General features: G+C 42.2%; 3 protein-coding genes and 1 pseudogene across 10 annotated transcripts in view; 2 read left to right on the top strand and 2 right to left on the bottom strand.

Annotated features, from left to right (window-relative positions):
* The window catches only part of LOC106583287 (arf-GAP with GTPase, ANK repeat and PH domain-containing protein 1), a 45,600-nt gene extending 20,037 nt beyond the window's left edge, over positions 1-25,563 (top strand). For 2 of the 4 annotated variants that reach the window (XM_045705411.2, XM_014167266.3), the window contains exons 2-19: positions 4,286-4,344; positions 4,550-4,637; positions 6,340-6,425; positions 6,636-6,777; positions 7,076-7,210; positions 7,392-7,513; positions 7,755-7,919; positions 9,713-9,799; positions 10,049-10,153; positions 11,766-11,931; positions 16,082-16,204; positions 16,377-16,514; positions 16,912-16,971; positions 17,474-17,625; positions 18,205-18,295; positions 18,849-19,071; positions 19,355-19,694; positions 21,584-25,563. In XM_045705411.2, the coding sequence (XP_045561367.1) occupies positions 4,286-4,344; positions 4,550-4,637; positions 6,340-6,425; positions 6,636-6,777; positions 7,076-7,210; positions 7,392-7,513; positions 7,755-7,919; positions 9,713-9,799; positions 10,049-10,153; positions 11,766-11,931; positions 16,082-16,204; positions 16,377-16,514; positions 16,912-16,971; positions 17,474-17,625; positions 18,205-18,295; positions 18,849-19,071; positions 19,355-19,694; positions 21,584-21,817 (2,516 nt within the window). In that variant the 3' untranslated portion in view covers positions 21,818-25,563. The remainder of the gene's footprint in view (positions 1-4,285; positions 4,345-4,549; positions 4,638-6,339; positions 6,426-6,635; positions 6,778-7,075; positions 7,211-7,391; positions 7,514-7,754; positions 7,920-9,712; positions 9,800-10,048; positions 10,154-11,765; positions 11,932-16,081; positions 16,205-16,376; positions 16,515-16,911; positions 16,972-17,473; positions 17,626-18,204; positions 18,296-18,848; positions 19,072-19,354; positions 19,695-21,583) is intronic. The other 2 variants (XM_045705412.2, XM_014167267.3) reach the window with 1 other exon arrangement.
* Positions 25,564-25,986: 423 nt separating this feature from the next.
* Positions 25,987-35,081, bottom strand: LOC123729655 (uncharacterized; annotated as a pseudogene).
* A 7,055-nt stretch (positions 35,082-42,136) lies between these two features.
* On the bottom strand, positions 42,137-45,241 carry LOC106583289 (insulin-like growth factor-binding protein 6). Its single transcript, XM_014167271.3, has 4 exons — positions 44,709-45,241; positions 43,837-43,871; positions 43,571-43,693; positions 42,137-43,320 (listed from the first exon to the last, which is right to left on the bottom strand). The coding sequence occupies exons 1-4, from the start codon at positions 45,049-45,051 to the stop codon at positions 43,207-43,209; spliced, it is 615 nt and encodes a 204-aa protein (XP_014022746.1). The 5' UTR covers positions 45,052-45,241; the 3' UTR covers positions 42,137-43,206.
* Positions 45,242-46,702: 1,461 nt separating this feature from the next.
* On the top strand, positions 46,703-143,622 carry LOC106583288 (SPRY domain-containing protein 3). Of its 5 annotated transcripts, none has more exons than XM_045705075.2 (12): positions 46,703-46,826; positions 47,440-47,565; positions 49,595-49,670; positions 70,466-70,590; positions 90,587-90,722; positions 91,044-91,232; positions 133,312-133,461; positions 138,994-139,065; positions 140,644-140,701; positions 141,479-141,598; positions 141,768-141,901; positions 142,167-143,622. In XM_045705075.2, the coding sequence occupies exons 2-12, from the start codon at positions 47,447-47,449 to the stop codon at positions 142,299-142,301; spliced, it is 1,314 nt and encodes a 437-aa protein (XP_045561031.2). In that variant the 5' UTR covers positions 46,703-46,826; positions 47,440-47,446; the 3' UTR covers positions 142,302-143,622. The 5 variants fall into 5 exon arrangements, with proteins under 5 accessions (XP_045561031.2, XP_014022743.2, XP_045561032.2 ...); XM_014167268.3 differs by having other exon boundaries at positions 138,961-139,065; XM_045705076.2 differs by lacking the exon at positions 70,466-70,590 and having other exon boundaries at positions 138,961-139,065.
* The last annotated feature ends 557 nt before the right edge of the window (positions 143,623-144,179 follow it).

Here is a 144,179-nt window from a genome sequence, read left to right as displayed (position 1 = left end):
TGATGGCCACTATGCCTCGATGGACCCTCAGAGAGAATTGGAATTCCAATGGGGAAATTGCATTATACATTATAATCCGTTCACACATTCACATACTGGATATAATGCAGAAGATATCACTTGAATAATGATGCATTCATGTGGTACAGTAAAATGAGCACATCCACTCATAGGTCCTGTTGGGTGTTAGGCATGAAAAAGGTTGAATAACGAGAGAGGACAACCTGCATATGCTTCTCCTGCTCCCAAGAGTAATGCTTCCGCCAATGAAAACCTACTTGGCCTAAATTTCTCTCCAACTCCAAGCAGTCACAAGAAAACATGAGATAGCCCATGGTAATCAAATATTCAGATTTCACTATATTTGCGAATGTGCTGTTGTAGACGTGTGTGATGAAGGAGTATGTAGAATTGGTGTAAGTGCTGAATAATTTGTCAGGAGTAAGTGGGACATGAATAATTAAGGGTGGGAGTACACAGAGCTGTGTTCTTCTGAGGGAAGGAGTGAGGGGTGAGGGAGGGAGGAAGGGAGGACGGAAGGGGACCCTTCCTGCTCTGCTTGCAGAGTTAATCAACATCCAAATGAAACCCATTAACTCAATGACTCCACATTGGGATTGGGTGAACAAGAGATGAATAGCCATTTACATTTTGGGGGGCATTTCAGTTTGATTGCAAAATATTTGATTGCAAAATATCAATCAGAGTTGGGGTAAAGTAATAACTAATGAAAATAAACATTTGGGGAGATTTTCAACGTTTTAATTGTATTTTGTTAACTCAGTAAATATTATGTCTGTCTTATCATCAATATTAATCAATATAGTATGTGTGATTTACAATTGTGTAAATGTGCTCAAACACACACACCACTGTATGTATGAGAGAATTTATTGTGCTGAGAGCCAGGCAGTTTCTGGAAGAAGGGTTGCCATGGCAACAACAAGCGACAAGAGATGCTATTTGGTCGGCGATATGACGCTGGAAGGGGGGGGGGGGGGTTAAAGAGTGGGGGGGGGACCAATAGACATACAGACAGACAGAAATTGTCCGGTGGGGGTTGGGAAGGGTACCTGGCTTTCGTTTAAATGTAATCTCCCCTGAGAGCAAGAGTGGAAGGAAGTGGTGGCTGTGTTACCGTATTGTCACTGAGGTGTGGCCGGTGCGCACAGCAAAGCACAGGCAGTATATAATGTGTCTGTGGAGACTCCGTCACTTCTGGTGTGTCCCCACAGAGAGAGGATTCAGTGTCTGAAAGGATCATACTGTCTGACTGGAGTTGGCTTCAACACTGCTTTACTCAGACCTCCAAAGGCCCTTTTGATTGAGGCAGTGTCATCATTTATATGGCTGTTTGCATGTGTCTGTGTGCGTGTGTGTGTAAGAGGCTGCCTGTTGCCCAAATCAAGAATTTGTCCACAATTGGAGGCTTATATACACGTTGTGTGTGTGTGTGTGCTTGCGTTTGTGTGTGTCCATGTACAAGCATATGTGTGTGTATCTGCAGCCCTGCAGAATGAATCTGCTTGTTCATCTTTTGAAGCATTTATTTCCCATCCATAACTTCAGTCTTCTTTAAAGGGGAAGTTGACCTAAAATCCAACATTTCCCAAGTGATTCCATACATTGAAACTACACTGAATTGTGTTCGTTGTTCATAGCTTATGACTGCCCGTACCATAACCCCACCGAGAGGAACTCTGTTCACAACGTTGACATCAGCAAACTGCTCACCCACATGACACCATACACGCTTTCTGCCATCCGCCTGGTACAGTTGAAACTGGCAAATCCACAGTTTCATCAGCTGTCCGGGTGGCTCGTCTTAGACCATCCCGCTGGTGAAGAAGCCAGATGTGGAGGTCCTGGGCTGGCGTGGTTACACGTGGTCTGCGGTTGTGAGGCTGGTTGGACATACTGCCAAATTCTCTAAAACAACGTTGGAGGCGGCTTATGGTAGAGAAATAAACATTCAGTTCTCTGGCAACAGCTCTGGTGGACATTCCTGCAGTCAGCATGCCAATTGCACGCTCCCTCAAAACTTGAGACATCTGTGGCATTGTGTTGTGTGACCAAACTGCACATGTTAGTGGCCTTTAATTGTCCCCAGCACAAGGTGCACCTGTGTAATGATCATGCTGTTTAATCAGCTTCTTGATATGCCACACCTGTCAGGTGGATGGATTATATTGGCAAAGGAGAAATGCTCACTAACCAGAGATGTAAATACATTTGTGCACAACATTTGAGAGAAATAAGCTTTTTGTGCATATGGAGTATTTCTGGGATCTTTTATTTCAGCCCATGAAAAATGTGACCAACACGCGCTAATAGCGTTTCAATCGGTGTCATCACACACTCTGAGACCTTGAAGTAGTTGTTTCTGTTAAGTATAGTATTTCTGTTAAGTATGGTTAAGTGTGGAGTTTGCCTTCTCCCCCTCTCTCCCCATGCAGTCTAACCCTGTGTTGTGTTTGTAACAGTTTTCCTTCCTTCCATCCCTCTCCTCACCCCTACCTGGGCTTGAACCAGGGACTCTCTGCACACATCAACAACTGATACCCCTGAAGCATCGTTACCTATCGCTCCACAGCAGAGCAAGAGAAACAACTACTTCAAGGTCTCAGAGTGTGTGACATCACCGATTGAAACGCTATTAGCGCGTACTCCGCTAACTAGCTAGCCATTTTACACCAGTTACACTCACCCCCCTTTTGACCTCCTTTTCCACAGCAACCAGTGATCTGGGTCTACAGCATCAATGTAACAGTTTTCCTTCCATCCCTCTCCTCATCCCTACCTGGGCTCGAACCAGGGACCCTCTTCACACATCAACAACTGACACCCCCAAAGCATCATTACCTATCGCTCCACAGCAGAGAAAGGGAAACAACTACTTCAAGGTTTAGAGCGAGTGATGTCACCGATTGAAACACTATTAGCGTGCACCCCGCTAACTAGCTAGCCATTTCACACCGGTTACATGTGGTTCTGAGTGCCAAATGGCACCCTATTCCCTGTATAGTGCACTATATAGGGAATAGGGTGCCATTTGAGATGCACAAACCTTGTAAAGGAATTTCACATTCATTCTATATGTGTGCTCTACTGTATATTTTGTCCATTAGTCTTCAGGTCACCATCTGAACAAATGCACTTTTAGGTCCTGTGTGGCTGTTGGTAGAGCATAGTGCTTGCAACGCCAGGGTTGTGGGTTCGATTCCCACCGGGGACCAGTCTGAAAATGTATGCACTCACTACTGTAAGTCTCTCTGGATAAGACTGTCTTGCTAATTGACTAAAATGTAACTGTTATTGATGGACTCTGTCATAATGAGGAATGGTATTGGCAGCCACTTACAGGATGTTACAGTACCTACTAGTCCTCTTCCACTCTGCTATGCAGTTGTGTGACTTGACTTAATCCTGTTGGCCCCCATGTGAGCATAGGGTGTTCTCCACCTCACTCCTTTCTGTGTGATGGCTATTGCAGTAGTATATAGATAGAAAATTATGTGACTTCAATAAAAGTCTCAACTCATTGGCAGTCACCTGTTGTGAGGACCCCTGTCTGTGCTTTTCAGATATTATTGAACACCTCTGGGCGATGCAGTGAAATAACAGGTACCCAGTAATTATGATGCTTGGAGGATATCCAAATTCTCATTCCACTGTGGACACAGAAATGTTCTCTCTCTCTCTCTCTCTCTACATCCCATTTTTCAGCTTGCTGCGCAGCATCAAAATGATGGTGAAATCTACTGAGGCTTGTATTGGAATTTTGGATGAATAAAACACATAGAGATTGTTTGGTAATCATCTCACATACACGCTCAGGCACACATACGTACACACACACACGTACACAAACACACACACACACACACTTGCACGCTCACTCCGGCTGCGTCCACAGAGCTGCTAATGAACTTGAGCCTCACTACTGAGCCTGTGCAATTAATTTGCACTCGTCCTTTGTGGCTCTATCTCATTCCTTCGCTCCCTTTCTCCGTCTCCCCCCTCACCTAACTCTGTAGTCTGTGCCATCTGGACCTGCGACAGGGCACGTATGGGGCCACACACACTAAGACCGTGCGGCACGGCATTCCTCACAGCTTCAGAGTGCTGTAGAGCGAGATGGCCAGTGACTTTGAAAGTTTCCCCTGTTCTAAGCAGGCTGTAGACAGGAGGCAGAAAGGGAGAGGGAACACGTGATCATGACATTGACCTTATGTTTTAATCAGTCTCCCTCTCTCTCCCTTTCCCTCTCTCTGTGTGTCCACAGCGGCTTGCGGTAACAGTCAAGAATGGACCTTCAGTCGAACCGTCCAAGAGCTCCGTCTGGTGAGAGTGATTGCTGTTGTCATACCGCTGGAATAGGAAATAGGTGTAGTCTTGTTTCTGCTTCAACAGAGACGACAGTGACAGTGTCTAATAATGGAATACTATGATGATAATTGTAGTAAATAGAAGTAGTTGTTGTAGAGTATGATAAACATGTCACTATTATAAAGAGTGGGGTGATATATCCTTCTGACTATGTGTCCAGGGGGTGTTGGGAGGTCTCCGCAGTGGGAAGTCAGCCCTGGTCCACAGACACATGAGCGGGAGCTACCAGCCCCTGGAGAACCCAGAAGGTGAGTTTGACAGTTTTAATTTTGGCATTCTTTTTTAGATTTAGTCTTGTCTTAATTATTTTGACTAAAATATAATTAAGTCTTAGTCAAATTTTGGTCATTTGAATAATGATTTAGTCTGGTTATTGTCAAAATGATAAAAACACTGGGCCATTTTAGTCAACTATAAATGCCTTTTTATTTTAGTCACATCACATTTCCATTGCCTCATTAATCTAGTAAACATAAATCACTGACTTCCATGTGCACAAACATACTTAGCCTTGTCCTACCAACATATTGTTCTGTATAACATCCTATCCCATAATTCTCTTCCCAACAGGCAAATTGGCAAACACCCCTTGACATACTGTAGCTATATTGTAATCAATGTTCTGTCAAAAGTAGAGGTGTGATAGTTTGCAGCAACCTAACTAGCATTATTAATATGTTATTACCTGAGCATATATATTGAGATGATGCACTTTTAGATGTCTCTTGAGGTTGGTAGTATTTTTCCGCATTAGCTTGTGGGTGCAAACTCTGTCTTCCACCTAGCTATCTTAAGGTGAATGCACTTACTGTAAGTCGCTCTGGATAAGAGCATCTGCTAAATTACTCAAATGTAAATTAAGACGTTGCAGTCGGTCTTCTTTGAATTAACACGATAAGTAAAGTGGCTCCAAACATTGCCCCTTTTTCTACCGGGAGCATGTAGAACCGGGAGAGACACCAAGGTGTGTGCCTTATTTGCATCAATGATTTGTTGCCACCAGATTGGAAAACGGTTGCTGGGCAGAGAGGTAACTTGTGAATGACCTGGACATGGTATTTATTTTCCACCAATAAAAGCATTGCAACTTTGCAATGAGAAAGCCTTACAATTATGTCATGTATGCTTTTGATTGGACCCTACAAATAACACTGAAAGCTCTCAATCTCTCCAAAAACGCTTGTCCAGTCCATTTACTAGTCAGATTTTAGTCAGAGATATTTTTGTCTCGTTTTCGTCAACCAAAATGACAAATATTTTTTTCTGAGTATTTAGTCAGTTATAGTCTCGTCAACTGCCACTGAAAAATAGGTTGTTTGACTAATATTGTCACGGCTGGTCGAAGGAGCGGACCAAAATGCAGCGTGTTCGTAGTTCCACATATTTATTAAACGTGAAACTGAATGCAATACACTTAAATACTTGAATATACAAAAACAACAAAACCGTGACGCAGAGAGGAAAACACACTTCTCAAAAGATAATAACCCACAAACAACAATGAGAAAAACCCCCTACTTAAATATGATCTCTAATCAGAGGCAATGAGGATCAGCTGCCTCCAATTAGAGATCAACCCCATACAATCCCAACATAGAAATAGAAAAACTAGAACTAAAACATAGAAATAGATAACATAACAACCCAAAACACCCCCTGTCACGCCCTGCCCTACTCTACTATAGAAATGACATCTTACTAGGGTCAGGACGTGACAAATATTTACGTCATTATTTTTGTTGACAAAATTAACACTGGTTTGACATCATACCTTGTACTTAAGCCTTAAAGCATTCCTGTAAAGAAATTACTACTCTATCACATAGGGCTTTTCTTTCTTTCTTTCTTTCTTTCTTTCTTTCTTTCTTTCTTTCTTTCTTTCTTTCTTTCTTTCTTTCTTTCTTTCTTTCTTTCTTTCTTTCTTTCTTTCTTTCTTTCTTTCTCTATCAGGGGGCAGGTATAAGAAGGAGGTACTTGTTGATGGCAACAGTCACATTTTGCTGATCAGGGAGGAGACAGGACCCCCGGATGCACAGGTAGGTGGAGGCTTTACTGACTGCAGACGGATGAGTAGTGTCCCCCTTAAAACACATGGAGTTGACAGGGGTTCACTCTGACACGTTGGACTGTTTAACTCTTCTCACCTGTTATTTTATGTTCTCCTCTGACAACTCTCTCTTTCACTTGTTCTCTCCCCATTTGTCCCCTATTACTTCCCCTACGCTACCCTCTCCCCTCCTCTCCAGATGGCTAGCTGGGTGGACGGGGTCATCCTGGTCTTCAGTCTGGAGAACGAGGCCAGTTTCCAGGAAGTGTACAGGAACTACAGCGAGCTTGGCATCCACCGCAACATCGCTGAGATCCCCTTCATAGTGGTAGGAACCCAAGGTAAGACCCCACCCATACCCACACCCATACCCACTCTCTATGACAGGGGTGAGCAAACATTTTCAGCTCGAGACCCAAATGAGAAATTTACTGTCCTTCCATGACCCAAATCATCCTAAAGATGCATTCTCATAACTTGATGCCCACCTCTCACATGTCCAGGGCCCACTTTGGGTCCCGACCCATAGTTTAAGAAACCCTGCTCTATATTATACTAAAGATAGCATCTGTATGGGTTTCTAAAGGTTTATTAAGGTTTGTAATAGGATGTAGTTGATGTAGTTCCTCCTTCCTCCAGATAAAATCACCAGCACCAACCCTCGGGTGATAGAGGATGCCAGGGCCAGACAGCTGTGTTCAGACGTCAGGCGCTGTACCTACTACGAGACCTGCGCTACCTACGGCCTCAACGTCAACCGCGTCTTCACCGAGGGTGAGGACACACACAAACACACACACACTGCTCCTTTTTTCGGTTGTTTCAGTACAATGTAGCTGGAATGTCAATCAATAAACCAATTTGAATTCATTTCACATTCATCTATATCAGCGTCTAGATTAGACAGATGACTAAGTAGGGTAATGTTTGTATTTGTCCTCTCTACTTACCACAGCTGCCCAGAAGATCATGGCAGTGAAGAAGCAGGCAGCTCTACTGGCCTCCTGTAAATCCCTGCCCAACTCCCCCAGTCACTCTGGAGGCTCTACCCCAGTGTCAGGAGTCTTCCCTGGTCAGGTACAGCAGCAGCTCTGGCCTCCAGTCCTTCATACTGGAGATAAGACACTGGTCCAAATCAATAGGATGGTAATGTTGGACAGGAGTGTACAGATCATTGTTCATTTAGATTTATGGATTTTGTTCCCAGATTTTTCCACATATTCAGCTGTCTCTCTTTGCTCTCTGTAATCTCTCTCTCTTTTGTCCTTTTGTTGTCTGTCACCCTTTCTGTTTCTTTGTTTTTGTTTCTCTCTCTCAGGCCAGTAACGGTGGTCAGAGCAGTGACTACTCGTCCTCTCTGCCCTCCACCCCAGTGATCAGTCATAAGGAGATCGGTGGGGCAGCAGGGGGGGAGAGGCTGGGCAGCGCCACCCCAGGGTCTGTCCGCAGTGCCCCCCGGCGACGCACCGGCTCCCGCTTCACGGTAACATACCAACCAACCACAAACACACACTTTTACTGACTTAGATTCCTCATTGACCCATCCATAACCCTCTCTCAGGTCCCCTGTGCTTTCTTTGAAATGTAATCTTTTTAGCTCTCTTCATGGATCATAGGGGCGGCAGCGTAGCCTAGTGGTTAGAGCGTTGGACTAGTAACCGAAAGGTTGCAAGATCGAATCCCCGAGCTGACAAGGTAGAAATCTGTCATTCTGCCCCTGAACAAGGCAGTTAACCCACTGTTCCTAGGCCGTCATTGAAAATAAGAATTTGTTCTTAACTGACTTGCCTAGTTAAATAAAGATAAAATACTCCCTATTTTAGCTCTCTTCATGGATTATAGTCCCTATTTTGTGCTTTTTCCTTCACTCTCTGTCTGTATAATAGTTATCTCTCTCTTTCTTTCTCTCTCTCTCTAAATCAAATCAAATTTTATTTGTCACATACACATGGGTCCCCAGATGTTAATGCGAGTGTAGCGAAATGCTTGTGCTTCTAGTTCCCGACCATGCAGTAATATCTAACAAGTAATCTAACAATTTCACGACAACTACTTAAGAATATGTACATAGAAATATATGGATGAACGATGGCCGAACGGCATAGGCAAGATGCAGTAGATGGTATAGAGTACAGTATATACATATGAGATGAGTAATGTAGGGTATGTAAACATTATATAAAGTGGCATTGTTTAAAGTGGCTAGTGATACATTTATTACATCCAATTTTGAATTATTAAAGTGGCTAGAGATTTGAGTCAGTATGTTGGCAGCAGCCACTCAATGTTAGTGATGGCTGTTTAACAGTCTGATGGCCTTGAGATAGAAGCTGTTTTTCAGTCTCTCGGTCCCCGCTTTGATGCACCTGTACTGACCTCGCCTTCTGGATGATAGCGGGGTGAACAGGCAGTGGCTCGGGTGGTTGTTGTCCTTGATGATCTTTTTGGCATTCCTGTGACATCGGGTGGTGTAGGTGTCCTGGAGGGCAGGTAGTTTGCCCCCGGTGATGCGTTGTGCAGACCTCACTACCCTCTGGAGAGCCTTACGGTTGTGGGCGGAGCAGTTGCCGTACCAGGCGGTGATACAGCCCGACAGGATGCTCTCGAATGTGCATCTGTAAAAGTTTGGTGAAGAAGGCTACTGCGCCTTCTTCACCACGCTGTCTGTGTGGGTGGACCATTTCAGTTTGTCCGTGATGTGTACGCCGAGGAACTTAAAACTTTCCACCTTCTCCACTACTGTCCCGTCGATGTGGATAGGGGGCTGCTCCCTCTGCTGTTTCCTGAAGTCCACGATCATCTCCTTTGTTTTGTTGACATTGAGTGTGAGGTTATTTTCCTGACACCACACTCCGAGGGCCCTCATCTCCTCCCTGTAGGCCGTCTCGTTGTTGTTGGGAATCAAGCCTACCACTGTAGTGTCATCTGCAAACTTGATGATTGAGTTGGAGGTGTGCATGGCCATGCAGTCATGGGTGAACAGGGAGTACAGGAGAGGACTGAGAACGCACCCTTGTGGGGCCCCAGTGTTGAGGATCAGCGGGCTGGAGATGTTGTTTCCCACCCTCACCACCCGGGGGCGGCTCATCAGGAAGTCCAGGACCCAGTTGCACAGGGCAGGGTCGAGATGCAGGATCTCGAGCTTAATGACGAGTTTGGAGGGTACTATGGTGTTAAATGCTGAGCTGTTGTCAATGAACAGCATTCTCTCTCCCTCTCTCTCTGTTTTCTCTTTACCTGTTTATTCTTGTTGTTTGTCTTGTGCCATGTCTGCAGGGCCGTAGGGGCAGTGACTCGGAGAGGAGGAGTACAGATGGTAAGATAGGAGACTTGGGTAGTGGACGCTCCATCCCCATCAAACAGGTAGGTGACAGACAGACAGTTTATCCTGTAGGAGCTGTATGCTATATAGGAGCTCATCACAGACAATGAACTAACATCATGGAGCTAGGAGAGGGATTTAACTTACCTTTGAGAACTTTGTTGAGGTAGATTTTGTGGAAGCCTGCTAGGCTCTTTTGGCATAAGGAGCATAATAAAGAACAGATAAAGAATGTGTGTTTTATCCTTGTCTCCTCTCCTCTGTCCGTCATCCCTGTCTCCCTCCACCAGAGCATCCTGCTGAAGCGCAGTGGGAACTCCCTCAACAAGGAATGGAAGAAGAAATACGTCACGCTGTCCAACAACGGCATGCTCTCCTATCACTCCAGCGTCAACGTGAGTCAATGCACTGACACTCAGTGCTACACTATATTCCAGCTGTTTGTATGGACACACATAAAGAGCTGATCAGGGACATGCATTTATATCAACGATGTCGCTCTTGCTGCGGGTGATTCCCTGATCCACCTCTACGCAGACGACACCATTCTGTATACATCTGGCCCTTCTTTGGACACTGTGTTAACAAACCTCCAAACGAGCGTCAATGCAATACAACACTCCTTCCGTGGCCTCCATCTGCTCTTAAACGCTAGCAAAACTAAATGCATGCTTTTCAACCATTCGCTGCCCGCACCCGCCCGCCCGACTAGCATCTCTACTCTGGACGGTTCTGACCTAGAATACGTGGACAACTACAAATACCTAGGTGTTTGGCTAGACTGTAAACTCTCCTTCCAGACTCATATCAAACATCTCCAATCCAAAATCAAATCTAGAATCGGCTTTCTATTTCGCAACAAAGCCTCCTTCACTCACGCCGCCAAACTTACCCTAGTAAAACTGACTATCCTACCGATCCTCGACTTCGGCGATGTCATCTACAAAATAGTTTCCAATACTCTACTTAGCAAACTGGATGCAGTCTATCACAGTGCCATCCGTTTTGTTACCAAAGCGCCTTATACCACCCACCACTGCGACCTGTATGCTCTCGTCGGCTGGCCCTCGCTACATATTCGTCGCCAGACCCACTGGCTCCAGGTCATCTACAAGTCTATGCTAGGTAAAGCTCCGCCTTATCTCAGCTCACTGGTCACGATAACAACACCCACCCGTAGCACGCTCTCCAGCAGGTATATCTCACTGGTCATCCCCAAAGCCAACACCTCCTTTGGCCGCCTTTCCTTCCAGTTCTCTGCTGCCAGTGACTGGAACGAATTGCAAAAATCGCTGCAGCTGGAGACTTACATTTACCTCACTAACTTTAAACATCAGCTATCTGAGCAGCTAACCGATCGCTGCAGCTGTACATAGTCCATCTGTAAATAGCCCACCCAATCTACCTACCTCATCCCTATATTGTTTTTATTTACTTTGCTGCTCTTTTGCACACCAGTATCACTACTTACACACCATCATCTGCTCATCATCATCTGCTCATCTATCACTCCAGTGTTAATCTGCTAAATTGTAATTACTTTGCTACTATGGCCTATTTATTGCCATACCTCCTCATGCCATTTGCAGAGAGTGTATATAGACTTTATTTTTTTTCTATTGTGTTGACTGTACGCTTGTTTATTCCATGTAACTCTGTGTTGTTGTTTCTGTCGCACCGCTTTGCTTTATCTTGGCCAGGTCGCAGTTGTAAATGAGAACGTGTTCTCAACTAGCTTACCTGGTTAAATAAAGGTGAAATAAAAAAATAAAAAAATAGAGCTTCCACATGACCAGTCAGGAAAATCCTCTGACTCTATTACAAAGACTTTGGAAAATGGTTGGATATTTAATCCCATTGAATCCCTGAGTTGGCTACATTGTTATAGTTTGTATAACCTGCTGAACACCATTTTGAATCTCAGAATGGGTTGGACCATGCTACAGTAACATTATATATGTTTGAAATATCTGCTGTATTGGTTGGCCTTCCCCCCTGACCTGGCAGGACTACATGCAGAACGTCCATGGGAAAGAGATGGACCTGCTGAGGGTGACTGTGAAGGTGCCAGGGAAACGCCCGCCCCGTGCTGGTGCCGTCCCTTCCTGTGGCCCTCCGCCCGGCCTCAACGACCTGGTCAAAGACGTCCAGGGGCCTGAGGGGGCCAGCGCTGGTGAGAGGGGCTCCAATAGGGGTGTGCTGACATGGCCATACTCGTATTTGTAATCGCATCCATAAATTGACAGTTGATAGTCGGATCTGTTGATAATCGTGATCAGAAACAACGTAAGTGTTTTAATATGCTTAAGCAGATGTTGGCAAAATACTCACTGCAAAAACGCTGCCGATTAGAAGCAGGTGTGTGTGTGTCTTTGTGTGTTTTGAACTTGCAGTGGGCTGCCAAGTTTGCTGTCACTCAGGCAGAATGAGCATCGGCATTTCATCTTTTTCGCTACCCTTGCCCCATTTGTTAGATATTATGCACGTTAATAGCTTGATAGTAAACGTCCTGGCCATGTGATGTATTGTAGTAGGACGCAACAGCAATCTACAGCGCATTCAGAAAGTATTAAGACCCCTTGACTTTTTCCACATTTTGTTATGTTACAGCCTTATTCTAAAATGGATTAAATTATTTTTTTTATCATCAATCTACACAAATTACCCCATAATGACAAAGACAAAACAGATTTTTAGAAATGTTTTCAAATTTATTACAAATAAAAAACTGAAATATACATAAGTATTCAGACCCTTTACTCAGTACTTTGTTGAAGCACCTTTGGCAGTGATTACAGCCTCGAGTGTTCTTGGAGATGATGCTACAAGCTTGACACACTTGTATTTAGGGAGCTTCTCCCATTCTTCTCTGCAGATCCTCTCAAGCTCTGTCAGGTTGGATGGGGAGCGTCGCTGCACAGCTATTTTTAGGTCTCCAGAGATGTTAGATTTGGTTCAAGTCCGGGCTTTGGCTCATCCACTCAAGGACATTCAGAGACTTGTCCCGAAGCCACTCCTGCATTCTCTTGGCTGTGTGCTTAGAGCCATTGTCCTGTTGGAAGGTGAACCTTCGCCCCAGTCTGAGGTGCTGAGCACTCAAGAGCAGGTTTTCATCAAGGATCTCTCTGTACTTTGCTCTGTTCATCTTTCCCTCGATCCTGACTAGTCTCCCAGTCCCTGCTGCTGAAAAACATCCCCACAGCATGATGCTGCCACCACCATGCTTCACCGTAGGGATGGTGCCAGGTTTCCTCCAGACGTGACGCTTGGCATTCAGGCTAAAGAGTTCAATCCTGGTTTCATCAGACCAGAGAATATTGTTTCTCATGATCTGAGTCTTTAGGTGCCTTTTGGCAAACAAGTGGGCTGTCATGTGCCTTTTACTGAGGAGTGGCTTCCATCTGGCCACTCTACCATAAAGGCCTGATTGGTGGAGTGCTGCAGAGATGGTTGTCCTTCTGGAAGGTTCTCCCATCTCCACAGAGGAACTCTGGAGCCCTGTCAGAGTGACCATTGTCACCTCCCTGACCAAGGCCTTTCTCCCCCGATTGCTCAGTTTGGCTGGGTGGCCAGCTCTAGGAAACTTTTCCTATTTAAGAATGATGGAGGCCACTGTATTCTTGGGAACCTTCATGCTGTAGAAATTATTTGGTACCCTTCCCCAAACCTGTGCCTCGACACAATCCTGTCTTGGAGCGCTACGGACATTTCCATCAACCTCATGGCTTGGTTTTTGCTCTGACATGCACTGTCAACTGTAGGACCTTATATAGACATTTGTGTGCCTTTCCAAATCATGTCCAATCAATTGAATTTACCACAGGTGGACTCCAATCAAGTTGTAGAAACATCTCATAGATGATCAATGGAAACAGGATGCACCTGAGCTATATTTAGAATCTCATAGCAAAGGATCAGAATACTTACAGTGGCAAGATAAAGTATGTCAACCCTTTGAAAATACCTGGATTTCTGCATACATTGGTCCTAAAATGTTATCTGATCTTCATCTAGTTCAAAACAATTAGACAAACACAGTCTGCTTAAACTAATAACACACAAACAATTATACATGTTCATGTCTTTATTGAACACACCGTGTAAACATTCACAGTGCAGGGTGGGAAAAGTATGTGAACCCTTGGATTTAATAACTGGTTTGGCAGCAATAACCTCAACCAAATGTTTTCTGTAGTTGCGGATCACACAGCAGTCAGGAGGAATATTGGACATTCCTCTTTACAAAACGGTTTCAGTTCAGCAATATTCTTAGGATGTCTGGTGTGAACTGCTCTCTTGAGGTCATGCCACAGCATCTCAATCTGGTTGAGGTCAGGACTCTGACTGGGCCACTCCAGAAGGCCTATTTTTTTCTGTTTAACCCATTCTGTTGTTGATTTACTTCTGTGTTTTGGGTCATTGTCCTGTTGCATCACCCAACTTCGGTTGAGCTTCAATTGACGGACAGATAGCCTAACATTCTCCTGCAAAATGTCTTGATAAACTTGGGAATTCATTATTCCGTCAATGATAGCAAGCTGTCCGGGCCCTGAGGCAGCAAAGCAGCTCCAAACCATGATGCTCCCTTCACCATACTTTACAGTTGGGATGAGGTTTTGATGTTGGTGTGCTGTGCCTTTTTTTTCTCCACACATAGTGTTGTATATTCCTTCCAAACAACTCAACTGTAGTTTCATCTGTCCACAGAATATTTTGCCAGTAGCGCTGTGGAACATCCAGGTGCACTTTCGCAAACCTCAGACGTGCAGAAATTGTTTTTTTAGACAGCAGTGGCTTCTTCCGTGGTGGCCTCCCATGAACACCATTCTTGTTTAGTGTTTTACGTGTCTTGGACTTGTCAACAGAGATGTTAGCATGTTCCAGAGATTTCTGTAAGTCTTTAGCTGACACTCTAGGATTCTTCTTAACCTCATTGAGCATTCTGCGCTGTGCTCTTGCAGTCATCTTTGCAGGACGGCCACTCCTAGGTAGAGTAGCAACAGTGCTGAACTTTCTCCATTTATAGACAATGTCTTACCGTGAACTGATGAACATCAAGGCTTTTAGAGATACTTTTGTAACCCTTTCCAGCTTTATGCAAGTCAACAATTCTTAATCTTAGGTCTTCTGAGATCTCTTTTGTTTGAGGCATGGTTCACATCAGGCAATGCTTCTTGTGAATAGCAAACTCAAATTTTGTGAGTGTTTTTTATAGGGCAAGGCAGCTCTAACCAACATCTCCAATCTCGTCTCATTGATTGGACTCCAGGTTAGCTGACTCCTGACTCCAATTATCTTTTGGAGAAGTCATTAGCCTAGGGGTTCACATACTTTTTCCAACCTACACTGTGATTGTTTAAATGATGTATTCAATATAGACAAGAAAAATACCATACTTTATGTGTTATTAGTTTAAGCACACTATGTTTGTCTATTGTTGTGACTTAGATAAAGATCAGATAAAATTTGACCAATTTATGCAGAAATCCAGGTAATTCCGAAGGGTTCACATACTTTTTCATACCAGTGAATGTGAATAAGGTATGTCATTTGTTTTTTTTATACATTTTCAAACATTTCTACAAACCTGTTTTCACTTTGTCATTATGGAGTATTGTGTGTAGATTGATGAGAAAAAACATATATTTAATTCATGTTAGAATAAGATTGTAACGTAACAAAATGTGGAAAAAGTCAAGAGGTCTGAATACTTACCAAATGCAATGTAAATGATCAGACCAAAAACTGATCAGGTGAAATTCTGAAGGGAGTGGACGGAGAAATACAGCAGGATCAACGTACAACCCACCCTTCTCTTTACAGCCAGCCAGTTGAGTTATTCAGACCACGTAGAACCTTGCACATGACTGACTAGCATGAGAAAGATGTGTGCTGGCACTCAAATGTTTTTTTTCTACTTCTTCCAATCACCGATAATTACAAAAAATACTTGGATCATAATCGTATGCAGAAAGTTTTTGTCTGACTACTTGTCACACCCCTAGGCTCGAAAAGGACAGCCAATCTCTCTCTTTATCACCTCTCCCCTTCTATTTCTCCTTGTCTCTGAACCTAATCTACAGCCTCCTCTCTCTAGCCGTCTTGGTGTCTCACTGTTTTTCATTCTCCCTGTAACTTACTCTTCTTCACACCTTTCTTTCATCCATATCTCTCACTTATGTCATAGAACAGAGATAAGCGCTTTACATTTTTTGTGTGTGATCTACATTACAATATCTACACATTATTTGGTTTGATCACTGAATTGTCATGAGTGTCTTTATGTAATATCTCTTTGAAATGTGATGCTTTCTCCCCCATAGTCCCTGGTAGTGGTAGTAACCTCCTGCCAGTAGAGGAGGGGGCGGGAGGAGGGTTGTCTCCTGGGGGGAACAGAGGGGTGCAGCGCTGCCCCTCTACTCTCTCTAACAAGCCCCAAAGCATGGGTACGTTCATCACCCTGGTCGTCTGTGGATTTGATACTTTGAAAAATATTTTTGTCACTTTTGAATTTACTTACTAGTGTAATCTTATTTGAGTCATTGTAGATATTCGTTTTTTTCTACTTTTATACCATATGGCACAAACTTATTTCCTGTGCTTGTGTGACTGTGGCAGACTCTGCCATCGAGGGGGTGTCCAGACCCTCCTCCTATAAAGATACAGGCTCAGCCTCCCCAATGGTTGACAGGAAGAAGCATCGCAGGAAGAAGAGCATGAACCAGAAAGGAGACGTAGCCATTGGCCAAGCAGATGGTAAGCTTCCAACACAGTGTATTCATGGTTTAGTGAGGTGAAACATTCAGAACATTGCAGATATAAATGTATGTGAGATCAGATGATTCCCTACTCATGACAGATAATCATATATTTTCTGCACATTACATTTCTATCTGAACATTGAATCCTGCCACCATATAGACTTTGGGGGTGAATCAGAAAAGGGTCAATACTGAACAGATGTATAAAGAAAAAGCTTAGTCTCAACTCAGTCTATGCCCTTCTGCTGGATTTTCTACTTATTCTCTCCAAAATATCTGCCTTTATCACTTTGATCTATTTTGTCTTCCTCTCATTTCCTCCTGTGTTCCTTTATTCTCTCTCTCTCCCTGCTTCCCTGGGATGTCTGATCTGCTAATCTCTTACCCTGTAGCAAAGCGCAAAATGTGGAAACTAAAAAGCTTTGGTAGCTTAAGAAACATAAACAAGACAGGTAATGAGGAACTCTGTCTGTCAGCCCTGTTTGTCTGTCTGTTCCTGTCTGTCTGCCTGTCAGCCATGCTTTTCATCCTGTCTGCCTGTCTTGTCTGACTGTCTGCTTTTCTGTTTGTCAATTTGTCTGTCAGTGTCTGCTTTTATTGAGCAGCCTCTTGAGTCTGTCTCTAAGACAAAGCACTTACTGTATCTCCATTCGGTAAAAGACTTCTCTCCATATACTCCATACATCTTCATTTGTCCACCATGACAGCAATGCAATAATGCATGCCGATGTCTACTTAGCAGGTACGTGCCGTTTGGAGATCCACCACCAATCATCATTGTGATGGAGGACGTAACCCTCTGAACCCACAGTGTGGTACTTTGTTATGAGTTTATCCTCACCGTGTGACCTGATTGGAACCAATGTTGTATTCCTGGTCAGGTCACATGGTCAGGGAAAACGTCATGACTTGACTGTCTCTAATACAAGTGTACTGTATGTGTTCTGTCATCAGATGAGGATAACTTTGACTTTCTGATCGTGTCGAGCACGGGCCAGACGTGGCACTTCGAGGCCCAGAGTGTGGAGGAGAGGGACTCCTGGGTGACGGCCATCGAGAGACAGATCCTGGCCAGCCTGCAGCTGTGTGAGAGTAGCAAGAACAAGGCAAGGATGCAGACGAACACACACACACACACACACACACACACACACACACACACACACACACACACACACACACACACACACACACACACACACACACACACACACACACATACGCGCACACACATACACACACACACACACACATACGCACACACACACATACGCGCACACACATACACACACACACACACACACACATACGCACACATGCACACACACACACACATACGCATACATGCACACACACACACATATGCACACACACACACACACACACACACACATATGCACACACACACACATACGCACACACACACACATACGCGCACACACACACACACACACACATACGCGCACACACACACACATACGCGCACACACACACACACACACACACACACACACACACACACACACACACACACACACACACACACACACACACACACACACACACACACACACACACACACACACACACACACACACTACAAGAAAATATCAGTGTCTGGCAAAGTGTTTGTGTTGGAAACCAGCTGTCACTGAGGAGAGACTAATTGTGTGTGTGTTCCAAAGGCTCGTAAGAACAGCCAGAGTGAAGCTGTGGCACTGCAGGCTATCCGTAACGCCAAGGGCAACAGTCTCTGTGTGGACTGTGAAGCACCTAGTAAGTCATTTATTAGGGATGGTTGTATCTCTCCGTGCTGCTCTTAATATCTCTCTATTCTCTTTCTCTTTCCTTTCGTGCTCTACTGCTTTTTCTGCTTTCTTGGTTCCTCATCCATCTTCCAGATGTAATTGAGCTTGGTTTTCAGTGTGGGTGGAGCCCCCTCCGTTCTCCATATCCTTCCACTCTTTCTCCTATATACATCCTACTCATGCAGTTTCAACCCAGAATAAAACTGTACTGTAATACCGGTACTGTAATCCCATCTCTATGTTTGCTCTCTGTTAATCCTACTCATGCAGTTTCAACACAGAATGAAAGTGTACTGTAATACCGGTACTCTAATCCCATCTCTATGTTTGCTCTCTGTTAATCCTACTCATGCAGTTTCAACCCAGAATGAAAGTGTACTGTAATACCGGTACTCTAATCCCATCTCTATGTTTGCTCTCTGTTAATCCTACTCATGCAGTTTCAACCCGGACTAAAAACTGTACACGTTTTAGTCTATTATATAGACTTATCCCAGACCTAACTGTGTCTTCTCTCTCAGACCCAACATGGGCCAGTCTGAACCTGGGGGCTCTGATCTGCATTGAGTGTTCAGGAATCCACAGGAACCTGGGCACCCACCTGTCCCGCGTCCGCTCTCTGGACCTGGACGACCTGCCCAGAGAACTCACCCTGGTGCTGGGTGCCATCGGCAACCACCTGGCCAACAGCATCTGGGAGGGACGTACACTGGGCCGCCGAAAACCCACGCCCGACGCCACCCGGTGAGGACTGGGGGACAGGGGAGAGAGACACTGGGGGACAGAGTATAGGACACTTAATGTGTGAATAAGTGGCAAGCTTGCTGGACTGCAGTAGCAGTATTAGTTGTAGTTGAGCTAGTAGTAGAAATAGGAGATGTGAACACCTGCCAGTATTCACACACTCTGTTCCCTTTGTAACCGTGGCTCTGTAACTGTGTCTTTGTGTCTCTGTAACTGTGTCTTTGTGTCTCTGTAACTGTGTCTTTGTGTCTCTGTAACCCTGTGTGTCTGTGTCTGGTCCCAGAGAGGAGCGGGAGTCATGGATCCGGGCCAAGTACGAGCAGAGGTTGTTTGTGGCTCCGCTGGCCCTGCACTCCCCCAGTCAGGGGTTAGAGGTCAACACGCTGTCAGCCAGTCTGCTGGCGGCCGTGATGGAGAGGGACCTCCCCCGCCTGCTCCTTCTCCTGGCCCATAGCACCAAGGACGACATCAATGCCCCCCTTCCCCCAGGGGGTCACCTCTCTCCACCCCCCCCTGCTGCCTCCCCCAGCCCTCCCCTGGAGGGCTCCCCGCGGCCGCCTTGCTCCGCACTGCACGCCGCCTGCCAGCTCGCCGACGTGGTCATGACCCAGCTGCTGGTCTGGGTGAGAGAGCGTCCCTCCTATCATCTCTTCATCCTGCTTTTCCATTTTTTTGTCTTTCGTTCATTCTCGGTTTGAGACATCATGCCACTAGTCAAAGAATGGCAGAAATAACAGTTGAAGTCGGGAAGTTTACATACACTTAGGTTGGAGTCATTAAAACTCGTTTTTCAACCACTCCACACATTTCTTGTAAACACACTATAGTTTTGGCAAGTCGGTTACGACATCTACTTTGTGCATGACACAAGTAATTTTTCCAACAATTGTTTACAGACAGATTATTTCACTTATAATTCACTGTATCACAATTCCAGTGGGTCAGAAGTTTACATACACTAAGTTGACCGTGCCTTTAAACAGCTTGGAAAATTCCAGAAAATGATGTCATGACTTTAGAAGCTTCTGACAAGCTAATTGACATCATTGAGTCAATTGAAGGTGTACCTGTGGATGTATTTCAAGGCCTACCTTCAATCTCAGTGCCTCTTTGCTTGACATCATGGGAAAATCAAAAGAAATCAGCCAAGACCTCAGAAATCTTTTTTTAGACCTCCACAAGTCTGGTTCATCCTTGGGAGAAATTTCCAAACGCCTGAAGGTACCACGTTCATCTGTACAAACAATAGTACGCAAGTATAAACACCATGGGACAACGCAGCCGTCATACCGCTCAGGAAGGAGACGCGTTCTGTCTCCTAGAGATGAATGTACTTTGGTGCGAAAAGTGCAAATCAATCCCAGAACAACAGCAAAGGACCTTGTGAAGATGCTGGAGGAAACAGGTACAAAAGTATCTATATCCACAGTAAAACGAGTCCTATATCACCATAACCTGAAAGGCCGCTCAGCAAGGAAGAAGCCACTGCTCCAAAACCGAAAAAAAAGCCAGACTACGGTTTGCAACAGCACATTGGAACAAAGATCGTACTTTTTGGAGAAATGTCCGTTGGTCTGATGAAACAAAAATAGAACTGTTTGGCCACAATGACCATCATTATGTTCGGAGGAAAAAGGGGGAGGCTTGCAAGCCGAAGAACACCATCCCAACCGTGAAGCACGGGGGTGGCAGCATCATGTTGTGGGGGTGCTTTGCTGCAGGAGGGCTGGTGCACTTCCCAAAATAGATGGCATCATAAGGGAGGAAAATTATATATTGAAGCAACATCTCAAGACATCAGTCAGGAAGTTAAAGCTTTGTGGCAAATGGGTCTTCCAAATGGACAATGACCCCAAGCATACTTCCAAAGTTGTGTCAAAATGGCTTAAGGACAGCAAAGTGAAGGTATTGGAGTGGCCATCACAAAGACCTGACCTCAATTCTATAGAAAAGTTGTGGGCAGAACTGAAAAGGCGTGTGCAAGCAAGGAGGCCTGATTCAAACCTGACTCAGTTACACCAGCTCTGTCAGGAGGAATGGGCCAAAATTCACCCAACTTGTTATGGGTAGCTTGTGGAAGGCTACCCAAAACGTTTGACCAAAGTTAAACAATTTAAAGGCAATGCTACCAAATACTAATTGAGTGTATGTAAACTTCTGATCCACTGGGAATGTGAGGAAGGAAATAAAAGCTGAAATAAATCATTCTCTCTACTATTATTCAGACATTTCACATTCTTAAAATAAAGAGGTTATCCTAACTGACCCAAGACAGGGAATTTTTACTAGGATTAAATGTCAGGAATTGTGAAAAACTGAGTTTAAATGTATTTGGCTAAGGTGTATGTAAACTTCCGACTTCAACTGTACATACTGTAGTGGGAAACGCACAGAAGTGACACTTGACCAAAAACAGCTATACGTGTGTTTTTGTATTTACTACGAATTTCAACTGAATCTTATTGCCCTCTCTCATTCCCCCTACTCCCTCTCTCTCGCTCCCTGGTCGCAGTATGGCAGTGATGTGAGGTGTCGGGACGCCCAGGGGCAGACGGCCATCACGTTGGCACGTTATGCTGGCAGTCAGGAGTGTGCTGACATCCTCCTGCAGTATGGCTGCCCCAACGAGCCCGCCCCTTCGGTTACCACGACACCAAGCCTCTCGGTCGCCACGACACCCAGCCTTTCCCGCAAGAGCAGCGCCGGCAGCCTCAGCCGCAGCAGCTCCAGAAGAGCAGTGTCTTAATGTGAGGGGGGTAGAAAGCGTGTAAGAGAGAGGGGGTATGTGTGTGGGTGGATGTGCGCGTCAGTGTGTGTTAGAATGCCGGTATGTGTGTGTGTGTGTGAGGTTGTGTGGGTGGTGCATGTGTGTTTGTAACCATATGTATGCCAGGGTGGCTCTAGTTGAAGGGGGAGGCTGTGTCTTCAGTGTCCTCTAAAAAGGAACCCATGAAGTCACACCAGGATGTAGTCACAGACCAAAAGGACTGAATGGACAAGCAGCTAATACTGTCACCATTGAGCTCACTCTTACCTGGCTCTCTGTGTGTGTGTGTGTGTGTGTGTGTGTGTGTGTGTGTGTGTGTGTGTGTGTGTGTGGTGTGTGTGTGTGTGTGTGTGTGTGTGTGTGTGTGTGTGTGTGTGTGTGTGTGTGTGTGTGTGTGTGTGTGTGTGTGTGTGTGTGTGTGTGTGTGTGTGTGTGTGTGTGCGTGTGTGTGTGTGTGAGAGAGAGGGACTGCTCTACTCAGTGGCTCCCTTGTCCCCACTATGGCGCTGATGATCGACTCTTCCAGGCTCCCCTCACCACCGCTCTGTGGGAACTTTGACAAGCGCTGGGGCCAAGATGGTGGACCATCCTGGATGTTGACTTGGGTTCATGCCCAATCACATCTCTCAAACCACAGGGCTGGGAGAGGAAAATGAACCAGAGGTACAGAACTGCAATAATTGAATTACCAGTGTGAGACAGTGGATTTGTAGCTTTTTCTCACCCTACTGTACCTCTAGGTGCTTGGAATCCCATGATAACAGACTACAATATGAAAACGCGAAGATGCTTTCCGTTATCAACGGCAGAAAATGTCATTTTAAAATTCAATATGAACATTTATCCTGTGCTTTGATGGTTAGGTTGACGTGAGGGAGAGCAGGTTAACTCAAAATGCAGCTAAATCAATGAAGATGCTACATTATGATAAAATGAGTATGAGGGGGCTCGTTGAATCCTCTGAACGGCATTGTACTTACTCACGCAGAAACTAAACAGTGGAGCCAAGACTAACACCAATTGCCAGTGCTGGAACGAACATAACCACTGTTAAACCTCATCACTGTACCACAGTCAAACAAAATGGTCAGTTACTGATGCTGAGCTGAGGTCAAATTCAAAAGAAATACTGTCCGACAGATAATGGATTTGTATTTTAAGAATTTAGGTCAAAATAATAATTGTATAGAAAGACATATATGAAATTGATATTATTACTTTACTTGTCATAGTTATCAATATTGAGAACTACTTCATGTTCAAGAATGTAATTGTATGTTCTGAAGTTTGTATGGTAGGTTCTTGTTTGTAATACATATGGATTACTCTTAGCTGTTGAGAGATTCAAAACTGTGACAGATTTGTTGATTTATTTTATTTGGCAGTCCGCTATCTACAGTCATGTGAAAAAGTAAGTACACTCCCTGGAAGTGGTCTTTTTTTATTTGACGTATTTGGACACATGGATATCTGAGCTAAATTCAAATCACATTCATTGATGAAGGTGATCCAATTTAACAAATCACACAAAAAAAAATGTACTTTGAAAATGTTATGCAATTAAAATAAACAAAAATGCAATTTCTTTATGCAGAAAAGGTTAGTACACCCGTACCTTTACCATCACATAAAATGGCTAAAATTAGAATCAGGTTCACCAAAATAGGTGAAAATCATTAGAGAGTAACTTGGGAGGGTCCAGCTTTCCATAAAGATTAGAAACTGGTTTGGTCTTAACCGTATGGGTGTTTGGTAAAACATCATGTCAAGATCAAAATACCTACCCGAGGCCCTCAGAAGAAAGATTATTGATGCCCATGAGTCTGGGAGGGGTTACAAATGCATTTCCAAGCAATTTGAAGTACATCAGTCCACTGTCTGACGGCTCATCTACAAATGACCACTGGCAATCTACCTAGGCCAGATCGTCCCACCAAAATCAGCCCAAGAGCTGACTGAAAGATGCTCATAGAAGTCTCTAAGAACCCCAGGGTAACATCAAGGGATCTATAGGCCTCTCTTGCCACAATCAATGTATAAGTGCATGAGTTAACTGTCAGAAAGAGACTGCACAAACTTGGCCTACATGGGAGGTCAGGAAGGAAGAAGCCTCTGCTCTCAACAAATAATATGAAGACACGCCTGACATTTTCCAGACCACATCTGGGTGAAGACCAAAACTACTGGAACAATGTGCTCTGGACAGATGAGTCAAAGGTGGAGTTGTTTGGCCGCAATGCCAGACGCCATGTTTGGTGAAAACGGAACACTGCCTTTGAACAGAAGAGCCTCATAGCAGCCATAAAGCATGGAGGCGGTGGCATTATGGTTTGGGGCTGCCTCAGGGCCTGGCCAACTTGCCATCATTCAACCACACATTCCATATTGTACCAGATGATTCTTGAGGAGAATGTGAGGCCAAAGGCCAAAAAGCTGAAGCTGAACCGAACATGCATCTTGCAACAGGACAATGATCCAAAACACACAAGCAAAGCTATAACAGAATGGCTCAAAAATAAGAAATGGAGGGTTATGGAATTCCCCCACAGCATCCTGTCGAAATGCTGTGGGGGAACTTGAAGCTGGCCGTGCTTGCAAGAAAGCCCTCGAACATGACAGTTGAAGTAGTACTGTAAAGAAGAGTTGTCCAAAAATTCCTCCCTGTCGATATAAGAGACGGACAGACAGTTACAAGAAATGGCTACATTAAGATATTTCATCTAAAGGAGGCAACACCAGCTATTGAAGCTAGGGGTGTACTTATTTTTTTCCGCACTATGGAGTTGCATTTCTGTACATTTTTTGATGAATAAATGATTGCAAAGTATAATCTTTCAGTGTCATTTGTTAAATTCGGTTACCTTTATCTGTCAATAGTGGTGAAGTGAAGATTACATATCCATCTGTCCAAATATGTACAAAAAAAGACAACTTTCCAGGGAGTGTACTTACTTTTTCACATGACTGTATCTCCATGACATCACTTTGAGTTCCAAGATGGAGACTTGTAATGTGTGTGCATAATGTGTGTTTCAGAAATGAGAAACATTGATTTACTGTGTAGTCATATCGAAGAATAGAGAAAGAGAGACCCACTAGTGCAGTTGCTCTATGTCCTATTTTACTGAACAGTGTTACTGCCAGACGCCGTTTTAGTGTGAAACAAATGAAATGCCTTCAGTTTGATTGAATGTATTGCAATTATTGGTAATGTTTTGGTGAACTGCCACACCTCCAAAAGAAAAAGGGTTTCAAAACCAAATGTCGCAGACGTCATTCTCGATTACCATCCCAACTGTACAAAATGATCATTAGTAAGATAAATCATTGGCCTTGTGCTGAGAATGTTTTGCTAGTGGCCACATTAGAGACTATTATAATAACACCACAAGGACCATGTTGCTTGAATATCGGGACTTACAAAAATACTGTAGTATGATCATACCGCTAGTCTTTTTTTAACCGAAAATGAAAATCTCCAATGACTTTGTGTCTGTAAATATTGTAAGCTTCTCTTTTTTTTGCAGTGTTTTTCTACTCATGTACATGATTCATGGCTCATTCAAGTTAGCTGTCACTACAATTACTGTCCAACCTGTGGTGTTTTATTTATAGATTTGGGGGTATTTCATATTTTAATGTGAAACTTTTATCTGCTTAAAAAAAGAAGGAAGTAGAAAACAACACCATACAACAAAGCAACAGAATAAAATGTTCATAATATGTTTCTGGGTATTTTGTCATTAGAATGAATTGACTTGAAGGGTTAAACAAAACTCAGGCATGGATCTGTCTCTGTACATGTATAGTGTTTTGCTATGCAAGGGTGTGTGTGTGTGTGTGTGTGTGTGTGTGTGTGTGTGTGTGTGTGTGTGTGTGTGTGTGTGTGTGTGTGTGTGTGTGTGTGTGTGTGTGTGTGTGTGTGTGTGTGTGTGTGTGTGTGTGGTAAATGAACCTGAAACACTCATTTCCAGTGTCGGCCATGGGGAGGCAGCATGTACTGTAGATGTACTGAGAAGGCAAACGATATCATTTAAGAATTCTATAGTATCAGCTCAGGCCAAGCCACAGAAACCTGCTAATGAATCCTGGCTGCGTCTCAAATAGCACCCTATTTCCAATGTAGTGCACTACTACTAGGGTACCACTTGGGACGTACCCCTGATTCCTCAGAGCAGCAAGATGTCAGCATAGCCAGGTAGTGACAACCTGGCCTGTACCAAAACTAATGACAGTTAAGTTGTCATCTGTTTTTTCTTGTGAATGTGACAAGAATATACAGGCATGACATTCATTTTGAGGTTAGTAACTTGTTTGTTCATATATGAAGACGACATGGTTGTGATCCATAACCAACCAGCACAGCACAAACATAGGGAGTACAGATGAACCTGCCACAGCCCCGCCCACACCGCCCGCAGGGTCAGCAGGTTAAAGGTCATGATGATGGCCACCGGGCCCAGGAACTGGAAGATTAGATAGAGGAAGGTGTGGGCAGCATACCAGTCCACAAAGTTGTGCTGATAGATGTAGCAGCCCAGCTCGTCCCACTCCAGCAGCGTCACATGGGCGTTATCCAGCAGGTAGTGACATATTTGCATTGTGTGTCTATATACAGTATCTTTATTAGTTTGTTATGTTACCACCACAGCTCTCTCTGCTGGGATCTCTTAATTGGGCCAATACTGACTGAATGTATAATTATGCCCACCTCTGTGGTATTGTTCAGTTGACATTGATTGTCATTGCCTTGCACGCTGAAGAAGGGCTCATACCCAAAATGTTTGTGCAGCAATAAAAACATGTCAAGGAGTGGTGTCCTATATATATATTCTTTGCGTTATCAAGCAGGCCTAGAACCACGGACAGGACCCAGAGGAACCCCCTGAGCCTGTTTGCTTGGGGCCCCAAGTTCGTGGGGCTGGTGCACACCACGGCCAGGTCGTGCTCCACCATCATATAGACCATGGAAGAAGGAGCTGCTGTAGAAGTTGATGACATAAACGAGGAAGGTGAAGCGGCACAGGAAGTGTCCCCACAACCACACGTTCTCCAACATGGCCTACAGGATGGAGAAGGGCACCACCACTATAATCAGCAGGTCCGACATTCCTACATTGAGCACACAGAAGAGCATGCCGTTGCAGCTGCTGAGCAGCACCACCAGGGCGTTGAGCGTCAGGCCGGCCACGAAGAGCAGCTGCTGAGCAGCACCACCAGGGCGTTGAGCGTCAGGCCGGCCACGAAGAGCAGCAGGTAGAGCAGGAATAGCGCCATGCGCTGCGAGGCGTTGTCCTGGTCTGTGTAGTTGTCTTCGTACCAGGATGAGTTGCTATGCTAGTGCTCCTTCATGACCTGTAGGTGGACAACGGTAGTTTATCCATTACAGGATCATGAGAAAATACAGAAATAAATCGGAGAAATGAATACAGTGTCATATGAATCACTATGACACGCAACCCACCAGAGCTCTGGACTGTTACAGATTATTTCTGTGGATATCATAGTTACAAAGAAAAATTTGTCTGGAGAATTATCAGACCATATGGAAAGAGCCTGCATGACAAATAAATAATCAAATCAAATTGTATTGGTCACGTGCACATATTTAGCTGATGTTATTGCGGGTGTAGTGAAATTATTGTGTGCCTAGCTCCAACAGTGCAGTAATATCTAACAATTCACAACAATACACACAAATCTAAAAGTAAAATAATGGAATTAAGAAATATATAAATATTAGGACGAGCAATGCTGGAGTGGCACTGACTAAAATACAGTAGAATAGAATACAGTATATACATATGAAATTATTAAAGCAGTATGTAAACATTATTAAAGTGGCCAGTGATTCCATGTCTATGTATATAGGGCAGCAGCCTCTAAGGTCCTGGGTTGAGTAACCGGGTGGAAGCCGGCTAGTGATGGCTGTTTAACAGTCAGATGGCCTTGAGATAGAAGCTATTTTTCAGTCTCCGGTCCCAGCTTTGATGCACCTGTACTGATCTCGCCTTCTGGATGATAACGGGGTGAACAGGCAGTGGCTCGGGTGGTTGGTGTCCTTGATGATCGTTTTGGCCTTACTGTAACATCGGGTGCTGTAGGTGTCCTGGAGGGCAGGCAGTGTGCCCCCGGTGATGCGTTGTGCAGACCGCACCACCCTCTGGAGAGCCTTACGGTTGCGGGCGGTGCAGAGCAGAGCAGGATACACACGGCTGAGAGAAATCAAAGTCCTGGCTTACTGAGCGCTGTCCCAGCGCATAGAGCAGACTTTCAGGCTCTGTGCACTGGCTCTGTATGTTCCTCAATGACCGCTGTTCTGGTACAGACATGAGCCTCACAGTTAAAGTACACTCCACGCCCACTCCCCCATCCCCCAGTTAGATGAGAGCACAAGATACTGTATCCACGCTGGAGCATGAGAGGACAGGACAGGACAGGAGAGGACAGGACAGGAGAGGAGGGGAGGGGAGGGGAGGGGAGGGGAGGGGAGGGGAGGGGAGGACAGGACAGGACAGGACAGGACAGGACAGGACAGGAGAGGAGAGGAGAGGAGGGGAGGATAGGATAGGACAGGACAGGACAGGACAGGAGAGGAGACCAACATAGAGGGGAGATATACATGAGACAGAAGACAGAAGCCTCCAAAAAGAAAAAAGACAAGAATTTCACCTAACTGAGCCTCCCTGAGTTCATTATTAGGATGTAACTAAAGGGGCTAGAATGAAGTTATTATTAAGACTTGAGACTACCACAAGAGTTGTGAGCAAGAGCCAACATCCAAAGGTCAAGTCAATGGCACCTCTCAATCATGGAGGTCAGGGAACCCAAACAGATCCAACACACAGTTTGGAAGCCAAAATGCTAGTTTAGGGCGTGGAACATATGGAGTCCACTGTTTATTTTTCACCCCAAGATTAACAGTCCCTATCTGACATTTTGGGTATTGAATAATTTCTAATGATCATGTGAACTGCAATGGAGGTGATTGGTAACTTAAAGATATCCTCTGCAGGTGATGATGAGATTGGTGCCTCTTTGGTGAAATCGGTGTCTTCCTTGATTACTGAGCCTCTAATGTATATCTTCACCAAATCTATGCAAACTGGTATTGTTCCAAAAGATTTGAAAATTGCCCAAGTTATCCCCCCTCTATAAATCTTTTCTAAAATCCTAGACAATTTGGTAAATAAAAGAATGTTGAAGCATGTAACTCAACACTGTGTTCTATATGAGCACCAATATGGTTTTCGTAAAAACTACTCCACAGATATGGCTCTTTTGCAACTTGTGGGTAAAATCTTTACAGCCCTTAACAACAATTAATACACTCTTGGCATCTTTTTTTATCAGGGTTGATATTTGGACCTTGTTATTCCTAATCTATATCAATGACCTTGCTGCTGTATCTTCTACCGTACTTCCCTTTCTCTTGATCACACCAATTTGCTTTTATCACACAAGAATTTTGATTCAATAATTAATGAAGCCAACTCAGGTATGGGCAAATTTTCTGAATGGTTCGAGAAAAACAAATTCTCTTTAAATGGTAAAACAACTACATTTATTGTATTCATTAGAAAGAATAAGAAATATTGTAAAAAGAAAAGAAAAGAAAAAGTGCCAGAATCTCATTTTGGTGGGAATGAAATGGAACAAGTCACAGCACTAGATTCCTCCGAGTTCTAATTGATGAAAAGTTATCCTGGAAAGATCATATTCAATTTGTCTGTAGCAAAGTGATGAAATCTTGGTATCATCAGAAAGATGAGTGGTTTGGGCCATCAGGCAAGCTTCCTAACCCTACTGTATACTATCTTAATTTACCCATATCTAATTTACTGTAATATTGTCTGTGCCAGTACATATGCCTCCTACCTACACAAATTACTCATCGTACAAAATACATTTGCAAGACTAGCCACCTCCTCTAATTACCTGGCCCCATTTGCACCTTTGTTTAAGAAACTCGATTTCTTGTCTATTTACGACATGAATGTACGCCAATTATGCACTTTAATCTACAAATTCTCATACCTCCCAGACAGTGTACCCTTCAATGTATTCTTCCAGGTTAATTCTGAAATCCACCTATATAACACAATACACTGTGATAACCTTCACCCTCCCAACTGCCGCACCTCACATAGTCATTTCTCTATCAGATACAGAGTACCATACTCTGGAATTCTTATCTTCACATTGCCAAAACCTCATCATCCCTCAATAACTTCAAGCGAAGACTGGGGGTCAACCTGATGAACCAAACTAACCAATAATTCTCTCTCTCTCTCTCTTTCTCTCTCTCTCTCTCCACACACACACACACACACACACACACACACACACACACACACACACACACACACGTTTTATATGTACATTTATAATTAATATGCTTAGTTTAACTGATTGAACAAACTTACATTTTTTTAAACGTATATTTGTGGTGCGGTTTTCATATAAGCCCCTTTTGTCACGTCCTGACCAGCAAAGGGAGGTATTGTATCAGTTGTGGTCAGGATGTGGCAGGTTTTTTGTATGTTAAGGGTTTGTGTTGGGGATGGGACTCCCAATTGAAGGCAGGTGTGTTGAGTTGCCTTTGATTGGGAGTCCTATATAGAAGGGTGTGTTTTTCTTTGGGATTGTGTGTAGTTGTTTTTGCACTGCGTTTGTATAGCCTGTAAAACTGTTGCTGTCTTGCTTATTGTTTTTTTCACCGTGGATGCTTTACTCTTTTGTTGAATTAAACTATGAGTATCCACATTCCCGCTGCGCCTTGGTCCATTCCTGAAGACAGCTGTTACACCTTTGGGTTTCCAACCTCACTGTTTTTAGCAGTTTGTTTTATCTGTACTGTTTTGTCTTTCACTTTTCTTTGGTGCGAATAAATAAAACCTAATACCTCATAATAAACCATCCATAAAAACGATTATAGATTTAAACATTTATTATTTGGCCCTTAAAAAGAATAATGTGCAAATATTGTACAATCCTGGTGTGCAAAGCTGTTCAAGACCCAGAAAGACTCACAGCTGTCATGGCTGCCAAAGGTGGTTCTAACATGTATTGATTCAGGTGTGTGAATACTTATGCAAATTAGATATTTCTGTATTTCATTTTCAATAAATTAGCAAACATTTCTTTATGGGGTATTGTGTGTAGATAGGTGATATATATATATATATATATATATTTAATCCATTTGGAATTCAGGCTGTAACAAAACAAAATATGGAATAAGTCAAGGGGTATGAATACTTTCTGAAAGCACTAACATGTTAGGCTATTTGAGATTTTGCCGTACCCAAATACTGCTGTCTTCTATTGTTGTCTTCTATAACCCCTGAAATATTGTTACCACCTAAACATTGATATCCATTAAATTGTGTCACAGTTTTACAGAATGCATTAAAGTTACAATTAAGCTTGCACAATGATAGACACCAGTGACTTTTAGAATGGAGCACAGTCCATTTTCTTCCCATTCCATATCTCTCTCAGGTCACACAGACCCAGATCCTTTCTGTCTTGGATTTGTTTCAGGCTCTTTCTTAGAAAAGAGCGCCTTTTACAACAACTTTGTACCTCTCTGTGTCCACTCAGCAATTGCCATTGTTCCCCATACCTACTTATTTTGTTCATCTTTTGTTTATCACTAAGCTTAGGGCCCTGGGTGTGAACCCTGGGTGTGGACTTCCTGACAGGCCAACCCCAGGTGGTGAAGGTAGGTAACAGCACCTCCGCCAATCTGATCCTCAACATGGGGGCCCCACGGGGGTACTTGCTCAGCCCCCTCCTGTGCTCCGTGCTCACCCATGACTGCACGTTTTCTGACGACCCAACAGTGGTAAGCCTGATTACCAACAACAATGAGACAGCCTACGGGGAGTAGGTGAGGGCCCTAGTGGAGTGACAACATGACAACAATATGGTAGCAACACAAAATGGCAGCAGCACAACATGGTAGCAGCACAAAACAGGGTACAAACATTATTGGGTACAGACAAATAGAACCATGAGGAAACCTGTAGAAAACATTATGCTGAAGTACTGAAATTTGCACAGAAGAATGTTGTTTCTTAACGTTCTCTGAACAATTTGAAAACATTACTTTAAATAGAACCATGAGGCAACCTGTAGGAAACGTTATGTTTAAGTACTGAAATTCCCACCTAAGAGACACATGGTTCTCAGAACGTTTTGTGCTAGCTGGGTATATTGCACCATTCCCAGAATAAAATAATCATAAGACAACCATGCTCTCACCAAGCTCTAAGAAATATGGTTCTCAGAACATTATATTTTCACTTCATCAGATTGCACTGTGACTGCCTGCTGTGTGGGATTTGGTGGTTTACATGTTCATGACATCCCTTAGATGGTCAGGACACCTATTTCCCTCTAGAGAACTTTGAGAATACTGTAGGCCTACTAGGAAATCTGAATTTATGGGATAGAGCCACAACTTCCGAAAATGTAACACAGATCATTTAATAGATATCAACTCAAACATAGATTTAAGAAACATTGAATACATTTGCTAAAAGAATATTAAGATAACTCAGTGATGACATTTTTTTGGAGGGGAGGCATTTCTTCACCATGTGTTTTGATTTAAGCAAGGAAGTCCAAGTGAAGTAGGACTTTAAATCAATCAGTCTTTCTAAAATACCAGTCCAGTGTGTGTCCATAAAATAGCCACTCTGTCCTTTTGTGCCTCCATCTGGTCGGAGAATCAGCTGGAAGAGCATGCCATAAAGACAATGCTCTCTCTCTTGCCATCGTCATAGAAGCCATTAAAACACACCCTGTTGTCAGACTTCGACAGTGAATAGGACTGATAGGTCTCCAAAATTCCAGAAATCCAGAACTCCAGGCACCTGATGATGATCATGATCATGTTTCTCTGTGTTCCACAGGTGACAAAGTTAGTACTAAGAGTCTTTTTAAACTTATTGATGGATACAATTAAATAAATAGCTCTTTTAAAAACTGTATATTTTATCTCTATACGAAAGTACTTGTCAGTTAAGGAATTGTAACAACAAGGTAGTAAATAAGGAGTGTTTTCGTATTGAGCCAGCTATGGTTCTGTAGCTGTAGCTGTGTTCTGAGGAGCTACGCAAAGATCTCAGCAATGAACTCATGGAACCTCTTGGCGTACTGCTCAGGGTGAACGGTGGACATTTCTGCTCCAGACTAGGAATCACACAAACAAAACATGTCAAACAAATACAGATACTGATAAACCAACAACGATGAGAATTAAAAATGTTCAGATAGGGAAGACATCTTGAAAACAATAGATCAATCAATAATTCAATCAAATGTATTTATAAAGCCCTTTTTACATCATCAGTGGTTATGCATAATGTGCTGCTGTGCTACTGATGCTGTGCCCTGTCTCTGACCCTCACCTCCACGTCTCTGTTGAGCTTGTCCATGATCCTTTCCTTCTTCTCCTCACTCACATAAACCTCCTGCATGTTATTCCTGAACTCAACATCTTTGCACGTTGGCAACTCTCTAACCTGACAACACGATGAAAGAGAGGGGAGAGGGAGCAAGTGAACAAGAGAACCAATTTAAATGACAAATTCACCTTTCAGCAGGATAATAACCTAAAACAAGGTCAAATATATATTGGAGCTCTACCATCTGCCTCCTGTGTTTTCATTTGGGTCTCGCCTTGTGTCCTTATAATGCTTGAAAATATGAAGAGTGGTACTCAGTGAAGTGTCGGATTTGCCCAAAACATAACACTTTGTATTCAAGACAAAGTTAATTTCTTTGCCACATTTTTTGCAGTTTTACTTTAGTTCCTTATTGCAAACAGGACACATGTTTTGGGATATTTTTATCCTGTACAGGCTTCCTTCTTTTTACTTTGTCATTTAGGTTACTACTGTGAAACTACAATGTTATTGATCCATCCTCAGTTTTCTCCTATCAAAGTCATTGAACTCTGTAACTGTTTTAAAGTAACCATTGGTTTCCTGGTGAAATCCTTGAGTGGTTTCCTTCCTCTCCACCAACTGAGTTAGGAAGGATGCGTGTATCTTTGTAGTGACTGATTGTATTGATACACCATCCAAAATGTAATTAATAACTTCACCATGCTAAAAGGGATATGCAATGTCTGCTTTAATTGTATTTTTTACCCATCTACCAATAGATGCACTTCTTTGCGAGGCAGTGGAAAACATCCCTGGTCAACGTGGTTGAATCTGTGCTTGAAATTCACTGCTCGGCTGAGGGACCTTTCAGATGATGAAGTAGTCATCAAAAATGTATTTTAAACACTATTATTTCACACAGACCATGCAACTTATTATGTGACTTGTTAAGCACATTTTTACTCCTCAACTTATTTAGGATTGGCATAACATAGGGGTTGAATACTTATTGACTCAAGAAATGTCAGCTTTTAATTTTTTATGAATTTGTAAAAATGCCCAAACATAAATCCACTTGGACATTATGTGGTATTGTGTGTAGGTTAATGACACAAAATCAAAAATTAATCAATTTTAAGTTCAGGCTGTAACAGAACAAAATGTGGAAAAAGTCAAGGGGTGTGAATACTTCCTGAAGGCACTGTGCATGGTGCCAGCTTTTTATTATCTCATTGTATCAAAGACTTTAGTCATTCAAGCCCAAGTAACAGGCAGGATCGCAAGTTGTCTGAAATGTAAGTTGATGTACTAAAAGTGAAAAGATCCCACAACTAACTCTTGAAAATAAATAAATCATTTTGAGATTTTTCTCTGATCTTACCTTCTCTTTGAAACTCGCTTCACGGGACACCTGATAAAAGAACAGATTCTGTTAACAACGGCTCAAAACGACTTCAAACAATCTCAGTCTGACACAGACTCTATTTTCAACAAACCTGCCAGTAATTCCATGCCGTTATTTCATTTAAGTGTGATCCTGCATCTTTATGAGATTTCTTGTTGTCAACTAGTGTACAGGATGTGCAGGCTTTTATTCCACTCAAGCACTAACACACCTGCTTGAAATAATCAAGGTATCACAAATTGAATCAGCTGTATTAATGCTTAGTTCAAACAAAAGCTTAAACATCCTGCAGCTCTCCAGTCTCCAGAACCAGCTTTGCAATCTCACGGTGGCACAGTTGTGCACTAAAGGGAAAAGGGTGCCAGATGAGAAGCAGACTCAGTGTTGTTACCTGGTGATATTCAGACCAGGTGATATTCATCTTGTGCAATAACGGCATCTTGATTTACAAGATGGGTTAGCAGTCGGACGTCTATTTGTCTTGTCCTGTCCCGTCCCGTCCCATGTATACAGTTGAAGTCGGAAGTTTACATACATTAAAACTAGTTTTTCAACCACTCCACAAATTTCTTGTTAAAAAACTATAGTTTTGTCAACTCTGTTAGGACATCTACTTTGTACATGACACAAGTAAATTTTCCAACAATTGTTTACAGACAGATTATTTCACTTATAATTCACTGTATCACAATTCCAGTGGGTCAGAAGTGAACATACACTAAGTTGACTGTGCCTTTAAACAGCTTGGAAAATTCCAGAAAATTATGTCATGACTTTAGAAGCTTCTGACAAGCTAATTGACATCATTTGAGTCAATTGAAGGTGTACCTGTGGATGTATTTCAAGGCCTACTTTCAAACTCAGTGCCTCTTTGCTTGATATTATGGGAAAATCAAAAGAAATCAGCCAAGACCTCAGAAAACAATTTGTAGACCTCCACAAGTCTGGTTCATGCTTGGGAGCAATTTCCAAACGCCTGAAGGTACCACGTTCATCTGTACAAACAATAGTACGCAAGTATAAACACCATTGACCACGCAGCCGTCATACCGCTCAGGAAAGAGACGCGTTCTGTCTCCTAGAGATGAGCGCACTGTGGTGTGAAAAGTGCAAATCAATCCCAGAAACACAGCAAAGGACCTTGTGAAGAAGCTGTAGGAAACAGGTACAAAAGTATCTATATCCACAGTAAAACGAGTCCTATATCGACATAACCTGAAAGGCCGCTCAGCAAGGAAGAAGCCACTGCAACAAAACCACCATAAAAAAGCCAGACTACAGTTTGCAACAGCACATGGGGACAAAGATCGTACTTTTTGGAGAAATGTCCTCTGGTCTGATGAAGCAAAAATAGAACTGTTTGGCCATAATGACCATTGATATGTTTGGAGGAAAAAGGGAGAGACTTGCAAGCAGAAGAACACCATCCCAACTGTGAAGCACAGGGGTGGCAGCATCATGTTGTGGGGGTGCTTTGCTGCAGGAGGGACTGGTGCATCATGATAGCATCATGAGGATGGGAAATTATGTGGATATATTGAAGCAACATCTCAAGACATCAGTCAGAAAGTTAAAGCTTTGTGGCAAATGGGTCTTCCAAATGGACAATGACCCCAAGCATACTTCCAAAGTTGTGGCAAAATGGCTTATGGACAACAAAGTCAAGGTATTGGAGTGGCCATCACAAAGCCCTGACCTCATTCCCGTAGAAAATGTGTGGGCAGAACTGAAAAAGCGTGTGCAAGCAAGGAGGCCTGATTCAAACCTGATTCAGCTACACCAGCTCTGTCAGGAGGAATGGGCCAAAATTCACCCAACTTATTGTGGGAAGCTTGTGGAAGGCTACCCAAAACATTTGACCCAAGTTAAACAATTTAAAGACAATGCTACCAAATACTAATTGAGTGTATGTAAACTTCTGACCCACTGGGAATGTGATGAAAGAAATAAAAGCTGATATAAATCATTCTCTCTACTATTATTTTGACATTTCACATTCTTAAAATAAAGTGGTGATCCTAACTGACCTAAGACAGGGAATTTTTATTAGGATTAAATGTCAGGAATTGTGAAAAACTGAATTTAAATGTATTTGGCTAAGGTGTATGTAAACTTCCGACTTCAACTGTATATCGTTTTCTTCGTATATATTTTGAATCTCAATTTCCATCTACGGACTGAACATACTCTCTTGCAACCCGCCTCACCCAATGTGGTACCGATCTACTATTTTTTACACTTTAGAACCGAACCCCCATCAGAAGCTAGCCAGCTAACTAGCTTCTAGCTAGTAGTCAGTTAGCCACTGCTAGCGGTCATCACTGTTAACTCGGACATCAGCCAGCCTCAGCCCGGTCAATTCCTGCCAGTCTGCACAGCGCGATATCAACCCAGAGCATATCGGACTGCTCTACCACATATCCGGATTCCTACCGCAAGCTTTGAACCATTACACCGGATCATCGCAGCTAGCTAGCTGCTATCCGAGTGGCTACTCCGGGCTAACGTCTCTGTCCCGAAGCAAGCACCAGTTAGCCAATTCTTTGGCTACAATATCGATTTTGCCAATTGGCCTGGACCCTTTTACTGCGGACATGGAGCCCCGGCAATCCATCACGACTGGTCTACCGACGTAACCGTCGGAGGGGGTCTTATCAGGCTATCCTGTTACGATGTCGCGGAAGAACCATCTACTAGCCCCGGCCCGCTAGATTTTCTGAAAGCTGTGTCCCCTGCTCGCCTAGCGTAGTAGTGACTACTGAACGGCACCCTGACTCACCTATTGCTGCTCTTTTGACCCTATGATCACTCGGCTACACAGCTGATGCCCCCTGGACTGTTTCAATAACACGGTACCTCATTTTGTTTACCTGTCGGCACCAGCCTCGAACTCAGGTCCTGTATGTACCTAACTAACCCGCTCTGCCCATTCATCGCCATTTACCCGTTGTTGTCTTAGCTCTCCTGATCAACACCTGTGTTTGCTTTATGCCTCTCTCTAATGTCAATATGCCTTGTCTACTGCTGTTTTGGCTAGTTCTTACTGTTTTATTTCACTGTAGAGCCCTCAGTCCCACTCAAAATGCCTTAGAGAGCTCTTTTGTCCCACCCCATACACATGCGGAGACCTCACCTGGCTTAATTGGTGCCTCCAGAGATGAAACCTCTCTCATTGTCACTCAACGCCTAGGTTTACCTCCACTGTACTCACATCCTATCATACCATTGTTTGTACATTATGCCCTGAATCTATTCTACCACGCCCAGAAATCTGCTCCTTTTATTCTCTGCCCCCAACGCACTAGACGACCAGTTCTTATAGCCTTTAGCCGTACCCTTATCCTACTCCTCCTCTGTTCCTCTGGTGATGTAGAGGTTAACCCAGGCCCTGTAGCCCCCAGTTCCACTCCTATTCCCCAGGCGCTATCTTTTGTTGACTTCTGTAACTGTGAAAGACTTGGTTTCATGCATGTTAACATCAGAAGCCTCCTCCCTAAGTTTGTTTTAATCACTGCTTTAGCACACTCCGCCAACCCTGATGTCCCAGCCATGTCTGAATCCTGGCTTAGCAAGGCCACCAAAAATTCTGAAATTTCCATCCCCAACTACAACATTTTCCACCAAGATAGAACTGCCAAAGGGGGTGGAATTGAAAATCTACTGACCTAAGACAGGGAATTTTTACTAGGATTAAATGTCAGGAATTGTGAAAAACTGAATTTAAATGTATTTGGCTAAGGTGTATGTAAACTTCCGACTTCAACTGTACATAGATAAACCTATCTTTTAATATTCAATTAGTAGCAAATTGGTTTGTGGGGAGATACAACAGGTTTGAATAAAACAGAACGAGTCAAGAAGTGAATTTATCATCAGATTACATGATGATGAATATACTCTCCATTTGAGAGTTACTCTTTGTCAAACATTGAATGCAGTGAGTAGGCTACAGTACTTGTTGAAGAGATGGTTGTTGACTTTGATTTTGGTATTGGCTTTGAAGTCATCAGGAAGAAGCATGACAGGGACAGGCACCTGGACCAGGTCATTAATCTGCAGACAGTGGACACTGTTAGAACACACACACACACACACACACACAATAATAATATCAACAAAAACATGAATTTCATCAACGTACCGAGTGATTGACTCCCCACATAAGGACACTTAAAACAGGGTCCCTGGATCGGAACACCTCCACTTTCTGCTGTACAAAATGTTTCTTCTTTGCCTTCGTTTTGGGAGCCAGGATACTCAAAGGGCTCGAGGTGGTACCGGAGAAGTCATTGCCCCGTTTAAGTAAACAATAATCTGAACGGGTTGCAACACTATTTTCTTTACATTAATTCACCTTGGTGCACCGGTTTGCCGCTCTCCCTTTGCCTTCTTATTTAAGTGTTTGACTCTGTTGACCCAATAGAAAAACAACCTCAGTTGACATCAAAGAAACTCGCCAACATCTGGAATCATTTGCCCAGTGTCTTGTCCAGCCTAGTACAACAGGTGTGCGATAATTTATGCGCTAGCGCTCCGCCCACACCAAATGCAGCAAAACAATTAACTTCTCATTAAATTCCCTTAGATTTGTACATTACTATCAATTGTTCCATATTGTTGCCGAACTAGGATATATTAACATTATCCTAAAAGGCTAGAATAGGACTTAAATTACACTAATGAGACTGTACATGTTCCCACTTCTCTAAGATTAAAATTTGTATTGTAATTTAATTGCAATTTTAACCTTATTCTGGACAAATGGAGTAGAGTTACAGTGCATTCAAAAAGTAGGGTAGAGTTACAGTGCATTCAGAAAGTATTCTGACCCCTTAACTTAACAGTGCATTCGGAAAGTATTCTGACCCCTTAACTTAACAGTGCATTCAGAAAGTATTCTGACCCCTTAACTTAACAGTGCATTCAGAAAGTATTCTGATCCCTTAACTTTTCCCACATTTTGTTACGTTACAGCCTTATTCTAAAATGTATTAAATAATTTTTTCCTCATCAATCTACACACAATACCCCATAATGACAAAGCAAAAACAGTTTTTTTAAATTCTTTTTTGCAAATGTATAAAATAAAATAAACTTAAATATCACATTTACATAAGTATTCAGACCCTTTGCTATGAGACTCGAAATTGACCACAGGTGCATCCTGTTTTACAAAAATTTCTACAAACCTGTTTTTGCTTTGTCATTATGGGTAATTGTGTGTAGAGCGATGAGGGGAAAAAAATGATTTAATCAATTTTAGAATAAGGCTGTAACCTAACAAAATGTGAAAAAAGCCACGGGGTCTGAATACTTTCTGAATGCACTGTACATGAGTTCAGGTCGTCCTTCCTAATTCAATTTGTGGAAATGGAACAAAACAGTGTTTGTTTGTGTGTATGTGTATACTGTGTCCATCTGTATATAAAGTTGCACATGCCAACTAATTGATTTATCATTCCTGTCTGTTGATAGGAGAATCTGTGTATTCTGTGTCTTTATTATAAGTCCCAGATTGTGTTTTTGGATGATACATAAAAATAAAAAATAAATATACTTTTAAACTTTGAAGAGCATACCAACTCTGAGAACCAACTCTGAGAGCCAGCCGTGAATTCTTTCTGGTCATATGAGAAAGATTTCTGGATTAAGGGCACACAGCCCAGCCACTACAACCATAGCGAGGTTATTTTCAGTCACAAACAGGTTTTTGTTGAACTGTAGACTGAATGCTGTTATGAGGCTCACATGGAACCTCTCAAATTTATATTATAAAGCAGGTAATCTTCAGCAGACATCTGGGACTAGCAAATTTACCCATCAACATCAGTTTGCTTTTAGTGTGCTTCCACTCAGAAACTTTCAATGATAAAATATCACATTTACTTATGTATTAAAAATGGTCAACATAAATAATTACATACAATAAAATATCATGTTCAGCAGGTACAGTACAAAATAAAACATTTTGTCATGCCCAATACAAAAACAAAAACCTTAAATAAAATGTAAAATTATTATAAAAAATACACACTGTGAATTAAATAATACATCAGCTTTTAATGTATATACAGTACCAGTCAAACGTTTGGACACACTTACTCGTTCAAGGGTTTTTCTTAATTTTTTTTACAATTTTCTAAATTGTAGAATAATATCGAAGACATCAAAACTTTGAAATAACACATATGGAATCATGTAGTAACCAAAAAAGTGTTAAACAAATAAAAAAATATTTTAGATTTTAGATTCTTGAAAGTAGCCACCCTTTGCCTTGATGAAAGCTTTGCACACTCTTGGCATTCTCTCAACCAGCTTCACCTGGAATGCTTTTCCAACAGTCTTGAAGGAGTTCCCATATATGCTGAGCACTTGTTGGGTGCTTTTCCTTCACTCTGCGGTCCAACTCATCCCAAACGATCTCAATTGGGTTGAGGTGGAGGCCAGGTCATCTGATGCAGCACTCCATCACTCTCCTTCTTGGTCAAATAGCCCTTACACAGCCTGGGGGTGTATTGGGTCATTGTCCTGTTGAAAACAAATGATAGACCCACTAAGCATAAACCAGATGGGATGGCGTATTGCTGCAGAATGCTGTGGTAGCCATGCTGGTTAAGTGTGCCTTGAATTCTAAATCACAGACAGTGTCACCAGCAAAGCACCCCCACACCATCACACCTCTTCCCCCATGCTTCACGGTGGGAACCACACATGCGGAGATCATCCGTTCACTTACTCTGTGTCTCACAAAGACATGGCGGTTGGAACCAACAATCAAAACATTTGGACTCATCAGACCAAAGGACAGATTTTCACTGGTCTAATGTCCACTGCTCGTGTTTCTTGGCCCAAGCAAGTCTTTTTTACTTATTAGTGTCCTTCAGTAGTGGTTTCTTTGCAGCAATTCGACAATGAGGTCCTGATTCGTGCGGTCTCCTCTGAACAGTTGATTTTGGGATGTGTCTGTTACTTGAACTCTTGTGAAGCATTTATTTGGGCTGCAATCTGAGGTGCAGTTAACTCTAATGAATTTATCCTGAGAGAACCAATTTCATCATAGCGCTTGATGGTTTTTGCGACTGCACTTGAAGAAACTTTCAAAGTTCTTGACATTTTCCAGATTAACTGACTTTCATGTCTTAAAGTAATGATCGACTGTCATTTCTCTTTGCTTATTTGAGCTGTTCTTGTCATAATATGGACTCAGTCTTTTACCAAATAGGGCAATCTTCTGTATACCACCCCTACCTTGTCACAACACAACGGATTGGCACAAACGCATTAAGAAGGAAAGAAATTCCACTATTTAACTTTTAACAAGGCACACCTGTTAATTGAAATGCATTCCAGGTAACTACTTCATGAAGCTGGTTGAGAGAATGCCAAGAGTGTGCAAAGCTGTCATCAAGAATCTCAAATCTCAAATATATTTTGATTTGTTTAACACTTTTTTTTTACTACATGATTCCATATGTGTTATTTCATAGTGTTGATGTCTTCAATATTATTCTACAATGTAGAAAATAGTAAAAATAAAGAAAAACCCTGGAATGAGTAGGTGTGTCCAAACATTTGACTGGTACTGTATGTTTACAAAAGACTATCTTATAGTATTAAAATTAGTCTGCTGCAATGTCAGTAAAAAGGTCGGAGGTGCTCTAGTAGTGCTGGAGTTTAAACGTCAGAATAATGTCAGATTTAAGAGCATAGCTTCAGAGTTATAAGAGAGACAGTGGATACATCATCAGAGACAAGCCTCATCACTAGGCCAGGAAAAAAAGCGGGTAAATGGAATTGTGTATGTAGTTTACTACAGGCCTACCAACTTTTGAGTTAGATTCTAAAATGAACTCACAACTCTGCGTCATAGCACAGAGTACAGATTTTGAAATGATAACAAAGTGCATAGCAATTCCATACCCATCTAGTCCACACTCACGAACGTACTTGCTAAATCATCTGTTTCTGGTCTGCATTGCATCATAACTCATCACTAGAGGGTGCTGTGAGACCAAACTAACAGGGATGGATAAAGAGAATGACCATGAGAAATGGAATTGGAAGGATTGTTCTTGTAGGTAGCATGGTGGGGCTCAATTACAATTTAAGGCAGTCAATCCAGGAAGTAAACTAAAATTACAAATGAATAATCTAAAAAATGACTTCTCAAACTGAAAAGTAGAAGTTATTTATATAAAAAAATATGTAAATGTCTGAATTTGAAATTAAATCACTTCCTGAATTGACTGCCTTCACTTCAAATTTAGTCCAACCCTAGTAGGTAGTAATGTAGTCGGTGAATTTGTATCTGTCCCAAATGGCACCTTATTCCCTACATAGTGCACTACTTAGGGAATAGGGTGCCATGTGGTACGCATCCTTTGGCTTGTATCAGCCATTTAGTGTATAGCACTTTGGGAAGTGCTTCCTCCTCCATCCATCGCTTTTCCTCCTTCTCTATCCCTCTCTTTTATCCTCATCTTGCTCTACTTTTCTTCCTCTCGATCCTCACCCTATGGCCAACATTCCAGACTGCAGGATAGGGTGGGCTGGACAGTGCCCTTTCATGCGTTGTCACAGATCAGGGTGCCCTCTGGGCTTGTGTGTGATGGGGTTGGTATGCCACTCTTGTCCACACACCAGCAGTGACCGCGATGCATGCCCCGAGACGACCGACACTGCCAGAGGGCACACACAGTGATAAAGCATATTTGAGATGTGAATTGTTGTATAGGACACAACTACACACACACATACACACACACACGTTACTGACCAGGCAAAGTCATAGTCTATTGAGCCCAGCTTACAACTCAATATTGAGTTAGCCCACTGAGCTCCTGTTTAGGCAATGTTATACTCATCATGCAAGCAAGCATGGTTCAGTGAACCACCTCTGCTACAAATACTGTTTGCTTATAAACGTACCTGCTTCTTTCTGAAGAAACCATGCTTGTCACAGTTGGGCATATATATATCAGCACAGTCTGACTGGAAGACCAGGGGCTGCAGACCTTTAAGTACAGTGTTAAGCAGCCTACGGCATGGAGCCTAGAGAGAAGAGAGAAAGAAAGAGAGTTTTCATTATTTTTTTTAAAAACACTACCACATATGCTTGTTCTATTGTCATTCAATTCTATTGCTCAACACAATCCTCCTAATATCCATCTGTAAGTAAATACAAGGGATTTTACCTTCTCCAGGTCTTCACTGGGTGTTGGGTGTGTGGCTGGATAAATATATGACAGCAGCTTTAGCATAGTGATGGATTACATTACCACAGTAACTGATTGATTACTGAGATATCTGATGAATGCAGTAACATAGACAAACCAGTAGCTAGAGTTGCATATCATGTTCACAGATTGGCACAACAGGTTGTAGAGCAGGGCTCTCCAACCCTGTTCCTGGAGAGCTACCATCCTGAATTAGCGGAGTTACAACTGAGGTTGGATTGAAAACGTACAGGAGAGTAGCTTTCCAGGAACAGGGTTGGAGAGCCCTGTGGTAGAGTTAAAGTACTAACTGCTGCTGATTTGAGGTTAACATCATGTCATTTTTATTATTTAAGTGAAGATAATTTCCCACACCCAAAACAAATTAATTCCTGGTGGAGTCTGAACAGATCTATTTTAAATACATGTTAAGTCTTATGGCTGAATTTGGAGCCCTCATACTAAGACTTGGTCCTGCCTCCACAATGTAAACTACTGTCAATTGTTTGCTCCATTACATCCTAGCTGTACTTCTCTGAAGCTTACTTCTGATTCACTAATGTTCTACTTCCACAGTCCAATACAATCTCACAATCGGGACCTGTCTTGTCACAACAAATTCATCAGCACAACATCTACATCTTTATTTATCTAAAATATACAGTGATGTGTCATGGCCATGTCCTGAGCAGGAAAAACTGGGCCCTAGTAATACAGGCTATAACTAGGTCGTGTGAACTGTCTGCAGAGGCTAAATTTACCATTGATTTTAGTTTACATAACCCCTCCTCCACCCCACCAGATACATGTAACTGAGTGGTGTCTCCCTCTCTGCTGTAGTAGGTGCTTACCTGTGGGCTGGGGCCTCTCAGAAGGGCTGGGCCCACTGGCGTTGCTACAGACTCCTCTGCCCTGCAGCAGGGCCTGGAGGGGGCTGGGGGACCCCAGTGGTGGGGTGCAGCGGAGTCCACGTGCACAGCTCAGAGTGTAGACCCCACAGGGCTCCCCCAGGGCCAGGACAGTGGTACTGAGCTCCCCAGACTGCTGCCTCTGTGTGGGGGCCCTGGCCACCTGGGAGCCCTTACTGGAGGGATTCCCTCCACTGAGAGGAGGCAGCCGGGAGGCTAGTGTCCATGGGCTGGAGAGGGCAAGCTGGAGGAACAGTAGGGCCAGAAGGTCAGGGTACAGAAGCATGTTTCCCGCAAGATACACGTTGTCCAACAACAACGAGTAAGTAATAGTCCAGGAGGTTCCTATTTGTTTCAATGCCAGGTAGGCTGTTGTCTGAGGTTTGTTCTTATTCAGCTCAGTTCCAGTTGTGGGTTGGGAGATGCAAGGCAGAGTGGATAGGAATCCCCTCTAGCTATGACAGAAGGATAATGAAGCAGACAGATACCAGAGACAGTGGCTTTTAAAGAGCCAAAAGGTAGAGAGAGAGAGGGTGGGGGAAGGAAAGCGGGAGAGAGAAATATTAGTCTCCCCTCTCGTTTTCAAATTGCTGAGCACACCCCTACTTCCCCTTGTCTCAGACACGCCTCTCCTTTACCAGGGCCAGCTGGTGAAATAGGGTTAGCCCTACCTAACCCCATCATGAATGTCCTATTATTCCTGTTTCATATTCAGCATGATTGTTTTACCACCAGTAATACATTTTATGTATGTGTTTTACAAGTAAGCATTACTGACCCATTTATTCAAATGAGAACAAATGAGAACATTACTTTATAGAAAACCTATTTGTGGGATTGAGTGTCACCTTCTGTGTAGGCCAATAGAAACTGAGAATACCCCTTGTAATCTGTGCTTTGATGGCTATTGTAGGGTGAAGAAGCCTGATAATTAGTCTGGACATTTTCCAACAGTAATCATGTTAAAGATTTAGATTTTGTTCATTTTATGACATATTGTTGGAACAATATACTCTACAAGTACATTAAACTTCCAGAGTGTGTTCTCTGCTAATTCTAAAAGTATGATCACCACCAACAGTGAATGGAAATTGATTCAAAAGGAACTCCTTCTGCTGGTGATTTGCTGAATGTGCAATCCTAATGGAGGTCTGTGATTAGTTAATGACCTATAATGTCAATTTTGGGGTATAAAATTGATGATATCCTTCAAAGTACCAGAAAGCCTACGCTGGCATGGTCGCCCACATGATTAATTCTTCCATCACAGGAAACGCATTCCTCTGTGTGTGTCACGATAATGGACTAGTGAATGACTTTGAGTGGGAAGACCACCTCTAAAAAATGACTTATTTAAAAAAATAAATGTTTTTTAAAAGAATGCTGTTTGATGCTAAAGCCAATCTGGCAACAAATATGTAAAGTCAAGGACAATTTGCTGGCAGTCCACGATACGAACGCTATTTTGTTCACACATTTCACAACCGAAAATGTTCCAAGCAATGTGCCAGAATCTATGGATGATTTTACCTATGGAAACCCCCCCTTTCCACACCTAACTAGAAGTACCCCCCACACAACTCTGAATTTCTCCTTACACACGCCTCCAACCCATAATTAGTCATTTATTATTTTTACTGTCACCTTAAATTCTCTCTCTCACTCATCCTCCATACCACACACATTATAGGCTAATACAAATGTTCACTGTCAAGAGCCAAGTCAATTTTGATGATCATGCTCTTTGAAAAGTAAACTAACAAAATATCCACTACATGTTATCAGAACTTACTACCACGGAAATATTATTTCCCCTGTCATATAGTCTACCCATAATATTAATATAACAGCTACAATAAAGAGTAGTTTATTTAGATTGCTGACGCAAGAGCTCGAAGTTTACCCGGGACCGTACATTTTTTCTAGAACGTAAATGTATCATGATGTCATTAGAAGGCGCCATTTGAACTCTGCGGAATTTGTTTTGATGGAGCTCGACGTACTGGAAATTGTAAACAACAACGAATGCGGCCACTTGAAAGATAGTAGTCTAAAGACAAGGTGGGCAACTTTTTTGTGTGTTTTATAAAAAAATATAATGTTCCCGGACGTGTGAGGCGATATGCTACGTACGGAACTATGTTCTTCCTGTGTGTGAAGTTGTTAAGTGCTTGATGTGGATAGCTAGCAACCTAGCCAGCCAGCTAGCTATTTCCCTGTGGCGTAATTATTATTCCAAACAGTTGCAAAACGTTTCGGTAAGTCCCTCCCCGTTGCGTTCCATTTAAGAAACGTTTTGCAACAGAATCGGCGGAATGAATACAGCCCTGCTGTTAAAACGTTAGCTATGCAGTTGGCAACTGTAGCTAGTTAATTTAGCTATGTGTCATGCATTGGTAGGTATATAGCCAGCTAGTGTATTAAGTAGGTATTAAACCGTACATGAAATGTGTTATTATTAGACGCCCTCACCCAAGCTTGCTACTTTTGCCGGGCATTTAATTTTCAGTTTGATTTTGATCCAACTGAACCAAACAATGCCGGCGCAACACACCGGCCACCCCTGAGTCCATAATCCGTGCGTGGAGCCTGCTATTTATATGAAGCGGTCTCTGTAAAAAAATGATATGAGCGTAAGGGAAAAGCACCTCATGGTTCATGTCTCTGTCCTCAGGTAAACGATGGACGAAATCAACCTCCATTACCGCTTTATGAACTGGAGGCGGAGGATACGGGAGGTGCGGGCCGTGCGGTACCGCGAGCGGTTCAAGAGGATGATGAGGGATGGAGAAGTGCTCAGGTGGGTATGAAAACTGTCAGAATTATTTTTATTCGCCAAGTACATTTACACATACCCGGAATGCTGCTTGGTGAAGTATAGTATGAAGCATGAGAGATAATGACACTTTAGCCAGCCCAGTGTTCCTCAATTCTGGTTCTGAGTAAGGAATGTAAAGAGAAGGAACAGTCCGATTATTCAGACAGTTACAATTTACCCAAATGGACAATTTACTCAAATTCCTGGTCCTGGGGACCCAACTGGTCAAGAACGTGAAATATGTGATGCATTCTGGGTAAATTGTGACTGACTGACTGATCTACAAATAATAATAATAATTAGTTATTATGCAAGGTGATTATTGCAGTCATGTCAAACAAGCCCGTTGTGAGTGCAGGCTTTTGTTGCAGCTGAGTAGTAACACAATTTATTCAAACCCTTCGTGAGTTTTTATGTTTTTACATTTTATTTCACCTTTATTTAACTAGGCAAGTCAGTTAAGAACAAATTCTTATTTACAATGACGGCCTACCCCAGCCAAACGCGGACGACGCTGGGCCAATTGTGCTCTGCCCTATGGGACTCCCAATCACGGCCAGATGTGATACAGCCTGGAATCGAACCAGGGACTATAGTGACGCCTCTTGCACTGAGATGCCGTGCCTAAGACCGCTGCACCACTCGGGAGCCTTGCATGGCCCGGTTCCCCGGCTGGGTGGAGATTTCTCCTTAGGACCAATGGAATGGTTGATAATGAGCAAACCATGCCACCTGGGGCACCGGGCCATGCAAAACGAATCACCTACTAGCACTGCTCGTGCTTTGAAATCCACAAGGTGAAATCCACATGGTGATTCTATTGTTCTAAGGGTTGGGCTAGATGGTGATGGACTGAGAGATTAGCCAATTAAAACAAGCGATTGTTTCATCTGCTTCTGCCATAGACTTCCAGTCAAGTCCAGATGCAGACAATTACATTGATGGAAGAAACAATCTATCCGCAATATTAAAGCTGATCCACCCCCTTCAAATAAAATAAAAAAGTCCCGTCCTGAGGAGCTCGGAAGCCAGACATCTCTAAAGAAAGAGAGCCGGCTGGTGGGCGAGATTAGTTTGTACTGGGACCAGGATTGATTGCTTTAGACCAGGGGTCTCCAACAGGTAGATTGCTAGCTACCAGTAGCTCGCAGCCAAGCTATGAGTAGCTCACCAATCAATTCTGAAAGTACATGCAATTTTTCATGTATTCCATCGCAAACTGTCATAGGCTACTATACAATCAAAGCCACATTGTCATTATCCCACTCTTGGTTAGCCACTATTGGCTTAAAAAGCCAAACGTAACACAATATCTGCCAATTAATTTCCAGCAATTGTCCGTCTGTCTGTGCGCACGTTTGTCTTTCACTATGTATGTAGCCAGTTAGCGATACTAATTATAACCGTCTTATGGGTATACAGAAAGATTTTCCCCAAAAACCTTCTAAGTTAAATGTTAACGGCCAAGTAGGCTTAACTGACATAACTATATCACAATTATTTGTATCAATTGGGTGGCCATTGTTTTGCTAACTCTGCCATGACGAGTTGCAGTAGCAGGCCTAACAGCAGAAACATCTCTAGACCGACACATTACTCTCTTGCTAGATGTGCAATTAAAGAGGAATTACACTAAAATCAACAATGGTCTTCTGATTTGTCATGGACTCAGAACATTCATTTTCGTTGTGTCTCTATGAATAATTGTAATATTAAGAATAAAAACCAAAACAATCCCAAACCAGGAAAAATAAATCACAGAATCACAGAATACCAAAAACGGTTTTTATATTTTAGCCCCCTTAACCATTATTTTACCAGGTATATTGACAGAAAACACGTCTCTTGTTCCCGGGGAAGAGTTGCAGGGTAGAGGAGCAGAGAAGTATGTGCCTAATTTGACAAGTTAAAGAACAACTGTATGTTGTGTAGCATATGCTTGTATGTTTGTTGAGTACATTTGCAAATGCGATACGATTAATGTAAACACATTTCTAAAATTCTGTTACAGTTACCAAGGCAACTCTGATGATGTTGGCTGCTACGTGGCTCCAAGGCCGTTATCCAAAGGAAACTGCTACTTTGAGGTAGGATTCAATACAGAGTTAGTAACAGTGCCTTCAGGAAGTATTCACAGTCCTTGACTTTTTCCACATTTTGTTGTGTTACAGCCTGAATTTAAAATGGATTAAATTAAGATTTTTTTTAATCACTAGCACAGTACCCCATAATGAGTGGAATTATGTTTTTTGACATTTTTACAAATTAATCAAAAATGAAAAGCTAAAATGTCTGGTCAATAAGTATTCGACCCCTTTGTTATGGCAAGACTAAATAAGTTCAGGAGTAAAAATGTGCTTAACGAGTCACATAATAAGTTGCATGGACTGTCCAATAATAGTGTTTAACATGATTTTTGAATGACTACCTAATCTCTCTACCCCCACACATACAATTCTCTGTAAGGTCCCTCAGTTGAGTAGTGAAGCAATTGGATTAACTATTTATTTACTAACTAGCTAAATAATCACACAGAAGTACACAAACACACACAGGTTATACATTGGTTACTAACATGATACAATGAAAAGTCCCTAGTGGACTAAACCGATATAACGGCTTGTTACACCAAATGAAAAGGGAGAGGCAGGTAAGAAAGAGTGGGAGAAAAGACAAAGGACTCCACTATCGTACACACAGCTGATAACTAGGCTCATGGAAATGGTAATACTTTGCACATGAACAGCCACTCATTCGAAAGGAATTGCAATGTACATATTTACGAGTGTATACCTTTGTTGTCTCTCTGTTGAAATTGCTGGTCCATCTGCTGGAGAGTCAGTCGACAGAAAGTCTCTTGTTTGTCCACCAGAGATCAAAGTATTTCGTAGTTGTAGCTTTTTCCCTTTGTTCTGGAAGTGTCGGTAAAAATGGACACGTCAGACGTACCAATGGTCGTTTGATAGGGAAATGTTCTCCAGAATGGATTTTCAGAGTACCACCCGGTGGTTCTCGGTCACATTTACCAGACTAAAGTACTTAAACAGCTGCAGACTGAATGTTCCTTTGTAGTCTTTAGTTTTGTAGATTTATTAACCATTCGTGACGTCTGGTTCAACACCGGCTAGTTGAGGTAATCTATACGTTTAGGTGTGGGCGATGTGACTATGCATAGGTAACAAACAAACAGCGAGTAGCAGCAGTGTACAAGGGGGGTCAATGTAAATTGTCCGGTGGCGATTTTTATGAATTGTTCAGAAGTTTAATGGCTTGGGGGTAGAAGCTGTTGAGGAGCCTTTTGGTCCTAGACTTGGCGCTCTGGTACCCCTTGCCGAGCGGTAGCAGAGAAAACAGTCTATAACTTGGGTGACTGGAGTCTCTGACAACTTTATGGGCTTTCCTCTGACACCGCCTATTATATAGGTCCTGGATGGCAGGAAGCTTGGCCCCAGTGATGTACTGGGCTGTTCACACTACCCTCTGTAGCGCCTTACGGTCAGATGCCAAGCAGTTGCCATACCAGGCCGTGATGCAACCAGTCAGGATGCTCTTGATGGTGCAGCTGTAGAACCTTTTTAAGATCTGGGGGCCCATGCCAAATCTTTTCAGTCTCCTGGGGGGGGAAAAGGTTTTGTCGTGCCCTCTTCACGACTGTCTTGGTGTGTTTGGACCATGCTGGTTCGTTGGTGACGTGGACACCAAGGAACTAGAAACCCTCGACCCGCTCCCCTACAGCCCCGTCGATGTTAATGGGGGTCTGTTCGGCCCACCTTTTCCACGATCATCTCCTTTGTCTTGCTCACATTGAGGGAGAGGTTGTTGTCCTGGCACCACACTGCCAGTTCTCTGACCTTCCTATAAGCTGTCTCATCGTTGTCGGGGATCAGGCCTACCACTGTTGTGTCGTCAGCAAACTTAATGATGGTGTTGGAGTCGTGTTTGGTCATGCAGTCGTGGGTGAACAGGGAGTACAGGAGGGGACTAAGTACACACCCCTGAGGTGCCCCAGTGTTGAGGATCAGTGTGCAGACGTGTTGTTGCCTACCCTTACCACTTGTGGGCAGCCCATCAGGAAGTCCAGGATCCAGTTGCAGAGGGAGGTGTTTAGTCCCAGAGTCCTTAGCGTAGTGATGATCTTCATGGGCACTATGGTGTTGAATGCTGAGCTGTAGTCAATGAAAAGCATTCTCACATAGGTGTCCCTTTTGTCCAGGTGGGAAAGGGCGGTGTGGAGTACGATTGAAATTGCTTCATATGGGGCGGCAGGTAGCCTAGTGGTTTGAGTGTTGGGCCAGTAACCGAAAGGTTGCTAGATCAAATCCCAAAGCTGACAAGGTAAAAATCTGTCATTCTGCCCCAAACAAGGCAGTTAATCCACTGTTCCTAGGCCGTTATTGTAAATAAGAATTTGTTCTTAACTGACTTGCCTAGTTAAATAAAAAATAAAAAGATCTGTTGGGGCGGTATGCGAATTGGAGTGGGTCTAGGGTATCCAAGGGAGAATGTTGATGTGATTTGGGGCAAATCCAAAGCAACACATTACTGAGTACCACTCTCAATATTTTCAAGCATAGCGGTGTCTGCATCACCGGAAACCAGATTGCATAGCGGAGAAGGTACGGTGGGATTCTAAATGGTCGGTAATCTGTTTGTTAACTTGGCTTTCGAAGACCTTAGAAAGGCAGTGTAGGATAGATATAGGTCTGTAGCAGTTTGGGTCTAGACTATCTCCCCCTTTGAAGAGGGGGATGACCGCGGCAGCTTTCCAATCTTTGGGGATCTCAGACGATACGAAAGAGAGGTTGAACAGGCTAGTAATAGGGGTTGCAACAATTTCGGCAGATAATTTTAGAAAGAGAGGGTCCAGATTGTCTTGCCCGGCTGAGTTGTAGGGGTCCAGATTTTGCAGCTCTTTCAGAACATCAGCTATCTGGATTTGGTTGAAGGAGAAATCGGGGAGGCTTGGGCGAGTTGCTGTGGAAGGTGGAGGGCTGTTGATCGGGGTAGGGATAGCCAGGTGGAAAGCATGGACAGCCGTAGAAATAAGGCTTATTGAAATTCTCAATTATAGTGGATTTATCAGTGGCGACAGTGCTTCCTAGCCTCAGTGCAGTGGGCAGCTGGGAGGAGGTGCTCTTATTCTCCATGGACTTTACAGTGTCCCTGAACCTTTTTCAGTTTGTGCTACAGGATGCAAATTTGTGCTTGAAAAAGCTAGCCTTAGCTTTCCTAACTACCTGTGTATATTTGTTCCTAACTTCCCTGAAAGTTTCATATCACGGGGGCTATTCGATGCTAATGCAGAACGCCACAGAATGTTTTTGTGCTGGTCAAGGGCAGTCAGATCTGGAAAGAACCAAGGGCTATATATGTTCCTAGTTCTACATTTTTTAGAATGGGGCTTGCTTATTTACGATGGTGAGGAAGGCACTTTTAATGAATAACCAGGCATCCTCTACTGACGGGATGAGGTCAATATCCTTCCAGGATACCCGGGCCAGGTTGATTAGAAAGGCCTTCTCGCTGAAGTGTTTTAGGGAGCGTTTGACAGTGATGAGGGGTGGTCGTTTGACCGCAGACCCATTACGGATGCAGGCAATGAGGTAGTGATCGCTGAGATCTTGGTTGAAAACAGCAGATGTGTATTTGGAGGGCAAGTTGGTTAGGATGATATCTATGAGGGTGCCCGTGTTTACAGATTTGGGGTTGTACCTGGTGGGTTTATTAATAATTTGTGTGAAGTTGAGGGCATCAAGCTTAGATTGTAGGATGGCCGGGGTGTTAAGCATGTCACAGTTTAGGTCACCTAGCAGCACGAGCTCTGAAGATAGATGGGGGGCAATCAATTCACATATGGTGTCCAGGGCACAGCTGGGTGCAGAGGGTGGTCTATAGCAAGCAGCAACAGTGAGAGACTTGTTTCTGGAAAGGTGGATTTTTACCTAAAGACCAGCAGGCATATGCTAATAATGGTTGCTTGACGCTCCATTGCTGGTGAGCTTGCAAACAGTTAATGTTTGATTACGAAACAATTTTTGGAGCTGCATATTTATGGCAATCCTCTCTCCCTACAATTTAAAGTTTGCACTGCATCCGATTCTTCTATAGATGTACGCTAGCTCACCTGACCTGTGTTGATTTGACTGTTTGCTGGTCCAACCAGACGGCAGAGTGCATTTTCACTAGCAAATTTCTTTCACGTTTTTTTTGTTGCAAGGACCGATGTTGCGGCTACTGTCTCTAGCTGCGTGTAGAGTAATCCCCAGACTCTGTGATGTAACGTTATAAAACATGGCCATACCATTTCAAGTCATGTGACTCAAGTCCAAAATATGCCTCTCATGTGTTCCCACACTGTTTTACCCTGTTCTCAAACTGTTCCCTGCTGTAGTATAGGCTAGTGTTTTGACAGTTCAAGTCGAGCATAGTAAATCTGAGCCCATCGCCAGTCACACCCTGTAGATTAACTGCTGTCTACGCTCAGAGAACTGCACAGTTGCTAAATTTAGCTGACACATTTGATTAAAAATAGTTTGCAGACCAAATCAAACCGTGTTATTTTTGGATCCTTTCTTTTTTAACAAATGATCTGACAAATGGATCAAACATGGTAGTTTTTCCAGTGTAAAATAATTCAGTGTGTAAGATAACTTCCCAGTTATTCACCAGTACCTTTTTTAATAAGAGTGCCTCCAGGCTAAATCATAAAGGCAGCAGGCTCGTTAAAAATCATCCTGGGTTTTGGGAAAGCTCAGGAAAGGAGGACTTGGCTGTACGTTTTGGGATAGGGAAAGGTCGGGTTCTGGTATGTAGTGTTGGCTTCCTGTATGCTATGCCAGGGCAGTGAGTGTTTATGGAGGTAGAGTGATTTGTGAGGGAGTCCTGCTTGTGTCTGTTAGTCCAAAATGGCACCTGTCCCTATTCCCTTTAAAGTGTACTACTTTTGACCAGGGCCTATAGGGCTCTGGTCAATAGTAGTGCACTATATATGGTAACGGCATGCTATTTGGGATGTACAGTATGACATTGGAGGACTGATTGGGCAGAGATAATGTGTGTCTGACTGAACGCCCGCGCCTGCTTTAACTTTCATGGAAGGAAAATCATATTAGAGGTCTACCGATTAATCGGAATGGCCGATTAATTAGGGCACATTTCAAGTTTTCATAACAATCGGTAATTGGTATTTTTGGCCGCCGATTTTTATTTTATTAATTATTATTATTATTTTTTACTATTTTTTGTTATACACCTTTATTTAACTAGGCAAGTCAGATTAAGAACACATTCTTATTTTCAATGATGGCCTAGGAACGGGGGTTAACTGCCTTGTTCAGAGGGGATTCGGGGATTCGTTTTTGCAACCTTCTGGTTACTAGTCCAACACTCTAACCACCTGCCTTACATTGCACTCCACGAGGAGCCTGCATGGCAGGCTGACTACCTGTTACACGAGGGCAGCAAGAAGCCAAGGTAAGTTGCTAGCTAGCATTAAACTTATCTTATAAAAAAATATCAATCTTAACATAATCACTAGTTTACTACACATGGTTGATGATATTACTAGTTTATCTAACGTGTCCTGCGTTGCATATAATCGATGCGGTGCCTGTTAATTTCTCATCGAATCACAGCCTACTTCGACAAACGGGTGATGATTTAACAAGCACATTTGCTAAAAAAGCACTGTCGTTGCACCAATGTACCTAACCATAAACATCAATGCCTTTCTTTAAAATCAATACACAAGTATATATTTTTAAACCTGCATATTTAGTTAATATTGCCTGCTAACATGAAATTGTGTCACTGCTCTTGCGTTCGTTGCCTGGCTCATTGCGAACTAATTTGCCAGAATTGTACATAATTATGACATACCATTGAAGGTTGTGCAATGTAACAGGAATATTTAGACTTAGGGATGCCACCCGTTAGATAAAATACGGACCGGTTCCGTATTTCACTGAAAGAAAAAAACGTTTTGTTTTCGAGATGATAGTTTCCGGATTCGACCATATTAATGACTTAAGGCTCGTATTTCTGTGTGTTTATTATGTTATAATTAAGTGATTTGATTTGTTAGAGCAGTCTGACTGAGCGGTGGTAGGCACCAGCAGGCTCGTAAGCATTCATTCAAACAGCACTTTCGTGCGTTTTGCCAGCAGTTCTTCGCAATGCATTGCGCTGTTCATGACTTCAAGCCTGTCAACTCCCAAGATTAGGCTGGTGTAACCGATGTGAAATGGCTAGCTAGTTAGCGGGTGCACGCTAATAGCGTTTCAAACTTCACTCGCTCTGAGACTTGGAGTAGTTGTTCCCCTTGCTCTACATGGGTAACGCTGCTTCGAGGGTGGCTGTTGTCGATGTGTTCCTGGTTCGAGCCCAGGTAGGAGCGAGGAGAGGGACGGAAGCTATACTGTTACACTGGCCATACTAAAGTGCCTATAAGAACATCCAATAGTTAAAGGTATATGACATACAAATCGTATAGAGAGAAATAGTCCTATAATTCCTATAGTAACTACAACCTAAAACTTCTTACCTGGGAATATTGATGACTCATGTTAAAAGGAACCACCAGCTTTCATATGTTCCCATGTTCTGAGCAAGGCACTTAAACGTTAGCTTTCTTACATGGCACATATTGCACTTTTACTTTCTTCTCCAAACACTTTGTTTTTGCATTATTTAAACCAAATTGAACATGTTTCAACCAAATTGAACATGTTTCATTATTTATTTGAGGCTAAATGGATTTTATTGATGTATTATATTAAGTTAAAATAAGTGTTCATTCAGCATTGTTGTAATTGTCATTATTACAACTTTTTTTTTTTTTAATCGGCCGATTAATCGGTATCGGGGGTTTTGGTCCCCCAATAATCGGTATCGAAAAATCATAATCGGTCGACCTCTAAATCATATCCCTCTTTTCAGGAATGAAGACCTTAAAGGGTAGGTAGCATAAACATAACCACATGTAATATATATATATTTGCATTAGAATATGCATAAAAAAAGTCCCAAAGCAAAGTTACACCTCACTTTTGAATTTTTTTAGTTATTACATCAAATTTATCAGAATGCCGAAGTCATACCGGAAAAACATTTGTGGGGTGTGACGTAATATGGAGGACCCTGCAATCCAGTTGATTCCCTATAATGTAACCTCCAACAGAAATAACTTCAAATGTATAACTTCAAATTAAACCTATACCTTTTTTAATGTATAGTTACAAATCAGCTTGCAAGGTTACTAGCCTGCTAACGTTAGACCTACCAGCCTGCTAACGTTACGTTAGCACTGCATGAGTCAGTGTTGCTATCAACACCTAGCTTACAGCTACATTAAAGTAAATCAAGGTTTTGGAAATGCATAACTCTTAGTCAGAAAACTAGCCTAGCTAGCCAACCACCACGGTTGACATAGCTAAGTAGTAAGCGAGAGAACAACTAGTATAGCACAGTGAGGAACCGACAGAACACAACCAAAAAATCCAGCAGATATAAAGTAGAGAGAGCGGAGACATACCGATTGACGGCTGAGTTAGATACCAAAGTCCAAGAAGTGCGAGGGAGAGGCCTTCAGAGTGAAAGGCCATTTCACCGGCCGAAGGAGAGTCAGTTAATCCAATAGCGATATATCTTGAGGTAAATCCACATTTGAATTTACCCAATTTATCTCCATCACTGCTGACACCTGCGATGTACCAGTAGGTCGGTAGGGAATAGCGGTTGTAGGTTTCACATTAACGCTTGACACAGCACCTGGTTTCAGTCATAATGTCATTCCAAATCCTGCCTTCCACTGGCTATACTAAGCAATCAAAGGCCTCCGGGGTGAAATGAGCATCGCGTACAGTAGATGTGCGCACGGATCTCATACTTCAATCCATTATTTTCAATCGGACAAACCCGTCCCACTTTGAAGCTATCGTCTCGTTTTTGGGCCACAAATGAGTTGTAACCCTGTCATTGTGGGTATTACTGCACTATGTGGATATTACCGCACTAGCTCTGAACCACGGAAAACTAATACAACGCTCGATCGACTACCACTACCAAACACACAGGAGAAGAGGAGATGCAGTTTTCTGCATGTATTTATATGGTATCTTCTTTGTGGATGTACATAGTAGCTCACAAGCGCCAACACTTGGTTAGGAATGTAATTACATGCCAGCATGGCTAGTAGCTAACGTTAGCCAGCTGGAACTAACTAGGTAGCACTATGATGTTGAGAAATAGTGCATTGTGGGTAGTTCTGAAGATATCTGGAAATAAGTTAATAAATATGTAAAAACTCTAAAACATAACTATGTTTGTAGTTATAGGTAACCACATTGTGACTACAACTAAGTCTTTGACCACACTGTGTTACTTTGAGTAAAACATTGCTTCCTATCCTTTTAAAAGTGAATAAAACAGAGCCTTGTGTATGGAAACAGAGGACTGAAGCCATGTAATTCATTTTTTTTTTTTTTACACACCCACTGAAATATTCCCATGTTTTCAAGACGATCATTGCCAAACCACTCATTTTATTAATAAATCATGTAACTGCAAGTTTAACCTAATTCGTGGTTCTTGTTTTTTGTATCAAAGCTTTTGATTTTTGAGGTTAAGACCATTTAGCAGTGGGCAAATCTCCAGCTCACCTGTGTACATCTCAGTTGAAGTGTCTTTTACATCCCAAATGGCACCCTATTCCCTTTAAAGGGGCACTACTTGTGACCACGGCCCCATAGGTGCCATTTGGGACATAGCCCACATCAGTCTAACTGAGGATTTAGGGAGCTCCGAATGGGATTCAGAACATGGTACAATGACACAACATTGAGACATACTGCTGCATATTCTCTCTCACACTCTGGGGACTGTGCTAGTGAGGTCATGGGGAAGGACTTAATGGTTTCCCCTTTTCAGCGCTCTGGATCCGTCAGTGCTCTGATTGCACTCCATCCACTCTTAGAGCCGCCCCCCAGGGATGATGTCATAATTAATCGCCCTCGGTAGGAAAGTGTGTAGTCGCAGGTGCTCGTGAGCATCTGTCTGACTGACACACCCACAGGGAATCGTGAATGAGGAAATTTTTTCCCCTCAGCATGTTACGATGAATTGCTAATGCCTTTATGGTCATGTTATGGTTGAAGTGGTCTGTGATGTTTTCAGATATAGTTTCAGGTTATGTTATAGCCTTATTCTAAAATTGATTAAAAAAAAACTATGACAAAGGTAAAGCAGGTTTTTAGAAATGTTTGCAAATGTATTAAAAATAAAAAACATAAATACACTCCAGAGTGGCGCAGCGGTCTAAGGCACTGCATCTCAGTGCTTGAGGCGTCACTACAGACATCCTGGTTCGATTCCAGGCTGTATCACAACCAGCCGTGATTGGGAGACCCATAGGGCGGCGCACAATTGGCCCAGGGTCATCCGGATTTGGCCAGTGTAGGCCGTCATTGTTAATAAGAATTTGTTCTTAACTGACTTGCCTAGTTAAATAAAGGTTACACATTTACATAAGTATTCAGACCCTTTGCTAACTGAGCAATCGGTGGAGAAGGGCCTTGGTCAGGTAGATGACCAAGAACCCAAAGGTCACTCTGACATAGCTCCAGAGTTCCTCTTTGGAGATGGGAGAATCTTCCAGAAGGACAACCATCTCTGCAGCACTCCACCAATCAGGCCTTTATGGTAGAGTGGCCAGACGGAAGCCACTCCTCAGTAAAAGGCACATGACAGCCTTCTTTGAGTTTGCCAAAAAGCACCTAAAGGACTGATCATAAGAAAAAAGATTATCTGGTCTGATGAAACCAAGATTGAACTCTTTGGCCTGAATGCCAAGCATCACGTCTAGGGCTGTGGCAGTCACAAAATTTCGTCAGCAGGTGATTGTCAAGTAAATATCTGTCGGTCTCACGGTAATTGACTGTTAACTTCTTACATCTAGACGTTCCGCTAGCGGAACACCGTTCCAATATCCAATGATAGAGCGTGGCGCGAAATACAAACTCCTCGAAAATCCGAAAACTTCAATTTTTCAAACATATGACTATTTTACACCATTTTAAAGACAAGACTCTCCTTTATCTAACCACACTGTCCGATTTCAAAAAGGCTTTACAACGAAAGCAAAACATTAGATTATGTCAGCAGAGTACCCAGCCAGAAATAATCAGACACCCATTTTTCAAGCTAGCATATAATGTCACAAAAACCAAAACCACAGCTAAATGCAGCACTAACCTTTGATGATCTTCATCAGATGACACTCCTAGGACATTATGTTATACAATACATGCATGTTTTGTTCAATCAAGTTCATATTTATATCAAAAACCAGCTTTTTACATTAGCATGTGACGTTCAGAACTAGCATTCCCACCGAACACTTCCGGTGAATTTACTAAAGTACTCACAATAAACGTTCACAAAAAACATTACAATAATTTTAAGAATTATAGATACAGAACTCCTTTATGCAATCGCGGTGTCCTATTTTAAAATAGCTTTTTGGTGAAAGCACATTTTGCAATATTCTGAGTAGATAGCCCGGCCATCACAGGTTAGCTATTTTGACACCCACCAAGTTTGGTACTCACCAAACTCAGATTTACTATAAAAAAAATGTGCTGTTCTTCGTCAGAATGCACTCCCAGGACTTCTACTTCAACAACAAATGTTGGTTTGGTTCCAAATAATCCATAGTTATATCCAAATAGCGGCGTTTTGTTCGTGCGTTCAAGACACTATCCGAAGGGTGACGCGCTGGCGCATATCGTGACAAAAAATGTCAAAATATTCCATTACCGTATTTCGAAGCATGTCAAACGCTGTTTAAAATCAATTTTTATGCGATTTTTCTCATAAAATAGCGATAATATTCAGACCGGGAGACGTCGTTTTCGTTCAAAGACTGAAAATGTAAAATGGACTCTTCACGTGCACGCGTGCGCCGTCTCATTGTTCTCAGATCGACCACTATCCAAATGCGCTACTGTTTTTCAGCCAGAGACTGCAGAGTCATCATTCAACGTTCTGGCGCCTTCTGAGAGCCTATGGGAGCCTTAGATAGTGTCACGTTAAAAGAGAGATCCTCTGTTTTCAATAAAGAGGCTAAAGAAGGCCAAGAAATGGTCAGAGAGAGCACTTCCTGTTTGGAATCTTCTCAGGTTTTGGCCTGCCATATGAGTTCTGTTATACTCACAGACACCATTCAAACAGTTTTAGAAACTTTAGGGTGTTTTCTATCCAAATCAAACAAGTATATGCATATTCTAGTTTCTGGGCAGGAGTAATAAACAGATTAAATCGGGTACGTTTTTTATCCGGCCGTGAAAATACTGCCCCCTATCCATAACAGGTTAATTAACATAAGCACATTTAGCATCTCCTGGCTTCCACACATAGCCTACAAGCCACTGATGCTGACCTTTGGAACATCTATATTTTAGAAAGTGTAATAAACCCATGTAATATAGCCTACACATTCACAATAAATCCATCATTTTATTTTCGACAGGTCTAAAGAAGCATGATTTGAAGAAAATGTAGACTATTTCAGAAGAACAGAATAGCATACTCTGAGTTGTCCTTATGTTAGGACCTGATCTGGATATGCCAATGGCTGTGGGCTATACTAGTTCATTTAGCAGACAAGATTTGCTTAGAATTACGTGGCATTATTTTATAGTATGAAGAATACAATTGAACAAAGCTGAATAAAATGGAAAGGATATATTCTCCAAACGATTTGAGGGAGTGCGCACATGCGGCTATTCTGTGTTGAGCAGTTAACAAAAACATAGGTCTTCCTATATGCTTAATTTAGAGTTATTAATGTAACTATAGTTGTTCTACAAACATTGTGCTATGTTTTGATTTTTAATACATTGTAAGGCTGCATGATGTGATTCTAATGATGATTTGAAAGAAGTCGCTTGAAAGGCTTGAGCTCTGCTTTTGTTTTTTGCTCAGGCTGTACACCCTACATCAGTCACTCATTCACAATTTGACAAGCACATGATAATGCCTAGAATTTCCCGGTGGCGTCCCCTTTGTGTGGCCGTAATGCACCCTAAAAAAATCCATGCCTTTTGCGGCCAGTGGCCTGTGCCCTTCTCCCGGAGTTCTACGTGCTCCGTCACGTGATCGGGTCTTACTCACAGGCTACAAGTGAAGACCGATACATCGGGGACGTAACTGCATGTGTCCTTATCCAATTCCGAGGTGCATGTTGAAGATATTGGAAGTAATGTCCGCATTGACTTTTCGTCAGCCAACAAGATAGGCATAATGAACAGCAAAAGCACTAGCCTATGTCAATCTACTATCCCCCATAGTATAAAAGTAGACCTTTTCTATTCTGTGCAAGAAATAAATATTTCAAACATAGTCTAGGACAGTTGTGGGATGTGATAGATCCCAATCAACACAACCACTAGCATAAAAACTTTTTTATGCAATGTGGCTGACGCAACAGATCAGAACGTTTAGCTTAAAATGTTGATAAACTATTAGGCTATTTCTTCACATTATAAGCGCAGCAATGCTTGCATTGTAGTAGACTATAAGCATTTATTTTTATTTTACCTTTTATTTAACCAGGTAGGCCAGTTGAGAAGTTCTCATTTACAACTGCGACCTGGCCAAGATAAAGCGAAGCAGTGCGACAAAAACAACAACACAGAGTTACACATAAACAAACGTACAGTCAATAACACAATAGAAAAAATCTATATACAGTGTGTGCACATGTAAGGAGGTAAGGCAATAAATAGGCCATAGAGGTGAAATAATTACAATTTAGCATTAAACACTGGAGTGATGTATATGCATATGATGATGTGCAAGTAGAGATACTGGGGTGCAAAAGAGAGAGGCTATTATATTGTCACCCATCAGACTATTCTTGATTTAATCTTGTCTTTACATATACTAAATAATATACTGTACCAGTCATAAGGTTGGACACACCTACCCATTCAAGGGTTTTTCTTTATTTTTACTATTTTTTACATTGTCGAATAATAGCGAAGACGTCAAAACTATGAAATAACACACATGGAAAAATGAGGTAACCGAAAACGTGTTAAACAAATGTAAATATATTTGAGATTCTTCAAAGTAGCCACCCTTTGCCTTGATGATGCTATATCCCATAACTGCCCAAAATTGAAAGCTCTCTCTCAACCCCTGCTCGCAGACACACATGGGCTCTGGGATTTGCAACCGTTTTCCTTTTTCACTCAACTCCACACTTTTCCAAACACAAAACACACACCATCACAATACACCCACACATACCCACATACTGTGCCTTCTATGTCCTCTGTTTGCTGTGTTTTTACCCCTACCATGTTCATTCGGAGTACTTTTGTGTTCGGTGTCCTTATATTTTAAGATATATTATTTCGCTAATTATATTTCTTCTAATGCGGTCTTTTCTATTAACTTCTTATGGGCAGGTGGGACAGTAGCTTCCCACCTGGCCAACATCCGGTGAAATTGCAGAGCGTGAAATTCAAACTACAGTATTATAAATATTTAACTTTCATAAAATCACAAGTGTAATACATCAAAATAAAGCTTAACTTCTTGTTAATCCAGCCGCTGTGTCAGATTTTAAAAAGGCTTTACGGCAAAAGCAAACTATGCGATTTACTGAGAACAGCGCCCCGCATACAAACACATGAAAAACATATTTCAACCAGGTAGAAAGTCAGAAATAGCGATATAAAACATGCCTTACCTTTGATCTTCTTCTGTTGGCACTCCAAAAGGTCCCTGTTACATCACAAATGGTCCTTTTGTTCGATAATGTCCTTTATACAGCCAAAATGGGAGCCACCTAGAAAAACCAGAATTTCTGGCTCATTTTTCCAAAAACCAGCTTGAAGCTCTATGAACTGCAATATGGAAGGACTTGGCCTTATAATAAAAGTGATGGCTATTGAAAATAGTGGTAGGCTGATTTTTTTTGGGGGGGGGATGGTTTGTCCTCGGGGTTTCGCCTGCCATATCAGTTCTGTTATATTCACAGACATAATTTTAACAGTTTTAGAAACTTTAGAGTGTTTTCTATCCAAATCTACCAATTATATGCATATCCTAGCTTCTGGGCGTGAGTAACAGGCAGTTTACTTTGGGCACGCTTTTCATCCGGACGTCAAAATACTGCCCCCTACCCAAGAGAGGTTAATAAAATACTATAAATATAATTATTTTACAACATTCCCTGTCTTGAATGGTATAGTGTAGTTGTAGTTTATTTCTTTATCAATTGTTGTTGTATTTTATTGTTTTCCTATATATTCTGTTTATTACAATCCCTACCATGGATAGGATTGGGGGATCCATTATTCAACGACTCTGAGAACCTTGTAATATTTTGAATAGCGAATTTTTGTTTGTTTCTGTGATGTTTAACTTATTTTTTTACTCTTTTTGTGCATAATGTACATAACGTCTCTTATGACCGAAAATAACTTCTAGACATCAGGACTGCAATTACTCACCACGGACTATCAGAATCCTTTTTCTTCTTTCACGATTCTGACGAGTCCGAGAATATACGGCTCCCTTGGGAATAGGCCCCGACCCCAGTGATCTGCGTGAAGAGGAGGTGGAGAAAGAGAGGCCGGAGAGCGGGCTGCCTTTTGAGAAGTCGGAGGCGATCGAATAAACCCCCACTCCCCTTAATTCTGCTAGCAATCATGCAATCTTTGGACAATAAAATTGATAAGTTATTGGGAAGATTAAACTACCAACGGGACATTAAAAACTGTAACATCTTATGCTTCACGGAGTCGTGGCTGAGCGACGACAATATCAACATACAGCTGGCTGGTTATACGACGTACCGGCAGGATAGAACAGCGGCGTCTGGTAAGACATGGGGGGGATGGTCTATGTATTTTTGTAAACATCAGTTGGTGCACGATATCCAAGGAAGTCTCGAGCTATTGCTCGCCTGAGGTAGAGTGTCTCATGATAAGCTGTAGACCACACTATCTACCTAGAGAGTTTTCATCTATATTCTTTGTAGCTGTTTATATACCACCACAGTCAGAGGCTGGCACTAAGATAGCATTGAATGAGCTGTATTCCGCCATAAGCAAACAAGAAAACGCTCACCCAGAAGCGGCGCTCCTAGTGGCCGGGACTTAAATGCAGGGAAACTTAAATCAGTTTTACCAAATTTCTATCAGCATGTTAAATGTGCAACCAGAGGGGAAAAAAACTCTGGACCACCTATACTCCACACACAGAGACGCCTACAAAGCTCTCCCTCGCCCTCCATTTGGCAAATCTGAACATAATTCCATTGTGACTAGATCAATAAATAAGTAGTCAGATGAAGCAGATGCTAAGCTACAGGCCCCCGTCCCCACAGGAGGCCTTTTGGCTTTTGGTAGGCCGTCATTGTAAATAAGAATTTGTTATTAACTGACTTGCCTAGATAAATAAAGGTTAAATAAAATACAGGACTGTTTTGCTAGCACTGACTGGAATATGTTCCGGGATTCCTCGAATGGCATTGAGGAGGAGTACACCACATCTGTCATTGGCTTCATCAATAAGTGCATCGACGACGTCGTCCCCACAGTAACCATACGTACATACCTCAACCAGAAGCCATGGATTACAGGCAGCATCCGCACTGAGCTAAAGGCTAGAGCTGCCGCTTTCAAGGAGCGGGACTCTAACCCGGAAGCTTATAAGAAACCCCGCTATGCCCTCCAACATACCATCAAACAGGCAAAGCGTCAATACAGGACTAAGATTGAATCGTACTACACCGGCTCTGACGCTCATCGGATGTGGCAGGGCCTGCAAACCATTACAGACTACAAAGGGAAGCACAGCCGAGAGCTGCCCAGTGACACGAGCCTACCGGACGAGCTAAACTACTTCTATGCTCGCTTCGAGGCAAATAACACTGAAACATGGATGAGAGCACCAGCTGTTCTAGAAGACTGTGTGATCACGCTCTCCACAGCTGATGTGAGTAAGTCCTTTAGACAGGTCAACATTCACAAGGCTGCAGGGCCAGACAGATTACCAGGACGGGTACTGCGAGCATGCGCTGACCAACTAGCAAGTGTCTTCACTGACATTCTCAACCTCTCCCTGACCGAGTCTGTAATACCAACATGTTTTAAGCAGACCACCATAGTGCCTGTGACCAAGAACACTGAGGTAACCTGCCTAAATGACTACCGACCCGTAGCACTCACGCCTGTAGCCATGAAGGGCTTTGAAAGGCTGCTCATGGCTCACATCAACACCATTATCCCAGAAACCCTAGACCCACTCCAATTTGCATAACACCCCAACAGATCCACAGATGATGCAGTCTCTTTTGCACTCCACACTGCCCTTTCCCACCTTGACAAAAGGAACACCTATGTGAGAATGCTGTTCATTGACTACAGCTCAGCGTTCAACACCAAAGTGCCCTCAAAGCTCATCAATAAGCTAAGGACCCTGGGACTAAACACCTCCCTCTGCAACTGGATCCTGGACTTTCTGATGGGTCGCCCCAAGGTGGTAAGGGTAGGTAACGACACATCCGCCACGCTGATCCTCAACACAGGGGCCCCTCAGTTGTGCATGCTCAGCCCCCTCCTGTACTCCCTGTTCACTCATGACTGCATGGCCAGGCACGACTCCAATACCATCATTAAGTTTACCGATGACACACCAGTGGTAGGCCTGATCACTGACAACAATGAGACAGCCTGTAAGGAAGAGGCCAGAGACCTGGCCGTGTGGTGCCAGGACAACAACCTATCCGTCAACGTGATCAAGACAAAGGAGATGATTGTGGACTACAGGAAAAAGAGGACCGAGCACGCCCCCATTCTCATCGACGGGGCTGCAGTGGAGCACATTGAGAGCTTCAAGTTCCTTGGTGTCCACATCACCAACAAACTAACATGGTCCAAGCACACCATGACAGTCGTGAAGTGGGCACGACAAAACCTATTCCCCCTCAGGAGACTGAAAAGATTTGGCATGGGTCCTCAGATCCTCAAAAGGTTCTACAGCTGCACCATCGAGAGCGTCCTGACTGGTTGCATCACTGCCTGGTGTCATGATGTTTCCCTGTTGGGGGAGGTTTATGACCCCCCATAAATACCTTTCCCCCTTTTTCTCTCCACTCTACAGAATGGACTCTTGGAAAGCCCTTTGTTAACATAGAGAGAGTATTGTAACATCAAAAGGTTGGGGAAAAGAACGATCTTTATGCAATCCAACCAGTTGAAAGTGTCCGTTGGTACTTAAAGAATATGACGTCAGATCAGTTGTCGTCCGAGACATTATTACTGATGATAGGATGACAAACTGTATCTTGGAAAGTCTGTACATTCTAGTTCAGATTCACATGGAATTGTTGTGCAATTTAAATAGGAAACTATTTGGGAAAAGATTAAATGTAATTTTTGTTTTTAAAATGAGAGAAATGTTTTCATTAGTAAAATCTGCTCAACATTGGCCATGCCCACGTGGATAGGGATTGGTTGGAAATGAACAAACCCCTTTTCTACATTTCTATAAGTGTCCCGTGACCCAATTCACGGTGAACTAAGCCAATCTCAGTGTGAGCTCTGGTTGCGAATGGTTGAACGACTACAACCTAACGAAATTAACATTGTGTTCCCGATGACGTGAGGACTGCTGTCCATACGTTTTAGAATGGCGAATTTCAACGTGGAGGTGACGATCGCCACCCTGGAAGGATGATTTCGACAATACAAGCCAGAATATAGCATGAGCTTATAGTATGGCACCTTGGTATGAACTTTAAACTCTTATTCACTAAAGAAGTGATACATCCTAGATGATGAGTTATCATCAGCAGCTGTAAATGTGCGTGGCATAGGAAAGGACGAACCATCTCTTCAGAACGACAGGGTACTACAACGTATCCGTTCTATCACACGACGACGGTACAACAGGGATCTGTAGCGCTGTAAGAAATCATTATCTCACCACACTTTCAGGATCTTCGCCCTCTTTTTCTTTGGTACCAGATTTTCTCTCGTAGATCTAGTCTGTATGTCAAGTGAGGCTTCTCTCAGAAACATGTACATTAACGTCCATTTCAATCTTATTGACTGTACCTTTTAGCTTATTTGTTTCTTTCTCCATTGTCGCAGCTTTCTCATCACTCATTTCGAGGCTTGCCTTCAACTCCTTTATATCTTTACTGATGAATTCAAGTATGTCCAGTTAATCATTTATCGACTTCAACAGATCGGTTTCCACCCTTACCATTACTCTGCCATTTTTGGGTGTTGATTGTTTTTGGTAGTATTGGTCGATAAATTTCTCTAGCCTTTATAATTAGTTTTGTGTTGTTATCCAGATTGAGGGTTATTACCCACAAGTATGTGGAGTGCTAATATTTAGTCTGACTTAGAGATATTCAATATTACATTTTTATCTTGAGGTCAGTCCGCCAACTTACCTCCCTGATGATTCTGCTTGCTGGTATTCAGACTTACCTGATTGAGGCGTGTAATATATATTATATAAGCATATACAATTGCAGTTGGACGTGTCTTAGAGTGTTGGACTGTGCCATCCCCACAGCCTCCACAATGGATAAGTCCACTCAGACAGGCGTGAATCAGACAGGTGTCTTGTACACCATGAAATATATATATATACAGTTGAAGTCAGAAGTTTACATGCACTTGGGTTGGAGTCATTAAAACTATTTTTTCAACCACTCCACAAATTTCTTGTTAACAAACTATAGTTTTGGCAAGTCGGTTAGGACATCTACTTTGTGCATGACACAAGTCATTTTTCCAACAATTGTTTACAGACAGATTATTTCACTTATAATTCACTGTATCACAATTCCAGTGGGTCAGAAGTTTACATAACACTTAAGTTGACTGTGCCTTTAAACAGCTTGGAAAATTCCAGAAAATTATGTCATGACTTTAGAAGCTTCTGATAGGCTAATTGACATAATTTGAGTCAATTGGAGGTGTACCTGTAGATGTATTTCAAGGCCTACTTTCAAACTCAGTGCCTCTTTGCTTGACATCATGGGAAAATAAAAAGAAATCAGCCAAGACCTCAGAAAATAAATTCTAGACCTCCACATGTCTGGTTCATCCTTGGGAGCAACTTCCAAATGCCTGAAGGTACCACTTTCATCTGTACAAACAATAGTACGCAAGTATAAACACCATGGGACCATGTAGCTGTGATTCCGCTCAGGAAGGAGACGCGTTCTGTCTCCTAGAGATGAACGTACTTTGGTGCGAAAAGTGCAAATCAATCCCAGAACAACAGCAAAGGACCTTGTGAAGATGCTGGAGGAAGCAGGTACAAAAGTATCTATATCCACAGTATAACGAGTCCTATATCGACATAACTTGAAAGGCCGCTCAGCAAGGAAGAAGCCACTGCTCCAAAACCGCCACAAAAAAGCCAGACTACAGTTTGCAACAGCACATGGGGACGAAGATCATACTTTTTGGAGAAATGTCCTCTTGTCTGGAAGCAAAAATAGAACTGTTTGGCCATAATGGCCATTGATAAGTTTGGAGGAAAAAGGGGGAGGCTTGCAAGCCGAAGAACACCATCCCAACTGTGAAGCACAGGGGTGGCAGCATCATGTTGGGGGGTTGCTTTGCTGTGAAAAACTGAGTTGAAATGTATTTCGCTAAGATGTAAGTAAACATCCGACTTCAATTGTATATATGTTTTTACTATTGCTCGACTAAAGAAATCTTGGTCGACCAACAGCCTATCGGCCAAACAATCGACCATTCGACTAAATGGGGGCAACCATAATTTGTTCAAACACAATTCTCCCCATCAGTTTACAAAAAAAGGCAACAAACTGATTGGCTGGCTGTAAGAGCTAGTAAAGAGTTCTTTACTATTTTTAGCTAGTGGAACTACTTTAGCTTCCTTCCACGCCTGTGGACACACAAACTCCTTTAGGCTTTGGTTAAAGACATTGTAACGTGTGCGCTGGGGGTCGGGAAGCAAGTTCAGGGAGTGCATCATTTATTAAACAAATGAACAAAACAAGAAACACGAACAACGCACAGACATGAAACAGAAACAATGACGCCAGGGGAAGGAACCAAATGGAGTGACATGTGAGTCTGATGACGCGCAGGTGCACGTAATGATGGTGACGGGTGTGCGCCATAACGAGCAGCCTGGTGACCTAGAGGCCGGAGAGAGAGCACATGTGACAGACATGGAAAATAGGGGTGGCAATGCAGTCTGCTACCATTCTCAATAGTTCCCGATCTAGGTTGTAAATACCTGGTGGCTTATCATTATTGATGGATAACAACTGTTTTTATACCTCTTCACAAAAACTTGACAAAATTCAAAACGGCATACTTCTCTTTCCTTATTAGATCTTCAAAACACAAATATGATGGTTCACTGTTAAATTTGGTCATTTTCTCAGTTTGTTCACTTTAAAGCTGAAATAGCATTTTAAATGATTTGGCTATGTCAAAAGGTTTTGTTATAAATGACCCATCAACTTCAATGTACGATGAAGATAAATTGAGTTTTCTGCCTATAAAGTAATTTAAAGTGCATAAAGTAATTTAGTCTTTTACCATAGTTTGTCAATTATCTTGTCTTAGTAATATAATTGAGTTTAATCATAAAATGTCTAAATTGACAGTATGTAAACCTATCAGCTGAGCTGCCTGACTTGTTAGATACCCCTTTTGCATAATTTCTTTGAACCATACAATTTTTCAATTAATCGTTGATCCAAGGGGCTTAATTAACAGGTGCATGTTTGTCAACAATTGACAAGAATAATTTTACAAATACTCTGTGCTGCATCTGGATTCTTCTCCATATACTCCTCCAGGTGACCATCATTGACACAGGGGTGAGGGGAATGATTGCTGTTGGCCTGGTGCCTCAGTACTACAAGCTGGACCATCAGCCTGGCTGGCTCCCGCACTCACTGGCCTACCACGCTGATGATGGCAAGTATGTGTTGGGCCCCTTCTTAGCTTGAAAATATGTTTCTCCACACTCTTAAAATCTCCTCTCTTTCAAACAAAGTTTTGAATATACCTCAACATTCCAGCATCAGTCTAAAAGGGAATATAGAAATAGGCCCAATGTTCCTCAACATTAAAGAATAAGAGATTTATTTTGAATGTTCCACATCACCACTTTATGAACATTTGAACAAAGTTGAGATCACTACTTGGCCTTGTGATTGTGAAGCATGCAAGACTTAACAATCAGGTCTATAATTATTAGTACCCTTGATAAAGGTGAGCAAAGAATACTGAATAAAATAAATAATGCAAATACAGAGCTATATTGTATGCTCCAAAAAATTGGGCAATTATTTTATACAAATACAATTTCTCAAAGAAAGAGCTTTTGTATAACAAGTAATACAAAAATATTTTTAAAAAGATAGGGGTCCAAATTATGAGCACACCTGGTTTCAATACTCAAGCACCCTCCCCTTGCAAGGATAACGACACTGAGCATTTTTCGAAAAAGTTTTAGGATCTTTTCAGATCCTTGATATCATTCGTCTGCTCTTATTCACTGCCCTCTTCAATTCAATCCACAGGTTTTCAGTGGGGTTTGGAGACCGAGATGGCCATTGCAAAATGTTGCTTTTATGGCTGTCCCTGACAAAAAAAAATCTTGGTCGACCTAGAGTTTTTGTTCTTTCGATCAATCGCTTGGTCTAAATGTTTAAGATAATTTTTCCATATGTAGAAAGGGGGATACATAGTCAGTTGTACAACTGAATGCCTTCAACTGAAATGTGTCTTCCGCATTGAACCCAACCACTCTGGTAGCCTAGTGTTTAGAGCGTTGGGACAGTAACCAAAAGGTTGCTGGATCGAATCCCCGAGCTGAGAAGGTACAAATCTGTTGTTCTGCCCCTGAGTAAGGCAGTTAACTTCACTAGGGTAGGGGGCAGCATTTGGAATTTTGGATGAAAAGTGTGCCCAAATTAAACTGCCTGCTACTCAGGCCCAGAAGTTAGGATATGAATATAATTGGTAGATTTGGATAGAAAACACTCTAACGTTTCCAAAACTGTTAAAATAATGTCTGTGAGTATAACAGAACTGATATGGCAGGCGAAAACCTGAGGAAAATCCATCCAGGAAGTACTATTATTTTGAAAGGCTGTTTTTCCATTGAAAGCCTATCCACCATACAAAGACTTAGGACCCTGTTCACGATCTCTATGGCTTCTTCTACATGTAGCCAGTCTTTAGGCATTGTTTCAGGCTTTTACTCTGAAAAATGAGGGAGATACAGCACTTTCAATGAGTGGAGAGGGGAAATTTCCAGACATGAGTCCAGCGCGTGATCGGGAGCGCGCCTTTCTTGTTTCTCCTTTTCTATTGATGAAGCTTTTGTCCGATTTAAATATTATTGATTATCTATGACAAAAACAACCTGAGGATTGATTTTAAACATCGTTTGACATGTTTCTACGAACTTTTATTGTACTTTTTTGACTTTTCATCTGGATTGTTGAGAGCGCGCTTTGTGCCTTTGGATTACTGAACTTAACGCACCAACAAAACTGAGGTTTTTGGACATAAAGAGGGACATTATTGAACAAAACAAACATTTATTGTGTAACATGGAGTCCTGGGAGTGCCACCAGATGAAGATCATCAAAGGTTAGTGATTCATTTAATCGCCATTTCTGACTTTTGTGAGTCCTCTCCTTTGCTGGGAAATGTCTGTATGGTTTCTTGTGGCTAGGCGCTGTCCTAACATAATCGCATGGTGTGCTTTCGCCGTAAAGCTTTTTTGAAATCAGACACTGTGGTTGGATTAACAAGAAGTTTATCTTTTAAAATGGTGTATAATACTTGTATGTTTGAGGAATTTTAATTATGGGATTTCTGTTGTTTGAATTTGGCGCCCTGCAATTTCACTGGCTGTTGTCGAGGTGGGACGCTAGCATCCCAATGATACCAGAGAGGTTAACCCACTGTTCCCCGGGCGCCGAAGACGTGGATGTCGATTTAATGCAGCCCCCGCACCTCTCTGATTCAGACAGACACACCCTGTGTGTTTGAATAAAACCATTTACATTTGCACTGAGCTTGTCTGATGCTTTAAGCACACTGTTTGATTAAATAAATTAGACACACAAATGACAGTGTAAAAAAATGACAGCGAGTGCCTGTGTGACTGGTGCACGTTGTCTCGCTGTCCTCCCTACTGCAGTGAAAAGGCACCTCAGCACAGCAAGTGTTTATTGTGCGTCCGTGTGCTGAAACTGCAACATAATTTCACTGAAAAGTTATGTTACCAAATTCCCTCATTTGTTTAGGAAAAACATTCCCCAACCCTTGCCCTCTGTACGTGAAGCATGCATGTGACCAATGGGGCCTGTCCTGTAGCCTATCATAATAACTAGTGAAGCACCGTTATTACATTTTTGGCCGTATGGAGCTAGCTAGTGTGTTTTTATGTTTTCAAGTTTTGAACATGTTCTCAAATGCCATTGAAATGGCAGCAGTGGTATGACAACCAGCACATTCATGAGCATGAAATACGACTTTTCTCGGTACAAACTCCTCGACGGCCCACTGTGCTGTCAGCTCAGCATGCTCATGGGGCTGATATCGCTGGTCCAAATGTCAGTCGTGAAGCTAATAGCAGTGACGCTATTACTGTGTAACTCCAGTAGGGCAACATCTGAAAAATAGCGCACTTGGTAACCATTCGTTGAAAGCCAACATCACACACGACAGAGAACGGGCAATGAAGGGGCAATGAATTCCATTATCTTGGTGTTATTGGATTTCACCTTTTTGAGTTGTCTTGCTAAAATGTTCGTATTCTTTCAAATGACTGCTCAACTTGTTGACTGCTTGATCCACACAGCAGACATTGTGGGCTAGGTTAGGAATGCTGTTGCATGTGTAACCACGTCAGCTTTGACATCGGTTTTGCACATCGGCGTTAAACTAGACATCAGGCCAATGGCGATGTTGGCATTTTTAGCTAATATCGGCCGGTTCCGAGATCTTCACCGATATATCGTGCATCCCTAATAATCACCTCAATAAATTGGTTATAACAAACTCCAAACACAGTAATGTCGACAGCTAAATGGATGCGGAGGATGTGACAAAGAAAGGTGAAGCTGGCAAATGTTTACTGGTTGCTCAGGAGGGAAAGGGGAAGTCAGATCTGTTGAAGACATTTGACTTAGTTGTGGAATAAGTAGGGTAGAGGAGCAAGCATTGCGTGAGTATTGTGTGTGCCAGGCAGTTGCTTTTAGATTACAATACACTTTTTTGGACCATTTTGAACATTGTAAACAACACTAATTAAATAAGTGTACCAGAGAGTCTGTTCTAACGAAGAAAAAACAGTTGCATTCGTGAATTGTGCTTTATTTATTGTTAATCAAATTATTGTTTTCTTGCTCAAACAGTGAGCAACACCTGTCACTCAAACATTTCTCTCAAAACATAGGGATGTCGATTCGTACAGGACTAGTATTATCAGAGGACCTTGGAGTTTGGTTATTCTGTCTGGAATTGTTACTCTCCTGCCATGTACAAGTTACTGACATGGCAGATTCAGACAGGACTAAAATGACAGATGTGGTGTTTTGTGCTTGTGCACATGATTACATTTCCCGACCACCCCCAGTAAAACTATTCCCGTCCGAATAGGGCTTTAGGCAAGGGCTGTTTCCTCCTCTGCTGCTGCTGCCTCAGCAGCAATGTTCTCAATCGCAATATGCTGGTTAATTTTGCTATTATGCACGTAGCAACATAGGGAAAAGTGCCAATTCTACGGCGCACTGAACCTTGTTTCAGAACCACTGACAGCGTCCATGTCCAACGCGGGAGAAAGCACACATTTGTTATAAAATAATATTTGATTTATTGCACCATTGTTTTTAATTAATATAACCATTTACAATTTCAGTATCACATGTCTTAGATTGATGGACTGTGCCATCCCGTGGCCTCCGCAATGGATTAGTCCTTGGAGACAGGCGCAAATCAAACAGGTGTGCACCATTAAAAAAACATTGACTGCTCGACTATCGACCACACAATCAACCATTCAACTAAATTGGGTCAGCCCTAGTTGATTTTGTGGTCAATGAACTATTTCTTTGTGGATTTTGATTATTGCTTGCAGTGTTCTAGACTAACTTTTTCCACTGGTGGCACTGGTGCTAATAACGTTTTCAGTTGATGGCACCAGCACATGATTTAATTGGCAAAAAAGATCCACTCTGTGGCAATAATGACTTGACCTGTGTCCCATAATGTGCCTGCATTCCATACAGAACCAGGCTAATAATGACAAGCCATCTTTTAAATTAGCATGCCCTTGCAGGGCTTGACATTCAGATAAATTTGCCAGTGGTACACCGGGCCAATGCTAACTGAAAGCTACTGGCCCGAATGAAAAGAATACTGGCCCGGGAAAGTGGATGATGCGTACATAATTTTAAATGTTATCTTTAATTTATGGGCTGAGCAAGTAGCCTATAGCCTATAAAGACCTACCCTCCATACACACGTAATTACATTTTCATTTGACAATATCATATTTACATTGATTGTTTGGAGGGAAGAAATAAAACCTTTCCAAAATCTCAAAAAGTGTGTTATTGTTAGCGATTTTGAACAGTCAGTCAATTGCAGGGCCTATAAAATCAGTTTTACCTTTTAGTAAATCCCGTTTCCTCGGTTTTGTTTTTCCAGGTTTCCTAATTTTCCTTGTTTTTTCAGTTGTTGTTTTTTTTATAGAAAAACGAAATTAGATGTTCAAAGTCCACAATTATAAAAAATTAATTCATTGTTTATTTGTAAGTTATTGGCTTTAGGTGAGATTATTCTTTACAGAGTCAAGTATATTTGTCCAGGCCTCAATTATTGCTTGACTAGCACCATTCATTCTCGCTGTCGATTTAATGTTATAACTTCTAATAGTAACTGTATCCACTGGCGAGTTGGGAGAGCGTGAAGTGATTGCCATCTAGGAGACAACATCTTTTTTTTCAACAGTGCTGCCTGCCAGCAGTAATTGTTTCTGATTGATTGAGAGATTCCAGGTATCCACTTGGTCATTTTGTACATATATATTAGGTTTTCTGTAGCTACTACATGTGTCCATCTCTCATTGATATCAAATTATTAGAGGTACACAAGTTGTTTTTTAAATAGGTCACTGTAATTTTATCTACGGCCACTGCGCGTAATGGTCATATGGGCGGGTATTCCAACTGTTTCCAATGTAATCTTTTTTACGGTTACCTAGGTTTTAACTTGGACCGCTTTGTATGTATATAATCCTTTATGAGCATATGTACTGTACCTTTGTGTTTAATTATGATTGACTATGCACTTAATTGAATTGTTTCCACACCCACCATGCATCATGTGCGTAATGGTCATGTGAGGTGAAATGTGTATATTTTGGGGTTTTGAGTCTGTTTGACCTGACGAAGATCTGTTTCAGATCGAAACGTTGTCATTAAATTGGTAAATTTGAGAGCATAAACAGTGTGCGGACCGTTCTGTTCTTTACAAGTATTCTTTATTAGCCCAGCACTGCCGTTTTTAAGGATGTGCGTATGACCACAAACTTTTCTGTAGATAGTATTTCCTTTTCATATGACGCACCTCCATTTGTGTGTCGATCTGAGATGACAAATCGAAATGAAGAGGATTTTAACCTCCATAAGACATTTGAATTCACAACGGAAGATTATGCCCGCGTTATAACACTTTGTTTGACAATCATGTTGATCCAGTTAAACAACAGATTCACTACAAAAGAGACTGAAACACCTATATGACAGAGGGACTCATCTGCATCTCCACGCTGTCACTTTGAATGACTATTTGGGCAAGAAACTGATTCCATGAGGCCTTAGAATCCAGAAGGCACCCACAATCTGCAGAGACAATGAGACTTTGTGACCGGTGGTGCTAAATATCGAACAAATGCTCATTTGTGTTCATGGCTCGCATTTTTCATGGATGGATTATGTGAGAAGATACAAGCGGTGAGATTACAACTGCACGCCTCAATAACTGACCCAGAGAAACTCACAAGTATGGAAAGCACACTTCTGAAATTCAAGACTGACCTGGAGTAGGACATCAGAGCGAGAAAGATAAAGGAATTCGATCGACACGCCAATGACTATAAACAGAACGAGGTGTATCTGGGGAGAGGGAATCCCCAGCGAGGCCGTAGACAAACGAGCAGTGGCGTCAGAGACAACCAACGACAGGCTACCCCACCACCGCACTCGAGTGCATCTTCTCTTGATGCAGATCTGGATTACAGCTATGATTCCTATGGTAGTGGAGATTTTTTAGGATAGAAGCGAGGGGGAAGAGAAAACCCTCAATGGCCCAAGAGGGGTCAGCAGCCCCACGGACTAAATGCGCACCTCAGCAGCTTGTAGGCTATGCGTGGAAGCCAGGAGATGCTAAACATATTTATGTTCATTAACGGTCAATTACCATGAGACCAGCAGTCATGACAATTACCAGCTGACAACATTTCATGACCGCCACAGCCCTAATCATTATAAAACACCCAGGTTTGTTTGGGGCTGATGAAAAAGCAGCCAGTTTGTAAAAATGGTTCTCTATTCTATTTGTCTTTTTGGATGTTTCTTGGAGCATTGCTATATCAATATGGTTTCTTGTAGGGATGCACAATATATCGGTGAACATATTGGAATCGGCCGATATTAGCTAAAAATGTCTACGCCATATGTCTAGTTTAACGCCGACGTTAAAAACCGATGTCAAAGCTACCATGCATACCTATATAACGTAGGTACGTGATGTAAAATGTTGCGCTACACGTGCAAAACAATTCCTAACCTAGCCCACACAATGTCTGCTGTGTGGATCGAGCAGTCATTTGAAAGATTAAGACATTTTCAGCGAGGCAACTCAAAGGCGAAATCCATTAAAGCCAAGATAATGGAATTAATTTCCCTTGACAATCAACTGTTCTCTGTCGTGGGTGATGTTGGCTTTCGCCGACTGGTCGAGCACCGGTACACACTACCAAGTGCGCTATTTTTCAAATGTTGCCCTACCGGAGTTACACAGTAATAGTGTCACTGCTATTAGCTTCACGACATACATACTATGGAACGCCGTTTGGGTCTTTGTGTGTCAAAAAAGATACAGTAGCACTGTCAAAGCTGTACAAAAAAGTCTGCAAACACCGGCCACGAACGATGTGTTTACACGATGTGTTTACAATACCGCGTTGGTAATAAAGCATAATTTGTTTGACCGCAACTTCTGCAGTAGCTAACTTTAGCTTGGTACCTAGCTAGCACCAATAAAACGAGCCTGAAAACAATGACCAGTAGAAACTGCAGTCATTTTCATTATTCTTAGCAATGATTTAGGAATCCTTGTAAGTATTAGCTAGGTTTCCACTTGTTGTTCGCCTATTGAAATTGATTAGCTAGCCAGCTACTTAATCCTGTTGGGGCTAGGGGGCAGTATTTGCACGGCCGGATAAAAAACGTACCCGATTTAAACTGGTTACTACTCTTGCCCAGAAACGAGAATATGCATATAATTAGTAGATTTGGATAGAAAACACTCTAAAGTTTCTAAAACTGTTTGAATGGTGTCTTTGAGTATAACAGAACTCATATGGCAGGCCAAAATCTGAGAAGATTCTATATGGGAAGTGCCCTGTCTGACCATTTCTTGGCCTTCTGTGGCATCTCTATCGAAAATACAGCATCTCTGCTGTAATGTGACATTTTCTAAGGCTCCCATAGGCTCTCTGAAGGCGCCAGAAAGTGGAATGAGATCTCTGCTCTCTCTGGGCTAGGTACAGGAGCGCTGTTTGTGAGTGGTCAGGCTGGTGGCTCAGAGACAGGAGATGCGCGGCCCCGAGAAGTGGCCATGTTTTTCTTTCAGCATTTGAACGAAAACAACGTTGCCCGGTTGGAATATTATCGCTATTTTACGAGAAAAATAGCATAAAAATGGATTTTAAACAGCGTTTGAAGTACGGTAATGGAATATTTTGAATTTTTTTGTCACGAAATGCGCTCGCACGTCACCCTTCGGATACTGACCTGAACGCACTAACAAAACGGAGGTATTTGAATAGAACTATGGATTATTTGGAACCAAAACAACATTTGTTGTTGAAGTAGAAGTCCTGGGAGTGCATTCTGACGAAGAACAGCAAAGGTAATCCAATTTTTCTAATAGTAATTCTGAGTTTAGTGAGCCCCAAACTTGGTGGGTGTCAAAATAGCTAGCCGTGATGGCCGAGCTATATACTCAGAATATTGCAAAATGTGCTTTCGCTGAAAAGCTATTTTAACCTGTCTGGGCAAACGTCCCACCCTAGTCAACAGCCAGTGGAATCGCGTCGCATGAAATACAAAACCTCATAAATGCTATAACTTCAATTTCTCAAACATATGACTATTTTACACCATTTTATAGATGCACCTCTCCTGAATCGAACCACGTCGTCCGATTTCAAAAAGGCTTTACAGCAAAAGCAAAACATTAGATTATGTTAGGAGAGTACCCTGCCAAAACAAATCACACTGCCATTTTCAAAGCAACTAGATGCATCACAAATACCCAAAACACAGCTAAATGCAGCACTAACCTTTGACAATCTTCATCAGATGACACTCCTAGGACATCATGTTACACAATACATGCATTTTTTTGTTCGATAAAGTTCATATTTATATATAAAAACAGCATTTTACATCGGCGCGTGACGTTCAGAAAATATTTTCCCTCAAATGTTTCCGGTGAATCAGCGCTACAATTTACAAAATTACTATTCGATATATTGTCATTCAAAGAATTATAGATTAACACCTCGTGAATGCAACCGCATTGCCAGATTTAAAAATAACTTGGAAATCACACTTTGCAATAAACGACGTGGTATGCTCAGAAAAATAGGCTAGGCGATACATGTTAGAAACATCTTGGAACCATCTAAAATCAAAAATACTATTGTAAATATTCCCTTACCTTTGATTATCTTCATCAGAAGGCACTTCCAGGAATCCCAGGTCCACAACAAATGTAGTTTTGTTCGAAAAAGTTAATAATTTATCTCCCAATAGTTCCTTCTTGTTAGCGCATCCGAAGGCTACTCATAATGTACTGAAGCGCGCGGGACTTGTCATCACGAATGTGCAAAAAAAATATATTTACGTTCGTTCAAACATGTCAAACGTTGTATAACATAAATCTTTAGGGCCTTTTTCAACCAGAGCTTCAATAATATTCAAGGCGGACGATTCCATTGTCTTACTAAACGTTTCGGGAAAAAAAAGGGTTCCCATGGGCGCCTGCGTCATAGTAGTAATAGCCCTCCCCCTGTGACCAACTTCCCAAGCCTCTCTTTGGGTCAGTTTCTACCATAGAAGACTCAAACCACTTTGTAAAGACTGTCGACATCTAGTGGAAGCCTTAGGAAGTGCTAAATGATTAATAAGTCCCTGTGTGTTTCAATGGCAAAGGTTTGAAGTGATTCCACACATCAGATTTCCATTTCCTGTTACGATTTGTCTCAGGGTTTTGACTGCCATATGAGTTCTGTTATACTCACAGACACCATTCAAACAGTTTTAGAAACTTTAGAGTGTTTTCTATCCAAATCTACTAATTATATGCATATTATAGTTACTGGGCAGGAGTAGTAACCAGATTAAATCGGGTGCGTTTTTTATCCGGCCGTGTAAATACTGCCCCCTACCCCCAACAGGTTAAAATCTGACACCGCGATTGCATAAAGGAGTTCTGTATCTATAATTCTTAAAATAATTTATGTATTTTGTCAACGTTTATCGTGAGTAATTTAGTAAATTCACCGGAAGTTTTCGGTGGGTATGCTAGTTCTGAACATCACATGCTAATGTAAAAAGTTGTTTTTTGATATAAATATGAACTTGATTGAACAAAACATGCATGTATTGTATAACATAATGTCCTAGGAGTGTCATCTGATGAAGATCATCAAAGGTTAGTGCTGCATTTAGCTGTGGTTTTGGTTTTTGTGACATATGCTTGCTTTGAAAATGGCTGTGTGATTATTTTTGGCAGGGTACTCTCCTGACATAATCTAATGTTTTGCTTTCGCTGTAAAGCCTTTTTGAAATCGGACAATGTGGTTAGATTTACGAGAGTCTTGTCTTTAAAATGGTGTAAAATGGTCATATGTTTGAGAATTTGAAGTTATAGCATTTTTGAGGTATTTGTATTTCGCGCCACGCGATTCCACTGGCTGTTGACTAGGGTGGGACCCAAACATCCCACCTAGCCCATAGAAGTTAATGAAAGCCTATCCAACATAATCCAGGTAGAGTCAGGAATTCCCTAGGCTAGCTGTCTAGGCCCTTTACTTTTTTCAATCTTTACTAATAACATGCCACTGGCCTTGAGTAAAGCCAGTGTGGCTATGTATGCGGATGACTCAACACTATACACGCCCACTATAATGGCGCCGGAGGGGATGGCTGCCGTTTTACGTGCACCTAACCAACTGTGCTATTTTGGTACTTTTTTCGCGTTGTTTATAACACACTATCTACCGAGAGAGTTCTCATCTATATTATTCGTAGCTGTCTATTTACCACCACAAACTGATTCTGGCACTAAGACCACACTCAACGAGCTTTATAAGCAAACAAGAAAATGCTTATCCAGAAGCTGCGCTCCTAGTGGCCGGAGACTTCAATGCAGGCAAACTTAAATCCGTTTTACGTCATTTCTACCAGCATGTCACATGTGAAACCAGAGGGGAAAACCCCAGAAATCGTAGACCCATGGGTCCCCAGATCCTTAAAATTCTACAGCTGCACAATCGAGAGCATCCTGACTGGTTGCTCACCGCCTGGTATGGCAACTGCTTGGCATCTGACCGCAAGGCGCTACAGAGGGTAGTGAGTACGGCCCAGTACATCACTGGGACCAAGTTTCATGCCCCCCCATTTGTTTTTACACTGCTGCTACTCACTATTTATTACCTATTCATAGTCACTTCACCCCTACCAACATGTACAAATTATCTCGATTAACCTGTACCCCTGCACATTGACTCGGTATCCCCTGTATATAGCCTCATTATTGTAACAATGGTGCCGGAGAAGAAGGCTGACATTTTACATGTCCCAACCGATTGTAATTTTGTTTGTTTATTTGCCTGGTTTGTAACACATTTTTTATAAAAAATTACAGGCAACATCCACACTGAGCTAAAAGGCTAGAGCTGCTGCTTTCAAGGAGCAGGACTCTAACCCGGAAGCTTATAAGAAATCTCGCTATGCCCTCCGACGAACCATGAAACAGGCAAAGTGTCAATACAGGACTAAAATCGAATCGTACGACACCGGCTCTGACACTCGTCAGATGTGGCAAGGCTTGCAAACCATTACAGACTACAAAGGGAAGCACAGCCGAGAGCTGCCCAGTGACACGAACGTACCAGACAAGCTAAACTACTTCTATGCTCGCTTCGAGGCAAATAACACTGAAACATGCATGAGAGCACCAGCAGTTCCGGAAGACTGTGTGATCACTCTCTCCGCAGCCAATGTGAGTAAGACCTTTAAACAGGTCAACATTCACAAGATCGCAGGCCCAGACAAATTACCGGGACGTGTACTGCGAGCATGCGCTGACCAATTGGCAAGTGTCTTCACTGATATTTTCAACCTCTCCCTGTCCGAGTCTGTAATACCAACATGTTTTAAGCAGACCACAATAGTGCCTGTACTCAAGAACACTAAGGTAACCTGCCTAAATGACTACCGACCCGTAGCACTCACGTCTGTAGCCATGAAGTGCTTTGAAAGGCTGGTCATGGCTCACATCAACACCATTATCCCAGAAACCCTATAACCTGGGACTAAACACCTCCCTCTGCAACTGGATCCTGGACTTCCTGACGGGCTACCCCCAGGTGGTAAGGGTAGGTAACAACACATCCGCCACGCTGATCCTCAACACAGGGGCCCCTCATTGGTGTGTGCTCAGTTCACTCATGACTGCACGTCCAGGCACGACGCCAACACCATCATTAAGTTTGCCGATGACACAATAGTGGTATGCCTGATCACCGACAACGACGAGACAGCCTATAGGGAGGTGGTCAGAGACCTGGCCGTGTGGTGCCAGGACAACAAGCTCTCCCTCAACGTGATCAAGACAAAGAAGATGATTGTGGACTACAGGAAAAAGAGGACTGAGCACGCCCCCATTCTCATTGACTCCAGCCACCCTAGTCATAGACTGTTCTCTCTGCTACTGCACGGCAAGCGGTACCGGAGCGCCAAGGTCCAAGAGGCTTCTAAACTGCTTCTACCCCCAAGCCATAAGACTCCTGAACATCTAATCAAATGGCTACCAAGACTATTTGCATTGCTCGCCCCCTCTTTTACACTGCTGCTACTCACTGTTGTTATCATCTATGCATAGTCACTTTAATAACTCTACCTACGTGTACATATTACCTCAACTAACCGGTGCCCCCACACATTGACTCTGTACCGGTACCAACCCTGTATATAGTCTCGTTATTGTTATTTTACTGCTGCTCTTTAATGACTTGTTACTTTTATTTGTTCTTCTAATCTTCTTATTTCTTCTTCTAATTTAAACTGCATTGTTGGTTAAGGGCTCGTAGGTAAGCATCTCACGGTAAGGTTGTATTCGGTGCATGTGACAAATAAGTTTTGATTAGAAGTTTTTACCACAGCGAGTGAAATCACCGCAACACTTAATAAAGAGCTGCAGTGAGTTTCAGAATGGGAAGCAAGGCTTAAATTAGTCCTAAATATATAAAAAAAACTAAGAGCATTGTATTTGGGACAAATCATTCACTAAACTAAAACTCAACTGAATCTTGTATTACATCATGTGGAAAATGAGACAGTTGAGTGACTAAACTGCTTGGAGTAGCCCTGGATTGTCAACTGTCATGGTCAAAACATGTTTATACAACAGTAGCTATGGGGAGAAGTCTGTCCATAATAAAGCGCTGCTCTGCCTTTTTAACAACTCTATCAACAATGCAGGTCCAACAGGCTCTAGTTTTGTCGCACCTACAGTGGTTGCTCCACTAAACGTTTTGCTATTATGCTGCTGGACAGAGGTAATTTGTGGTTTAGTACGGTACCCTGCATCACCACTTCATTGCTCCAGACCAGCGCAAGGGGGAGTTGGAGCACTGATTATGCTTTTGGGTCCTACCATGTCTCTAACTGACAATGAATGGGCTACATAAACCTAAATAGAAACTGATAATTGTGCACGACTTCAGTATTACTTACTAAAACTGTTGTTACACTAAGGTTATTCTTTTATTTTGTTAGGATTATTTTGGTCTTACTGTAGGCCACTCCCGACCGGTCACGTTATACAGCGCCTGAGTGGTGCAACGGTCTAAGACACTGCATAGCAGTGTCATGTCTTTGGCATCAGCTGAGAAGGCACTACAGAGTTGATAAATATTAACCTCTCTGGGCTAGGCGGGACGAAATCGTCCCACCTACGCAACAGCCAGTGTAATCCCGTGGCGCGATTTTCAAATTCCTCAAAAATACAAAAACTTCAATTTTTCAAACATATGACTATTTCACAGCATTTTAAAGACAAGACTCTCCTTTATCTAACCACACTGTCCGATTTCAAAAAGGCTTTACAGCGAAAGCAAAACATTAGATTATGTCAGCAGAGTACCAAGCCAGAAATAATCAGACACCCATTTTTCAAGCTAGCATATAATGTCACAAAAACCCAGAAGACAGCTAAATGCAGCACTGACCTTTGATGATCTTCATCAGATGACAGACCTAGGACATTATGTTATACAATACATGCATGTTTTGTTCAATCAAGTTCATATTTATATCAAAAAACAGCTTTTTACATTAGCATGTGACGTTCAGAACTAGCATACCCCCCCGCAAACTTCCGGGGAATTTGCTAACAATTTACTAAATTACTCACGATAAACGTTCACAAAAAGCATAACAATTATTTTAAGAATTATAGATACAGAACTCCTCTATGCACTCGATATGTCCGATTTTAAAATAGCTTTTTGGTGAAAGCACATTTTGCAATATTCTAAGTACATAGCCCAGCCATCACGGGCTAGCTATTTAGACACCCGGCAAGTTTAGCCTTCACCAAAATCAGATTTACTATTATAAAAGTTTGATTACCTTTTGTTGTCTTCGTCAGAATGCACTCCCAGGACTGCTACTTCAATAACAAATGTTGGTTTGGTCCAAAATAATCCATCGTTATATCCGAATAGCGCCGTTTTGTTCGTGCGTCCCAGACACTATCCGAAATGGTAAATCAGGGTCGCGCGCATGGCGCAATTCGTGACAAAAAAATTCTAAATGTTCCATTACCGTACTTCGAAGCATGTCAGCCGCTGTTTAAAATCAATTTTTATGCAATTTATCTCGTAAAAAAGCGATAATATTCTGACCGGGAATCTCCTTTTTGGCAAACAGAGGAAAAATCACAAAGACGGGGGCGGCCAGGGCACGCGCCTAAGCCCACAGTCCCTTGATCGGCCACTTGAGAAAGGCGATAATGTGTTTCAGCCTGGGGCTGGGATGACGACTTTCTGTTTTTTTCCCGGGCACTGAGCGCCCATGGAAGACGTAGGAAGTGTCACGTTAGAGCAGAGATCCTTTGTAAAAGATAGAGATGGCAAAGAAGTTCAAGAAATGGTCAGACAGGCCACTTCATGTAAAGGAATCTCTCAGGTTTTGACCTGCCATTTGAGTTCTGTTATACACAGACACCATTCAAACAGTTTTAGAAACTTTGGAGTGTTTTCTATCCAAAGCCAATAATTATATGCATATTCTAGTTACTGGGCAGGAGTAGTAACCAGATTAAATCGGGTACGTTTTTTTATCCAGCCGTGTCAATACTGCCCCCTAGCCCTAACAGGTTAACAATTGATATGCTAATCGTTTGCACATGAACGCTCACTCATTCGGAAACAATTGCAATCAATATATATATTTACGCTCAGTGTGTTGTCGTGATCTTTGTTGGAGAGTTTCGTCCTCTCTCTCTCTCTCTCTCGGTTAGAATGGATATTTCAAAGCGACATTCATTAATGTCGTTATAGAATGAATGTTTCGTCGGTCTTCGCGTTCAATGACACCAAATTTCTAGCTGCAGACTAGTAACTAATATCAAAGACTTGTTATTATTCTGTCGGTATCGATAGTCTAAAGTTTAACCACATGGTATGGTTAAAGTTCAGTAGAGGAATGCATGGTCAAACCTTGGCTCTCTCTCTTCTCGAGGTAAGCTGGTCTAAAGAAAGTCACCCTGGGTGGGGCTTATATACTGAACGTAGAAAAGGCTGTCACATGACGCCTTGTCCTGTCTGTGTCCCTGGGGGCGTGCCGATGACTTAGTTAAGCTTTGAACAGAAATACAATTCTCTCACATTAACATCAGTACATAGCATCTGAACATATTCCAAATAGGTTTATCCTTATCAATTGCATACAACCATTTAGATGTAAGTCTTATAGCTGAGGCTATTATATAAACATTATTATGGTAATATGGCAATATTGTTTCTCATGAGTTGTCATAAAAATTGTACCAAGCGGACCAGTTCCTAGCTGGATTCTTCACCGATCTTTTATACCTTCTCCAGAACCTAAATGTCGTTCGGTTCTCCACTCCTGTGAGGTGGAAGAATCCTTTGTTCTCTATACGAAACCCACTCTGTCTCCGCCTTCACACAGCCTTGTGTCAGAAGTATAGAGGTCGGGGGATGGTGCATAGAAAACCCAGAGTGCAACGTCATGACAGCAGTGCAAGCTGTTTTGCTACAGATGCTGGTTCAATACCCGTGCCGCCCTCGACTGGGAGACCCATGAGATGATTGTAGGTTTTTGGTTTCCCTCCCTCTAAAAACAGAAATAAATCATTATAAATAACAAACTGGCTTTATTTACAAATTAGTAACAATGTCTCACGCCATGGTCAAGAATGGCCTTTTTCTCGCTCATTTTACGTTATTTGAAAACGAAGTAATCTCCAAAATATTGTTATTTTTTAAACAAAGCTATTATTATTATTATTATTATTATTAATTTAGAATGATATAAAACCATGTTGGATATTCTCACAGATATATTATTAACCCTGTTATTAACATAACAATATATATTGGTCATATTGTTCATGGCTCCCACGTGGCGCACAATGGGATTGCCTTGCAGTTCTCCAGCTGTGTCCACTGAAAGCATGCAAGGTTCAAGGCACGAGGGTTGGGGGCAAGGGATGGGCCGCAGAGCCACGCACATAAGACCAACCTAGCCCATGGGGAGGGGGAGGAGAAAGGGCGAGGGGAGGGGGGGGGGGGTAGACCCCCACCCTGCCATACTGGCAACACTTTAACCTCTATGGGCTAGTTGGGACGCTAGCGTGCCACCCGTGGTGCACTCCATCAACAGCAGGTGCATTTCAAGAGCGGCAAATTTGAATCCAAATAAATGTCAAAATTCAAATTTTTCAAACATACAACTATTTTACACCCTTTGAAAGATAAACATCTCCTTAATCTAACCACGTTTTACGATTTCAAAAAGGTTTTACGGCGAAAGCATAAATTTAGAGTATGTTAGGACAGTACATTTACAAGAGTTGTGTGTAATGTTTTGTCAATTCAAAGACAGGGTCACCAAAACCATAAAACCAGCTAAAATGATGCACTAACCTTTTACAATCTCCATCAGATGACACTCCTAGGACATTATGTTAGACAATGCATGCATTTTTAGTTCTATCAAGTTCATATTTATATCCAAAAACAGCGTTTTACTATGGCATTGATGTTGAGGAAATCGTTTCCCTCCAATAACCGGCAGTCAAGTCAGCGTCACAAATTAAATAATTAAAATTAGAAAACATTGGTAAAATATTATATTGTCATTTAAAGAATTATAGATTTACATCTCTTGAACGCAATCAACTTGCCAGATTTAAAAATAACCTTACTGGGAAATCACACTTTGCAATAATCTGAGCACTGCGCCCAGAAAAATACGTGTTGGGATACAGACTAGACGTCATGTTGGGGAGATCTAAAATCGAAAATACTATGTAAATAATCCATTACCTTTGATTCTCTTCATCAGATGTCACTTCCAGGTATCACAGGTCCATAACGAATGTAGTTTTGTTCAAAAAAGCTCATCATTTATGTCCAAAAATCTCCGTCTTGTTAGCACATGATCTAAGCCAGCCGGACTTCTCGTCATGAACGAGGGGAAAAAATATATTTACGTTCGTTCAAACATGTCAAACGTTGTATAGCATAAATCATTAGGGCCTTTTTTAACCAGAACATGAATAATATTCAAGGTGGACGAATGCATACTCTTTTATAACGTATTGGAACGAGGGTACCCAACATGAACTCGCCCGCCAGGTGTCTAATGGGCTATCATCGTTCCATGGCTCTTGTTCGGTCAGATCTCCCTCCAGAAGACTCAAAACACTTTGTAAAGGCTGGTGACATCTAGTGGAAGCAATAGGAAGTGCCAAAATATTCCTCAGCCCCTGTGTTTTTCAATGGGATAGGTTTAAAGGTAATACAACACATCAGGTATCCACTTCCTGTCAGAAAATGTCTCAGGGTTTTGCCTGCCAAATGAGTTCTGTTATACTCACAGACACCATTCAAACAGTTTTAGAAAATTTAGGGTGTTTTCTATCCATATGTAATAAGTATATGCATATTCTAGTTACTGGGTAGGAGTGGTAACCAGATTAAATCGGGTATGTTTTTTTATCCAGCCGTGTCAATACTGCCCCCTAGCCCTAACAGGTTAAGGGGCATTGCACTAATAATGGCGCTGACTAGGGAAACGTTCCCTCTGTTCTTAGTGCCAGTCTGCATGTTCAAACTAAAACAATGTAACTAATAATGGCATCTTTATGCATTCGTTAATAAAATAATGATAAAAATACGCATTCAAAATGCCAATGTTTATTTAGTTATGGATCTATAACGAATTATTATGGGAATAAATATCAATGAATTACAGAAATGTCCTCCAATCCTCTATGTAATTATTGGCGTCACGTCATTTTTTTCGATATACTGTAGACCTTTCGTAGGAGACATGAGTCTCACTAGTGTTGAGTAATGTGCTGTTAAAAGTGGTGTAGGTCTTACTTATTTCAAGAGCATATTGAAGTTAGAAGCAATAGGATTTGAAGCAGTAGCCTACAACTATTTTAGCAGCATTTTGCGCTGCTCTGAGACAAGCATGGGGACTGGTCTTGATAAATCAATGAGATTTTTATTTTCACTGAATCTCCGTTTGGGTATTGGTTAGTCTAGAATTAGAAAATGAGGGTTTAGAAATGTAACCTTTTTTTTACTAGGCAAGTCAATAAGAACAAATTCTTATTTATAAGGACAGCCTACTCCTTCCTCTCCGTCTGGGAATTGAACCCCGGTCTCCCTCATGCCCGCACGACACAGGGATTCTTTAGCTAAATAGCCCAGTACTGTACTCCCAACCGTCACGTTGTACAGCGCCATATTTTCCGTTCCATCCTAACGGAAACCCTGAGTGTTCTTCGTTTTTCCTAGAATAGAAACACCATAATTTTAATCAAATTAATTAAGCAAGTACCAGTCAAAAGTTTGGACACACCTACTCATTCCAGGGTTTTTTCTTTATTTTGACTATTTTCTACATTGTAGAATAATAGTGAAGACATCACAACTATGAAATAACACACATGGAATCAGTGAAGAACAATTTTTTTTTACAAGGACAGCCTACTCCTTCCTCCCCTTTGGGGAATTGAACCCCGGTCTCCCGTGTGCCTGCATTCTCTAGTACAGCCACTATTGAAGGCTGTCAAATGCTTCTCAAAGATGCCCCCCGGTGGTCAAACTGGCACTAACTAGCATTAATGATACCAGTGGTTCACACTTAAATAACGTGCCATAGAATTCTGCGGCACCATGCAAGCTGTGCTGCAGTACGCTGCAACTTTTAAAGGACAAACCACTTTAGACTACTGTCCAGTCGTGTAGTCAGGTGCCACAAAGAAGGACCTCTGAAAATTACAATTGTCGAGGAACAAGGCAGCACTACTGGACCTTAAATGTAAATGGGGAGCTAACATGAATAATATGCATGTAATTCTCTCATGGCTCAAAGTGGAGGAGGTTGACTTCATCATTACTTGTTTTTGTAAGAAGTGTTGACATGCTGAATGTACACCCATGCATACCCCACAAGACATGCCACCAAAGGTCTCTTCAGAATCCCCAAGTCAAGAACAGACTATAGGAGGTGCACAGTACTACATAGAGCCATGGCTACATGGACCTTTATTCCACATCAGGTAACTGATATAAAAATACACCTTATGGAACACCGGGGACTGTGAAGACACACACACATACACATGATAAGACACACACTCTACAAACACGTACAGATGGATGTTGTATTGTAAATATGTGATAGTAGAGTAGTGGCCTAAGGGAACACACTACATGTATTGGGTAAAGTGTTATGTAATGTCATGTAATATTTTAAACTGTATATACCTGTCTTAATGTTGCTGGACGGCAGGAAGAGTAATGGGGATCCTTAATAAATACAAAGTGTAAGGTGCTGGAGTACTGAAAACAACAGGGTTTCCAATAATTCTTTATTACTTGTTAAACAAAATCTCTCTCTGAGCAATTGTGTTAGTATAAAATAATATACTTTTCAATATTTTTGGCGCATGCAACATAGCTCAGTATTTGTGTTATTTATTTTAGACAGTCTGTTTTGCTCATTTTGTATCAAGTGTGCCAATAATTATGGACCTGACTGTATATAGCTGACCGAGCTGTGGCTCAGCCAGCACCCTCACTTCTCACCTCTGGCAATCCACAGGCTGTACAATGGGAACACTATTGGACAGCAGTTTGGTCCCAAGTGTAACCGTGGCGATCGTATTGGCTGTGGGATCTACCTAGAGGCATTCGAGGATGGACAAACGACGGTCTTCTTCACCAAAAATGGAAAAGAAGTAAGCTAAGATTTTAGTCTCTTTCACACACGTATGCCTACTACATACAATCATGCTCTTGCTGTCATTTGAAAAAGATTACTGCACCTCCCTCTGGTATTCATATGTTCTATGATATGTAACAATGAATGCAGATTGCGCCACATATCAGAGATGGGAGTCTCAATTTTGTAGTCTTACTCTCGAGACCACATACTGTACATGCAGTCAGGGTCAAGGGTCTGGTCTTAGTCTGGGTCTAGTACTCAATGGTCCTGGACTGGTCCAGACTCAGTCTCTGTCACCCATATGACATATTAGTAACATTGTGTTTGCGTTTAGGTGGGCACGGTGGTGGTCCCAGCGTCTCCAGAGGCGCTCTACCCGGCCGTGGGGATGCACTCCCTGGGGGAGGCGGTGCAGCTGGACCTGCAAGCGGAGTGGGGGATGGAGAAGGAAGACGGACTGATGATAGTGGACAGCCACGAGGACGAGTGGGGGCGTCTCCATGACGTCAGGGTCACCGGCTCGGTAAGGTCCTGGCTTTGCCTGTTGTCTACTTCATACATAATTAATGTTATTCACATAGTCTTCTTCTGGTGATTACATTACACCTCATCTGCTCAACATATACAAGATGTAAATTGTGTATTACTATGAATAACATCCTTTGTATGAAGAGAGAGGGTATGGTTAAGTTCCAATGTCCATACTAGTATACCACTTAGAATGCATGCCGAATACTTTGCTTCATTCAAGTAGTATGCCAGTGTGGATATCGGAAATAGTCCTTATATGTTTGTATCTGTGTTTCTGTCTGTGTGTGTTTGAATGTTGGTGTCTGTTGGTAACTGCTGAGTGGATACCTGCCTGGTGGTGTTTGGCAATGGCATGCTTGCTGAAGGCAGCAGTTACTCTTGCTCTGTGAAAACAGCCTTCATACTGTCATGACGTTGCCCTCTTTGGGTTTTCTATGCACCATCCCCCTACCTCTGTCTCCCACACCCAGGCTCTGTGAGAGCAGTCGTAAATTCCTAAAGAGAATGTCCTGCCTCATGGCCACAGTATGGAGACACAGTGGGTTTCATAGAAAGAACCAAGGAGTTCTTCCACCTCACAGGACTGGAGAACTGAACGACAGTTATGTTCTGGAGAAGGTATAAAAGATCGGTGAAGAATCCAGCAACGAACTGGTCCGTTTGGTACAATTTTGTGAAGCTCATGAGAGACAATACGGCCACATTACCATGGCGCTGTTTATATAATAGCCTCAGTTGTGAGACTGACATCTAATGGTTGTATAAAATGAATGAATAAGGATAAAGCTATTTGGAATATGTTGGGATGCTTGTAAGATGTTAATTTGCGAGAATTGTATTTCTGTTTAAAGTTTCACCAAGTCATCGGCACGCCCCCATGAACAGATGGGACCTGGCGTCATGAGACAGCCTTTTTCTGTTATTCCGAATATAACCCCCACCCAGGGTTTCTATCACCAGACCAGCTTACCTCGATAACGAGAGGGCCGAGGTTTGACCATGCATTCCTCTTTCTGAACTTTGACCATACCACGTGGTTAAACTCTTAGACTATCGATACCGACAGAATAAGAACAAGTCTTTGATATTAATTACTAGTCTGCTGCTAGGAATTCGGTATCATTGAACGCGAAGACCGACGAAACATCTGTTCTATAACGACATTAATGAATGTCACTTTGAAATATCCATTCTAACCGAGAGAGAGAGGGAGAGCGAGAGAACGCGAGGACAAACTCTCCAACAGAACGAACTTTTCAACAAAGATCCCGACGACACACTGAGCGTAAATATATATATTGATTGCAATTGTTCCCGAATGAGTGAGTGTTTATGTGCAAAGTATTAGCATTTCAATTGTTATAATTATCAACCCTTTTGTCTAACAAGCCGCCATGCCGGTTTAGCCCACTAGGGCACATTCCTCTATCATTTCTTTGTAACGATATCTACTGTTTGTTATGCATTTCTGTGAATTACTGAGTTAGTAAGTAAATGATTTTAAGACAATTGATGTATGGATGACTCATAGTGAAGACTGGGTTCGTGCAGATAACCAACAATTTACGACGTTTGGAATGAGACTGACGAGGTAAACGAATACATCATTAACCTGTTAGGGCTAGGGGGCAGCATTGACACGGCTGGATAAAAAACATACCCGATTTAATCTGGTTACCACTCCTACTCAGTAACTAGAATATGCATATACTTATTACATATGGATAGAAAACACCCTAAATTTTCTAAAACTGTTTGAATGGTGTCTGTGAGTATAACAGAACTCAAATGGCAGGTCAAAACCTGAGAGATTCCTTTACAGGAAGTGGCCTGTCTGACCATTTGTTGAACTTCTTTTCCATCTCTATCATTTACTAAGGATCTCTGCTCTAACGTGACACTTCCCACGTCGTCCATAGGCGCTCAGAGCCCGGGAAAAAACAGAATGTCGTCATTCCAGCCCCAGGCTGAAACACATTATCGCCTTTCTCAAGTGGCCCATCAAGAGACACTAGCTTATGCGCGTGACCCCGACCGCCCCCGCCTTTGGGATTTTTTCCTCTGTTTGCCGAAAAGGAGATTCCCTGTCGGAATATTATCGCTTTTCTACGAGAAAAATGTCGTAAAAATTGATTTTAAACAGCGGTTGACATGCTTCGAAGTACGGCAATGGAATACTTAGAATTTTATTGTCACGAATTGCGCCAAGCGCGTGACACTTCTTTACTATTTCGGATAGTGTCTGGAACGCACGAACAAAACGCCGCTATTCGGATATAACGATGGATTATTTTGGACCAAACCAACATTTGTTATTGAAGTAGCTGTCCTGGGTGTGTATTCTGACGAAGACAACAAAAGGTAATGACATTTTTATAATAGTAAATATGATTATGGTGAGTGCTAAACTTGCCGGGTGTCTAAATAGCGAGCCCGTGATGCCTGGGCTATGTACTTAGAATATTGCAAAATGTGCTTTCACCAAAAAGCTATTTTAAAATCGGACATATCGAGTGCATAGAGGAGGTCTGTATCTATAATTCTTAAAATAATTGTTATGCTTTTTGTGAACGTTTATCGTGAGTAATTTAGTAAAATGTTAGCGAATTCCCCGGAAGTTTGCGGGGGGTATGCTAGTTCTGAACGTCACATGCTAATGTAAAAAGCTGGTTTTTGATATAAATATGAACTTGATTGAACAAAACATGCATGTATTGTATAACATAATGTCCTAGGGTTGTCATCTGATGAAGATCATCAAAGGTGAGTGCTGCATTTAGCTGTCTTCTGGGTTTTGGTGACATTATATGCTGGCTTGAAAAATGGGTGTCTGATTATTTCTGGCTTGGTACTCTGCTGAGATAATCTAATGTTTTGCTTTCGTTGTAAAGCCTTTTTGAAATCGGACAGTGTGGTTAGATTAACGAGAGTCTTATCTTTAAATGGCTGTAAAATAGTCATATGTTTGAGAAATTGAAGTAATAGGATTTTTAAGGTTTTGAAAATCGCGCCACAGGATAGCCGTGGCTGTTACGTAGGTGGGACGAATTCGTCCCGCCTAGCCTAGAGAGGTTAATCAGAAGACTCATAGATCAGATATTATGATATCTGAAAGTTATATTAGGAAAATTATAACTTTAATCTGAATATTTTCCTTGGTGCCCCGACTTCCTAGTTAATTACAGTTACACGATTAATCAGTTTAATCGCGTAATAATAATTACAGAGTTATTTGATAAATATGTCTTCAGTTTTAATGATGCCAAAGACACGACAATACTTTAGCTACACCTGGGATTATCTCTACACACCTGTAGATTACCAAAGTCTGTTTAAGGTGGAAAACTAAGGGGGAGGCCTGGAATGCTTGCTGCTTCAGAAGGAATTTTGATATGAGAGCATGGAGTCTTCCTTTGTTGACTGAACCCTTTACCACATCCTTCAGATCCAAGAGAAATGTCATGGGTTGTCAAGGTGTGACCTAATCATTCATATCGTTTCATAATAGTTTTCTTATTGATAACACTAATCAGTGATTTGTGGTGTTTAGTGTTGTTGTTAACCTGTGAAGGCAGGTAGCCTAGTGGTTAGAGTGTTGGGCCAGTAACTGAAGGTTGCTAGATCGAATCCCCGAGCTGACAAGGTAAAAATCTGTCGTTCTGCCCCTGAACAAGGCAGTTAACCCACTGTTCCTAGGCCGTCATTGTAAATAAGAATTTGTTCTTAATAACTGACTTCCCTAGTTAAATAAAGGTTAAATTAAAAAATATAAATTCATAAACCTTTCAGTTTGGTTGCCTGGCAACAGCAGGGCTAGACGTTTTGCGGTTAGGTTTCTAAACCCAGTTGCCCAACATCGCGAGACTTCCTGGAATGCTTGTGATGCAGATTCGGCAGACCAGACCGGGGTTTGGGGTTTATTTGTAAAATAAATAGTCTACATCTAAAGCCACAACCTAGATTCGCCCCAATGTCTTAAGTAGCTGTGCATGTTATTACGACAACCTCTTGAACGTGACAAACTGTCACGTTTTCATTTTCATCAAAAACAACTTTATATCGAAGGAGCGCCTTTGATTTGACGAAATGCACATGCCCAGTTCGGTGCGAGACGACCGTTAGACCTGGTGACGCGTTTCTGTGCATGAGCTTAGCTAGCCAACGTCGCCATCACATCGCCTACAAGCGTGATCGGGGATTTCTATTGGAGAAGCAATTACTACATACACTATGTGGACACCCCTTTAAATTTGTGAATTCGGCTTTTTCAGCCGCACCCGTTGCTGACTGGTATAAAATCGAGCACACAGCCATGCAATCTCCATAGACAAACATTGTCAGTAGAATGACCCGTACTGAAGAGCTCAGTGACTTTCAACGTGGCACCGTCATAGGATGCCACCTTTCCAAAAAGTCAGTTTGTCATATTTCTGCCATGCTAGAGCTGCCCCGGTCAACTGTAAATGCTGTTATTGTGAAGTGGAAACATCTAGGAGCAACAACGGCTCAGCCGCGAAGTGGCTGACAGAACAGGATTTTGGAATGAGATGTTCAATGGGCAGGTGTCCACATACTTTTGACCATGTAGTGTATCGTCATTCGAAACCATATTTGGTTAGGTTGACAGTAAGAGATTTCAGTTTTTTTTAAGCAGTGTTAACCTGTTATGGCTAGGGGGCAGTATTTTCACGGCTGGATAAAAAACGTACCCGATTTAATCTGATTATTACTCCTGCCCAGAAACTAGAATATGCATATAATTATTAGCTTTGGATAGAAAACACTCCAAAGTTTCTAAAACTGTTTGAATGGTGTCTGTGAGTATAACAGAACTCATTTGGCAGGCCAAAACCTGAGAAGATTCTGTACAGGAAGTACCCTGTCTGACCATTTCTTGGCCTTCTTTGTCATCTCTATCCATTACAAAGGATCTCTGCTGTTACGTGACACTTCCTACGGCTCCAATGGGCTCTCAGAGCCCGGGAAAAAGCTGAATGACGTAATTCAAAGCCCTGGCTGAAACACACGAGCGCTTTTGCTAAGTGGTCTATCAGCGGACAAAGGAATTAGGCGCGTGCCCGAGTCGACCCCATGCTGTATTTTCTTTCGTCTGTTTACCTAATTGCAGATTCCCGGTCGGAATATTATCGCTTTTTTACGAGAAAAATGGCATAAAAATTGATTTTAAACAGCGGTTGACATGCTTCGAAGTGTGGTAATGAAATATTTAGAAATCTTTTGTCACGAAATGCGCCATGCGCCCGACCCTTATTTACCATTCGGATAGTGTCTAGAACGCACAAACAAAACGCCGCTGTTGGACATAACTATGGATTATTTTGGACCAAACCAACATTTGTTATTGAAGTAGAAGTCCTGGGAGTGCATTCTGACGAAGACAACAAAAGGTAATCAAACTTTTCTAATAGTAAATCTGATTTTGGTGAGTGCTAAACTTGGTGGGTGTCTAAATAGCTAGCCCTGTGATGCCGGGCTATCTACTGAGAATATTGTAAAATGTGCTTTCACCGAAAAGCTATTTTAAAATCGGACATATCGAGTGCATAGAGGAGTTCTGTATCTATAATTCTTTAAATAATTGTTATGTTTTTTTGTGAACGTTTATCGTGAGTAATTTAGTCAATTCACCAGAGGTTTGCGGGGGGTATGCTAGTTCTGAACGTCAAATGCTAATGTAAAAAAGCTGTTTTTTTTATATAAATATGAACTTGATTGAACAAAACATGCATGCATTGTATAACATAATGTCCTAGGGTTGTCATCTGATGAAGATCATCAAAGGTTAGTGCTGCAATTAGCTGTGGTTTTGTTTTTTGTGACATTATAGGCTAGCTTGAAAAATGGGTAGTCTGATTATTTCTGGCTGGGTACTCTGCTGACATAATCTAATGTTTTGCTTTCGCTGTAAAGCCTTTTTGAAATCGGACAGTGTGGTTAGATTAACGAGAGTCTTGTCTTTAAAATGCTGTAAAATAGTCATATGTTTGAAAAATGGAAGTTTTCGGATTTTAGAGGAATTTGTATTTCGCGCCACGCCCATCATTGGATATTGGAGCAGGTGTTCCGCTAGCGGAACATCTAGATGTAAGAGGTTAAACCACAGTATTTCCTCATTAGAACTTTGTCATATCATTGGGATGATTATTTTGGGATGCTTACTTTTCTTTTTGCGAAAAAGCCGAGTGCCTGCCCGTAGGTATTTTCCCTTAGCTCATGTAAAGTGATAGGTCACTACAAAATCAGCGTGGACTCCACATTTTAATATTTGAAAATGTCTGAAAATTAACATTAAGCTCAGTGACCAAAATAACTATGTAAAACAAGTCCTTTAAAAGAATGTGGTTAAGAAAATCACTTGTTTAAGGTAAGCCACTCGAATTTGGTGAAACGTATAAATGGAACACTAGTCACTTTAATAATGCCACTTTTGGCTCAGTTGGTAGAGCATGGTGTTTGCAACGCCAGGGTTGTGAGTTCGTTTCCCAAGGGTGACCAGTACGGAGAGAAAAAAATGTATGAAATGTATGCATTCACTACTGTAAATCGCTCTGGATAAGAGCCTCTGCTAAATGACTAAAATGTAAAATGTAAAAATGTTAATAATGTACATATCTTGCATTACTCATGTCATATGTATATACTGTATTCTATACTATCTATTGCATCTTACCCTATGCGCTCTGACATTGCTCATCCATATATTTATATATTCTTATTCCATTAATTTACTTAGATTTATGTGTATTAGGTATTTGGTGTGGAATTGTTTGATATTGTTGCACTGTCAGAACTAGAAGCAGAAGCATTTTGCTACACTCGCAGTAACATCTGCTAACCATGTGTATGTGACCAATAAATTAGATTAGATTTTTTGACGTATTTTAGTTGACTGTATTGGTTTCTTCATATTAGCTTTCACTAGCCTTTTCTCTCTCTCGTTCACTCTTGCTCCCTTACTCTTTTCCTGCTGTGTCGGACCTTTTTCCTGGAATCAGTACATCTGAGACCCATTGTAGGACAGGTGGTGCCCAGCTCTGTTTGTGTGTCTTTAAATGGGTGTTGAAATGCACAGACACTTAAAGAAGTGTAGTGGTGTAGCGGCCAATAGAGCAGGGCATGCAAGGATACAGTACAGGGGGGCCAATTGGCCATTCCCTGCAGATTCAGTGTGTTGGTACAACGCAGGGCTTGAAAAGCTGCCCTCGCTCTACACAAGATATTAATAGACTAAAGATCTGAAGATTAACTTTTGACAAACAATAGGGATTTTCTGTTTTTTTTATTGCTACGATTTCATACAGAGTGAGAATGATGGTAAAAGAAATTGGGCAGGAAATGTAGACTATGAGACAGACATGGCAGGAGTCACATAGTAAGGACAGACACTCCTGTATCAGTTGGAGAATGTAGCCAGCCTCTGTACAGTAACTTTACAGTACTTGAGTGCGTAGGAGGGTATGAATGAAGTAGATGCATGACTGTATCAGAAATACTGTAAAACCGCCAATGATTAATGGCGTGAATATCAATTGTGGTTGGATGCTGTTGGTATAAAAAGGAAGGGATGCCATGGGGGCAGGATATTGACTTTACTTGGGGTAATTTTCCATGTCTCACTCAGACACACCAATTGTTAGGCTACCTCTCTCAGCAGCCGTGTGTCTTTCCCTTTTCTGTCTGTTTGATTGTCTGTCTGTCTCCCACTGTGTCCATCTCCCCGTCTGACTGTCCGTCTGTCTCTCCCTCTGTCCCGCTCTCTTTTTCCTGTCTTGGACTCTCACCCTGTCTCTCTTTCTGTCGTTCTGATGTAGATTTATGATGGGGGGGTTGTCTGTCTGGCTGTATCCATCATGAGACAGGGTGTTGGGCTGGTGTCTGACTCAGTCAGCTGAATGGCCCTGGGGCAGGCAAGGTAAACCTGCATACCTCCTTCACTTTTTAATTACAACCCCATACCGCGTCACCGCAACAGCCAAAAACCACTGTCCGTCCATTCAACTGCTGTCCGAAACCCTGTGTCCACTCCACATTGACCCTGGCAAGGGGCAATCCAAGCCACACCACTCACACACTTCCCAAATGTGGAGACAGCAGCCCATTACTTTTTTTTGGTAGGCTAAATCCAAAGCCAGAAAAGGAAAAATAGATTCTGGCATCTGATCTTAAAGCAGAATGTCGTGTCCTGATGTCACACCTCGTGAAATATAGTGGAGAACATGATTAGATTATTTTGAAAATATTCTAGCCATATTTATGCCAGGGTGGGAACTCCTCATGCGGGATATGTGGAAAGTCTGTGTGTCTGTCTGCAGTGCTTGCCTGTGTGAATGTGGATCTGTGGCTGGATGGATGACTATTGTGCATCAAGCCTATGTGTACGTGTTGGTTCCAGCGTAGCATAGTCCTGGCATTAGGACTAAAACCTCCCTAGAGCGTTTTAAAACAATTATTGTATTAAGAGGTGGTGACATACCCGAGGAATGAAGAAGGTGTCGACACAGAACTGCATGGTTATGTTTTGACAGAACTGCATGGTTATGTTTTGACAGAACTGCATGGTTATGTTTTGCTCAGATGATGAAACCGTCTCCAACATAACATTGCTGCTGTGTGGCATCCTGCAAAGGTTGGCTAGATGGTGGCTAAACATGATTGTGGGCACAGCCCTGACTTGCCCATGGTGTAGGAAGGATACCCATTGGGCTGAGGCTTACTATCTCTGTTTTAGTTCTACACACAATACCCCATAATGACAAAGTAAAACAAGTAATGTTTTTGTAAATGTATTAAAAATGAAGTACAGAAATATCTAATTTACATAAATATTCATTCCCCTAAGTCAATACTTTGTAGAAGCATCTTACAGCTATGAGTCTTTCGGGCTAAGTGTTCATTTATGCTTGTTCCGAAAATGTGGTCGGAGGCTCCGTATGGAGGGTGTGCGGCAATTGCGGAGCCTCCGGAGGCATGCAGAGGCCAAATTTCAGCTCGGTACTGCATCGCCGTAAGCCTCCCAAATTTTGTAACAATGCGGAGGGCTCCGTATAGCCCCACATTGACATGATTGGTTGACAACTTCCTTCACAACAGCTCTGCACTGTTCCCGGAAGCGCAATAAAAATGACTGACCTGACTTCTGCATCAGCCGTATCACCGTAAATGCTGCACGGCCAATGCAGACGTCAAATTGACCATGCAGCGCCTTTAAGTCTGAGAGCTATCAGTGGGAAATTAACTTTTTGGTCCACAAGCCAAACAACATAGCACGTGAACAAAACGATGTAACTTGCAAGAAACATGAGGACAAGTCACACTTTAGTAGCCTTGTCAATTTGACCAAACACTACATATTGGCTTTAGATTTTTTTTTTAACTATTCCCAAGTGCTCTGTGTGACCACCTGCCAACGTGGCTGGAGAAATATACATTCTTACCCGCCAATGACTAAATGTACCCGCATTTGGAGGGTGTTAATTTCCAACCCTGTTGATCATTGCTAGACAACCATTTTCAAGTCTTGCCATAGATTTTCAAGCTGATTTAAGTCAAAACTAGCTCGGCCACTCAGGAACATTCACTGTCTTCTTGGTAAGCAACTCCAATGTAGATTTGGTTTTGTGTTTTAGGTTATTGTCCTGCTGAAAGGTGAATTAATCTCCCAATATCTGTTGGAAAACAGACTGAACCAGGTTTTCCTCTAGGATTTTGCCTGTGCTTAGCTCCATGCGTTTTATTTTTTATTGTGAAAAACTCCCCATTCCTTAACGATTACAAGCATACTCATAACATGATGCTGCCACTACTATACTGAGTACCACTCTCCATTTTTAAGCAATGTTCTATTGGATTTGCCACAAACATAACACTTTGTATTCAGGATAAATACAGTGAGGGGAAAAAAGTATTTGATCCCCTGCTGATTTTGTACGTTTGCCCACTGACAAATAAATAATCAGTCTATAATTTTAATGGTAGGTTTATTTGAACAGTGAGAGACAGAATAACAACAAAAAAATCCAGAAAAATGCATGTCAAAAATGTTATAAATTGATTTGCATTTTAATGAGGGAAATAAGTATTTGACCCCTCTGCAAAACATGACTTAGTACTTGGTGGCAAAACCCTTGTTGGCAACCACAGAGGTCAGACGTTTCTTGTAGTTGGCCACCAGGTTTGCACACATCTCAGGAGGGATTTTGTCCCACTCCTCTTTGCAGATCTTCTCCAAGTCATTAAGGTTTCGAGGCTGACGTTTGGCAACTCGAACCGTCAGCTCCCTCCACAGATTTTCTATGGGATTAAGGTCTGGAGACTGGTGTCCTGACGTTGGCCTGTGGGTAAGGTTTATGATCCCACCCATAAATACCTTTCTCCCTTCCCTCTCTCTCTGACTCTACTGAAGGACTCTCGAATAGCCTTTGTTAAACATAGAGAGTCTGGGAACATCAGACAAGTGGGGGGAAAGGAACCATATTTCGGTAATAGAACCAGTTGAAAATATGCGGTTGTACTTAATGTATATGATGTCTGTTCGGGTGTCATCTGAGACATTATGACTGATGACAGGATGACATAAACTGTATCTGGGAAAGTCTACACATTCTAGTTATCAGATTCACATGGAATTGTTGTGCAAATGAAATGTTTGAATATGAAACTATTTGTGATAAGATTTAATGTCATTTTAGCTTCCAAATGAGAGAATTGGGTTTTCATAAGGTTAGAGCCCTGCTCAATCAGTGGCCCGCCCCTGTGAAGAGACATGGGTTATAAACTATGAAACACACCCTTCTCTCCCTCCACTATATAAGCCCTTGACGAAAATGTAACCTCCTGTTCCGAGGACGATCGGACGACGGTCCATACGTTAAAAAGGACTAGCATGTCAACTACAGAACTAAGCCAACCTCAGCGTGAGCTTTGGTTGTGAATGGTGTGAACTTTGAACTCTTATTCACTAAAGAAGTGAGACATCCTAGCCGTTGAGGTAGCAACAGCAGCTGTAAACGTGGGCTAGGAAAGGACGGATGACGTATCCAGTCTAACACACAACGAAGATACTGCAACGTATCCAATTTACCACCAGAGACATTCTTCTGAGGACAGGAAGATCTCTGTTGGCCAACACGGCAGCATCTACGACCAACCTACGGAAGCGCAGCTCAGAGTAAATATTTATTGCATTTTCCTTTTCCAAATGGGCAATAATTTAGAATGCATAAGATACTGTATTTACGATAGCACAGCTTCCCCCTTTGTTCCTCAGTCTTCCCGCTCTTTCATTCAAGCCCAACCCCCTCTCTTTGTGTAACAAGCCATCATACAGGTTCTGTCCACCAGGGACGTTTTCTGTATGGCATAATTTGCATTCTGTGTATATGTCATTCTGTGTGATAAGTTAGGTATTTAGGAAATAAATAATTAAACCCAATTTTGTATTGCTGATTCAACTTGTTAGCCAGGGTTCGTGAAGAATTTACAACTTTCAGATGAGACTGAAATAAGGTGACGATTAATATTGACTGCTATTGATGTAAAATATTACTAGGTCTTTCAGAGTTTATTCAGAAGATAACAGCTCTATAAGCACTCTTTCGTGGTGCCCCGACTTTCTAGTTAATTACATTTACATGATTAGCTCAATCAGGTAATATTAATTACAGAGAAAGAATTTTATAGAATAGCATGTCATATCACGTAATCCAGCATAGCCAAAGACACGACACTGGCTAGGCCACTCCAGGACCTTAATGTGCTTCTTCTTGAGCCATTCCTTTGTTGCCTTGCCCGTGTGTTTTGGGTCATTGTCATGCTGGAATACCCATCCACGACCCATTTTCAATGCCCTGGCTGAGGGAAGGAGGTTCTCACCCAAGATTTGACGGTACATGGCCCCGTCAATCGTCCCTTTGATGCTGTGAAGTTGTCCTGTCCCCTTAGCAGAAAAACACCCCCAAAGCATAATGTTTCCACCTCCATGTTTGACGGTGGGGATGGTGCACTTGGGGTCATAGGCAGCATTCCTCCTCCTCCAAACATGGCGAGTTGAGTTGATGCCAAAGAGCTCCATTTTGGTCTCATCTGACCACAACACTTTCACCCAGTTGTCCTCTGAATCATTCAGATGTTCATTGGCAAACTTCAGACGGGCATGTATATGTGCTTTCTTGAGCAGGGGGACCTTGCGGGCGCTGCAGGATTTCAGTCTTTCACGGCGTAGTGTGTTACCAATTGTTTTCTTGGTGACTATGGTTCCAGCTGCCTTGATCATTGACAAGATCCTCCCGTGTAGTTCTGGGCTGATTCCTCACCGTTCTCATGGTCATTGCAACTCCACGAGGTGAGATCTTGCATGGAGCCCCAGGCCGAGGGAGATTGACAGATCTTTTGTGTTTCTTCCATTTGCGAATAATCGCACCAAATGTTGTCACCTTCTCACCAAGCTGCTTGGCGATGGTCTTGTAGCCCATTCCAGCCTTGTGTAGGTCTACAATCTTGTCCCTGACATCCTTGGAGAGCTCTTTGGTCTTGGCCATGGTGGAGAGTTCGAAATCTGATTGATTGATTGCTTCTGTGGACAGGTGTCTTTTATACAGGTAACAAACTGAGATTAGGAGCACTCCCTTTAAGAGTGTGCTCCTAATCTCAGCTCGTTACCTGTATAAAAGACACCTGGGAGCCAGAAATCTTTCTGATTGGGAGGGGGTCAAATACTTATTTCCCTCATTAAAATGCAAATCAATTTATACAATTTTTGACATGCGGTTTTCTGGATTTTTTTGTTGTTATTCTGTCTCTCGCTGTTCAAATAAACCTACCATTAAAATTAAAGACTGATCATTTCTTTGTCAGTGGGCAAACGTACAAAATCAGCAGGGGATCAAATACTTTTTTCCCTCACTGTAGTTAATTGCTTTGCCACATTTTTTGCAGTATTACTTGAGTGCCTTATAGCAAACAGGATGCATGTTTTGGAATATTTGTATATTGTACAGGCTTTCTTCTTTTCAGTCCATCAATAAGGTTAGTATTGTGGAGTAACTACAATGTTGTTGATCTGTCCTCAGTTTTCTCTTATCACAGCCATTAAACTCTGTTTTAAAGTCACCATTGGCCTCATGGTGATATCCCTGAGTGATTTCCTTCCTCTTCTGCAACTGAGTTAGGAAGGATGCCTGTATCTTTGTAGTGACTGAGTGTATTGATACACTATCCAAAGTGTAATAAATAACTTCACCATGCTCTAAGGGATATTTAATGTCTGCCAATAGGTGCCTTTCTTTTCGAGGCATTGGTCTTTGTGGTTGAATCTGTGCTTGATATTCACTGCTCGACTGAGGGACCTTACAATTATCTGTATGTGTGGGGTACAGAGATGATGTCGTCATTCAAAAATCATGTTAAACACTATTATTGCACACAGAGTGGGTCCATGCAACTTATTATGTGACTTGTTAAGCAAAGTTTTACTCAGGAACTTATTTAGGCTTGCCATAACAAATGGGTTGAATTCTTATTTAACCCAAGACATTTCAGATTTTCATTTTTAATTAATATGTTAAAAAATATGAAGAACAACTCCACTTTGACATTCTGAGGTGTTGTGTGATGACAACATCTAAATTGAATCCATTTTAAATTCAGGCAGTAACACAACAAAATGTGGAAAAAGTCAAGGGGTTTGAATACTTTCTGAAGGCACTGTTGGTGAAATTACCTATCTTATAGGTAAAATCTACATAGAGGCCAGCAGGTTCATAGTGACTGTTTATTTGGATCCCCATTAGCTTTTGCAGAAGCAGCAGCAACTCTTCCTGGGGTCCACAAAAAACATGCCAAGTACAGGGTTAGGGAGTGCAGCTGAATGAGCCTGGGGCAGGCAAGGCAAACCTGCATACCTCCTTTACTTTTAATTACAACCCACTTCCCCAAATACACCGCATCACCACAGCACACAAAAACCGCTGTCCGTCCGTCCGTCCAACCACTGTCCAAACCCTGTGTCCACTCCACGTTGACCCTGACAAGGGGCAATTCCAGCCACACCACTCACACCCTTACACAATGTGGAGACAGCACCCAATTATTTTTTTGGTAGGCTAAATCCAATGCCTGGAAAGGAAAAATAGATTCTGGCATCTGATCTTAAAGCGGAATGTCATGTTCTGATGTGTCACACCTCGTGAAATATAGTGGAGAACATGATTCGATTATTCTGAAAATATTCTAGCCATATTCATGCCAGGGTGGGAACACGGAATGTGTGGAAAGTCTGTGTGTGTGTCTGTCTGCAGTGCTTGCCTGTGTGAATGTGGGTGGATGGATGCCTATTTTGCATCAAGCCTATGTGTAATATGTATTGCATATATGTGTGTGTGAACGTGTTGGTTTCAGCGTAGCATAGTACTGGGGTCATCGCTAAAACCTGCCTGGAGCGTTTTAAAACAATTATTGTATTAAGAGGTGGTGACATACCCAAGGAATGAAGGTGTCGACACAGAACTGCATGGTTATGTTTTGCTCAGATGATGAAACCGTCTCTCACATAACATTGCTGCTGTGTGGCATCCAGAAAAGGTAGGCTATATGGTTGCTAGAAATGGTTGTGGACATGGCCTTGACTTGCCCATGGTGTAGGAAGGATACCCATTGGGCTGAGGCTTACCATCTCTGTTTTAAGGGTAACCAGTTGAGGTTAGCACAGGATGAGGTTACAGTTCCCCTTGTTGGTTAGTCTTCTCTTTGTGATCAGTATTTTCCAAGCAGTTAAGTAGCTCTTATAGTATCTAGAGCAAGGATCAACTAGATTCAGCTGCAGGACGATTTTCTTTCTTGACTGGACAGTGAAGGTCCAGGAACATAATTACAAATAATTTGTAGACTGCAAATTGACCGCAACAAGCCCAAAGATATATTTGACTAACACATAATTTCAAACCTGCTTACATTTGTATACGATCACATACGAAAAGGATTTGCTCCTACAGACAGTGAGTCACGTTTACTATTTAAAACAGGCAGACGGGCATCGAGGCATTCAGTTACTGTTCGCTTGAACGTTAAAAAGGCCAAACGAGTGACCTTAGCGACTTAGAGCGCGGTATGATCGTCAGTGCCAAGCGTGCCGGTTCCAGTATCTCACACATGACAGTGTCTAGGGTTTACTGAAAATGGTGCGACAAACAAATAACATCCAGTCAGCGGCAGTCTTGTGGGCAAAAACATCTCGTTGATGAGAGGTACAAGGAGAATAGCAAGAATTGTGCAAGCTAACAAGCGGGCCACAAACAGGCAATTAACGGCGCAGTACAACATTGGTGTGCAGAACTGCATCTCGGAATGCACAAGCCCTTGTCACGGATGGACTATTGCAGCAGATGACCGCACCGGGTTTCACTTCAATCAGCTAAAAGCAAGAAGAAGCGGCTCCAGTGGGCACACGATCACCAAGATTTGACAACTAAGGAGTGGAAAAACATCGCCTGGTCAAACGAATCCTGGTTCTTGTTGCATCAAGCTGATGGCAGAGTCAGGATTTAGTGTAAGCAGCAGAGTCCATGGCCCCATCATGCCTGGTGTCAATGTTACAGGCTGGTATAATGGTGTGGGGAATGTTTCCTGGCAAACATTAGGTCCCTTGATACCAATTTAGCAACGTTTCCATGCCCCGATTAATTCAGGTTGATCTGGAGGCAAAAGGTGGTCCAACCCGGTACTAGATTGTTGTACCTAATAAACTGGCCACTGAGTGTATATCTCTCTTATGTGTGGGAATACTTTGGAGCATATATCCAAAATTAAAATCACTTGGAGCTGATTTGTTGGTAGTGTTACAGTCTCATGTGTAACAAAAATATTGCAGGGGCAAATAAAATCACCTGCGGGCCAAATTTGGCCCGTTGGCCGCCAGTTGGGGAACCCTGATCTAGAGCAGGGTATCCCAAAGTTGGTCATGGGGCCCCCCCAGGGTGAACGTTTTGGTTTTTGCACTAGCACTACACAGCTGATTCAAATAACCAACTCATCAAGTTTGGATTAGTTGAATCACCTGCATAGTGCTAGGGTAATAACCAAAACGTTCACCCAGGGGGGGCCCCCAGGACCGACTTTGGGAAACCCTGATCTAGTGTTTGATATTCATGTACACTGAGTTTACCGAACATTAGGAACACTTCCTGAATATTGAGTTGCACAGGGATGCTGGCCCATGTTGACTCCAATGCTTCCCACAGTTGTGTAAAGTTGGCTGGAGGGCTTTTGGGTTGTGGACCATTCTTGATACACACGGGAAACTGTTGAGTGTGAATCCAGCAGCGCTGCAGTTCTTGACACAAACCTTGTGCGCTTTGCACCTACTACCATACCCCGTTCAAAGGCACGTAAATATTTTATTTTGCCCATTCTGAATGGCACACAATCCACATCTCAATTGTCTCAAGGCTTGCAAATCCTTCTTTAACCTGGTTCCTCCCCACACTGATTGAAGTGGATTTATCAAGGGACATCAATCAGGGATCATAGCTTTCATCTGGATTCTCCTGGCCAGTCTATTCTGGGAAGTCGTTCTTAATGTTTTGTATAATGTGTATATCTACAGCTCTATTAGCCATTCAGTTAAAAGCAGGAAAATCTGCTATTGAGGCCAGTAGGTTCATATTGACCATTTATTTGGGTCCCCATTTAGCTTTTGCAGAAGCAGCAGCCACTCTTCCTGGGGGTCCACAAAAACACACAAGACAAAATACTGAATGATATACAAACAATGCAACCAAAAAATGGTGGGTGTTTGTGTGTGTCCCCTCAGTCCCGGATTTTCTTTAATTGTTTTTTAAGGAACATCCTTGTATTAGAGGCACCCCTCTCCATCTTCACAACAACTGTGTCAATATGACTTGCTGATGATAATTGACCATCTAATGTTATACCTAGTTTAGCTTCCTCAATTTGCTCAATAGTCACACCCTTGATGTACTCCAGTTGAGGTTTAGGTCTTAGAGAATGTTTTGGACCAAATGCAATGCTTTTAGTTTTAGATGTTTTTATTTTTCATCACCCATTCTGATACTGACTGTAACTCCTTATTTAGAATTTCAGTGAGCTCACCGGCTTTGGGTGCTGACATGTAGAGTGTGGACTCATCCACATACATAGTCATTCTAGCTTTGTGTAAGACCAGTGGCAAATCATTTGTAAAAATAGAGAAGTAATGGCCCAAGGCAACTGTCTTGAGGGACACCGCAATGTACATATCTGATGTTACAGAAGCTTCCATTGAAGAACACTCTCTGGGTTCTATTGGATAAATAACTCTCCAACCATGTGATAGCAGGTTATGTAAAGCAATAGTAAGTGATCATTTATGATCAATAACATCAAAGGCTGCACTGAAATCTAACAATACAGCTCCAACTCATCTTATTATCCATTTATTTTAACGAATCATCTGTGATCTGAGTCAGTGCAGTACAAGTTGAGTGCCCTTCTCTATATGCATGCTGAAAGTCTGTATTTAACTTGTTTTATGAAAAATAGCATTGTATTTAGTCAAACATAATCCAACCATCAGTTTAGTAAGAAAAGGCAGTAAACTGATAGGGCGGATGTTAGAGCCAGCAAAGGATGCTTTACTATTTTTAGGCAGTAGAATTACTTTACCTTTCTTCCTCACCTGTGGACACACACACTCATTTAGGCTTTGGTTAAAGATATAGCAAATAGGGGTAGCAATACAGTCTGCTACCATTCTCAGTAGTTTCCCATCAAGGTTGTCTATACCTGATGGCTTATCATTATTGATGGATAACAATAGGTTTTCCACCTCTCCCACACTAACTTGACCAAATTCAAACCAGCAATCCTTCTTTCATTATTAGATCTTTTATACAAAAATATGATGGTTCACTGTTCAATGGTTTCATTTCACTTCTCAGAATAGTAATTGAAAAGATTGGCAATATTGAAAGGTTTTGTTATAAATGACCCATGAATGACATTGCTCGTCCTAATATTTATATATTTCCTAATTCCATTCTTTTACATTTGTGTGTATTGTTGTTAATTGTTAGGTACTACTGCATTGTTGGAGCTAGGAATTGGATTACGATGGCGCCGTCGTATCGTCATTCGTCTTATTGGCTCTTAACCAACCATGCTATTTTGTTTGTTTTTTCGCATTTTTTGTAACTTGTTTTGTACATAATGTTGCTGCTTACCGTCCCTTATGTCCGAAAATAGCTTCTGGACATCAGAGCTGCGAATGCTCACCTCAAACTGGACGAAGAGTTCTTCAATGAGTCAGACGGGAGGGATACACTACTACAGACACCCGACCAGGCCCAGCTCCCCGTGATTCACTGGAGAAAGAAACTGAGATTTTGTGGAAAAAGGTCAGGGTGCCTTGTGAGGATCAGGCGAAAAAGTGGCTAATCTGCCCTTGCCTTCTGTCCTGCTACCTAATGTTCAATCGCTGGAAAATAAATGAGATGAGCTGAAAGCATGTATATCCTACCAACGGAACATTAAAAACGGCAATATGTTATGTTTCACTGAGTCGTGGCTGAACGACGACATTAACAACATACAGCTGGCGGGTTATACACTCCATCGACAAAACAGCAGCCTCAGGTAAGGCACGGGCGGGGGCCTATGCACATATGTGAACAATAGCTGGTGCACGACATCTATGGAAGTCTCGAGGTTTTGCTCACCTGAGGTAGAGTATCTCTTGATAAGCTGTAGACCACACTATCTACCTAGAGAGTTTTCATCTGTATTTTTCGTAGCTGTCTACATACCACCATAGACCGATGCTGGCACTAAAACTGCACTCAATGAGCTGTATACCTCCATAAGGAAACAGGAAAACGCGCATCCAGAGGCGGCGCTCCTAATGGCTGGGGACTTTAATGCAGGGAAACTTAAATCAGTTTTAACTCATTTCTATCAGCATGTTAAATGTGCACCAGAGGAGAATTTTTTTTTTAGACCACCTTTACTCCACACACAGAGGCGTGTACATATCTCTCCCTCGCCCTCCATTTGGCAAATCTGACCATAATTCTATCCTCCTGATTCCTGCTTACAAGCAAAAATTAAAGCAGGAAGCACCAGTGACTCGTTCTATAAAAAAGTGGTCAGATGAAGCAGATGCTAAACTACAGGACTGCTTTGCTAGCACAAACTGGAATATGTTATGGGATTCTTCCGATGGCATTGAGAAGTACACCACATCAGTCACTGGCTTCATCAATAACTGCATCGAGGACGTCGTCCCCACAGTGACTGTACGTACATACCCCAACCAGAAGCCATGGATTACAGGTAACATTCACACTGAGCTAAAGGGTAGAGCTGCCGCTTTCAAGGAGCGGGACTCTAACCCGGAAGCTTATAAGAAATCCTGCTATGACCTCCGACGAACCATCAAACAGGCAACGCATCAATGCAGGACTAAGATCGAATCATACTACACCAGCTCCGACGCTCGTCAGATGTGGCAGGACTTGCAAACTATTACAGACTACAAAGGAGAGCTGCCCAGTGACACGAGCCTACCAGACAAGCTAAATAACTTCTATGCTCGCTTCAAGGCAAGTAACACTGAAACATGCATGAGAGCATTGGCTGTTCCGGACAACTGTGTGATCACACTCTCCGTAGCCGATGTGAGTAAGACCTTCAAACAGGTCAACATTCACAAGGCTGCAGGGCCAGACGGATTAACAGGACGTGTACTCTGAGCATGCGCTGACGAACTGGCAAGTGTCTTCACTGACATTTTCAACCTCTCCCTGTCCGAGTCTGTAATACCAACATGTTTCAAGTAGACCACCATAGTCCCTGTGCCCAAGAACACTAAGGTAACCTGCCTAAATGACTACCGACCCGTAGCACTCACGTCTGCAGCCATGAAATGCTTGGAAAGGCTGGTCATGGCTCACATCAACACCATTATCCCAGAAACCCTAGACCCACTGTAATTTACATACCGCACCAACAGATCCACAGATGATGCAATCTCTATTGCACTCCACACTGCCCTTTCACACCTGGACAATATGAACACCTACGTGAGAATGCTATTCATTGACTACAGCTCAGTGTTCAACACTATAGTGCCCTCAAAGCTCATCACTAAGCTAAGGACCCTGAGACTAAACACCTCCCTCTGCAACTGGATCCTGGACTTCCTGATGGGCCGCCAGGTGGTAAGGGTAGGTAACAACACATCCGCCACGCTGATCCTCAACACGGGGGCCCCTCAGGGGTGCGTCCTCAGCCCCCTCCTGTACTCCCTGTTCACTCATGACTGCACGGCCAGGCACGACTCAAACACCATCATTAAGTTTGCTGATGACACAACAGTGGTAGGCCTGATCACCGACAACGATGAAACAACCTACAGGGAGGAGGTCAGAGACCTGGCCGTGTGGTGCCAGGACAACAACCTCTCCCTCAACGTGATCAAGACAACGGAGATGATTGTGGACTACAGGAAAAGAAGGACTGAGCACGCCCCCATTCTCATCGACGGGGCTGTAGGGGAACAGGTTGAGAGCTTCAAGTTCCTTGGCGTCCACATCACCAACAAACTACCAAGCACATCAAGACAGTCGTGAAGAGGGCACGACAAAACCTATTCCCCCTCAGAAGGCTGAAAAGATTTGGCATGGGTCCTCAGATCCTCAAAATGTTTTACAGCTACATGTGCATATTACCTCAATTACCTCCACCGGTGCTCCTACACATTGACTCTGTACCGGTACCCCATGTATATAGCCCCGCTATTGTTGTTTACTGCTGCTCTTTAATTATTTGTTTGTCTTATCTCTTACTTTTTTGGGGGTATTTTCTTAAAACTGCATAGTTGGTAAGTAAGCATTTCATTGTTGTACCTGTTGTATTCGGCGCATGTGACAAATATAATTTGAATTGATTTGAACACAAGCATTTCGCTACACCCGCAATAACATCTGCTAAATATGTGTATGCGACCAGTTTGATCTGTTATTGCCACAATGTTATGGTCACTACAGCCAATGGAAACTGATATTGCTTTTGAGCAAAGCTCTGCAGCATTAATGAATATATGATCAATACAAGTGGGTGTCACAGATCCAACACTATTGGTATACACTCTAGTTGGTTGAGTGATAACCTGGGTCATATTATAGGCATCAGTCACAGTTAGAATCTCTCTGAGAGGACAAATAGTTGCTAACCAGTCAATGTTCATGTCACCCATAAATTAGACCTCTCTTTTAACATCACACACATTATCAAGCACTGGTGGTTTCTAACCATTGAGGTTAGTCGCCACGAGGTAGCTACCAGGTTAGGGTTAGTATGTGTATCAGTGGCTTTGGTTACCCCTGTTTAGGCAAGTAGTTTAGCAGTAGCTATTGAGGTTAGTGCCTCCCAACAATATAAGCACACACCATTGCAGTTGATGGCCCTGTTTGAATACTTTAAAAACACACCATTCCTTTTTTCCTCCCTTGAAGTTATCACTGATCTTACACAAATCGATAGGTGGAAGCAACGATTTGATCCCAGTGTCGTGACTTTACTTTCATTAATCTGATGACTGTTATTTATCGAATCAACTATGTTTAATTGTTACCCGATTCAATTAATCATGTAACAATTAGCTCATTTGAAATTTGGGGCACTACGAGAGCGGTTGTTTAAAGAGTTACTCTCTCCCGAATTAAACTCTAAAGGTCTTTACCTATCACATCCATAAAACAGTCAACTTATTAATCATAATCTCTTATCATATCATCATTCTAAACAGTCGTTACCTCTTTGTATCTGCAAAAAATCCCAGCCTTACTTATAATTCAGTACTACAGAAATTGTTTTAATTATGTATTTACTAGCTAACTAAATGATAGCGTAGGATAACGTACACACTTAATACATTAGGAAAAGGTCCCTAGCGGACTGACACAATATGGTGGCTTTTTACACAACAACATGGAGAGGGAGAAAGAGAAAAAGAGACACTTATCGTTGATACATTTTAGAAATTATTCTCACAGTAATCATATACTTTACACTCGAACCGCCGCCCGTTTGGAGTAAGAAATCATGAATGTATTTACGTGTGAATGCTTTCGTTCACCGTTTATCTCTGTCGGAACCAGCCCTCCTTAGGAAGGGTGATCGGCTTTTCAGCGGCACGCTTGTAAGGCTCTGATTGTCCGAAAGGCGTCTCCCCTTTTCCATCTTCTACTGTTGTTCACTCTGGAAGATGCTCCTTGGAAGATAGGCTAGCCAGCCGTGTCGACAGTTCCCATTGGGTGATGAGAGTAGCGTACTACGGTGATTTGAGAAGAGTAGTACAGTGGTCCCACTTAAATTCGCTTTTCTAGATACTTTTCTTAGGACAGCAAATCAGCTGTACCAGTGATTGTCTGAGAGGTGAGCTTCTCGCCTCTTCCTCGTGTTGATATTCAGAGTTCAAACTACTTTAGACATGGGCTGCAGCTCCCCGTCTTTCCTGGTCTAGGTGAGTTTATTTTCTGCACCTCCTGTTGCGATTCAAAGTTCCAACCAAGTTTTTCTGGTCTAATGTTAACTGCTTTACCAATCCTTTTATGCACTCTCTCGAAAGGGACGGTTCCGTCAGACTGACACGCTCTCTGACCTCACTCGGGGCGTGGCTACTTCCGAAGCAAAGTTTAATTAAAGGAGACAAATTATCTTATGGCTCCTAAAATCACATTCCTATCTTAACAAAAAATACTTTCATAATTTTTCATATACAACATTAAGGAGGAAGATTTTGTACATGTAGTGTACAGTCGTGGCCAAAAGTTTTGAGAATGACACAAATATACATTTTCACAAAGTCTACTGCCTCAGTTTGTATGATGGCAATTTGCATATACTCCAGAATATTATGAAGAGTGATCAGATGAATTGCAATTAATTGCAAAGTCCCTCTTTGCCATGCAAATGAACTGAATCCCCCAAAAACATTTCCACTGCATTTCAGCCCTGCCACAAAAGGACCAGCTGACATCATGTCAGTGATTCTCTCGTTAACACAGGTGTGAGTGTTGACGAGGACAAGGCTGGAGATCACTCTGTCATGCTGATTGAGTTTGAATAACAGACTGGAAGCTTCAAAAGGAGGGTGGTGCTTGGAATCATTGTTCTTCCTCTGTCGAACATGGTTACCTGCAAGGAAACATGTGCCGTCATCATTGCTTTACTTAAAAAGGGCTTCACAGGCAAGGATATTGCTGCCAGTAAGATTGCACCTAAATCAATCATTTAGTGCATCATCAAGAACTTCAAGGAGAGCGGTTCAATTGTTGTTAAGAAGGCTTCAGGGCGCCCAAGAAAGTCCAGCAAGCGCCAGGACCGTCTCCTAAAGTTGATTCAGCTGCGGGATCGGGGCACCACCACTACAGAGCTTGCTCAGGAATGGCAGCAGGCAGGTGTGAGTGCATCTGCACGCACAGTGAGGCGAATACTTTTGGAGGATGGCCTGGTGTCAAGAAGAGTAGCAAAGAAGCCACTTCTCTCCCGGAAAAACATCAGGGACAGAGTGATATTCTGCAAAAGGTACAGGGATTGGACTGCTGAGGACTGGGGTAAAGTCAATCCCCTTTCCGTTTGTTTGGGGCATCCGGAAAAAAGCTTGTCCGGAGAAGACAAGTCAGTTTAGAACAAATTCTTATTTTCAATGACAGCCAGCCTTGTTCAGGGGCAGAACGACAGATTTAACTGTATTTCTGGTTTTTGTGACGCTTCATCCTTGCTTGGAAAATGGCTGTGTGGTTTTTCATGTTTAGGCGCTGTCCTAACATAATCTAATGTTATGCTTTCGCCGTAAAGCCTTTTTGAAATCGGACACTGGTTGGATTAAGAGCATCTTATCTTTAAAATGGTGTATAATACTTGTGTGTTTGAGAAATTTGAATTATGAGATTTTTGATGTTTTGAATTTGCCGCCTTGCTATTTCACTGGCTGTTGATAGACCCTAAATCTCCTGTCCTTTAATTTACGACAGGGTGTGCGCTGTCAACCTGGCGGCAGCTCTCTCTTCCCCTCTTCTGTGGGTGAGAGAAGGTCTGGTTACTGTCATCCATTGCCAGGCTGATCTGACCCATTCGGATCCTCACAGGATAGTCATGACACCAGCTTTCACCAATCAGATCCGGGATTTGGTCATGGAAGGGATAAAGGAAGGATGCATTATTCAAGTATTTGAACAGGGCCCGTCTTCAGTGTAGACTCAGTGCCTCACACTCTTATAAAAAAAAAAAAAAATCCTCATATAACTTTTTGGTTCTATCACTTGCTTCATAAATGGAACCCCAAAAAGTTCCATATAGAAACCTGCATGGTGCCATTTATGAACTATGGCTGCTACAATTAAATAGTAAAATGTTTTGCTAAGAATATAATATAGTAAACAATTAAATAATGGACAAAAGAATACCAGCTTAATTTTTTTACATTTGTGATTATATACAAACATGGCCCATGTTAACTCTGGCTGACTTTACAATACAACTGTGTCCGTTAGTTGTAGCGAACAACAAAAATGTGGCTTCTGCTCCGTTCTCAACCCCCCAAAATGGCAGATCTAACACATACAGTTGAGACAAGCAGAGGTTCAAGCTTCAGTTTAGTGCCCCTGGATGGAGAGCATGTTGTGGTGTTAAGGGCCTTGCTCAAGGGCCCAACAGTAGGGGATGGTCTATAGGATGTGAGCCCAGCAGCCCATCAGTTGTCAGATCAATTCCGACCAGTTTTTTTCCAGCCCGGGATTCGAATCGTTCACAGGTCCAACTCCTGCCACAGGTAAACTCCTTATTTCTGGGCTACCTAGCGCCAGAACAGTATGTGTTGTTGCCTGACTGGTCCCAGAGAATTAAAAAAAAAAGGAGCAAAGACATGAGTTAATATTTATAAATGAGCATGAGTTAATATTTATAAATGAGCATGAGTTAATATTTATAAATGAGCATGAGTTAATCTGCCAAAATGAAGACAAAATCCTACACAGACATGATTATTATGATGTAGAAGAACAACTTCCATGTATTTGTTGTTAACAGTAGCCGAAAGAGAGATCCTCTGCCTCTAATAGTTTTGGATTAATGCCAGACTGCCCAAAACATAGTGTGTTAAAAGTAATGTAATGATAAAATAGGCTATTGAATCATAAAGACTTAATATACATAATTTATTATAAATTATTTATATACTGAACAAAAATATAAAAGCAACATGTGAAGGTCCCATGTTTAATGAGCTGAAATATAAGATCACAGAATTTGTTTTACATCCCTGTTAGTGAGAATTTGTCCTTTACCAAGATAATCCATCCACTTGACAGGTGTGGCATAACAAGAAGCTGATTAAACAGCATGATCATTACATAGTGCTGGGGACAATAAAAGGCCACTCTAAAATGTGCAGTTTTGTCACACAACACAATGCCACAGATGTCTCAAGTTTTGAGGGGGCGTGCAATTGACATGCTGACTGCAGGAATGTCTACCAAAACTGTTGCCAGAGAATTCAATGTTAATTTCTCTTCCATAAGCCGGCTCCAAGGTCGTTTAAGAAAATTTTGCAGTATTTCTGTCTGTAATAAACCCCTTTTTGTGGTGGAAAATGTATTCTGACTGGGCCTGGCCCACCCACTTGGGGGCCAAGCCCACCCATGGCTGTGCCCCTGCCCATTCATGTGTAATCCATAGATTAGTGCCTAATGGATTTATTTCAATTGACTGACTGACTGACTGACTTACAGTGCATTCGGAAAGTATTCAGACCCCATCCCCTTTTCCACATTTTGTTACATTACAGCCTTATTTTAAAATTGTATTTTTTATTTTTTTATTATCCTCTTCAATCTACACACAATACCCCATAATAGCAAAGCAAAAACAGGTTTTTAGTAATTTGAGCAAATGTATTCAAAATTTAAAAAAGTGGCTTAGCGCTTGGCCAGAATCGAGAGAAAATGTTGCCGTTTTAAAGAACATTTCCTGCAATTCTATGCATTTTGTCATGGCGTGTTCTTTTGCTCAAATATAGTACCAAAACCAATACTGCTAAATGTATTGTTTTTGGAATGTTCTATTCTCCTACTGTCTAGCTTTTATTTAGGTGATTTGTTTCTTAAAATATATAGGTCTATTATCTTTTCTACATACAGTACATTCGGAAAGTATTCAGACCTCTTGACTTTTTCCATATATTGTTACGTTACAGCTAGTGATGCACCGATATGACATTTTTGGCCGATACCGATATTAAATATTTTCCTTGCCATAAAAAACAATACCGATAACCAATATTAAAACATTTTTGTAGTCTTTTAAGCATTCTTGTACAGTTAAATAGCTAACACACACACACTCAGCGGTCTAAGGCACAGCATCTCAGTGCAAGAGGCGTCACTACAGGCCCTGGTCCGAATCCAGGCTGTATCACATCCAGCCGTGATTGGGAATCCCATAGGGCGGCGCACAATTGTCCCAGCGTCGTCCGGGTTTGGCCGGGGTAGGCCGTCATTGTAAATAAGAATTTGTTATTATCTGACTTACCTAGTTAAGTAAAGGTTTGAATCACAACGATTCATCGATGTCATAAAAAAGCTAGCTAACAATGTTCTTCCCCAAAAACATAGCAAAACGACATAATCTGTTTCAGTAGCTATAGTAAGCTAGCTAACTATATAGCTAGGTGTCATCATCTAAAATAACCCTAATTTATAAGACAGTTTTTATTTGAGTAATGGTGGTCGGACCCATCTATGTGAAGCTAGCCACAATAGTGAACTTTGCGGTTAGCCTTCAAAATAAAAGAATGGCATAATTCTACTATGTGTATTAATTTGCATCACTGTCAGTGACATACTTTTATTTTGAAGGCAAACTGCAAATTCCACTTTTGTGCCTACTCCTTATTGTGGCTAGCTTCACAACACATAACCAAGTCCGGTCGAACCTCAATAGCCAGATGAAGCAAGCTGGCTACTTACAACGTTAGCTTTGGGCGACAGGGTTAAGTAGCTGGCTAGCTATTTATTTTCATGAACTAACGTTCAATTTCAATAGGTGAAAAACAAGTGGAAACCTAGCTATTACTTACTCACAAGGATTCCTTAATCATTGCTAAGGATAAAGAAAAGGACTGCAGTTTCTACTGGTCATTGTTTTCAGGCTGGTTTTACTGGTGCTAGTTAGGTACCAAGCTAAATCTAGCTACCCCAGAAGTTGCGGTCGAACAAATGATGCATTATTACCAACGCGGTATTGTAAACACATTGTTCGTGGCTGGGGTTTGCTTGTTTGCAGACTTTTTTTGTACAGCTTTGACAGTGCTACTGTATCTTTTTTGACATGCAAAAACCCAAACGGCGTTCCATAGTATGTATGTCGTGAAGCTAATAGCAGTGACGCTATTACTGTGTAACTCCAGTAGGGCAACATCTGAAAATTAGCGCACTTGGTAGTGTGTACCGGTGCTCGACCAGTCGGCGAAAGCCAACATCACCCACGACAGAGAAAGGTTGATTGTCAAGGGCAATGAATTCCATTATCTTGGCTTCAATGGATTTCGCCTTTTGAGTTATCGCTGAAATGTTCTTACTCTTACAAATGACTCCTCGACTTGTTGACTGCTCGTTCCACACAGCAGACATTGTGGGCTAGGTTATGAGGCCACTCCAATACCTTTACTTTGTTGTCCTTAAGCCATTTTGCCACGACTTTGGAAGTATGCTTGGGGTCATTGTCCATTTGGAAGACCCATTTGCGACCAAGCTTTAACTTCCTGACTGATGTCTTGAGATGTTGCTTCGATATAGCCACATAATTTTCCTCCCTCATGATGCCATGTATTTTGTGAAGTGCACCAGTCCCTCCTGCAGCAAAGCACCCACACAGCATGATGCTGCCACCCCTGTGCTTCGCGGTTGGGATGGTGTTCTTCGGCTGGGATCGTTGCGCCTCACGGACCTGCTTCCCGATTCCCCAGATGAGTGCCATCGCCAGGCATGAAGTGGGAAGGATGGTCTCGGGTTCCGGGGTAGTAATCGTGGGGCTATAGCGGCGGAACAGTGCATCCGGCTTGACACTCTTAGATCCCGGCTGGTATGAGAGGGAGAAGTTGAACCATTTCAACAGCAGGGCCCATCTGGCTTGCCTGGAGTTGAGGAGATACTCCAGGTTCTTGTGGTCAGTCCACACGATGAATGGATGTTCTGCCCCCTCCAACCAGTGCCTCCATTCCTCCAACGCCATCTTCACCATCAGAAGCTCAAGATTCCCCCACGTCGTAGTTATTTTCCGGGGCGTTGAGGCAATGGGAGAAGAAGGCGCAGGGATGTAGCTTGAGGTCAAGGGCAGAACGCTGGGACAGGACAGCCCCCACTCCGACATCTGAAGTATCGGCCTCCACCACGAACTGACGAGATGGGTCAGGATGAACCAGGATGGGAGCTGTGGTGAAGCGATATTTGAGGTTCCGGAACGCCGGGTCAGCAGCTGGAGACCACATGAACGGAACCTTGGGCGAGGTGTGTCCTGACGGGGGAAGCCAGGATGCTGTAACCCCGGATAAAGCGGTGATAGAAGTTGGCAAATCCCAGGAAACGTGGCAGCTGCACCTTGGACGTAGGCTGAGGCCAATCCATCACTGCTCTCACCTTCCCGGGATCCATCTGGACACTCCCAGCAGAGATGATGTAACCCAGAAAGGGGATGGTGGAGCGATGGAACTTGATGAGCAGGTACTGGATAGCAATGCTGTTGTTCCCCGAGACCCGTAGGTTGATGGGAGTGGTGTTGTGGGTGACTCGGCCTATAGAGTGCCCGTCCAGCGCTCTAACGTCCATGGGAATGGTGAGGGGATGAGTGTGGAGGTTCAGCTCAGACGCCAGGGTAGCGTCCAAAAATGTCTCGTCGGCCCCAGAGTCAATGAGAACCCGGAGAGATTTGTACTGGTCTCCCCACCAGAGTACTTGCTCCTACCGGTGAGCCAGGTTTCTTTAAAGGACAAGAGGACACAAAATGACCAAGAGTCCCGCAATACAGACAACTCTTCGTGTCAATCCTGTATTGCCATTCCGCTGGCAACAGCCCAGCTCTGCCTAGTGGCATAGGCTCAGGAAGCGGTGACTCGGCCTTATTCGGCAGCCTTCAGGGCAGGTCGGGAAGCCTTAGGTTCTCTCGGCAACGAGACCATCAGGAGCTTCCGGGATGACTCGGAGGCAAGGTGGGATCCCTGGGTGTGCGAGCAAAATCCAAATTCCTCTCCCTCCGTCGTTCCCGTAATCGGCCATCGATACGGATGGTCAAAGCGATGAGGGAATCGAGCTCCGTAGGTAACTCCCAGGCTGCAAGCTCGTCCTTGACCTCCTCTGAGACACCGTGCAGGAACATATCGAACAGTGCCTCTTGATTCCAAGCCCTCTCTGCTGCCAACGTGCTGAAATCCACCGCATAATCAGCTACACTGCGGCAGTCCTGCCGAAGCTGGATTAGCTTCCGGGCGGCCTCTCACCTGGAGAATGGGGCTTCGAAGACCTTCCTCACTCCTCCCACAAACCCCTCCAGACTAGCACATAGGGCCGACTGGACATCAGCGTGATGAGGTAGGCTATCTTGGAGCAATCCGAGGGGAAGGAGGAGGGCTGAAGCTCGAAGACATGGGCACACTGAGCTAGGAACTAGGAACGTCAGCTGTTTTGCTTTGACATTTTTATCCAGAGGATAAAGGATCTCTGTACTTTGCCCCGTTCATCTTTCCTGACTAGTCTCCCAGTCCCTCTGCTGAAAAACATCCCCACAGCATGATGTTACCACCTCGCTTCACCGTAGGGATGGATCCAGGTTTCCTCTAGACGTGACGCTTGGCATTCAGTCCAAAGAGTTCAATCATGGTTTCATCAGACCAGAGAATCTTGTTTCTCATGGTCTGAGAGTCCTTTAGGTGCCTTTGGCAAACTCCAAGCAGGCTGCCATGTGCCTTTTACTGAGGAGTGGCTTCCGTCTGGCCACTCTACCATAAAGGCCTTATTAGGTGAGTGCTGCAGAGATGGTTGTCCTACTGGAAGGTTCTCCCATCTTCACAGAGGAACTCTGGAGCTATGTCAGAGTGACCATTGGGTTCTTGGTCACCTCCCAGACCAAGGCCGTTCTCCACCGATTGCTCAGTTTGTCCAGGTGGCCAGCTCTAGGAAGAGTCTTGGTGGTTCCAAACTTTTTCCATTTAAGAATGATGGAGGCCACTGTGCTCTTGGGGACCTTCAATGCTATAGAAATGTTTTGATACCCCTTCCCCAGGTCTGTGCCTCTACACAATCCTGTCTCTGAGCTCTATGGACAATTCCCTTCGACCTCATGGCTTGGTTTTTTCTCTGACATGCACTGTCAACTGTGGGACCTAATATAGACAGGTGTGTGCCTTTATGAATCATGTCCAGTCAATTGAATTTACCACAGGTGGACTCCAATCAAGTTGTAGAAACATCAAGGATGATCAATGGAAGCAGGATGCACCTGAGCTAAATTTCGAGTCTCATAACAAAGGGTCTGAATACTTATGTAAATATGTTTTGTTTTTTTGTAGATATATATAAACATTTACAAACGTCTAAACCTGTTTTCGCTTTGTCAATATGGGGTATTGTGTGTAGATTGATGAGGAATTGTTTTTATTTTTATCAATTTTAGAATAAGGCTGTAACGTAACAAAATGTGGAAAAGTGAAGGGGTCTGTGTTTTGAATTAATCATCACCTTCAAAAGCACTGTCCATTTGCTTGTGTTTGGCTTTGAAACAACATCCAAAACAACCATGTTTTCCACTCAGTTTCAACCTTTCTTCAATTGATCTATTACATTGAGGTGAGATTGAAAATCTTGAGACTGTTTTGATGATAAATCTTTGTTGTGATTTTAGATTGCATTTGCATTGATGTCAGTGTGGTTAGAGGGACAGTAGAGCCCTGAGTAGCAGGCCATTAGCAACCTGATGATCATTAGCGAGATGGATACTACCAACGCATGTCCAGAGTGCATAAGAGGAGATAACCGTGACTCAACAGTCAAGTTTAATTTAACTGCGGTCATGACTGCTGGTGTGGCAGTAATACGGTCACCGCAACTGTCCTACCTCCAACCCCACAGCTGCCCTCAAAATGACCTAATTTGCTCTGCTAATGACTGGTTGTTCACTACGGACCGGAGTGATCTGTCAAGACAACGTGCTAAAAGACATACAGTATTTATGGGAACTCACATATTTATGAGAACATGGAAGATGAGCAAAATGAGATTCCACTCTGCATAGCCATAGGTAAACTCAGACTCTGTTTGAAACTTTGTCTAACACAGGTATGTCACAATTTTGAACTGGGCCTGGCACAATTTTCCCATTAACTCTTGCAGCATATTTTAGTCAATCTATAACGCAAGAGATGACTCTACCTGACATGATGCCTATGACCTCAGGGGCATCTAAAGGATTGTAAACTGCTGTTATCTTTGGTCGTTGTTTAAACAGGAATGTTGTTTTCCCTCAAGAAATGTAATCTATCAACTGTCTACCAGAAGAAAGTCAGACAAGCAAGTGCACGTGCCCTGCAAGACAGATGGTTCATCAGGGTCATCGTCTTCTTCATTTTATACGGGTGGTTAGTTCAATTAAAATATGCATTGGAATAACTATTGAAATTACTCTTAAATGTTAGGCCTTCTCACTGCACCTGTTGCTGCGGCAGTGAGCGGTTCAACAAAATAAGCGCTTTACCTTGCCAACATTCCTCTACACTCACACACAAACACACACCTTGAGGATCAGAGAGAGAGATTTAGCGATCTGTCATCACACCCACCGGATCCTTCTGACTGCTACAGGGAGGGCTAGCTCCTTTAAGCGTGACCACAGACACAAACAGTCTATTACTCCACATTAGGAAGGTGTCATTAGACCCATGAGCCCTACTTGTTCGTCAAAGAAGTAACCTGTGTGCAATGGCTAGCTAGTTAGCGGTGTGCGCTAGTAGCGTTTCAATCGGTGATGTCACTTGCTCTGAGACCTTGAAGTAGTTGTTTCTCTTGCGCTACAATGGCCGCGGCTTTTGTGGAGCGATAGGTAACGATGCTTTGAGGGTGTCTGTGTTCAGAGAGTCCCTGGTTCAAGCCCAGGTTGGGGTGAGGAGAGGGACAGAAGCAACACTAACACAGACATGATATATGGGAAATACATTTAAATGGAAGAAATATCACGATTAAGTTCACATCCATCAATATTATATTTTTCTTTTTTCTTCAAAGTTCAGAAGGACAAGGTGAAGGAGGGAGGAATAGGAAGACAAAATAGAAAGGTTGATAGAGTTGGCTGGTAAGCCGGTAATTGCTCTACAGAAAGGAAAAGGAAAAGAGTGGGGTTGACAGATTGTCGTAAAGTAATAATAATGCTAATTTTCCCCTGCGCTTTATTTACAGTACTTGTCTATTCTCTTTGCTAATCAGGGCAGAGGGAAAGGGTCACACACAGTGCAGTCTGACACATACACCATGTACGTTAATCCTTTCACAACAGACAAGCATAAAATGTCACGGCTGTTTTTGTATTTGTTTAAGATGGGAACCATGGTTCTCTGGCAGATAAAGCATGTCTAGAGAGTCAGATCCAGGTCACGTTGGATTAATGATCAGTTATAAATGCTGAATGTAGTTAGCAAACGACCAGGGAAATGAAGCTATGAGAGGATATGAGGTCATGAATCAGATAGACTACCTCATTGAGTTGTATTGATATGACCGGGCCATCAATGTTTTTTGTGCTTGTTTTGTACTCTATCAATGAGTTGGCAGAGAGGAGTACCTCAGTCCCCTTTGACCTCTTAGCTCCTCTGTTTTCTCATCTGGACTGGTACGCTTTTATGGTTCATTATGGACATCCTAATTTGCCACCACGTTTGCTTGTCGACCATTTCATTCGTCACATTAGCTCCAACCTGAGAACACTTTCCGCAATGGACAATTATAGTACTCTACACTCTACAATGATGTGTTCCTGTCAGCTCTACAGATTCTGATCAAGTCATGCCAGATTGCTCCTGGCCCACCAGTCTGGTTGCAATCAGAGAGATTTTGTTATGTTTGAGAGAGTTTTACCTGGCGAGCCACAGTAGCCTTAGGCCTGTTCCAGTTGGATTGGCTCAATGATAAATGGGTATAAAAAGCACTACAGGAGGAGTCAAGTGGAATTGTTCAATTGAATAGACAGTCAAATCGATTCTCATGTCTGTCACTCATGACCTGGCCTCTAAAAGCCTTCAAGAGCCCATGGCCCCATCGACCTCCTCTGCTGTAATATTCCTATCTGAGGGTGTGTGTGTGTCTGTGCATGTCTGCCTGATTCTATTGTTTCACAAGCACCACAAAGAGGTCTGTTGTAACCTAAATCCTAAATTTGTCCATGGTACAAATGGTACATTCCAGGCTTGGGTGGTATACCGTATGTAGCGTATACAGGGGTATTTTGAAATACCCACACTATGATTTTCAATACCATCCCCCCCCCAAAAAGTAACTTCTAAAATTATTGGCAACCTTGATAAAGATGAAAAATACTGTTTTGATCTATATTGTATGCTCCAAAATTTGGGGGAAATTATATTATTTTATATTAATACAATTGCTCAGAGAAATAGATTTTGTTGAACACGTCATATATTTTTCTCTCAAAAAGATGGGGGTCAAAATTATTGGCATCCCTGTTTTCAACACCTTTCAATAGCTCACCTTGCGAGGATAATGGCTTTGAGCCCTTTTCTAAAATATTTTCTGAGGTTGGAGAACAAGGGATCTTAGACCATTCTTCCATACAGAATTTTTCCAGTTACTTGATATCCTTCGTCTGCGCTTATGGACTGCCCTCATCAATTCAAACCACAGGTTTTCGATTGGAGTTCAAGTCAGGTCCGGAGACTGAGATGGCCATTGCAAAATGTTGATTTTGTGGTCAATTAACCTTCTTTGTGGATTTTGATGTGTGCTTGGGGTTATTTTCTTGCGGCCAAGTTTTAGCCTCCTGGCAGAGGCAAACCAGGTTTTTGGCTAAAATGTCCTGGTACTGGCTAAAATTCATGATGCGGTTGACCTTAACAAAGGCCCCAGGACCAGTGGAAGCAAAATAGCCCCATAACATGAAAGATCCACCACCATATTTTATAGTAGGTATGGGGTTCTTTTCTGCATACGCATCCTGCATACGCATTTCTATAAACTAGGGTACCAGTGAGGATTTCCTATGCTGGACAACTTGTTACAGCTGTTGATAATAATCTGCCTTTTTTAAAATTTGAATTACGTTAAGATAGGGGGGAACATAGTTATTCAATACAATTCACAAGTTGATTTTAAATCTATGTTTAAACCCTCATGGTTGGTGTCTTGATGGATTTGTCCAAAATCGTGTGACTTAAAATATTACTTTTCTGTCCCTGCATTTATGTCAGTGTAAGTTTTTGTTATATAATATATTAAGCATTAATCAGTTAAATTAGACATTTAACTTGAACCCTGTAAGAATCCTGGATCTAGCTGTCGGACAGTTTTCTGTATAAGGATCTCAGAAATGCAGTGTAACGTAACATTTCGTGTCTCCTTACGTTACGGGGTGAAAACAGTTTTTATGGGCACACAAATCCCCCGGAATGTATATGATTGAAAAATCGAATACTTCTGAACTTTCAAAATCGAATGCTTCAAACCGAGAGTCACCTTACCTTGGTTCGTCAATAATTATGCATAATACTTGTTGGATGTGCATTTGGTGTTGAGCTGTTTAATTACGCCATGATATTTTCACACATCATCTGATACAGAAAGGACTTTTCTGAATGACAGCCATGTGACAAACAGCTGTTGTGATACCGCATGCGATGCAACAACTGCAAAAGTGCTGGAAAAAAGTTGTTCGCGAGGAATGTCCATAATATGTGTTTCATTTGTTACGCAAGACAGTTGTGCCTGGATCCACGTGTCACGTCCTGACCAGTAATAGGAGTTATTTGTTATTGTAGTTTGGTCAGGACGTGGCAGGGGGTGTTTGTTTTATGTGGTTCGGGCTATGTATTTAGGTAGAGGGGTGTTTGGTTTATGTGGTCCGGGGTTTGTTAGAAATACACTAACATAGAACATAGACTATGTTCTGTCTAGTCTATTGCAGTTCTATGTTTAGTTAATTGGGGTTGGACCTTCAATTGGAGGCAGCTGGTTATTGTTGCCTCTGATTGAAGGTCATATAATTAGGAGTTTGTTTTTCATGGGATTTGGTGGGAGATTGTTGCTGTGTATAGCTTTGTGCCTTACCGGCCTGTTCTTTGTCGTGTTTTTTTTGTATACGTGTTTGTTTTGGTTTTTCCTTCTTTATCCTTTAATAAAAGAAGATGAGTATACATTTTCCCGCTGCGTCTTGGTCTAAACCCTACGACAACCGTGACAACACGTTAGATCTAATATCCCTAGCGAATTGATGTTGATCATCTGTTGTTGTGTGCTTGATTTACAGCAGGGTCTCGTTAGGTCTAACAGAGAGCATCAAGGTAATGAGTTCATGTTTTTATGCCTCGGATTGGACAGAGTCTACTGTGCGCAATCGTGTAGGATAGACTATTGTGCAACACCCAACTCTATTCCTATTAATTATTCTTCACAATATTATCTAGTAATAAAATAACATGACAAATACATTTTGGTTTCCATGTTACACCTGCAATGTTAAACAATACAAAGGCCTTGAGGTAGCCTACTTGAGCTCAGAAATTAAAGTACTGGAATAGGCCTACATTGAAAATCAGACATTTCCTGAAATTGATGCTTGAAAAGTCCTTGTAATTATTGTAGGCAATTTATAAGTTCTACTGCTCCATAATAAATATCGGTGATAAGATTTTTTGATCAGTTTTTGTGAGAGACGTGGCCACTTGTTTGTTTCCCACATCTTCAATTGAAGGGTGTTGTGCTGCTCTGTTGAGGTAAAACCATGTGCGGTTATTATGAGGACGACAAGAACATCTAATTCTGGCTTCAACATGGCTTTCCATACAAATCCTTCCATCACAAAATGAAATGTTTTTGGTCGCTTTCTCATGATAGAAACAGCGATGGTGAGCTTCAAATTGTGAGATTAATTGAACCACTATTCATGGCTTTATTATGTGTGCCTGCATTGGCCACATAGGCTACAGAAAAATCGCCATGCATCCAATTTATTTAGTCAGGCAAGTCCACATTATTCTCACATTTTAGAATGTAATAATAATTTGTATATCAATGTATTGGAAAGGCCTAAAAAATATATATATTTATAACTGAAAATTATTGTCTGGCTCTGGTGTTATGCTGGTGGACATTCTTAACAAATGAAATATTGTTGGATAAGTACCTGGGTACTGAGTCCGTGATATTTTTGTGGACCACACTAAATTGAATTAATACTAGTCTTTTTTCCACAGATAGCCAGCCATACTAGCTGCTTAAAATGCTTGACCTCTTGATGAGTATGAGGTGGGAGTTAAAGTACAGTTCTTACATGCTTGTTTTGGCTGGTCTGTAGCTTATTCTTTAGATGTTTGGCATAACCATGATGTGCAGGCATAACCAAAGTGACACTGGACTAGTGCACTTCCCAGAGTCTTTAGGGTGTCTATAGCTAGGTTTCCATCCAATTGGTGACACATTTTCATGTGCATTTTCCCATCAGTGTTGTGTTTCCATCAAATTGACTTGTTGCGGATAAGTCTGTGGTAAATATGTAGTGCATATTCAAATTGACTTTTGCGGTTAAAATCCCATGTACCGAATAAAAAATAAAAGTTAAATGTTGTGTAGGTATAGCGAAAGTGCTCACTCTGGCATGTGCGCTCTAGCCAACAGCTCGCAGATACAGTGCGGGTATAGCCTACATGATGAGATTATTATGGACAAAAGGGTGAGATTATTTGTATTTGTCAAACGGCAGCCAAGCATCAATCATCATATCACCAGAATAAGACTATTTACTTATTGAAAGGAGCATCAAACTCATCTTCTGGCACTTTTACCACCCTATGCAGTTCATCGTCATTTATTTCATCTGTAGCCTAATTAACAGTCGTAGTGGGAGGACCACACAACATATTATCACGTGACTCCAAGTTTACTTCGATATAATGATGGTTTTTATATCAATATTTGTGCATAAAAGCATTTCCACCACATTCTTCGCACAATTAATTTTACAGACACAAAAGGATCGCACCTTGTCCAGCGTATTTTGTTTTGTCGACATTTGGAAAGTTTACCAACAAATTTGCTGTTTCCATTAGGCCTGTCGTGACATTTTTTATCCAACGTACTTTACCCCCATAAAAAGGTTGGATGGAACCTGGTTAATGTCATGCCATTTTGAGGATACTGGAATTATATTTTGGATGAATGTGCGCATGCCTACAGGAGACTTGAAGTAGCCTAATCAGATTACAACATTGTGACTGGTTGTGTTTATGACACAAAGTTTAATTATTAACATTTCGGCTATATTAAAGTGTTAGGTTCTATGTGCACTGGGATAGTCACGACACCATTCTGTATACATCTGGTCCTTCTTTGGACACTGCGTTAACAAACCTCCAAACGAGCTTCAATGCCATACAATACTCCTTCCGTGGCCTCCAACTGCTCTTAACCTCTCTGGGATATGTGTGACACTAACGTCCCACTTCGACAACAGCCAGTGAAATTGCAGGGCGCCAAATTCAAAACAACAGAAATCTCATAATTAAAATTCCTCAAACATACAAGTATTATACACCATTTTAAAGCTTAACTTCTTGTTAATCCAGCCACAGTGTCTGATTTCAAAAAGGCTTTACGGCGAAAGCATACCATATGATTATGTTAGGTCAGCGCCTAGTCACAGAAAAACATACAGCCATTTTCCAGCCAAAGAGAGGAGTCACAAAAAGCAGAAATAGAGATAAAATTAAACACTAACCTTTGATGATCTTCATCAGATGGCACTCATAGGACTTCATGTTACACAATACATGTATGTTTTGTTTGATAAAGTTCATATTTATATCCAAAAATCTCAGTTTACATTGGCGCGTTATGTTCAGTAATGTTTTGCCTCTAAAACATCTAGTGATTTTGCAGGGAGCCACATCAATTTACAGAAATACTCATCATAAATGTTGATATAAGATACAAGTGTTTTACATAGAATTAAAGATACACTTCTCCTTAATGCAACCACTGTGTCAGATTTCAAAAAAGCTTTACGGCAAAGCACACCATGCGATAATCTCAGTACAGCGCTAAACCACCAAAACAAGCCATACAGATACCCGCCATGTTGTGGCGTCAACAAAAGTCAGAAATAGCATTATAAATATTCACTTACCTTTGATGATCTTCATCGGAATGCACTCCCAGGAATCCCAGTTCCACAATAAATGTTTGTTTTGTTTCGATAAAGTCCATATTTATGTCCAAATACCTCCTTTTTGTTCACTCGTTCAGTTCACTATTCCAAATGCAGAAGGCGCATGCACTAAGTCCAGACGAAAGTCAAAAAAGTTGCTTTACAGTTTGTAGAAACATGTCAAGCGATGTATAGAATCAATCTTTAGGATGTTTTTATCATAAATCTTCAATAATATTCCAACCGGACAATTCCTTTCTCTTTTAGAAATGAAAAGGAACTCAGCTCGCTCTCACGGCCGTGGCGTGACTAAGCTCATGGCATTTTTACAGACACCTGGTTGAAACAGCTCTTATTCTCTCCCCATTCACAGTAGAAGCATGAAACAACGTTCTAAAGACTGTTGACATCTAGTGGAAGCCTTAGGAAGTGCAATATGACCCCACAGACACTGTATATTGGATAGGCAATCACTTGAAAAACTACAACCTCAGATTTCCCACTTCCTGGTTGGATTTTTCTCATGCTTTTGCCTGCCATATGAGTTCTGTTATACTCACAGACATCATTCAGAGTGTTTTCTATCCAAATCTACTAATAATATGCATATCCTAGCTTCTGGACCTGAGTAGCGGGCAGTTTACTCTGGGCACCTTATTCATCCAAGCTACTCAATACTGCCCCCAGATTCCAAAGAAGTTAAACGCTAGTAAAACTAAATGCATGCTCTTCAACCGATCGCTGCCCACACCCGCCTGCCCGACTAGCATCACTACTCTGGACAGTTCTGACTATGTGGACAACTATAAATACCTACATTTACATACATTTTAGTCATTTAGCAGACGCTCTTATCCAGAGCGACTTACAGTAGTGAATGCATACATTTCATACATTTGTTTTCTCCGTACTGGTCCCCCGTGGGGTCTGGTTAGACTGTAAACTCTCCTTCTAGACTCAAATTAAGCATCTCCAATCCAAAATTAAATCTAGAATCGGCTTCCTATTTCGCAACAAAGCCTCCTTTACTCATGCTGCCAAACATACCCTCGTAAAACTGACTATCCTACCAATCCTTGACTTCGGCGATGTCATTTACAAAATAGCCTCCAACACACTACTCAGCAAATTGGATGCAGTCTATCACAGTGCCGTCCGTTTTGTCACCAAAGCCCCATATACTACCCACCATTGCGACCTGTATGCTCTCATTGGCTGGTCCTCGCTACATATTCGTAGCCAAACCCACTGGCTCCAGGTCATCTATAAGTCTTTGCTAGGTAAAGCTCCGCCTTATCTCAGCTCACTGGTCACCATAGCAACACGCACCCGTAGCACGTGCTCCAGCAGGTATATTTCATTGGTCATCCCCAAAGCCAACACCTCCTTTGGTCGCCTTTCCTTCCAGTTCTCTGCTGCCAATGACTGAAACGAACTGCAAAAATCACTGAAGTTGGAGACTTATATCTCCCTCTCTAACTTCAAGCATCGAGTGTCAGAGCAGCTTACCGATCGCTGCACCTGTACACAGCCCATCTGTAAATAGCCCATCCACCCAACTTCCTACCTACCTACCTACCTCATCCCCATCTTTGTTTTTTTTCTGCTCTTTTGCACAACGGTATTTCTACTTGCACATCCTCATCTGCACATCTATCACTCCAGTGTTAATTGCTAAATTGTAATTACTTCGCCATTATGGCTTATTTATTGCCTTACCTCCTTACTTCATTTGCACACACTGTATACAGATTTTCTATTGTGTTATTGACTGTATGATTGTTTATCCCATGTGCAACTCTGTTGTTTTTGTCGCACTGCTTTGCTTTATCTTGGCCAGGTCACAGTTGTAAATAAGAACTTGTTCTCAACTGGCCTACCTGGTTAAATAAAGGTGAAATAAAAAAAATAAGAAATAAACTCGGATTGAAGAGGAGGCAGAGCACATGTTAAGCTTTCCTAAATAACTGGCCTGCCTGGAGCATGTGGCCACATTATTATAGGACAATTTGGGAGAATGAAAATATGCAACAGGCATCTCACTATCAGAAGTAAGAATACAGCCAGTCTGGCCTGCTACTGTGACTTTCTAGACCTTATAAACTGTGGAGAGTAGAACCACAACTGATTTAAATGGAATGAAACATTTTAAATCACAGGGCTTTTGTGCCGTTATTCAAATGACATTTTCACTGCAGCCTAGAGGAGAATTAAGTACTCACTTGAAAACAATAATGCAATTATTAATTGTATTGTGGTGTTTGTTATAGACTAGTCTAGGAAGGATAATTGTATTGTCCCTAAACAAGATCAATAGGGGAGCTTTTTGAGTTCTTTCATGCGCAATGATGCACCTGGCCTTTCCACTGCCTGTCAGCTATTTCTATTTGTTCTTTTTGATTCCTATTGAACTTTTATGCAGCTTGAATGCTTTTATGTGTGGTGTGATTGCTAGTTAGCCCATTGCAGATCTTGACATCCACCTACCAATATTGACACTGTGAATGGTGGATAGAGGGCAGGATAGACAGTTAGATTGGTAGACTATATTGACCTGTGGTATAGTCAAAGTTAGCATGTGGAAAAGCATAGTGCATAAGGGAAGTACCAAAGCACCTTAATATAGGAGAGGCCATGCAAACAGATAAGGACATTTGGCTAGGATGGAAGAAATTCTATAGTAAAACCTACAAAAGAGCGAGTGCAAGCCAGGGGGGAAAAAACACTACCCTCCTCTATGCAGCAAAAAAAAGTTAGACAACCCTCCCCTGTTTTGGACCACCCCCTTACCCCAGTAAATGTCTTACTGTCCCTAACTTGCTAGCTAAGTTGCTAGCTTGCATGATCAAGCTTCTTGGTTACAGCAGAGATAGTCAATCCGCTCCTGATTCAGGATCCCTGCTGCCTAAATTAGTTTTGTGTGTGCAGCACAACTGTGAGTAGCCTTTTAAGATAGGAGCTGGGTAGTCTGTCCTTGCAATTAGTTTGTTTGATTGCACTTGTTAGTTAACATCCACTATGGGAATTAACTAGTAATTTGTTAGCCTTTGTAAGCATTTTTTTTATATTGTTAACAACAACAAAAAACGTTGGAAAGAAATAGCGCCCTTGTGTGCACTGCCGGTAATATGTATAACCCGTTATAGAACAGGAACGGTATGAAAATCTGGATACCGCCCAACCCCTGAATACATTCACACTAAAAACAGTTTTGAGGTATTGCCTTCATTAGTTGAAGGTAATTAGCACAGTTCTATGCCTTGTTATTGTTTCTTTCTTCCTCAGGTTAAATGAGAATATACTGCAGGACAAAATGTACATGTTATTTTTGTTGTGCTGAGCCAACAGTGTGTTGTTATCGTCAATATATGACATAATCATATCATAAATTATCTGTTGTTCTTGTCCTGAGGGTAGTTGTGTGCTGAGAAGAATGTGCTTCTTCTCTACTTCCCTGGCCCTGTATCCTTAAAGCTGTTCAATTGTACTGAATGTACAATCTTTGTGCAAGATTGGGTTTTCAATTAGTTTATTTATTTATAGATAGTTGCCTTATTGTGTTGTATGTATACCATCCTTCTGTCCCTCAGTTGTTGGAGTACATGGGTAAAGGGAAAAGCATCGTGGATGTGGGTTTGGCCCAGGCCCGTCTACCCCTCAACACACGCTGCCACTACTATGAGCTGGAGATCACTGATGCAGGAGAGAAGTGCTACATCGCCCTGGGACTGGCACGCAGGGTACGTGTCCTTAATCATATATTTAAAAATAAAATGATTTTTCTACTTTATTGGACGGAGTCAGTAAAGAGAGACAGGAAAGTAAGCAGCAGAAATGCTGTGCTAGCGGGGCATGCAGGGGCCAGATTGGAGCCAGTCCGTGGTGAGTAATTGCAGTCCTGATGTCCAGAAGTTATTTTCGGTCATAAGAGACGGTAGCTGTAACATTATGTACAAAATAAGTTCAAAAATAAGTTACAAACAACGCAAATAAACAAACAAACACAATCGGTTGGGGACACGTAAAACGTCAGCCTTCTCCGGCCCCATACAGTACGTGTGTGCTCCAAAGGCAGCGGCACTAACCGCTACATCACATGCCATGTCCTCCTACATTATCATCATCAAGTTGATCATTATCATCATTCATTGCTATTGTCACTATTGTCATTATCTCCAACACAATGACCATCAATGACACTATTATGACCGTCATCATCACCCTACATTCTCATTATCCAGCCTAGAATGAGTCCATCTGAAACATGTTATACTTCCGTAACATTCTACGGTTCTTAATTCACTGTCACCTCAAATGTTTTCATACCAATCCATATATAACACCGACACCCCATCTGTTGTACAAATTCTGAATGTGCATTCAAATATACAGTTGAAGTCAGAAGTTTACATTCACTTAGGTTGGAGTCATTAAAACTCGTTTTTCAACCACTCCACAAATTTCTTGTAAACTAACTATAGTTTTGGCAAGTCGGTTAGGACATCTACTTTGCATGACACAAGTAATTTCTCCAACAATTGTTTACAGACAGATTATTTCACTTATAATTCACTGTATCACAATTCCTGTGGGTCAGAAGTGTACATACACTAAGTTGAGTGTGCCTTTAAACAACTTGGAAAGTTCCAGAAAATTATGTCATGGCTTTAGAAGCTTCTGATGGGCTAATTGACATCATTTGAGTCAATTGGAGGTGTACCTGTGGATGTCTTTCAAGGCCTACCTTCAAACTCAGTGCCTCTTTGCATGACATCATGGGACAATCAAAAGAAATCAGCCAAGACCTCAGAAAAAGAAATGTAGACCTCCACAAGTCTGGTTCGTCCTTGGGAGCAATTTCCAAATGCCTGAAGGTACCACGTTCATCTGTACAAACAATAGTACGCAAGTATAAACACCATGGGACCACGCAGCCGTCATACCGCTCAGGAAGGAGACGCGTTCTGTCTCCTAGAGATGAACGTACTTTGGTGCGATAAGTGCAAATCAATCCCAGAACAACAGCAAAGGACCTTGTGAAGATGCTGGAGGAAACAGGTACAAAAGTCTATAACCATAGTAAAACGAGTCCAATATCGACATAACCTGAAAGGCCGCTCAGCAAGGAAGCCACTGCTCCAAAACCGCCATAAAAAAGCCAGACTACGGTTTGCAACTGCACATGGGGACAAAGATCATACTTTTTGGAGAAATGTCCTCTGGTCTGATGAAACAAAAATAGAACTGTTTGGCCATAATGACCATGGTTATGTTTGGAGGAAAAAAGGGGAGGCTTGCAAGCCGAAGAACACCATCCCAACCGTGAAGCACAGGGCTGGCAGCATCATGCTGTGGGGGTGCCAAGCGCCTCAACTCCAGGCAAGCCAGATGGGCCCTGCTGTTGAAATGGTTCAACTTCTCCCTCTCATACCAGCCGGGATATAAGAGTGTCAAGCCGGATGCACTGTTCCGCCGCTATAGCCCCACGATTACTACCCCAGAACCCGAGACCATCCTTCCCACTTCATGCCTGGCGATGGCACTCATCTGGGGAATCGGGAAGCAGGTCCGTGAGGCGCAGCGATCCCAGCCGAAGAACACCATCCCAACCGCGAAGCACAGGGGTGGCAGCATCATGCTGTGGGGGTGCTTTGTTGCAGGAGGGACTGGTGCACTTCACAAAATAGATGGCTTCATGAGGGAGGAAAATGATGTGGCTATATTGAAAGAACATCTCAAGACATCAGTCACAAAGTTAAAGCTTGGTCGCAAATGGGTCTTCCAAATGGACAATTACCCCAAGCATACTTCCAAATTTGTTGCACGATGGCTTAAGGACATCAAAGTCAAGGTATTGGAGTCGCCATCACAAAGCCCTGACCTCAATCCTATAGATTTTGTGGGCAGAACTGAAAAGGCGTGTGCGAGCAAGGAGGCCTACAAACCTGACTCAGTTACACCAGCTCTCCCAACTTATTGTGGGAAGCTTGTGGAAGGCTACCCGAAACGTTTGACCCAAGTTAAACAATTTAAAGGCAATGCTACCAAATATGAATTGAGTGTATGTAAACTTCTGACCCACTGGGAATGTGATGAAAGAAATAAAAGCTGAAATAAATCATTCTCTCTACTATTATTCTGACATTTCACATTCTTAAAATAAAGTGGTGATCCTAACTGACCTAAGACAGGGAATTGTTACTAGGATTAAATGTAAGGAATTGTGAGAAACTGAGTTTAAATGTATTTGGCTGAGGTGTATGTAAACTTCCGACTTCAACTGTATATGCAGGCCTCAATTCCAAATGTATGGGAAAGATGGGCACCATCTAAAAACATGGAATTAGGCTAGATGCCAATCAAACCTTAATTTTGGCGTGCAAAGGAGGTAAAATGAAAAAGAAACTGAGGTAGTTGTTTAACCAGTCAGTGCCTTTGGTCAAATGTTGCTGTCACTTATCTCGCTAGCTCAGCCATGACTATCCTATCCTCCTTCAACTCCTTCTCCTCCACTTCTCTCACTATTTCCACCCCATTCAGAGTGATGAATGACGGAGAGGGGAAAAGCGAACAACAGAATAAATATTGTCTCATTTGAACCCCTCATTTGGTTTTCCGTAGAAAACACAGGCTGTTCCATTTACATGCTAACCAATCGTGCTAACATGATAGCAACTCTGACTGAAGTGGAGTGTGGAAAATGTGCTGTATCGAACCCGGTCTCCAGCTCACAAGATTACAGCCACTTATCTACCTGTCTCTCGCTCGCTCTCTCTCGCTCTCTCTCTCTCTAATTATCCATCTATCGCTGCTATTTTTCTTCTGTTACTCATGGCAAGCATTGTTTATTTCACTATTTCCAAGTGAATGACAACTTTCACAGTGTGGCAGTTTTCCAAGCATGGCTATTTAGTCGCTAGATAGCTGGGCATTTTTGTCTGAGTTGCTTACCACTGAGTAGCACCATACACAGAAAGAAACTACATTAAAAAGAAAAGTATGCAGGAAGTGCTTGCATTCTCTGGGTTAGAAAGATCAAGTTGATAATATCGTAGATAACGCTAATATCCTAAAGTAATTAATTTGGACCCCTTCCAACGGTGTCTCTCTCTGTATAATTCATGACAGTGATTATCTCCGTATTGTGGAAATATCATCTGTCAGGCAGTTTAGAGAGGGCTTGTCTAATGACTGTTTGCTTAACGCAGACACCTGAACTCATTATGACAGCAGAGATTTAATCAACATGGAATCGGCACATCCTGTTTAATGTAAATCAAAGAGCTCCTACTTCAGATATGTCAGTTATTTTATCAGATAAGAGAACCTGGAAATAAGAGCCCCTCGATACTGCTGCATCGTTCTTGACCTTTTTGACTGCATCTGGAGCTCCCACTCTTGTGACGACATGGAGAGTTTCAAGTAAGTCACAGTTCAGGTAGGCCTCCCCGTTTCAGCAAACAAAGGAGAGTAGGTTTGCTCAACAACAAATGGCAGGAAAGAACTCTCCAAAATGACTTATTCAGAGGAGAAATGTCAGGATACCTGTGCTTCATCAGATTATGGAGCAAGGCCTGAGCGTAAGAAGTAGATCTGTCTGTTTTTTTTAGTGCTCCAACTCCTGTTTACCATGAATTGTACTTTTGGAAGTTTTTCCTGGGTAAGCCCTATTATTGAGGTTTTATTAATAGGTGTTGGTGTCTTCTATCTTTGGCCTGTACCCCCTTTTTTTTTTTTTTGCCTTTACCTCCCTTATCTCACATTTGCTCACATTGTATATAATCTTATTTTTATTTTATTTTTTTCTACTGCATCATTGATTGTATGTTGTTTTACTCCATGTGTAACTCTGTGTTTTTGTATGTTGTCGAACTGCTTTGCTTTATCTTGGCCAGGTCGCAATTGTAAATGAGAACTTGTTCTCAACTTGCCTACCTGGTTAAATAAAGGTGAAATAAATAAAAAAATAAAATAAAAAAATAGCTAACCACTGTGGTCCCATGGCTGTTGTAAGGATGTGATGTACCCAGACAATGACAATGAATGTAAGTCCTCCATTGGGCGTTGAAGCGAAACCATCCTGATGTCAGTTAGTTACTTTTGCACAATTCATCTACCTTTGATCAAGTCCACACCCTTGTTAATCTCTGGGGTTGCCTAATGTCATGTCACACACAGTCACTCTCCCTACCTCCTAAACCTTTGCACTCTTGTCTGTGTGTGTTGCTTGGCACTAAGAGCTCTGTGATTTCACTGATTTGTTTTCCGGGAATTGTTTTCTGGAGCAGTCGGCAGTTCTGGTGGGGCATCATAAATCCAGCAGTCTGCCATTCCTGAGGTTTCAGACTTCCACTGCTCCCCTTTACCTCCTAGCAGACCCAATGAGCCATCCTCTCATTAATGTGTTGATTGTGAACCATTTACCTCTCACAGGAAAAATCAAAGGCGGACGTCATCCCCGTTGAAAAACCACTTGTGAAAGCAGATCAGTGACAACTTGGACTCCTCTTTTTTTATTGGAGAACTGTGGGATGGTGTGATACACATTCCTGTGTCACTCTATCTCTCGGTCTCCTACCTCTCCATCTCTTTCTTTCTCATCTATCATGGTCTTCATCTTCACTTTTTCATCCCTTAATCATACTCGCATGTAATCTCATCTTCCCATCTCTCCATTGCCTCACCTGTCCATCTCCATACCTCTCCCACTATCTGACCCTCTCTTTATCCACTGTCCTCTCCTCCCTGTGTCTCTATCTCTCCATATCTGTACCACTGTGGCCATAGGGGCTTCCATTGGCACAAAGGCAGCTCTCTTTTCATTCTTCTCTAAACCAGTTAGCATTAGTCGTGACCTGGTGGCGCCAAAGTACATGTCTTTGTTACTGTGTGTTTCAGTGAATAATACCAGCATAGAAGATAGGGCTATTAGCTCTGGTGACGCCATCCCCAGCTGATGTTACCCATGGTGTGTTAAAGATTAGCATCTGAGTGTTTTGAGAAAGCTGTTTCATTAATGGATAGCGGTTGCTGTGGGTAAAGCCTATAACAAATGGTGTCTTCAGAGTCGCAGTGACTCATCATAGTGTTTTATGGCTTCAAATACAGATTCTTTTAATGACCCTTATGTGTCAAAATGTATTGCAGAGATGGAGTAGAGGAGGCTGTCTGAAGAACTAGAAAATAAATGCTCTTATTGTTCCTTCATGAGGACTTCCATTGTATGGGCTGATGGACAGGGTGCACCCCCATTAAATGTGACTCATCTTCAGATCTTATCAGCTACAACACTGGGCCTTTGTTGGGGTTTCTGTTGGATCACCTGGGGGCTCAATGAAGCATTGGTAGGAAACTAAATCAATGAAACAAACACACACTAACTCAGCAAAAATAGAAACATCCTCTCACTGTCAACTGCGTTTATTTTCAGCAAACTTAACATGTGTAAATATTTGTATGAACATAACAAGATTCAACAACTGAGACATAAACTGAACAAGTTCCACAGACATGTGACTAACAGAAATTGAATAATGTGTCCCTGAACCAAGGGGGGGTCAAAATCAAAAGTAACAGTCAGTATCTGGTGTGGCCACCAGCTGCATTAAGTACTGCAGTGCATCTCCTCCTCATGGACTGCACCAGATTTGCCAGTTCTTTCTGTGAGATGTTACCCCACTCTTCCACCAAGGCACCTGCAAGTTCCCGGACATTTCTGGGGGGAATGGCCCTAGCCCTCAACCTCCGATCCAACAGGTCCCAGACGTGCTCAATGGGATTGAGATCCAGGCTCTTCGCTGGACATGGCAGAACACTGACATACCTGACTTGCAGGAAATCACACACAGAACGAGCAGTATGGCTGGTGGCATTGTCATGCTGCAGGGTCATGTCAGGATGAGCCTGCAGGAAGGGTACCACATGAGGGAGGAGGATGTCTTCCCTGTAACGCTCAGCGTTGAGATTGCCTGCAATGACAACCAGCTCAGTCCGATGATGCTGTGACACACCGCCCCAGACCATGACGGACCCTCCACCTCCAAATCGATCCCGCTCCAGAGTACAGGCCTCGGTGTAACGCTCATTCCTTCGGCGATAAACGCGAATCCGACCATCACCCCTGGTGAGACAAAAGTGTGACTCGTCAGTGAAGAGCACTTTTTGCCAGTCCTGTCTGTTCCAGCGACGGTGGGTTTGTGCCCATAGGCGACGTTGTTGCCGGTGATGTCTGGTGAGGACCTGCCTTACAACAGGCCTACAAGCCTTCAGTCAAGCTTCTCTCTGCCTATTGCGGAAAGTCTGAGCACTGATGGAGGGATTGTGCGTTCCTTGTGTAACTCGGGCAGTTGTTGTTACCATCCTGTACCTGTCCCGCAGGTGTGATGTTCGGATGTACCGATCCTGGCAGGTGTTGTTACACGTGGTCTGCCACTGTGAGGACGATCAGCTGTCCGTCCTGTCTCCCTGTAGCGCTGTCTTAGGCGTGTCACAGTAAGGACATTGCAATTTATTGCCCTGGCCACATCTGCAGTCCTCATGCCTCCTTGCAGCATGCCTAAGGCACGTTCACTCAGATGAGCAGGGACCCTGGGCATCTTTCTTTTGGTGTTTTTCAGAGTCAGTAGAAAGGCCTCTTTAGTGTCCTAAGTTTTCATAACTCTGACCTTAATTGCCTACCGTTTGTAAGCTGTTAGTGTCTTAACGACCATTCCATAACCCTTTACAATGAAGATCTGGGAAGTTATTTGGATTTTTACAAATTATCTTTGAAAGACAGGGTCCTGAAAGAGGGATGTTTCTTTTTTTGCTGAGTTTATATGTGCGTACACACACTATTAATCAGTATCAGGAAGGTGTCATTAGATACACACACACCTCGTATGAGTCAAACCTCATTGACATATTATCACTTAATTTCACAGGATTACCCCAAAAACAGACACCCTGGCTGGAGCAGGGGCTCCATAGCCTATCATGCAGGTGAGTGTCCTGAGTCATGTAGCGTCTGTCTATCTGTCCGTCTGCAAGTGTTCCTCTATGATGGTTTGGTTTGTTACTTGAATGTGTCTGTCTCTGTACCTGCTTGCCATGCATGATTCTAATTATTGGTCAGACTGACTCCTGTGGTACCCTTCCTGCCCATAGGGCTCTGGTCAAAAGTAGTGCACTATGTAGGGAATAGGGTGCTATGTAGGGCTCAGCCAGAGATTGAGAGAGAAGCTGAGAGTTGTCCAAGTCCCCATGAATGGTGGGATACCATTATCAGTGTGTTACTCTTATGATAAGCCTGTGTGTTTATCACTGCTTATCTGCCAAAGTGGTGATTAGGTGAAGCCCCACCTAGTGATCTCTTCATGTTTCATCTGTTCCATGTCATTGTTTCTCTCTTCCTAAAATCCACCCTAAGGATGAGAAAGTAGCTCTTTCCTCTCGCATTCCCCCTGACCTCTGGTTGACTATTCCACTGCCGAGGGAGGTTGAGATGAGGAAAAATTTACTTTTAAGTTTATATTCTAGCTCGGCACACAGCAGTCAGTCTCAATCATCTCACTCATTTAGATGTTCTGGGTTGGGTTCATTTTCCTTTTCAATTCAGTTAATTTAGGAGATTCATTGATATAGGAATTTTCTGTTTACCCTGAACTGATTGAATTTGCATGGAATTGAAATACAGAATGATTCAAATTTACATACATGCTCTCTCATACACACACACACACACACACACACTCTCTTTTCTCCTTCCCTCTTTCTCAGATGATGGGAAGCTCTTCCAGGGTAGTGGGGTGGGGGATGCCTTTGGCCCTCGCTGTTTTGAGGGGGACGTCATGGGCTGTGGCATCATGTTCCCACGGGACTACATCCTGGACAGTGGAGGTGAGTGCACCATTAGGCTGCTGCCATCTGAGACAGACAACCATGAAACAAACAATGTCATTAGATTATAAAAAATGTAATAAAGCAGCAAATGTGAGTGGGGATTTTGAATGGTATACTTAGTTAACTATCCTCGTCCTTTCTGAGCATATCGGTGTGGCTCCCTCAGATGACAGTGACGACGGGGACTCGGAGTTGTGGCCTAAGCAGCGGCGTGTCCAGAACGACCTCTATATGAACGATGAAGACGAGGAGAAGGATGGGGAGGAACTGGAGGGGGAGCAGGAGGGGAGGAAGGTCGTGGTGAGAGACTCTTTTGTCTACATCAGCAAACCTTCAAACAGGGCCAGAGCGTCAGCTCTGTGAGAGGCAGGAGAGGGGTTATGTTGAATTAGTTAGGATTTTATATGTGATGTGTTCTGATTTGATATAGGAGTGGTAAAAGAGTAGGCACTGAATTTTCAAAATAATTTGTCACTTTTGTTCATATCCTAAATTAATTTAAATGGAATCAACCCCAATCCTAGTGTGAATAGTAGCTCACTGTCACCCCCTTGTGTTGTGCTAGGTGTTCTTCACACGGAATGGGAAGGTGGTGGGCCGCAAGGAGGTGGCAGTGCCAGCAGGGGGGTTCTATCCTACCATCGGCATGATGAGCACCGGGGAAAAGGTCAGGGTGGACCTGCACCCCCTAAGCGGGTGAGAGGAGAGGGGGAGGATGGAGTGAAGAGAGTAGGGACATGACCAGAGAGAAGTGGCTCCAACACAGACAGACGCACACACACCACAAACTCGGAGGACAGGGCCAGCTCCAGGCATAAGCGGTCGCTTATGGCTCCAAGCCACTAGGGACCCCCCACCCCAAAAAAAATGTGGTTGTGCATCAGCAATTTTTCTCTTGGTATGTCAGTCACTGACAGTCACTCAATTAACCATGTCAGCTAACTGTTTTTAGATTGGTAAATTATTCTAGCCAGCTATCTAAACTTGTAGTAATCATGGTCGAATACTGACAGGTCACACAGGATGCATGCCCAGAGGCCCATTGCTTTTGTTAGTCACTTTCACTCAGATATCATTAACATGGCAAAATGTGAAGAATTACAGGAAATTAGCTTTAAAACTGCAAAAAAAAATCTCTGCCCCGTGGCAAAATGGGCAGAATTGGCCAACAAAATCTTGCTTAGGGCCCCCAAAAGGCTAGAGGCCCTGTCGGGAGGATGGACGATATGATGCTAGACCAATATGGGAGTTTGTTTGGAGTCACTCCAAACAAACTCAGTGCAGTATCCTCTTCCAGCATGTTGTCTGGGAAGTCCCACCTCAGTCTAGTTTACTCTGGGTTGACTCCTATCAGTAGAGGAAACTCATGCTACTAGATAGTATGAGGATTAATATTATTCAAAGCTGATATGTCAAGACTATACTGTATGGGTGCCTCAAAGTGCTTACTTTTATCATGTCAATAGAAAATGCTAGAACCAGTTTAAAGAGACGCTGGACCAATCCCAGGTCTTTAGCAACAATCATTCAAGTCTTATTAGTTCAACTATATTTTGAGATTATTAAAGGAATGCATTCAAAATGCTGAAAAAATTTAATCCACAGACTAGAAATCCAACTCTCAGGTATGCCAAAATCCAAATGAGGATGTTGAGTTATGTCATTTTTTTGTAAGACTATGATAATGCCATATCCTTTTATCACAAGCACTTTATTGTAGATGTACTGTTTTATGATGCATTACTACAGGCATTTCCGAGGCTTTTTGTTTAACATGTCTATCTATGTTCCTTCTCTTTTGGGTTCATTTATATTGTTAAATGAAATACTTAGCAATGTGCTGATTGATTGTATTTTATGATAAAAAAAACTGAAGATCATGCACTAACTGTTCCTGACCAAGTGTCATTTGATTTCATATTAGTCACCAATTAGGTTAATTTAATCATTGATATGAGTCACCTCTAAATTGTGAACTTGTATGCAATGTTTATAAATAAAGATGAGTATCTATTTATATAGGATGGCCTGCTTTGTGTTTTTTCTCTCTCATTTGGATGAAAGACTTATAGCCAGCAGACGGAGCTATATTATATTATTGTATTTTATTTAACTAGTCAAGTCAGTTAAGAACAAATTCTTATTTACAATGACGGCCTACCAAAAGGAAAAAGGCCTCCTGTGGGGGCGGGGGCTGGGATTAAAATAAAATAAAAAAATCTAGGACAAAACACATCACGACAAGAGAGACACTACGTAAAGAGAGACCTAAGACAACAACATAGCAAGGCAGCAACATGACAACACAGCATGGTAGCAACATAACATGACAACAACATGGTAGCAGCACATGGTAGCAGTACAAAACATGGTACAAACATTATTGGGCACAGACAACAGCACAAAGGGCAAGAAGGTAGAGACAACAATACAACAATACAAACCATCCAGTTTGAGTGTTTGTTGCTGCTCATTCCAGTCGCTAGCTGCAGCGAACTGAAAAGACGAGCGACCCAGGGATGTGTGTGCTTTGGGGACCTTTAACAGAATGTGACTGGCAGAACGGGTGTTGTATGTG

Source organism: Salmo salar, chromosome 22 (genome assembly GCF_965601325.2).
Source record: "Salmo salar chromosome 22, fSalSal1, whole genome shotgun sequence".
NCBI classification, from domain to species: domain Eukaryota; kingdom Metazoa; phylum Chordata; class Actinopteri; order Salmoniformes; family Salmonidae; genus Salmo; species Salmo salar.
This window is presented reverse-complemented; position numbering and strand designations above follow the sequence as displayed.

What these genes read in the sequence shown, in the direction of transcription:
- LOC106583288 (XM_014167268.3), top strand. Translation starts at nt 47,447, where the DNA reads ATGGACGAAATCAACCTCCATTACCGCTTTATGAACTGGAGGCGGAGG. An exon ending in TCACCAAAAATGGAAAAGAA is followed by an intron (nt 90,723 to 91,043) that starts GTAAGCTAAGAT and finishes GTTTGCGTTTAG; the next exon opens with GTGGGCACGGTGGTGGTCCC. An exon ending in CTACATCCTGGACAGTGGAG is followed by an intron (nt 141,599 to 141,767) that starts GTGAGTGCACCA and finishes TGGCTCCCTCAG; the next exon opens with ATGACAGTGACGACGGGGAC.
- LOC106583289 (XM_014167271.3), bottom strand. Translation starts at nt 45,051, where the DNA reads ATGCTTCTGTACCCTGACCTTCTGGCCCTACTGTTCCTCCAGCTTGCC. An exon ending in CCAGTGAAGACCTGGAGAAG is followed by an intron (nt 43,694 to 43,836) that starts GTAAAATCCCTT and finishes TCTTCTCTCTAG; the next exon opens with GCTCCATGCCGTAGGCTGCT. An exon ending in GTTTCTTCAGAAAGAAGCAG is followed by an intron (nt 43,321 to 43,570) that starts GTACGTTTATAA and finishes GCCCTCTGGCAG; the next exon opens with TGTCGGTCGTCTCGGGGCAT.